This window comes from Lygodium microphyllum, chromosome 23, assembly GCF_053477565.2.
Source record: "Lygodium microphyllum isolate KBCC chromosome 23, Lygodium_microphyllum_v1.1.10, whole genome shotgun sequence".
NCBI lineage: Eukaryota > Viridiplantae > Streptophyta > Polypodiopsida > Schizaeales > Lygodiaceae > Lygodium > Lygodium microphyllum.
Window position 1 is genome coordinate 96,194,746 of NC_141157.1, and position 144,179 is coordinate 96,338,924.

At 40.5% G+C, this 144,179-nt stretch overlaps 3 protein-coding genes across 6 annotated transcripts; 2 read left to right on the forward strand and 1 right to left on the reverse strand.

Moving 5' to 3' along the window:
• Positions 1 to 24,127: 24,127 nt before the first annotated feature.
• On the forward strand, positions 24,128 to 29,185 carry LOC148016498 (phosphorylated adapter RNA export-like protein). Its single transcript, XM_087664423.1, has 5 exons — positions 24,128 to 24,451; positions 25,288 to 25,420; positions 25,561 to 25,666; positions 28,216 to 28,359; positions 28,483 to 29,185. The coding sequence occupies exons 1-5, from the start codon at positions 24,157 to 24,159 to the stop codon at positions 28,831 to 28,833; spliced, it is 1,029 nt and encodes a 342-aa protein (XP_087520549.1). The 5' UTR covers positions 24,128 to 24,156; the 3' UTR covers positions 28,834 to 29,185.
• Positions 29,186 to 40,350: 11,165 nt separating this feature from the next.
• Positions 40,351 to 117,268, reverse strand: LOC148016499 (putative serine/threonine-protein kinase At1g54610). 4 transcript variants are annotated; one of them, XM_087664390.1, is made up of 8 exons: positions 116,687 to 117,268; positions 86,762 to 87,046; positions 86,375 to 86,453; positions 86,136 to 86,233; positions 60,096 to 60,323; positions 47,958 to 48,058; positions 47,521 to 47,620; positions 40,351 to 40,869 (listed from the first exon to the last, which is right to left on the reverse strand). In XM_087664390.1, the coding sequence occupies exons 1-8, from the start codon at positions 117,266 to 117,268 to the stop codon at positions 40,474 to 40,476; spliced, it is 1,869 nt and encodes a 622-aa protein (XP_087520516.1). In that variant the 3' UTR covers positions 40,351 to 40,473. The 4 variants fall into 4 exon arrangements, with proteins under 4 accessions (XP_087520516.1, XP_087520515.1, XP_087520517.1 ...); XM_087664389.1 differs by having other exon boundaries at positions 86,136 to 86,453; XM_087664392.1 differs by lacking the exon at positions 47,521 to 47,620 and having other exon boundaries at positions 40,701 to 40,869; positions 86,136 to 86,453.
• On the forward strand, positions 104,655 to 105,308 carry LOC148016500 (uncharacterized). Its single transcript, XM_087664810.1, has one exon. The coding sequence runs from the start codon at positions 104,655 to 104,657 to the stop codon at positions 105,306 to 105,308; it is 654 nt and encodes a 217-aa protein (XP_087520936.1).
• Positions 117,269 to 144,179: the final 26,911 nt, after the last annotated feature.

The window sequence follows — 144,179 nt, forward strand, 5'->3', positions numbered from 1 at the left end:
GCTTGTTCGTGCATATGGCAGTACGGAATACATCCCATGATTTAGGCAAGGTACCAAGCAGAAACAATGGGTGCAAGTTGTCTTTGAGCTCAATACCCTGTGACAACAGACTCTTCATGATAGCTTTAAACTGAGTGAAAAGAGATGAAAGAGAGGTTCCCTCCTTCATGTGAAGGTCCATTAATTGCTTCAGCCAATACATCTGTGACGTAGGACTCTGCTGCGCATAAAGCTCCTGAATCTTCTCCCATAAATCCCATGCACTTTGATTTTCATCTTCAACAACATTATGATGGACCTCTTCTGAGAGTGACAAAATAATGGTAGACTTGCATAGCTCATCAACTTCCATCCAAACATCATCATCCATATCCTCAGGTTTGACACCCTTGAAACGCAAGGGTTTAATCTACTACTTCTGCACCAAAACTTGCCATATTTGGGACTTCCAATAGCCATAGTTGGTACCATCCCAGCTTGGTAATGTTAAAGAGAGATGTGTCTTTCAAATGACCAGCCATACTATTCCAAATCAAAGCAAAAAAGCAAACCAATAACCTATCAAGCAAGAGACATCTCATAGGTCCAGAAGTCATGTATGTAATGGGTCTCGGGGTAAGAGAAGAGACCAAGCATAAGCACAACTCATAGAGCAAGAAGCTCAATACATAACCATCCAAGATGCATACAAAACTAACAAACATGTGATAGAGATAGGTGTCTGCCCCAATAGGTGTATCAAATCAACCCACTACAGACAAACTGCAGACATAAAGCTCTCAAGAGAGCAAATGCATGTAATTGTTCCACAAGTTCAAGCTCATCTGAAAATAAGACTCTGTGTACATACCAAGAGGCTCCCATTGGAAGTGAAGTCAAATGCAAAGAGAGCAAGCAATGCTCTAATACATCAAATACATAGCATCAAATGTGCCAAATCCCAATAGGATACATCTAGAGCATAAATCCCAAGCTATCTCAAACCCGTGAAGCATAAGCCTGAAAGCATTCAAAGAGCATGTAACTAACAACCAAATGTAATGCCCAGTAGATCCAAAATACTCAAATACATTGGAAGATGAAGCTGCAAGTAACTGTCAAGCATGGGCAAACCAAATGGCATCCATATTTGACCAAAGCATAAATGCAAGAAGCCTAAATGCCAAGCAATGACAACAGGCATAAACTGGTCCAAAGCATGCCAACTGAAGCCAAATGCCAGTGAAGAACGACCAAGTCAGAGCTTAATCCAAGCTCAAAAGCATTCCAAAACCAAGAAGAAGCATTTGACAACCTCCAAATACATCGGTATGATCATTCAAACCTCCAGGAAGCACCACGTATCCATGAACCAATGTATACACCAAGTAAATGAGCTTCAGCCCACTATATTACAACAAGGAATTTACTGTTATATGAAGCTCAACAGTGCTCAAATATGCTCCAAATTAGTCCCAAAGCATAGACATAGCATCCCATAACATCCGGGCATCAATAGGCATCAAACGGGCAATGCCAAGAAGCATTAAATAGTAAATGTCAAGTGCTACCCAGTTTTGACAGTCCTAGGACTATGTATACAGCAAAGGGCTGAAGGGGGAAGCACTCAAATTAGGCACCGGAGCCAAGATCCAATGCTGGGGAGTCGGAAGATGATCGAGAAGGTTGCAAACAATGCCAGGAAATCGGGAAAGGAGCTGGAAATGCTAGGAGGGGATCAGCCCAGCCCCCTAAAAATGCACCGCATTTTGCATTAGCTACTCTCGGGAACTTGGGAATCTTTTACAACCCTCGGGGGCACTTGGCAATGTTGAGGGGGCTCCGATGCAACCTAGGAAGAAGCCGTTGAAGGTCTGAAAGCTCGGGGAGGAGGTGGGAGATCAAAACATACCTGCAAATGAAAGTGCCATGGTTGCCATTGAAGCTCGGGTTGAAGCTCTTCAAATCCGGGTTGAAGAGAATGCCAGGCAAGCTCCAAAGCCTTTTCTTAGATACGAGTTGAAAGGGAAGTGGAACCCAAGAGGAGGAAGCTTGGCGGTGAGAGCTATGGTGGATGGAGAGCAAGAGCCAAGAGAGAGAGAGAGACTCAAAAGTGGGAACTCCAACAACCACAATGTGTGATTGGGCCTTCCTTTATTCAAAATGTCACTAAAAGAATAAAGAATAAGTGACTGTGATAGGCGCCTGCCACCTGTAGTGTGCAGTGGCGGGTACTATCAGTGCAGTAATACACGGGCAGCTAGGCAGAGGCACCTTTACCCCCAACAAGATGCCTTGTTTGAGCACTCTATTATATACTTCTTGTGGATAGCCACGTTCACTTTTGTTTCCATCCCTTTGCCCACCCTTTTGGCTTACTTTCTAGGGATATTTTGATATAATTACAGCTACCCATACTCTTGTACTTTGTATTTCTTTGTAGTCATCATGGCATGTACTTCTCATGCATTAGCCTCAATAGTGCTATTTTCAACATTGAAGAGCTTGATGGTAAAAACTTCAAATATTAGACGACACAAATATGGCAAGTATTGGTGCAAAAGAAGCAAGTTAGGCCATTGAAAACAAAGGGTATAAAGCTAGGAGGTTGGGATAGAGATGATTGGAAGGAGCTTGATGAGTTATGTAAGTCCATTATCATATTGTTTTTGTGTAAGTATATGCATTTTTTAGGGTGATGCATATGATTTATCAAAGAAGATCCGTGATCTTTATGATAAGTAGATTCCTCCATCCCAATTGTATTGGTTGAAGAAGGTTGTGGACCTTCGCATATGAAGGAGGGCACCCCTATGTCTACTCATTTGAATGAGTTCCACTCCACTTTTAGTGAGCTTATCTCACAAGACTCAAGTTCGAGGATAATATAAAGGCTTTATTCTTACTTGTCACACTGTTAGAGTCATGAGATATATTTCGTACTGCTATAAGTGCTATTCCTCCTAAGGATGGTTTTAAATGTAGCGATGTAGAGAGTGCCTTACTTTTAAATGTAGTGGCATAGAGAATGCTTTACTAAAGAAGTAATTAAGAAGAATATTGATGCAACAACTTGCACTTACTATTAGAGGCAAAAATGGTGGAAATGGTACTAATAACAATGGTAGAGACTCACAAGGGGAAGTCTTAGTCTTAAGGATAATCTCATTGTAAGACTTGCAATTGTAAGTTCTCTTTGACATATCACTATTGTGGGCAATAGGGTCACATTAGGCCATAGTACCATAAAATGTGCAATGAGAAAGGCAAGGGAAAAGTATAAGAAAATGCAAAGTCCATTGAAATTGTGCTTAAGTCCACTATGAAGATAGAGGAGATCAATGCATTGGAGTATTCTTGCAACTTCATCTCTTGATGCTACTCATTTGATTGATACACTATTCTCTTACTCTTTGTGTTGGCTTCTTGACTCAGGGATTTCATTCGATGCTACCTCGCATTGCCATTGGTTTCATAACTACCATACTATTACGAGTTTTTTTAGATTGGGAGATTACACTACATTGGATATTATTGGCTTAGGTGATGTTAGATTGCAGTTTGGTATTGGTGCTCCTTTTGTGCTTCATGATGTATATCATGTCTTGGCTTTGATGAAAAGTCTTATTTTAGTTGGACAATCGGATGATAATAGGTACTATGTATTTTTTGGTGATTCCTCATGGAAGATTTCCCATGGCAGTCTTGTTTTTTATATAGGTGCTAAGGTTGGCAACCTCTACCTTTTGCTTGTTTTTGGGTATTTTGACCATGTTTTGCCTATGACCGATCTTCCATATGTACCTTTATGGCATGGTTGCCTTGGGCATACTACGTTTACATATTTGTGGCCCTATGCCCTAACAATCCTTCGCGGGGCAAAGTATTTTGTTACATGCATAGATGATTATTCAGATAAGGTTTAGGCGTATCTTATTAAGCAAAAATAGGATGTTTTACCTATGTTTCAATGCTTTCTAGCAATGGTTGAGAAGTAGTTTGGGTGTAGGAGATTGAAATATCTACGGTTTGATAATGGAGTGAAAATGTATCTAAGACTTTTGAGTAACTATGTAATGAGAGGAAAATTAAGTATAAGTTGACTGCTCCATACATCCCACTCCAAAATGGTACTACAGAGCACATGAACAAGACTATTCAGGAATGAGTCTTGTATACACACTTGCAAGTCTTTGGATGTGAGGTTTTCTACCATATGCCCAAAGATAAGTACAATATGTTGGATCTGAAGTCTATCAAATGCATATTTCTTGAATATGGGGATATGTATGAGATGGCCTATCGTCTTTGGGATCCATAGGCTCAAAAGGTTATCTACAGCCATGATATTATTTTTCTTGAGGATAAAATGCATATAAGACTAGAGCAGGTGATTGAGATATGTAGGATAATCTTTTGGGAGGAGATCTTATTACTGCTCAATGTACTAGAGCTTCATGTCCTCTTAATCTCTATTAGTCCTCTATGGATTATGTTATGGTGATAGACTTTGTGAAGCCATTTACCTATGAGGAGGCTATGTGCAGAGGTTATTCTCATTCTTGGGAGAGGGGTATGGATTTTGAGTTTGATTCACTACAGAAGAACCACACATAGGGCTTAGTTTCCTTGCTTGATGGAAAGCATGCACTACCATGCAAGTGGGTGTACATGTTGATGAGTACCCCTAGTTACCCTAAGCTAGCATATAAGGCCAGATTGGTTTCTAAGGGCTTTAATGAGGAAAATGGAGTTGATATTGATGAGATCTATTTTCATGGTGATTAAGATGCTTGGTCTTGGCCTTGGTTGCTCTGTTCGATTTAAATCTTTATCAAATGGATGTTAAGATGGCTTTTCTACATGGGGACTTGCATGAGGACATTTATATGCAATAGTCTAAGGGCTTTGTGGAAAGAGGCAGGGAACATCTAGTGTGCATATTGAAGAAAAGTCTTTATGGGATTAAGAAGACCTAGAAATGGCACCATAAGTTTGATACTTTCATACATTCATAGGGGTATTCCCACAGAGATATGGATCCATGTTTATACACGAAGAAGGCCCATGATAGTCGCTTTATTATCGTGGTGCTTTACTCATATATACTCAGTATGCACAATTGCTCTAAGGGACTTCTCTACTTGTCCCAGAAGGAGTACATAAATCGATTACTTGAGCAATTCCATATACAGAATGGTAAGCCTATTGGACATCCTTTACCTTCTTATATGAAGGTTAGTTAGGCTGATTGTCAATAGTTAGATGATGAGAGGGTCGAGATAACCAAGGTTCCATATGCATCCATAGTGGGCAGTTTGATGTATGCCATTAAAACTTCTAAATACATATGCCTCATTCCAATACAACCCAAACTTATATGACCAGCTTGTCCCAATGTCTGATAATGATGTACCATAACTCAATATCTTCATGTGTATATAAGTAAATAACCCCTTAAACATGTTTATAAATAACTAAATAGGAGAAAATCCATTACAGCATAAGAGTCTCACCCATGCAATGCTCAAAAGCATTATTGTTAGTTTTATTGTGTGAAATAGAAACAATCTATGATACAAGGTAAAGTGGTGAGAATCTCAACCTATAGTATAGCTCATTGATTCATTGAATTAGAATCAATTTCATGATGCTCTTAGTGAGCTCTTAGCCTTCATCGAGTGAATCCAAAATAAAACAAGTGGTAAATAGTGGAAACTTAGACTTAGAGAAACCATCAACATAGTAATTAAAGAAACCCTCAAATAGCCCAATGTGTGGAAACATCATAAGGATGCAACATATTTAGCATCAATGATCTTCAAAGAAATGGAAAAAATGTTGACATTAAGCTCTAATTTCTTCAAGCAAGAGGTGCCTTGACTTCTACTTTAAAGGCAATCAATTTCCTTCAAAGAAGCTATGATCTGCTTTATCAACAACTCAAGTCTTCATTGACAACCACAGTTCTTCATCAACATCAAGGCTTGTACTTCAATTCTCTTGGCTCGGTATTCATTGTGTGAACTTGAGTACACAAACTACATTTGAGAGCCAAGTTTACTATCTTAATCAACCTTTAATCTCTAACACTCCCTTTCCAATCTTTGTAAAGATGAAAAGCCTAATTGTGTGGTACTTGGCTTATTCATTTATTCCACCCCAAAAAAAGAAAATAAAATAAATATGCACTCATGGGCACTACATGCACCTAATTTCTCAAGTGAGGTACATCCGGTTGCCTTTTGTTGGCAAGGTCTATCTCTAAACCCCTAGCCCCTCTTTCAGACTCATAAAGCATAAGCCTGAAAGCATTCAAAGAGCATGTAACTGACAACCAAATGTAATGCCCAGTGGATCCAAACTGCTCAAATATATCTGAAGATGAAGCTCCAACTAACTGTCAAGCATGGGCAAACCAAGTGGCATCCATATCTGACCAAAGCATAAATGCAAGAAGCTTAAATGTCAAGTAGTGACAATAGGCATAGACCGGTCCAAAGCATGCCAACTGAAACCAAATGCCAATGAAGAATGACCAAGCCCAAGTCTAATCCAAGCTCAAAAGCATTCCGGAACCAAGAAGAAGCATTTGACAACCTCCAAGTACATCGGTATGATCGTTCAAACCTCCAAGAAGCACCCCATATCCATGAACCAATGTATACACCACGTAAATGAGCTTCAACCCAATGTATTATAGCAAGCAATTTACTATTAAACAAAGATCAAACGGTGCTCGAATCTGCTCCAAATCAATCCCAAAGCATAGACATAGCATCCCATAACATCTGGGCATCAATAGGCATCAAACGGGCAATGCCAAGAAGCATCAAATAGTAAGTGTCAAGTGTTGCCCTGTTTTGACAGTCCTGGGACTGTGTATACCACAAAGGGCTAAAGGGGAAAGCACTCGAATTGATCACTGGGAGTGAAGCACTAATGCTGGGGAGTGAAGCAATGCTCGGGAAGGTTGCCAAGAGTGCCGGGAAGTTAAGGAAGAGCAGGGGAGCAAGTCAGCCTAGCCCCCTAAAAATGCATCAAAAATTGCGCTGGCTGTTCTTGGGGGCTGGGAGGTCTTCAACAACCCTCGGGGGCACTTGGCAATGTCAAGGGGGACTCCAATGCAGCCCGGGAAGAAGCTGATGAAGGTCCTGAAGCTCAAGGAGGAGGCGAGAGATCAAAACATACTTGCAAATGAAGATGTCATGATTGCCATTGAAGCTCGGGTTGAAGCTCTTCAAATCCGGGTTGAAGAGAATGTCGGGCAAGCTCCAATGCCTTTGCTCTGATACCAGTTGAAAGGGAAGAGGAACCCAGGAGGAAGAAGCTTAGCGGTGAGAGCTATGGCAAATGGAGAGCAAGAGCCAATAGAGAGAGAGACTCAAAAGTGGGAACTCCAACAACCACAATGTGTGGTCGGGCCTTCCTTTTATTCAAACTGCTACTAAAAGAATAAAGAATAAGTGACTGTGATGGGCGCTAGCCACCTGCAGTGTACAATGGTAGGTACTATCAGTGTAGTAATACACGGGCGGCTAGGCGAAGGCACCTTTACTCCCAACGTTTATGGTCAACTCTTTTGTGACCAAACTACTCTCAACATTAGTACTTGTAAAACCACTTGTAGCTGTAGAGCTGCTAGTCTTGAAAGTATCCCAACTCTCAAGCAAGGTGACCAACAAGAATGTGGTCTTCACTAAATCACATGACAATATTTTGATATGTCAATTGGCTAAACTAAACTCCTTGAGGTGATTAAACATCGAAGTTCCCTCCTCCATGTAGAGATCAATGAGTTTTCTAGCTAATAAACTTGCAAGCCTATACTTCTTTTTTCATATAGGTCACTAAGCTTTTTCCATACACCATATGTACTTTTTGTGACTTTCACATTAAAATACATGGACTTTGAGAGTGTCAACATAATAGTGAAGTATGCCATCTTATCCAATTCCTCCCATACATCTATATCAATGTTTTCAAGTTTAATTCCATTGCATTTGATTGGCTTCATTTGCTTCCTCCGGACTGATACATTGTATATTTTATCTTTCCAATATGAAAAGCTTATACCATCAAGAGTTTTTATATTAAACAATACATTCTATAAACTCGATGAAGAAGACATAATGGCAAAACTATATAGGTTAGCACACCAATGTAGCAAGGTACACCCAACTGCAAGCTTAAAATAAACCAACGAATTGCAAATAGAGTGCCCACAAAGGCAAGCAACAACTATCCAAATATCAAACCAGCATAAAACTAATGTAAAATGATATTTTAGTACCCCCAAAGGCATGTGAATTTTTTGAAGGATATCCCAAGTATTTCAACTATCTTTTGAGCATAAAATAGCCAATTGGAGACTAAGTACATACAAAATGCCTTCAAAAATGGACATTAGCCTACACAGTTTCGGTAAAGTGTGCATAAAGCCTATGTGGAAAATCCTTCAAGATGACAAATCCATCAAAATGTGTGTGTAATATGAAGCTGAGAGTAATTCAAGAGCCTCCAAGTACAATTTAATCACTATTGAATAATGTTTGAACCTTATAGAAAGGTACCTGTGTTAAAACAAATGTCATGTAGCTTTTAGAACATAAAAAAATATGAAAAAATGGTACAAGAAACCAAACTAATAAGAATGCATCAACACAACTCATTTTCAGTACAAGCAACCTCTTTGTGCCTTTGGATCAACAACATAGTCCATAGACATCACGATGTCCACAAATCATCAAGTCTCTCTCTTTTCTTCCCTCTATAATAAACACAAAAAAAGCCTATGATTAAGGCCCCAACTTGAGCCATCCAGTTAAACCCCTTGCTTGCAACAAGTAGCCCCCCTACTTCCAATAGACAAGCTGCCCTCTTACATAGGCAAGCTTTTGTGTTGGCATACATCAAAACCATGTACCAAGATCTCTTCCCGAGCATCCAAAGCCAATATCTCTTATTCTTTTTTATCTTCACTCATATATGACTATACAATGTATACATAGACAAAGGGTGCACGCCCAACTATAGGCCAAGACTATAGGGCATTGGCCTTTACCCTAAGATACAATTAGGCATACACACCTCTCTCTTAGGTGACACATTCCTTAGCCTTAGTTAGGACCATATACCTCATCTTTGGGTACATATCTCACCTCACTTTTAGGCAATATTTTCTTATATACTCGTAGGCAAAGGTAGTTTAATGTCCCACTTTTGTGATGCACTTGTGGATCTAGTCATTACAAACCACATGTAGGAAGGCTCCCATAGCACACTTATGTGTTAGAACCCTTAGCCACTTGTAAGTCAATCACATAATCACTTATAGGTCCACTTTAATGTCAACATACACTCACACATGTATGTGCATACACACTCACATTTAGGTCATCACCTATGCCACTCAAAAGCTAGGCATGAGTCACTATCCTAAGATCATTATTACTCACCCAACTATCTTCATAACCTCACCCCATCTAGGTCACAAAATTTGAGTCCTTACGTTGCACTTTTAGACATCCATTAACAAATACTCCATCTTAGTGAGGCTTAGGCCAATCAACCTGCCAAGGGACTTAGAGACTAAAGCTTTGACCACTAGGGGCAAAAGTTTCACTAATTCACTTGACCCTTTAATAGTTAAGCTTTTTCATCCTACTTTTACATAGTTAGATACACAAATTAGGACATAAGGACATTTAGAACCCATACACACATGGACCTAGTCCTAGGACTTAACCCACTTTATTAAGCCATTTAGACACATTTAGCTTGGTATTAGACTAACCTAGACACTACCGCTTGGTCATAACTAATGTAGACTTGTAGTTGGACTTAGCAATTAACCTAGATTAATGACTTTGACCTATTAAAAATTTAGTCTCCATAACTTGAACCCCTGAACTTGTTCACTTAAAATTAATTACTTAGATCCATCGCACCTAGGCATAGAGTTAGCATTGCATCCACCACACTTAAACAAGTCTTGATCCACACATTCATAGCACCTAAATCCATTAGGTGGCTCACCTAGACATTCCTTAGATCTAATTCACTTGGGTTCAATCCATGTAGGCTTACAGCTTACATACCAAACTTAAACACATTTAGATGCATGAAATTCACCATACTAGGACTATCATGGTGACCCACTTAGATTTGATCAAGTCTTAAAGACCACATTTATAGACTCATTTAGGCCCAACCTAGTTGACACACAAGACTTATATGAAACACTTAGACTAAATCCACTTAGGATCACAACTTACACCCCACTTAGGCACCTAGGCTAGAATCCACTTCATTTTAGGGGGGTCAATCAACAAAGATTTCCGACTTCGTTATGTTGAATTGAATCAATCACTTGAACTTGCACTCTTTGGAGTTCATATCATACACTAGGGAAATCTTAGGGATGTTTGAGACCATTGGATGGTGCAACTAGAACTTCTGTGAAACTAGAGCTAGTGGGACATTATATTTTGTCTTGAAACAAAACTCAAGCTTATTCATGGACTAGAACTCATGTGACCAAAGCCAATAACTCAAATCACGAGCGTGTGACTTACTCAATTCAATTAAGACTTGCTGAGCGACTTCCTTTAAGCACACCTTAGCACTGCTAGTTTACACTAAGATAGCTTTTTTGCAAGTAGATTCCTTAAGCAATTGAGTTGCTTGTATACATTGACATAAATTGCTCATTGGAGTCACTAATTAGGGCCAATCACTACAACTTCAAGTGCACCTCACTAAAAGTGCATGGAGAAAAATTGAGTTAAAACTAAAAGTGTGAACAAATGTGTGAGAGAGAAAATAGCACAAGCAAAAGTAAGAGCAATGGCTATGGATATTTGAACTCAAGAGAGCAAGACCGATGTGTGGGAACTCTAACGATCACAATGTGTAGCCTACCTCCCTTTATTATTCTATTATAGTGAAGAATAAAAAATAAAGATGATAGTGATGGGTAGCCGCCACCTATAGTGTACAGATGTGTGGGCAATGAGTACAAGGTAAATATAGGTAGCTAGACATAGGCAGCGTTAACCCCAACAAACTTTCACTTAAAGGTGTATATGCCTTGAGTGAGAAGAAAAGTACAATATGTACATATGAGTACAACTGGATAAGGAAAGAAATTATCTCATCCTATGCTCATCACCTTCTCTTAAGGAAGGAAAAACATTCCATCGAGAGGCTTTTAGTGAGCAGATTAGCAAGATTCTCATTAATAGAGATCCTGATAAGCTCTTTGTGCTTGTTCTCGATCACCTCTTTGATGAAGTGATAACACACCTCAATGTAATTGGTATTTGCATGAAAGATTGGATTGCATGCCAATTGGATATCACTCATAGAATTTGATGTAAGGTAGGAGTCATAGAAGTAATACCAAGGTCTACAACCAGACGGCCTAACCATAGGGCCTTCTTGCAAGCCTCAATGACTACAATGTACTCAACCTCAACAAACAACGCCTCTAGCAATGATGATGACATAGCTAGAGGTGGAATTCTTACTCCTACATATCTTGTATAATCTAAGTCAGTGTAGCCCATGACTACAGTATCCTAGTTGCCATAGCAAAGTTATAAGTTTGCAAAATGACCTTAAGGTATCTTATGATACCCTTCACAACATCTTAATGTCATGGGTCCAGAGTCACCATGTAAGGAGCCACAACTACTGCAAATGCTATGCCAGGTCTAGTGGCTATCATGGCATACGTCAAACTTTCCACCCAGGGAATCTTGGCCATCTCACATGTACTAATCATTTGACTAGGGACAATCTACTTAACTAATCTTCACATGAGAAGGTAAATGGGTGCTAGTAGGATTACCACCTTGCACATGGAACCACTCAAATACCCTACGAGTGTACTTCTTGCAACGAGTAGAGGAGTCCCTTAGAGTGATTGCATGTAATACACATATCAAGTATATGAGACACATGTCCCATATCTTTCATCTCAAAGCTCTTCTTGAGTCAAGCCTTCAAAGTACCCAGCTCATCATAAGCACTCCTAGCAATTAACATATCATCAACATAGAGTACCAAGTTTCTCATGAAAGATCACCATGTGCACTTGAATCATTTTCTCAGGTTTCTTATGCATATTTTTCTCATGGAATACAACATCACGGTTACAGATAACTTCCTAGCATGTGGGTCCCAAAGAACGATTGCCCATCTCACATGCATCACCATGTTCAAGAAATATGTATTTGATAGACTTTGAATCCAACTTATTGAACTTGTATTTGGCAATATGGCAGAATGCCTCACATCCAAAGACTCTCATGTGTGCATATGAAGGATGTTTATCAAATGATACCTCCTCTGCAACTCTACCACCAAGAGTAGTGCATGGGGATCTATTAATCAAATGAACTATAGTAGTAATTGCCTTAGCTCAAAAAGTATGGGATAAGCTAACATGACTGAGCATAGAACAGAGTCTCTCCTAAATGGTCCTATTCATGTGCTTAGCAATACCATTTTGGGGTTGGGTATGAGAGGCAATCAAATGATGCTCGATGCCCTAACAATCAAAACTACCCAAAAGCACATTTTACATATGTGGGGGATTAGAGGCCTAGGCACCTACATTTACTTGTACTTACTGTATGCACACCTATATACTATAGGCTGTGGCTACTCATTAATGTCACATTATTATTTATTCTTTACATGTCAATAGAATTTGGGAAAGCAAGTTACACATTGTGACTGTTAGAGTTCTGACATATCATCTTTGCTATTTTTTGCTTGAACCTCCATACCTCTTGCTTCGGCTTGTACTTCCACTCTTGCTCCACCTTTCAACTAGTATTATAATGGACATTTGAGGAGCTTCTCTAGCATGATCTTTAGCTTTAGAAGAAGAGCTTGCTCGAAGCTTTCATCAATGCCCCACTTCTACACTCCCAAGGTGTGCATTGACATTCCACTTGCTACAACTTGTCCTTGCTTGAGGTCTTCTAAGGGATTATATGAGCCCTGCCAAGTGCCTCCTTGTGGCCATTTGCCTCAGCCTAGCCAATAACAATACTAGCAGTAGCCCATGTGTTTGTGCCTGTTGTCTATAGCCCCTATCTTAGCTCTCACATGTGATTTACAACTCATTTCTCCTTGCTCAGTGCTTGGGCAAATCATTGGCAACTACTTGGGCATTGTTTTGGCATTTAAAAGCTTGGTCTTGAGTGATATTTGGAGCTATTAAGCTCAACCATTGACTATGAACATAGGGTAGGTTTGTTGTATACTATTTGAGCAATATGTATTTGAATGCCTATGGCTGATGTGATGCTTATGGGGCAAGTTTGTAACACCCAAGTGTTAGTTTTATACTTAGGCAACATTTTTTGATTGATTAGAGCTTGAATAGCTCAATGTTTGAAGGGTTCTTTATTGTAGCAAAGTTTGAAGGGTTCTTTATTGTAGCAAAGTTTGGACATAATGAATTTCTATGTATTGAATGCTTACATGCTATTCGGGTATGCTACATGATTATGTTGATGGTTGGCATTGATCATGTGCCTAGATATGCTTATGGTAAGCCTTAAGCCTTGGATTTGATCTTGGTTGGTTGCATTTGGGTTGTGGCTATTTGCCTCAGTAATTAACCTTAGGCATTTCAGCCTCTTCCTAGACTGGTTCTCAACCAAAGCAACAAAGTGCTAAAAAGTAGCTGAATGTTTGATTTGTACTTTACGGGATAGGCCCAAACTTCATGTGAAGAAACATCAATAAATGTAACAAAATACTTACACTACCCAAAGGCTAACAAGGCATGGGACCACAAACATTAGAATGAATAAGAGCTAATAGCTCACCCATGTAGGTAGAGTGGACTTCTTATGAGCATTACAAGTCCGCTTGCCATACAAGCAATGATGACAAGAATCGAAACAAGAATAGTCAAGGGTGAGAGATATTGCAAATGAGTCCAAACTTTCATTCTTTAAGTGACATATGCCTAAGGTGACAATGCCATAGAGATATAGAAGGAAGATCACTTATGGCCAATACATGATTAGTAGATGTGGAAATAAGCAAGGGTTAAAGATTGCCAACTTTGGCACCTCTAGCAAAAATGATGTTGCCACAAGTAATCTTTCAAGTAGAATTACTAAAAGAGACATGATAACTAGCATCATCCAACTAACCAGCAAAGATAAGGCTTTTCATAAAAGCTAGGACATAACATACATTGTGCAAAACAAAAGAAGTACATGTAGAAATTTGCAAATGAATATCACCAATGCCAATAATATTACATACATGATCATCTCCCACTTGTACACAACTTGAAATGGTACGATAGATATAAAATCAATTGCAATGTGGAGTCACATGAAAGGAAGCCCTCGAAATAAGTAAATCTTAGATGATTAAAGGTATGATAGCCATGGAAGTTGGGGTTGAAGCTTTCTTCCTCAGTCAAAAGCAAAATGGATAAAGTTCCTTGAATGCCGCTCTGATACCAACTTAAAGGGTGAGCATGAGTGAGAGAGAGAAGAGCACAAGCAAAAGTAAAATCAATGGCTATGGAGCTTCTAACTCAAGAGAGCAAGATCATTGTGTGGGAACTCCAATAGTCACAATGTGTGACTTGTCTCCCTTTATTAATATTAAATAATCAAGAATAAAGATGATTGTGATAGGAAACTACCTCCTGTAGCATATAGGTATGTAGGTATTGAGTACAAGGTAAATATAGGCGGCTAGGCATAGGTGGCCTTTAACCCCCAACAAGAACTTGCTAATGAGAAACTAGAATCAATTGAGACCCACAAGTATACACAACTTAAACCAACATAGCTTTAGTAGTTTACACTGAGACTAGAAGAACAAAAGAGAAAGGTCACAAAGGAAAAGAGATTGACCAAATTCTTGTGGTGATATACTTTAGAAGCATAAACTTCAAAGGCCAAAACACTTAAGATCCAAGAGACATTGACAATTTACAACTTGTTTGTCAATAAATATTGTGTTTCCTTCTTGACAAACACCTCAAAACTTACAGAAAATTTGAAATATATAACCTATGTACCTAAGAGGGGCTGATATAGCTGAGATTACAATATTCGTTGAAATTGTTGTCAGTAACCTTATGGAGCTAAAATGGGGCTTGAATTAGCCTTAGATGGCAAAAAACACAGACCGGCATTGATATTTATATCCAAATATGTTTATGGTGACCTTTGAAGCTTGGATTTGAGCTCTTTTGGATGTATTTGGGTGTTAACCATTTGCTTTAGTGATTCTTCACTTGTGGATTGAAGACATATCAGATATATATGCTCCTGAATGTATCATTGATGGGCATAGGCTTAGTGGATGTTATATGCTTGATGCATTAAGCCTTGTTGTGCTCTTGAACATTTCAAATTTACTTCCAGTGGGGGACACTTGTATTTATTTGGTAGATCTTGGTTCTTTAGAGACAATGGGAGCCCTTTGCTTATGTATATGCTCAGTTGATATAAGCATACATTGCTATTGTAGATATTGACTCTTATGGGTTGATTTGCTTTTAAACATTTAGATACTTAGTACATATCATTGTCAGTGGATTGTAGTGGTGGATACTTGTCACACATTGGTTGTATACATCTATATATTTGACATTTGGTATGCTTTGATAGTTATTTGTACTTGGTTGATATACTATTAGTTGCATTCTATATATCCATGACTGCTACCCAAATATTCATGGTAGTGGGAGCTTAGTCTATTGGTCATCTACCCACTGATTTATGGTAATTTATTGTAGTTTTATAGATAACAAGATTGAATACTATTTATGAGTAGTTTCTTTGAGCATAGATGTGAAAGGGAAGTGAAACCCAGGAGGAGGAAGCTTGGCGGTGAGAGCTATGGCAGATGGAGAGCAAAAGCCAAGAGAGAGAGAGACTCAAAGTGGGAACTCCATTGACCACAATGTGTGGCCGGGCCTTCCTTTATTCAAACTGTCACTAAAAGAATAAAGAATAAGTGACTGTGAGTGACGAGCACCTGCCACCTACAGTATGCAGTGACGAGTACTGTCAGTGTAGTAATACACGGGCGGGTAGGCGAAGGCGCCTTTACCCCCAACTACCTCCCACTTAAAGGTGAATCTACCTCAGTGAGAGAGAAGAAAGAAAAGATAGTACAACACGTACAGGTGTACAACAGGATGATGAAAAAGACGTCATCTCATCAAATGCCCATCAATCTCCTGAGGAAGGCAAAGCGCTCGGTACTGAGGCTCTTCTGAGCAAGTCTGCAGGATTCTGCTTAGTCAGAATCTTGACAAGGTCAACAGACCCATCCTCAATGACCTCGCGAATGAAGTGATACCTCACGTCAATATGTTTCGTCTTCGCATGGAAGACCAGATTCTTGGCCAACTGAATGGCACTCATAGAATCCGAATGCAATGTAGGCATATCATCTGTTATACCAAGGTCTGCAAACAAATGGACTAACTAGACAGCCTCCTTGCAAGCCTCTGTGGCTACAATGTACTTGGCCTCTGTAGTAGAAATGGTCTTACACTTCCGCACCCTAGACATCCAAGAGATAGCCCCTCCATCCTAAGTGAACACATAGCTAGAAGTGGACTTCCTACTATTTGCATGTCCTGCATAATCTGAGTCAGTGTACCCTACGACTCCTGTATCTTGGCTGCCATAACAAAGGCACATATCTGCTATGCCCTTCAGGTACCTCATGATACCCTTCACGGCATCCCAATGTTTCTTGCTACATATAACGTGCCACAATCCCAACTACAAAAGCAATATCTGGACGAGTGGCTATCATGGCATACATAAGACTGCCCACGACTGATGCATGGGAAATCTTGATCATCTCTTCCCTTTGCTCATCTGTGTGCAGACAATTGGCCCGTGAAACCTTTACATGAGTAGGTAATGGACAGTCGATAGGCTTAGCATCCTTAATGCGAAAGCACTCAAGGACTTTATGAATGTAGTCCCTCTGTGACAGATAGAGTAGTCCTTGAGCTCTATTGCCCGTAATGCGCATACCAAGTATATGAGAGGCCTGTCCCAGATCTTTCATCTCAAAGATCTTCTGTGAGTAGTAGTAGCTATATACACACACACACATGAGTAGACTTTGAGTTGTTTTCTGAACTTGAATCGAAGTTGTCTTCCCCCTTCCTTTTCCTTGGCAAGTTGACTTGGTGTTGCTTCAACCAGGGCCTAAGCTGCGTCCCATCATACGCCTCGCGCCGTACCCAAGAAGGGTTGCTTTTCCCCCAATAACCTGGGGCAAACCGTCTACGCATCGAACGCGCAGACGGCTCTGAGCCTCTTCATCTCCTTCTCCAACTTCATATTCTTTTCTTCAAAAACTTAGGGCCACAGCCCGGTTTCCATCTTTTCCTTCATAAAAACTTGGGCCTTTTGCCCACATCTTCGTTTCCCGCACTTTCCTCTCCTTCTCGCCTCCGCTTTCTTCCACTCCATCATCTTCTTTTTCTTCAAACAAAGGGCCTTCTTGCCCGAATGTACATACATACATACATACATACATACATACATACATACATACATACATACATACATACATACATACATACATACATACATACATACATACATACATATATATATATATATATATATATATATATATATATATATATATATATATATATATATATATATATATCTACTACTACTCACAGAAGATCTTTGAGATGAAAGATCTGGGACAAGCCTCTCATATACTTGGTATGCGCATTACGAGCGATAGAGCTCAAGGACTACTCTATCTGTCACAGAGGGACTACATTCATAAAGTCCTTGAGTGCTTTTGCATGAAGGATGCTAAGCCTACTGTCCATTACCTACTCATGTAAAGGTTTCACAGGCCAATTATCTGCACACAAATGAGCAAAGGGCCGAGATGATCAAGATTTCCCATGCATTAGTCGTGGGCAGTCTTATGTATGCCATGATAGCCACTCGTCTAGATATTGCTATGTGGTGTAGCCATGTGTTGGGACATGCATCATGATCCTAGCCATGTGGTGTAGCTCACCTCATCACAGTCATTGAGCTCCCTCTACCCATTGACTCTAGCTATCCCAACACATCCACGGTCCTTCACACCATCCATCTTTAACTCTAATCCCTAGGTTGTCAATAATCACTTCCACCATACTCACTACAAGCCTAGAGACCCCACCTCTTAACTTGACATAAACTTCCATAGCCATTGACAAAAGGGGAAGAAAGTAAACAAATTTATGACTAGTTAGAAGGGAGGGGTAGTAAACAATGTTTCCCGTCCCGTGGTATTGCACCAGACCTCGCTACCTTTTTTCCTTTGTGTGCGACTTGATATGTAGAGCGTAGGAGGAGGTACACAAAGCATGTCAATAAAACCATCAATTCACCTCCAAGTCCAATCTCTCTTTCGCTTTACCGGGCCTGGATACACAAGCCTTCCGCGCCTTTCTGAAGCGTTGAACACACCTAAGGTAAACCCTTAACTATATATATATATACATACATGTGTGTGTGTATATATATATACATATATATACACATACATACATACATACATATACGTATATATGTATATATATATATACATATGTATATATATATCTATATATCTATATATATATATATATATATATATACATATGTATATACATATGTATATATATATGTATATATATACATATATATATACATATGTATATATATATATATAAAGCTCGATAAAGCGAAAGAGAGATTGGACTTGGAGGTGAATTGATAGTTTTATTTGTGTACCTCCTCCTACGCTCTACATATCAAGTCGCACACAAAGGAAAAAAGGTGGCGAGGTCCGGTGCAATACCACGGGACGGGAAACATTGTTTACTACCCCTTCCTTCTAACTAGTCATAGATTTGTTTACTTTCTTCCACTTTTGTCAATGGCTATGGAAGTTTATGTCAAGTTAAGAGGTGGGGTCTCTAGGCTTGTAGTGAGTATGGTGGAAGTGATTATTGACAACCTAGGGATTAGAGTTAAAGATGGATGGTGTGAAGGACCGTGGATGTGTTGGGATAGCTAGAGTCAATGGGTAGAGGGAGCTCAATGACTGTGATGAGGTGAGCTACACCACATGGCTAGGATCATGATGCATGTCTTGGACCTCAATGACTAGAGACATGTGGGGTTGGGAGTTGCAAGGATTGGGTCATGGTCACACGTGTTATATGCTTGTAGTAATTACATGATGGGTTGACTTTTGGGGTGAGCTAAGTAGTAAGGTGTGGGCATGATTGACTAATTAGTGGTGGTCAATTGTGTCATCAGTTGGGTATAAGGTAGTTGGCTTGCTTCAAGGTTGGTTTCACCAGTGGCAATGCTGTGCATTGAGATGGCTGGCTCAACACATGCAAATATTAATGATAAATCACTTTATTAAATGGGTCCACATGTCTACAATTAGAATATTAGTGCACATCATGACTTGCATATGGCCATTGACTCACCATTTATTGTATTAGTTGTTTGCATCTATCTACTTACAACTAGCATAGTTATAGTGCTAGTCAATTATTATAGTTAGTTATGCATTGTTCAACTTAGTAGGCTACTTTTCTTTTTATTGTATCTTATCTACACCTAGTGTACATTGTAGTGTGTGGGAAAGATGAAAGAAAAATACAAAAGAAAATGTTTTGGCCTCCATCTCTCTTCTTGTGTTCTTGAGTGAGCTTCTCCTTATATCTAATATTTTGTTCATTGCATTAATTCAAGCTAGTACCCTCACCGTGTGAGTTTTGTCACTACATAGGGTACGGGTTGACAAGCATGTGGTTGCATTGATTTGCTGTAGTACCCCCACCACGCGGGGTAGTCATTGTATAGGGTGTGGACTGACAAGCACATGGTTGCAATCAATAGTGGCCTACACATGTGGCCAAGTGGGTGGACATGGTACTCATGTGGGTGGTTGTTAATTGATTGCTAATAAGAGTAGTAGATAGTAAGTGCAATCATGACTTGTGGTGGCCATGTGCATTGGGCTAAGTGGCTAGAAGGTGGTTTTCAATAAGCTCATAGATGTGCCAATAGGGCAAACTAAAATGTCTCATATATGTTGATTATAATGACATGGTTAGAAGCTAACTAGCCAGCCATCTTGTATTATGGGAAGGCCGTACTCTTGAATTGGAGGTAGTGAATGACTTCCTTGTGGACATTGACTTGTAGTCAACTTCTCGACAAATGACTGTTGAGATAGATGATTGAGATGGCCTTAGTTAGCAGTCATGTAGTTGATGAAAGTGAATTGATGCTTACAATCTAAGGATCCATGACATGGAGTGGAGGTTAGCCTCATGATGTTGAGGGAAGAGGGATCACTCATGGTGACTAAGGTGCTTGTGGGCAGCCCCCTCATGAGTGCATTGTAATACCTGTGGTGTATGTGACTAGGTTGGAGGCACTCATGGACCAATCCACTCATAGCTAGCTTGTAGGCCCTGAGGATGTTCCTAAGGTGTTTCATTGGTGGGTCTCATTGGGAGTGGCTAGCTTTAGGCCCTAAGGATGTTGCTAAGGTTTTTCAGTGTGGTAGTTTGATTAGGAGCGGTGAACTTTGTGTTACAATGAGTTTGCTAGTTAAACTTACACAAACTCAAAAAGAAGTAGGCTTAACTCATACATATAAAGACTTATAAATTTTATTAACGCTCTTTTTCCACACACAAAAAAAATTGCCACAAATAATCATTAAGTGTAACTAGCCTAATACGAGCAACCAATAAATTATCACGTGCCTCGTTCAATAGAAGACACGAGTTAACATTTTTTAAAGTATTTAATTGGTTTTTTCTCCCTATTTGATGATCCTACTCTATCATACTCAATCACAATCAAACTTCAAAATTATTCCTCATCAATCCAACTTTCTACTTTGACCATGTGTGTTTCGAAGTAAATAATGCAGTAAAATGGAAGATTCGTTCATCACCACTCCATCCCACTAAAGAGTATAAGCCTCCTATTCCATTGCACATCCTCGTATTGGGACATTAGGATTCAACAATGGGACATTGAACATTGGAAAAATCCTATTTTTTCGCCACAACTTGTAAGTAAAAGACTATCAAGTCCAGGTGACTACCCTTAAATAGAATGCATAAAACTAAATGTTAGGTTGCTGTAATAAATTGCAACAACATGCCAACAACCAACTGTGACCAACCAAGAGGGAAGAAGCTAGGAACAACCAGTATTAAAGACTGTCACAATTGCAGTGTGTCAAAAACCATACGTGCAATAGGCATAGATGTCATGTGCAGGATAGGTCTCAAGGGTAAATGATGAGAATTGCTAGATGCATAACCCACTGAGCAAAGCTCAATACATAACCCAGAAGCATATAAACACCACTGACAACACCCTGACAGATTTAAGTACCAGGTCCAAGCCAAGAGATCAAATCCGCCTAGGATGGGGTAACTACATCCAATAAATATCAATAGAGCATGTACATGTCACAATGAGTCCCACTATCTCAATGTAATAAGCTCAAGCAAAACCGCATAAACCAAAAGCTCTATAGTATATCCAAGTATCAAAGTGGCTCAATACATGTAGTCGAATAGCTCTCGCTAAAGTAAAAGTTGAATGCCAAATGAGTAACCAAAGCTCAGAACATTATGGTGATGACATCCAAACATCCAAGATCCGTAGAGCATACATTCAAAAGCATAAAAACCAATATATTATTCCAGCTTATAACAACATAAGCAACCAAGGCTTTAACCACAGCTAAGATGAATATTGCCAAGCTCAAAATCGAAGCTCAAGAGAATCTCATAGCATATTCGAGTGTATATACCAATACTAAAAATCAATACATGTGTGTGAAACACCCAAATGACATTCACGAACAATATGCACATTTGGGCATCGATACCAAGCCCCGAAACAATGAAATCTTTGAGAAAACTAAGCCAAGTGTGTGTCCTTAGTCCAATAGCATCTCACATCAATGCCATATCATCTCCTAAGTATCTGGCATCCATACATATACATACGGGCATCCCAGGAAGCACGTAGAAGCTCCAATGTCTGAGAAAACTCAGGTCAAGCCTGTATAACAACAGGTTTGCTATATATTTTAGCAAGAAATGGGAGTTGGGAGCTCCAATATGCAAGTGACCAATGTCGAGAAGAGTCCAAGAGGTTGCCTAAGTGCTAGGGGTTGTTAACTAACGCCCACACGAGAGGTAGGAGAGGTACCAAATTGATCAGGGAGGTGATTGGATAGGTAGGTGCAAATCACGTTGGTTGGTCTGGTGTGGCTGCTACTATGGTTGAGCTAAATGCTCATTGAAGTGGGATCAAGGCATGCCCAATGATGCATTGAAGAAGCCTCAATAGGCCCTGGTAGGAGCTAAAGCAATGGGAGATCAAGACGTACCTTGAAGGTTGAGCTACCCATGACTATGAACTGATGTAGGTATTCGAATGGAAGCTAATGTCGAGTCGGGATCGAGATATTGGGGAAGATGGCTCTGATACTAATTGAAGGGAGTGAGCTTGGAGTGGAAGCACGCGAGGGGAAGTAATAGTTATGGTGGAAGGAGCAAGAGCAAGAGAGAGAGACACACACAAGATGTAGGAACTCCAACAGTCACAGTATGTGACTGGCCTTCCCTTTATTCAAATGTCACTAAAAGAATAAAGAATGGAGCGACGATGATGGTGCCCGGCTGCCACTTGTAGTGTAGAGGTGTGCGGGTATTGTCAATGTAGTAATACATGGGCGGCTAGGCATAGCAGGCATCTTTACTCCCAAGAAAGGGAAGTGAGGATACAATTAGTACCTTACCCAAGGCCCAAGTAATGCTATTAACTTTTGTTTCAAATAATGCATACAAATTAGGGAATGTGATCCATATATAGGACTACATTATTAGGAGAAAAGCTTACCATCCATGGCAAACAATAGACAAGGTTGCCCTTAAATCTGATAGAGTAGGACAAGATTCGATCTCTTTTTGGTTAAGACTTTAGAAGCACTTGTTATAATCCTTTCCCAATAAACTTATGGTAGATCAAGCTACAATGTGCTTGATAGGTGCTATTGAATCATTTTGCTTCATTGAAAAGAACATGACCCAAGAAGTAAAAGAAATGATTAGTCGTTGTGGGGAAGTTGTAATACCTTGCATAGAAAACTTCAATGGGGAGGGAAACATTGAACTTATGGTCCCATTTTGGAGACTCCAATAATGCTCATTGTCTAGTACTATTGGTCTTTTGCCTTTTTTGTGGCCATAGCCCATGCTACAACATGCTTCAATGGGGAAGGAAAGATTGAGCATATGAACATAGTTTGGAGACTCCAATTGTGATTGTTGTCTGCTATTGTTGATCTTTTGTAATTTTGTGGCCATAGCTTGCACTACAAACTCTAGATCAAAGGCTTTACATTTTTAGGTGCTCATAGCTGGCTAGATCCATCTCTCCTTCTCCACTATGCTTTAGAACCTTAATGACAGTACCAATCTCTTGTGCTTGATCATCTTTGGGCCTTTTCCCCCACATGCAAAGGACAAAGTATTGAGGAAAACATTTGATTGGTTTCACGAGAAATTATAGACAAATTCCCACTATAATTTCCACATTTTGAATTATGACAATATCACGAGTTTCCATGAGGGAGGGACTGCATACCTAGCTACGTGTGGTTGGTGGTGGGGGCCAGCAGCCTCCTTGCCTCCAACAATACCCTAGCCCCCACCCCCAACCGCACTTAGCGAAGAATAAGGTAGACGTGCTAGAGGTAGGGCACCCCAAGAAGATCACTCATATGTCCCAGTAGATGATCATTTCTACGCATGCTATCTTTCAACTTTTGTAGCTCTCAGCCAATTGCAAAGCATAATGCTCGCCTTTGATTTGGTGGATTCAAAGCGATTGTCATCTCCCCCGGCAATGACCTTCTTTTGACACACACAAGGATGGGAACCGATGGTAATTTTGTAAAATCAATTAATTAATTTGACAGAAGGGAAAATGTCCTTAGGGGTGATTCGCGAATAGTTTTGGTGGGAAATTAAAACTTCGCGGCAGAAGCTATATAGATGTCTCGACGGCCCTTCATACAGCTCCTCCTTTCATGGCGATGGAGCGACGGGAAGAAGAGTCCCTCTTGGATACCATCCTGCTCGAAGACGGACAGCTGCCGGAGGTCGACGACTACATGGAGGCCGACGAGGAAGGCTACTGTGGCGAGGAGGACGCCTTCTCTATCAAGGAGGATCTAAACGGTCACGGCCACCATACCTCATCGGCCATGGAGGCTCCTGGAGCTGCAAACATTCTTCGCGGCCTCGGCTTACCGCACAAAACAAGCGACCCATCTTGTTTGGAGGACGGTGAAATCCCTGAAGGATCAGGGTTCCTGCCTATAGGTCGGTTTCCTGTCATATGTTTCCTACATTGGACTACCTCATCTCTTTTAAAAGAACCTTTCTTTAAGCAATAAGGTTTTGACATATTCCCATGTGAGAAAAATTGGCTCTTTTTTTTCCTTGTTTTTCCCTACGGTGTCTAACATCACGAGCTTCTGCTCACGAGTGTAGCTAGATGCTATCGGGGGCAGGATGCGAGAACAAAGGCTTGTTTTTCCCTGTTTTTCCCTATAGTGTTCAACATCGTGAGCTTTTGCTTAGGAGGCACCACATACCTAGCTAGATGTGTTTGAGGCAGGGGGCCATGCGTCTGAAGCCCACTGCCTCCAACTGTGCCAAGCAACGAGGGGTGGTCCCCTGCCCTCACCCCACCTAGCTAGGTATGAAGGTCCCTCCCTTGTAGAAGTTAGTGATGTCATCATAATTAATAATGTAGGAGTTACAGTGGGAATTTGTCAAAAACTTATTGTGCTAGAAAGGTTTGACCTTGTAATCATACTTGGAGTAAGGTGCAACCCCTTGCTTCCAGGCCAGTCTCATTCCCTGTATGCAGATCTACAGCAGCTTAGCATCTCTATTAGGTGAACTTTTAAAACAACCTGCTTTATTTTGGGTTTGGCCTTGTTGCTTGGCTGAACCTTGATGGATAAAAGCCATTTGGCATGTCAGCTACGTTCTGGGTATTGCAATCTTAAAATGTCCTTTCGACAGGAGGGGTGACAAGGGGTGTAACGTTGGCATTTTGGTTTTCAGATTGCTGCTGTTCCCCATACTACTGAGTTTGTGTTTAAGTTGAAAATTGTGTTGAGCCTCTTTTCTTTGGGTGACTATTGCAGAAACAAACTTTCGCTTTGTTGTGAACGAGCTTGATGTTGCCATACAAAAGGCCAAAAAGTCAAGCATGAAGAAACGAAGAAAAGAAAAGAGGAAATTGGCTCGTCTTCGAGTTGCTCCTGAATCGAATGAAAAGTCTGTCATCTCTGATTGCACTATCTGCATATTTGTCTGTTAAATGTAGGATCTCTGAACGTTGTACCTCTATTTTCTAAAACCTTTAAAACTAAATAATATCAATTTCTCTTTCTTAAATTGTATAGCTTGTTTTGCAGTTTTGTTCGAAATACATGTAGGCTCTTGAAAGAGCCTAAACGTTTCCTCATTGAAGCCGCCCTTCAAAGGCTAGGCATTGATGCCATGCGGAACCTTGTAAAAGAGGTGAGGGCCATCTCTACATATTGGAATTGCATACTTTTATGTAAGTTCTAATGTGGTTGTAGTTTTTGGTTCCAAATGCACACCCTCTAATTATGACTTTTTGCATGTAAGTTTGCGTTTCCATGACCATTGATGATTGGTGCATCCATGAGAACTAAATAGCATCACCACAAACTCCTAGTGTGTGAAGGTTGAATATGAGTTGCAAAGACCTTGGATTGGTCATACTTGCTCTAAATATCTATCATTTGAAGTACCATTGGATTTTTTGTTACATATATTTAATCTTGTGTATGAGGAACTTGTTTTTGATAGTGAGCTTATTGAGGGCTTGGTAATCAACACATAGTTGTGTTGTCTTGTTCTAGACAAAGGTAGAATGTTTATGACTAGTGAAACTTGCTTAACTAACTTGGCAAATTTTAGATTGAGAACTAAGAGTGGGCTTAAATAGTCAAAAGTCGAAGGTAGGCAAACCCCATTAACAAAAGGAAAAGATTGGCTGAATGTAACATCAAAAGAATTGTGTAGAGCCATATTTGATTTCAAAACCTTTGGCCGATCATGTGCTTACGCACCATGGTTTGGGAACCACTTTGGTGTTTTAAAGGTTTTTACTGGAAATTGTTGCCACATCACAAGTATCTTTCGGTGAGATCTTGTGAGCATGGTACCCTTAAGGACCTGAATGAGAGTTGTAACTTGTTATGCAGTTGTAGAATTGCCTAGTGAAACTTGGGAATTGAGACTAGAAGGTGGAGTTCCAACTGGAACTTCATTCATATCCTATCACCAAGATGTGAATTTACTTCCAGCTTTGGGCATGATAGACATTGTATTAGTAGTGTAGGACATGGGCAGGACCTTGGAATTTTATATTGCTAGGTGCTATAAGCGAACCTTTTTAATGAATGGTCAAAAAAGTGATTAGAACATTAGAATGGAAGTTTGTGCACAGAATTAAGTTTTAAAGTTTAGACCATAGCTTGTGTATCTACTTAAGATTTTATGTTTGGGCAGCCCATTTGAAAGTCTGCATAGCCCAAGCATATGCTAACATTAGAAAATAGTGTGGATTATTGCATGCCAATTGGAAAAGTGAAAATTAAAATTTTGGATAATTTCCTTCTATTTGGTGTTGCATGCAAACTGGGACTGCCATTTTGGGTTATGCACATGTTGAGAGGAGGCATCTTGAGGCAGAAGAGGTGATTCTTGGTTTAGGAGAACTGAGGAGCAACATCGTGGCTTGTTGTGGAGAACATCATGATTATCAATATAGGCTTCGTGATGAGCATGATAGCATTGCGATGCTTGAGGCAATATGGTGTTGCCCTTTTAGACCAGCATTTGGTTGTGTCTTTCCTCTAGCATTATTTTTGCTATTAGGTTCACATATTGGGTGTACCATCTTTTTTCTCTTGTTTTATCTTTGATTTTGCTGATCAAAGATGATTAGGATTGCATGTTGCAGTAAATAATCTCCATATAGATTTATGTAAGCTTGGAAAGAGAATTGATCAATTTATTGCAATATAGTTTCTCTAGAGTTGGAAATCGGGAAGCATGCGGTGTTTTAACTTTTCTAGTCTTGCAATTATTGATAGGCATGTGTGTTGAATGATGATGTGGATGCTTATAAAGAGCAATTAGAGTGATCTTGGTGTAAAAGGTTATTGTTGTGGAGAGGAATTGGGCATTTAATGTGACTCAAAAATACTAGTCAACCACATCTGATGTGCTTGACTCACAATTGAAATGCACTTTGATAGTAGGTCTGGGCACCCAGGATCTGTACTCTGCTAACACATCCACAAGAACGAGGAAAGTTATCAAACACAAATGCAGCCTGCTCTCAGATAGTCAAGCACATGTGGGACCTCAAAGTAGAGCCCTTACAGCTTTGTGATGAAAGCATAAACATTAGCAAGTTAATGAGACAAGATAGAATGGAATTCACTGGGGTGCATGGTGATGAGATACAATAGGCATCATAGTGAAGAGGGAGCAAAAATGGCAGCTTCCCATCCTTGGATAACCCTCAGGCCCAAGGTGCTACAATGGGATGCCCAAGTACACGCGTGGAAGTATTGAGCCCAGCACTATACCCTTCCAATAGACTTAGTGATAGATGCTGCTTGTGGACTTGGGCCACCAGCACCTCCACCCTTGCTGCTCCATATAATGCAACCTAGTTTTTCTTCTTCTTACCCATTCAGGAGCTTAGATAGGCAAAACTCAAGTGAGCGCGTGTGAGCACTAGGTTGATAAGGAAACAGGAATATTAAAGAGGGTACAAATAGTTCTGCAGATGAGGGCTTAAAATGCATTCACCTTTTGTAAAGCTATACTTGTCTATATATTGTTTGCAGCTACTGTAATAGGATGTGGAATTGCCAAGGAGAAACTAAGCCATTCAGATGTGGATTGCTAAAAATCTTAGCATAATCTTTGATGTTCTTTGTCAAGCACATATAAGAAAGGCTGAGCATGGTTACGACTCATGTTTGTTAATGTTTAGGAAGAGCTTATTTTTTCTGTTGTTGCAGGTAGAGGTAATAGAAAGACATGGTGGTCAGATGACTGTAAATGGGAAGAGGCGTCGCACTCCTGGAGGAGTGCTTTGGAATGTGCTGAAGTCTCGCTCACAGGAAGATTACAAGGCTATTATGGCAGCTGGAAAAGCTTTTGAGGTTACTTTACTGATATTACGAGTGTTCTTCCTGAGTTATATTCCTAGTGATTGTAAGCAAAAGTAGATTTGGTATTATTCCAAATTTTGTTGATTTTGCTTCATGTTGTTGTGAAAATCACAGAAGCAGCAAAAGCGAAAGGCTGAAGAGAGCATGGAAATAGATGGACAGCCCCAGTGTAAGCGACAGAGAACAGATGCACCTACCTCCCCCACAGTTCCAGCAGCACAAGTCAAGAAAACTGGGAGGACAGTATGGCCTTCAAGAAATGGGCTTATAGATGTGATATGCTCTAGGATTGATCCTGATAGAGAGCAATCCCATTCTCGTGTGATATCTGCCTGGGTCGAAGGTGTTAAGCAGGGAGTACATCTGCCTGTTAATGAAGTGCACAATAATGTCACAAAAAGGAAGTCCACTCCTATTTCTGAGCTGTTACGTGCCCCTGTTGGTTATGATGACTTACTTGCATAGAATATTATGACTTTTGGATACAAAGAATGATAAACTAGCAAGGCTGAATTCAGTAAGAGTAAGTGACAAGGCCCTAATACAGAGTCAATTCACTTGACAGAATGGTGTTGGTAAACACATGCACCCCCTGCTCAGTTATTATTCTTCCTCATCCCTAGATGTCTAATGGGCCTTTTCGAATTGCGTAGCTTATCTGAACATTGTCTTTGACAATAGGATGTGATGTCTGCTTCAATACAGAGAAACCACTACCACAGCAGATTCAGAATTCCTATATTGGCAAAGGAAGATTGTGACAACAATAAAGAAAATTCGTCTGAAAGTTCAACATGGCAAGTATATCTATTTTTCATTTCCTATTTTACAACCATAAAAGGTTACACCAGATTGTCCAGGTCTATCAATTTTCTTCCCTAATCCCTAATGATTAATGTGGATGGATTTAATGGTTTGTGGTAGGCTATGAAAAGTACGTTGTACATTCTGTATTGTAGTGAAATGTGTTTGCTCTTCTCACAAGGTCTTACTAGTATCATGAGACAGACAACCTGCTAATCAGATAATATACTAATATGTTAGAATTTTGGCCATGGGCAATCTTGAGGTATGTGTTGCAAAATAGAATTGTTTTCAAGTCTGGAAATATGATGTGGATTGATAAGGCTATGGCCATATGTAGATCTTGCTAGTATCGTAAGTGATGAAGGTGTCCATCCATATTGACACTTTGAGAAGGCCATGAGGAAATTCCTCATCAATCGCAAGCACACAGGCTCAATCCCATTCCATGTAGAGTGGAACTTGGGGGTCTTTGTCTCAGCCAATGGTTTATTGTATCCTCTTTTACATGTGGCATTGATGCATTTCTTGGGATTTAGGATGCATATAATAGCCACCTAGAACTTCATTGATCAATGTCTCTTGGGTAGATGTAAGTTGAGTGAGTGTGAGGGATTGCTTGATACTTGTCTAGGATGATGGTCAGGTTAGGATTGGTCTAAGGTTGTGTAGGTACTCACAAAGAATGTGAGGTGGGTCCCATAGAGAGAGAGAGAGAGAGAGAGAGAGAGAGAGAGAGGTTAACGTCCTTTTAGATGCCAAGGCATCTAGTATAAGAGATGTCTAAATTTCAATTATATTTCACTTTGCATGTAATCAATTGCTAAATTTGTAAAAGTTAGTAAAAATCTTATGATCCTAAGGCATCTTAGTGCTTAGGCTACTTGAAGGCCTTTAAGATGGCTTTTATTGTGTGACCTTGCATCTACTTTTTGGTTGCCTTTATCTTGGCGTTCTTGTTTGAGTTGTGTTTGTGTAAGTTTATATTCTAGGTAGTTTTTCATGGTACCATTCCATCTTTCTTCTAGTATTGGCTTTATTTTGGTCTTTAGCTTACAATCTTGAACATCCTCGGTGGTCTTTATCATTTAGTTCCTTGCATTTTTTAATGTCATTCATTTTACAAAGGCTCCTAAATGAGAGAGAGAGAGAGAGAGAGAGAGAGAGAGAGAGAGAGAGAGAGAGAGAGAGAGAGATCTTGGCATCCTCAAAGGTGCATAATATAGATAAAATCAAGATCCTTATTCAATCACTTCGGGGTACCATTGGCATGAATGAACACGAACTACTAAGGTTGTAAGAGTTACAATATAAGTTAACGATCCTAAAGTAGCCTAATGTTTAGGCTTTTTGACCTCTTTATGATGACATTGCTATCTCGATAAATGGCCCATTTGTCCTCTTTTCTAGTTGCCTTTATCTTGGCAATTCCACCTTGTTGTGCTTTGAGCCGTGCTAGTGTGAGCTCATATGTAATCCATAGTTTGGTTCCCTTGAAACATATTGATTGCTTTATTGCTTTAATTTTATCTTATACATATCCAAACTCAAGGTGTTTGGGTACTCCCTTGTTTGGTGCCATGGTGTACATGAAACATTGATTACCTAATATTGGCTTTAATTTTGTTTTTAACATGGATGACTCCAAGTATTACTTGGGGATTTTCATCCTCTAGTTTTTCTTGTGATTTTTCATGCGACCCATGAGAAAGTTCTCCTAGTCTTGCATGAGATTCAATCTTCTTTTGTAATGTAGCTTCATTAACTATAGGAAAAGTAGTGTTTGTTATACCTTATTTATTTTCTTTCTTGTTTTAATTTCCTTATGTATCTTCTATTGCATTTTTGTTGTTATATCCTTGACTTCATCTTCAATCTTCTTATTGGTTATAATCACTTTCATAGCCAACTTCTCTAGTTGAGTCAAGCACATGCACCTTGTAAAGCGAGTCCTTCAAAGTCGTATTTTTTGTCTAAGTTGTAAACTCATTCATGTAGATATTCCTCACATGGGCTTGGCTTTGAAGTTGGGTGGAGTGGTGTTGCTATGACGATCGAGAAAGTCCTTGGGCACATTTTGCTATTAGGGCAAGATTTCAAATCTAACCCTCTTCCTTAGGTACCACACTTGCATTGTAGGGGGAGGTTTATCAAGAATGGATTGTTTTATGGAGAGAAAAGACTTTTGGGGGGAGGGGACAAAAAGAACAGGTTGTTAAAACGGAAAGAACAAATTTACAGAGAAAGAATGGATAGATTATTATTGTGGCTCAAAATTCGCTATTTGACTATGCTAGCTATGACTTGCTAATCTTTTATTATCCATAGCTAACACCAAGATGTAGATTTGCTACTTGCAAGGATGGCTATAAAATGATTTGCAAACCATAGAAGTTACCTAAGGCAATTAGGGAAGGAGAAGTGGCACACTACTTGCTTTAGTATTTGACTCAACTTAGGATTCTACAGTAGATATAAGGAGTTGCAAATCTTTTTAAGCCCCCACAAATGAGTGGCATTTTTTGTTCCCATAAATATATGCATTTGTGAATTAAAAATTTGATCTAAGCTTGAGGAATTGCACTAGAATTCATAGTAAAGTCTTTCTTTGCTTTGGGAGGATTTTTACTTCCATATCTTGCCTAGGACGCTAGTTCATCTCTCTCTAGCATATCCTCATTTTGGGAAAGGAAAAAATGAGCAATTTTCATACAGATTGGAAGCAGGATGTTGATTCATGAAGGATGCAATTAACTTTAGAAGTGTGATTTGGGAAGTCTAATTGAGAATTCTTGATCCCCTTTTTGTATTCATATCCATCGCCATATCATGGTATCCTTTGATCTTTTGGTTTTGGCCCCTAAGGCTCATGTGAGCATGCTATTACAATTTTACATTTTCCCATTTGCATCTCAACCCTTGCAATCCACTCTTGATCTCTCATATTGAGTGCAGGTGAATGTTAAAAAAAAAGGAACTTTTTTTAGGTGCATAATTTGAGAATTTCGACATTACAAATGAGCTCCACAATTCCACATAGTAGTTGCACACATGGAATGGAATGTTTAAATCACACTAGATTTTGCACTTTTCAGTTCATTCTAATTCGTAAGATTCTTACTAGATTTTGTAATTTTGAGCTCATTCTAATGTGTGTCTAAAATATTCTAAAGAAAAATCAACGTTGTATAATCAATAAACTTACAAGAGATGCTTGGTAATTCAAATGTCTAAGAAATGCTTGCTACCTTCAAATGCCATAATTGCATCTTGTATCTATTCTGTAGGATTGTGTTTTGTGATACATTTGGGCATCCCTTTGTATGCCCAAAATGCATAAGCTTTTAGAAGTTGTGTTTCTTGAAGAGTCTACCAAATCTTTTAGAAGTTTGTAATGTCCATGACATCGCTCAAAAAGTCGAGTGAATTTAGGATATCGTTTTTGCTAAAGGCTAAAGTCACTCATTGTTTGCATCCTTGTCGCGTGATTATGCCCTTATGTTAATCCCCTTTTATCTCTCTTCTTTTTTCGTTTTGGGTTGCTTCTTTTTTGGGACAAGCCTTCTTTTTGTCTCTACTCTTATGCCAATCTCACATTTCCTTGGTGTTGTGAAGCCTCTCTAGTTTAGCTTATTTTGTTCTAGTATTCACCCCCTAGAACCTTAAGAAAGGCTCTAAGCCACATAAGGAAGGTATAAGGCAATGAAAGGACCTTTAGGACTATAATAAACCAAGGATTGGCCTTTAGTTACTATGGCTAAGACAAAATTAACATTAAGGACTTTGACACAAATCTCATAAAAAATAGAACTCTTTGGGATCCTCGTCTTAAGACTATAATCAATTTGAAGAATGATTTTGAACCTAGAAACATTTACTTGGAAAACTCCAAATCGTTGCTCCCCTCATGATTTTTTAATTTATTAACGTTGGCTAACAATCATGTTCAAGTTTTTCTATAGGACTTGCTCTTATCTTATAACACTCGATATTAAACTAGAAAGAAACTTTGTTTGGTGAGACATATGGATCCCTTCTCTTGTCTAGAACTGAATAAGAAGCTTTAAGAAGCTTCTACCTTTGGAATATATGGTTAAGCAAGAAGCTCAAGCTAGAGGCAAAGAAGTTATAATGGCAACTCTTAGGCTTTTGAATGCTTGAAAAATTAGTGCTATAGCCATCCACATGGATATAAAGTCTTGAATACTCTAAGTCTAGCTCCATTTGTATAACTAGATTTTAGAAGATCCACAATTAGAACATGACAACTAGATTATCAAGTTAATAGGCAGCAATGTGTATTTTTATATAGGTTTTTTAAAGGACCTTATGGATATGACAAGCCTTGTGTCATGTTTCCTAGATAAAAAAGCCAAGTATAATTACCTTTTGGTTTTTTTAACCTTTAACACAATACTAATGATTCCACACAAAATAAATGATAAAGCTTTAGTGATGCATATTCATGCACAAATGTGCACATAGTCACATGCTACATACGTGAATGGACATAATACACAACCCAACTATGGCTACATTAGCACCCAACAATAATACAAAAAAAGGAGGACATTGCTAAGACCTAATATGTGATGGTGGTGAAAATGTGCACCAATATGTCAAAGCCACCCCACATAAGATACAAAGCCGAATATGCAAAAACCTTAGATGGCTTGTGTGAAATCCACGTCCCCATCTAAGATACAAAGCCATAGTACAAAACCTTTTGTGTTTTGGACAAGTAAGAGTATGAAGGTGTTCTACTAAGTTTCTACTCTACCTTGAATGCATATGGAACCTTTGGAAATGTGCCCATTAATAGGAGGCCAATTGATCAGAGTAGTGGTTGCAATTGAAGAAATTGCAATTGATCTTATTGACCTGGATGTAAGTGTTCTAGATTCAATTTGTATTAGAGGGTATGAAGGTGTACTAAGTTTCTACTCTACCTTGAATGGATATGGAACCTCTAGAAATGTGCCCATTAATAGGAGGCCCAGTGATTAGAGTAGTAGTTGCAATTGAAGAAATTACAATTGATCTTATGGATCCAGATGCAAGTGTTCTAGATTCAATTTGTGCTAGAATATCTAGCTTGACTTATGAAAAATAGAGAGAGAGAGAGAGAGAGAGAGAGAGAGAGAGAGAGAGAGAGAGAGAGAGAGAGAGAGAGAGAGAGAGAGAGAGAGAGAGAGAGAGAGAGAGAGAGAGAGAGAGAGAGAGAGAGAGAGAGAGAGAGGGAGGGAGGGAGGGAGGGAGGGAGGGAGGGAGGGAGGGAGGGAGGGAGGGAGGGATTTGTATTAATGTCCTTTTAGATGCCTCAAATGCATATAAAAGAAAGAGATACACATCAAGGCTTTCATTATAATCCATTTTGGGTTGCCATTGGCAAAAAAAGAACCCACATCGAGGTGGTTTCGGCAAAAAAAGAAAACCTATTGCAAAAGTTGTAAAAATTGCTAACATCATGACCCTAAAGCAATTGGCTACTTAGGCCTTTTGAACTCCTCTATGATGGATTTGTTGCCTTGAAAAATTGCCAATTTTCCCTCTTTTCTAGCTATTTTCATCTTAACAATTCCAGTTGGTCATGATTTGAGCTCTGATACTTGAAAATATATACTCTTATTGATAGGTTTTTTTTTTGGGGGGGTCTATGAAGAATGAGGAGAAATTTTTAAATTTGCAAAAAGTTGGCTATCGACTAAATATTGACCTTACACAACTAGAGCCTTTTGAAGCCTTAGGTTTCCCACCCTTTGATCCTGTCTTAGAAGATGGACAAATTGTAATGCCAACTCTAGGAATTTTGGAAGTTCAACTTGATAGAATCTTAGAGATTAGGGAAAAGCCTCTTAGGAACCTCTATGTGATTCTCTAGAGATGAGGACATCTCGATTTCTCTAAGGGGAAGAGGATGTAATATCTCCATAATCTACAAAGAAATATATTTCCTTCTTGCATGATTTATTTCGGGCACGATAATATACTTTTTCCCAGCCATGCATATTTGTCACATGACTATTGAATGATCCTGAAAAAATTTCTAGCTCATCAATATCATTCCACCTTAGTACGAGGATTATGCAGGAATGGGGAGCTGCAAGCATGATACAATGCATGTGAACGAGGACAAAAACCATAAGGTTTTTATACCTTAAAGAAAGAGAAGAGAAAAAAAGAATTAAGGAGGTCTTTTGCTTGTGGAAATAACATGTCTTGAAGATATTAGAGTGAGATTATGAGAATGAGCTTGCCTAGACTTAATTTATAGTCTCGATTTATAGCCTTCTCCTTTGTTTCATGTGAGCATGATGCACCACAATACCACAAGGTTGAGTTTATAAAGTATCATATATCAAATAATTTGAGATTTGGAAGGCTCCTAAAGGAATCCTTTGAGAATGTTGATGAGATTATCCTCAATTCAAGGAAGAGGGCATAGTCACCTTCTATGTGAGGCAATTGATTCCTATCTATGTTTAGAGGTGGTCCAAATATCCTTTGACTCACATTGCATATTATGTAACTTATGATTTGAAAGTGAATAGATGAGACTATAGTTTACTCCCTTTGTGAGTGACTTTTGAGGGAGCTTTGTGATAGAATATTACTAAGTGGGTCAATAAAAGACATAACATTTGCCAATTCATCAATGAGTTTTAACGAAATCTTCATAAGAGAATTTGATATATCACGTGATAATCTTTTACTAAGCCCAAAATGCTAATGAGTTGGCTAAAAAGAGAATATTTGTCCATTTTTTTGACTCAATCCAAATAATATTTGTTTCTTGTGATGTACCACACAATGCCATTTAGATCCTTATTGTGCTAATGGAGTATGCTTGAAGTTTAACATTGTTCAATTCTAGAAAATATCATGGGTAGTTGTCCATAGATAGGCTCTTTCTAGCACCTTATTGTGCATATTTATCTTTTAGGTTTTGAGTTTTTTACTTGCACTTGTGCATACGATGATTTTATAGTCGTGGACACATGTAGTCCCGGCTTTGGTTTCATTAATGATATCCATATTTCTGTTTATGGATGTTAATGTATATGATTGAGCAAGTATGCATTTATCTTCTCAAGGTACTTAAAGACATAAAGGAACTTCAATCTACATAGCTTGATTCATGTTTCTTACTAGTAAAACCACTAAGTTACAAAACAAATACTTCCTCATACAACTTACTATTTAGGGGAAGTTACAAATCAAATACTTCCTCATACAACTTAGCATTTAGGGGACTAGTCTTACTGTCATTGATTTGCAATTTGAGCCATAATGTGTAGCCAATTGATGTATTTTTGAACCATAATATCTAGCTAATTCAACATGACCCCAATGGTGGTCATGCATCAAGTAGGCACAAAATTGTCATCATAATCAATCTCCCTTTGCTAAGCATAATTGTATGTAATAAGCTAAGCCTTGAAGCGATCAATCCTATCATCTACTTTCCTTTTCAACATATGGAACCACTTGGTATTTATGGACTTGTTACCTTTAAGCAAGTCAACTGAATGTCATGTCATTCATAGGATAGAATAATACTCATTCTTCATGGCATGCATCCAATCAACACTCTTTGGCTTCTTTAGATGGGACTAGTAGATCACGGTCATATGCATGCAAAGCAGTTTCAACATGAACCTTATAAGGCAAAGGAGATTGTATGTGACAAAGAACCATCATCTAGACATTCAAATTCTCTCCATCATTTTATCTACTACCAAACAAAGAATAGTGCAAAGATATCTTTAAATTATATATTTTGCATCCTTTTATGAGAGAGGTTGAAGTATATTATTTGAAGAGGCCACATCCTACTAAGAACCTTTAGAATTAAATATATATCCACTACGTTAATTATTGAATCCTAGAAATATTCATTGCATGGCCACTTGCCCATGTTTTCCTCTCAGTGACTTCATTTTGCCATGGAGTATATAACACGGTACATTGATACTTGATGTCTTTTTTAGCCATAAATTCATGAAATAGTTGGACATGCACTTCCTTATACCAAGTGTTTAACATGTCTCATTATCGACATATGTATAAACTACTTACACTACATTAACACTTTCAAATTTAGTTTCTAGAGGATAAGTCCATGTAAATTCGTTGTTATCATTCACTTATTACTTCTACTAGTGCATTTGTTTGAGGCCCTACTAATAAATATACTAAAAAATTTGGTGATCAAAGTTCATTTATAATCTAAACTTGTCAAGTTAGCTAAGAAATACATACATCCACATAAGACACATACATTAATATACTCACACACCATGTACTTATTCGATGTTAAATAAAATATGAAATGCTTAATCTATAAACAAAATAAATATGGAGGTTAAGATGTCACAAATTTATTATCCCTATTTATGTTACAATCTAGCTCACTTTTGTTGATAAAACATGTTTAAAAATGTAGCTTATAGCATATTATGTAGCAAATGGTAAATTCTTTGCATGGGTTATAGCCAAAATCTATGTTTGGACCTCATTCACTGCCAAATTTGTGAGTTCTTTCCAAAAAAGAAAATATAACCACCAAACCAAAGCCAAGTTATCGAAGATGAGGGCATTTAGATTGCCTTTTCATAATGAGCCCAAGTATAGATGTGAAGAATTGGCAAGAGTTAAGTAAAACCTTTTGAACATTGGTAATTAAGATGAAAATTTGAATAAATTCATAGCCTACAGTAAAAAGGTACTCGTTGAGATCCTTGATTTTCATAAGTAATACATTTGTTGAGTCACCCTCTTTCATATACTCTTGAAATTCACATGCTTACAAAAGTGTGACAAGTGCATTCAAAAAGTAACGACATTTTTATAAGAATAAATCCAACTTGTAATTTCTTTTCTATAGATGATCCAATAATGCATGAGCATGTGCATGCTTTGGAGCTCATTTAGACTATACTTGGGCTGGCATACATCTATCACAATTATAGGTGTCGCTTTTCCATTACTAGGACATGCACCTTCCTCCCTTTCCCCAAAGATAGAAGCAAATATGTATGCTTTGAACATGACAAATGACATCTATGTTAGGCATACTTGACTTATAAAATGAAGAAAACTTCATACTAATAATAAGGGTGATTTTGTTGAGGCTAGAGATTGTAGAAGTAACTTGGTGCATGAGTTAATCTTACTACAATGCAACAAAATGGGCCAAAAACAACAAAAACTAATTGTAGTAGGTGTTGGCAAAAAGTGTACATTGAAATTTTCTTGTAGACCTTAAAACACATCTAAAAATACATTTTTTGCGAAGAAAGTCACAACTACTAGATTGTACACCTCCACAAGGCCTAAATCCATCTCTAATGAACCAACGATTAGATGTTGTTGGGTGCCTCGAAGCTCTAATCCCAATTTTTGGACACAATGGTAAGAAAGTTGCATATGTACTTATAAGATCTACATAAGGTGGTTATAACTAAACTAATGTGCAATACATAGGTAGACGCATTATATGCAAATATGGATAGTTATATTGGAGAGGGTCCAAAATACATATATATCATGATGCGAAAGCAACAAATTAAGTTATGAATGTATGAAATTGAGCCCATTGATTATTATGCAAAGATGACCACACTTTATAAGCTAGGCGATTTTAGCAATATTTGGTACACCATTAGCTAGCTTGTCTCTTTCGTGGGGGACCAAGCTACATCATTAAGGTAATTCACATAATAGATAGATGCAAGCTCAATTATGGTTTATTTGGGTTCCTTAGAATTTGATTTCTTAGAGCTTAAGGTAGGTGATTAAAGCAATTAAGAATCAAGATTTAGTATTAGAGTTTACTAGGTTACTATTAAACTTTAATAGTCTATGGCCCAAGAAAACCTTAACCTAACTTCATACCTACATGTATTCTAACTAGCTTTAATCTATTCAAACCATATAGGAAATATGTTTGAGATTTGTAGCCTAAAACTCTTAGACAATTTAACATTGTAGTCTCAAACTCCTAGAAAGATTAGAAAACTAAGGATAAAGTAGTAGGACTATTAAGAATGTCTATTTGCTTTTGGTGATTTATGATATCCTTATCTTACACATTCTTACAACCTTGTGTCATAGATATTGTGTACCAACATTCATAATATATTTTGCAATCATTTGGTAGAGATGATAGAACTTATGTATAAAAAGATCCAAACATTAGTTATGTCATGTATATGAAATCCATTACATGGACTTTGTGGTGTGTAGCAATATATAGTTTCCTGTCTCACAAAGCATTAAATGCAACAAAAGCTAGACAGAAGTACATGGGAAAATCCAAGCACGGAGAGATAAACTAGGTAAAATAATATGCAAGAACCAAATTCTTGATGGTGCTTCGCGTACTAAGGAGACATCCACCTAGTAATGTTTTTTAAAATAAATATCGGAGTGATCATGAAGAGAAATTTTTAGAAAAGAAGAGTGTGTGAAATATAAAGTTTAGGAGACACTTACAACACAAGATTATATTAAAGAAATAGAATAAACAAGCACATTGACAAATAAAATAATTTTATTATGCTTTAAAGAGGATAATCCTTCATTGCTTATGGTAGCTAATGTGACACACCATCTAATTTTTCAAGTTGCTATGATGTCTATTGCAAGTTGTTTAGTTAATCTAAGATTTGAAAAGCTACCCAACCCCATTGGTGTCAAAAGTCCCTTTGAACATATATGTACAAGGGAGTATTAAGAGTAACAACAACTAATAATCTTGAATTGTTAAGGAAAGCAAGAAAGGCCATGGAAAAATTGTGGGTGTATAAGAAGGGACAAACTAGGTCATAATTTGGAATAACATAAAGAATACCCACATCATAAGGTAATAACTCTAGAAGCACACATTTCATGGTCTTTATAATAACATAAAGGACAATCACATTATATGAAATGTATAACAAAATTATGAGTGATCACATAACAAGTTGCTTAAACTAATGTTAGAGACATTCACATTCATAAGTATTTACATCTACATCACATCGACATGCATTACAAATTCATTGGCTAAGACAAGTTAGCTTCTTATATCAAGCACATATTTTCGCTAGCACAACTACCCAAATCTTGAGTAGAAACTATCTCCATCCATTAGCACAACTACACAAATCTTGAACAAAAAACTATCTCCATCCATTTATTTCATGACAAACAACAAGTTTTGTAAGTTATGGGCCATTGTATTGGCCATGAGAAAGCGATACATATAGTTAAAAAAACTTGACCTTTGGAGAAGAACCACATTTGTTATTATGTTTAGAAATAACTTTGCTTGGTTCCAGAGGCTGGAAGATATGAAATGGAAAGCGATCTCAAGTCCTTGGAGAATGGACGTGGTGGAGCGTTTTGAATATTTTCTTCTTTTAAGAGTTCTTGCACTATGTCCTTTTGCTTCCACATGGCTAGAAGCTTGTTCGTATTGTCAATGGGTATAGGACCAGATTTTGGAGCAACCCCACCTTCCTCAATGATCCTTGGGAAAATTGTTGTTGGAGAACTAGCAAAAAACTTAGGTTGTTGAGTAAGGTTGTAAGAGGCAAGAGAATAATCAAGATCGGGGGGTTGATCAAGTTTAATTGCTGTGATTGTTGCCTCACATGAAGTGTTAATGCTACTCCTACTCTTCATCAACATGTGAGAAGATGGTCTAACCTGTAAACACAAATATACATTAAAACCAAGTTTAACTATAGGTAAAAATATTAAGACAATTGAAAATGTTAAATTAGAATACTTAACTTTAAACCTTTTTAAACATAAAACTAGAGAGAATGAAGGTAGAATTTTGCACTAGTAGATACACAAACATACTCATAAAACTCGATGAAAATATGAGAGAGAGAGAGAGAGAGAGAGAGAGAGAGAGAGAGAGAGAGAGAGAGAGAGAGAGAGAGAGAGAGAGAGAGAGAGAGAGAGAGAGAGAGAGAGAGAGAGAGAGAGAGAGAGAGAGAGAGAGAGAGAGAGAGAGAGAGAGAGAGAGAGAGAGCTTTTGTCACCACAAGAAGGGCAGGCATGGTAAACCTCACCATTGCATTTTAAGGCATTTTTGTCACCACAAGAAGGGCATGCATGGTAAACCTCACCATTGCATTTTAAGGCATTTCCAATAGTCTCTCAAATTGATGCAATCATACATACAATAACTTCCTAAAATATCAAAATCAAGTAGCAATAAATATTTACTCAAATCTATGTGTGCTGCTTTGAGCTTGCGCATGTCTTGATGGCAGTTGAAAATAATGTCCTATCTTTTGTTTCTCTTTAAAACTTTGGCACATATCTTAATGGTCTTCGTAAAACATCGATTTTAAAAGTGCAATATAACATATTTTACCATTATTTAAGAAGCAATGTGATGTGATTTTGATACTAGTGATTCCAATCAAAACATATGGAAAGACACATGAGAGTGAGAGTTTCTCATGCTAACTTTATTCTAAAGAGGAACTTGATCTTTCATGCCCTAAAAGAAATCTCAAAATATCTCATGACAATGGTTAGATTTTATTTAGTTTATTATATATGCTTTAGTACTCTTTTCAAGAAAAGTCATCACTTTCAAAGTGGAGCCATATTTTTTTTGCGAATTTCGATAACTTGTCTAAAAAAAGCAAGAATTTGCATCCCTAAAACTTGTAAGCCTCACTCATAATGAGCTTTGGAGTTTCACATACATAGTTGGGGGTCTATGTTAGTATAAGCAAAGACAAAACACTCAAAATCCACTCTAAAGCTTTCCAACATATAAAGATAGGAAATCGTGATGAAAGATGTTGATTCCAAACATTTAACTATTGGATTGGCACTTTTGCATTGCTTACATCCGACCTTTAGAAGCTTCACCATAATTCCATCCCGCCACTCAATATCAATCCATGTTCAACCACATATAGGCACAATACTTACCTAGTGTCTAAACAACTCTCGCGAGGGTTGAGAAGTTGCTATACATTTCAACCACTTTGGATCGAAGCTTCCAACTTTGTCATGCAAGCTTGTAATTCTTAGTCCTCCTAGACTTTTAGAACTAATTTGCTTTCAACCAACCAATTAATGATCACCATTCTTCCATGCAAAATCTCTAAACACTTTCTCATTCAGCTCCATACACTTTTGTAGAAGGGAACATTGAGGCTATGGAGAAAATAGGGGCTATAATGTAAGTTTAGCCACAACAAGTTTACCCATAAGTGTAAGTGGAGCATCCCTCCTCCTATTCGTCTTGTCCTTGATTTTCTCAATCATAAAATAAAACCTATGTTTCATAGTTATATTAACACATATTGGATATCTAAAGCATCTTATCACTTTGTTTGGACCAATGTACTTGTTCATTTTATCCAACATACTAAGCAATTTGAGAACCTCCATTTCGATAAAATTGGCGAGTAAGAATGAGACATCACATAACCAATCATAGTTTTGTAATGGTTCTAATTCTCGAATGCTATCTTTGTCTCCTTAATAAGTTATTTGAGATGGCAAGCTCAAACACATGTGGACATTGATGATGGACTGCTGGTTAGATGGGTCTGCATGTCTACACTTAGCACGTCAGTGGTCATTATGATCTTCACATAGTCATTGACTTATAACTTATTATATTTAGTTTGTTATACCTACCTATAGCTGGCATTAGTAGGCCACTTTTCTTTATGTTATATCTTATCTATACTTTGTGTACATTATTGTGTGAGAAAGAAGAAGAAGAAACCAAAGAAAATGTTTTGGCCTCCATCTCTCTTCTTGTGTTCTTGAGTGACTTTCCTCTTATGTTTATGGTGTGTGTTTAGTGTGACAGCTTAAGCAAGTCCCCCCACCAAGAGATTCATGACATGGTATCAAAGGAGTACCACTAAGAGAGGCTGGTTTTGAAGGCTAAAGTGAAGGAGAAGAAACAAGGATTTGAGCAAGCAAGCAAGCAAGCTCTCCCATTCTTCCACTCTTTCACTTGGATAGTACTTGTGGATGCAACAGAAGTAGAGCAGAACGAAAATCTCATATTGCTATGAGTTTTGATGTACAAGCAGAGCGCTATATATTTTTCAGATTGGCCCTCTAGGGCTTCCTACTACTTTTTTGGCCATATGAGGCCGTTTTGGGCCTTGTTTTAGACCCGCAAGGTTGTGGACATCAGTTTCATGGTATACTGTGATTTCAGTTGTGTTGATCGAAAGTTGGTGTACATGTTCCAGATTTCGAATTTGTAAGTTCTTAGGTATTTGCCAAGAAGCAAACACAAGTTTTATATGCAAACTGATTATAGATTACATGTACTATTGAGCAATTAGTGAAAAAGTTTGCTTGGTGTATTATGGTACACTTGTTATGAAAGGTTGTAAAAAACTTGCTTGTTTTCTTGTATCAATTTTGTAATAATGGCAGAGAATAGTGGAAACCCAATCATATAGAAGTTGAAAAAGAACAACTACCTATCATGGAAGTTCTATGTGATGAAATTATGTAGCATGGATCACATTTGAAAATATGGTTTTTGTGAATACAAAGGCACAGAAGATTCAGCTTAAGCAAGATCTAAATACTTTGATGAAAGAAAAAATGTCTATCTCAATGAGTACGTTTTGAAAGTGAGGAGCATTGCAGATGCTTTGGTAGCGATTGATGCAATGCTTCATGATGATGATTTGGTATAATCTACTTTGGGTGGTCTTAATAATAAAAAGGTATATAAATCTTTCGTTATTTCTATGTATGTATGGAATCCATTTCTAGATTTTGATGAGTTGGTCTCTCTCGTGTGATCACTAAAGAGATCAACATGCAGGGTGAATCATTTGAAAGAAGTGGTGAACATGTTCAAGCATTTTACTCAAGTTCAAGAAAGGGACGTGACAGATCCTCTTCAAGAACCCACAGTATGGGACATATTGGTGATAACTAGCAAAACATGTTAAATTAGCAATTCAGTGAAATGCATGTTTCAGGAGGCCATGTAAACTTTAGAGGCAAGGGGAGCTCTAGAGGAAGAGGTGGATGGTAGAATAGAGGTTCTCACAATTTTGGTATTGTTTTTCATTATTGTGGCAAAATAGGTCATATTGCAGTCCAATGTTATGTTAAGAAGGATGATATCTGCAGTCATAAAGTGCAACAAGAAAACTATACATCGTATTTACGATAGAATGCAGACAAAAATGAGTGTATGCTTGTTATGTAGCATATGATGAATGTTGTTACAGGAAAGGGGACACATGATGATGTATGGTATATTGATTTAGGTGCATCTAACTATATGACTAGTCATGCTGTTGAATGGTTTAGAGAGATGTAAGATTTACAAAATCCCGGTTTGATGACGACAACCATGAGGAGGTAGTGTGCTTACATGGGATTCGGATGATGCCTGTGCTTATTCAGCCTTACTTCAATGTATTTCCAAAGAAGTCCTACTGGCGGTCACCTCCTGTATGATGGCTTCAGACATATGGTCAAAGTTACAGTTGATGTACGAGGCTCCTTTCTCTATACAGGCCGTTACTCTCTATGGCCAGCTCCAACAACCGAAGTTTGAATCCAAAGATACGATTCAATCCTTCCTACTTTGTGTTACCCAACTCCAGGACTAGCTTTGCACCATGCAGTTTGCCCTATTAGAGGCACATCTTGTTCGTACGGTACTCTACAAGCTTCCTCGGGAATTTGATTGAGTGGCGAATGCTTTACGGGTCCAGACATCTACGACTCCTGTCAGTTTTCTTCACATGTCCTCCATGCTACTTGAGCATTAGGCTACTTTGTGACTATAGGGGAGGCTTTTGTTACATTATGGAGGTTTAGGTGAGGCTTTTGCAGCTTCAGAGAGGGGTTCAAAGATGAAGAAGTTGAAGGCCCAGTGTTATCACTGTGGCAAGAAAGGTCATTTAAGGAAGGACTGCAAAGAGTTAACGGCTTCCAGGAAGAATAAGGAGTAGAAGACGAAGTGGGATGCAGACTTCTCCAACGAGTCTTTTGCCTTAGATTCTGATCCCGATCCTCCAACCAAGGCAAAGTCCAAGGCGTGGAAGGGATCCTCTTCTTCGGATTGAGGGAAGGGCTTAGTGGCCCCTTCCTCAGCTACTTTCTAGTGGTGGTGATGTGGACATCCCTCACGACTCTCTAGTGCTAGAGAGGGAGTGTGGGAGTGTGGTGAGATGGGGCAACCGTGCCTCATCTATATGTCTATATAGATGTATAGGATCCAGAGATGGACTTCCTTGATGCATCGATTGAAGTCTGGCAGGTACAAATCCTAGAGCTAGGATTGACATCTAGGTTCATGATGGGCTGGTTACTTGACAGAGAGCGGGAGGCTTTCGTTTGGATCTCACATGAGGGGACAGTTTGGCGGTTTTGGCCGAAGGCGGGGATTCCATGGTCACATGTTTAGAGACATATTTGGCAGCTTGGTCTTGTATGTCCTGAGTGACATAGGTGACATAACACAGAGAGTTGTTATGATTCTTCTCTATTTTCAGGTGGTGTTGTTATGATCGACATCGACGTCAAATACTCTTCGAGGCATCTTGGTGGTGGGCTAGCCACTCACTGCTTGGATATCCATGGTTCTTCTGGTGGTTCTATGTTGTATAGTTTATGATACCCCATCATTGTACTATTGTATTGTATCAGATCACCCCTGATCTGAGAGAGGGTGTTAGCAGATTAGTCAGCTCAAGGTGAGCATGTGCTGTAGAGGCTATGGCCTTTTTATAGTAAAATTTTTGGCATTTTTTGGTGCCCTTTTTAGGGCTAGGGAGCATTTAATGCTGTACGATCAACATTAAATGCTAGTCGGCTACATTTAATGCTCCCCCCATTTTGTGCCTATACATTGCTGGGGCTCCTCCTCCTCTTATGTACTTCAGCTATCATTTGTGGATTCTTCTGAGGAGAGAGGAGCCAGTGCCAGGGTGCCCACACAGCCAGTGACTCACTATTGTATGCTGCGGTCTCGTGTTCAATATGGATTCCGTTTCCCGGGCATACATTTGAGTTCTCATCTATATTTGTGTTTATTCTTTCTCTTGTCTTGTGTTTCAGCAGTTTATTTCAGCATGTTGTTTATGCTTCCATTGCTGCACCACTTCTGACAATTCGACCCCTATTCTATCTCTTGAAGAGTTAAAAAAACCAATCATATCCTTTTCCCACTTTTCTATGGCACACATCCCTCTTATGTTGTAGCTTAAGAAATGGGCCCTAATCCTCTATATCATCATGAGTTGGAGATAAACAAACAACCCCTCTGATGGTGCATAGAGATTCATGAAGGCCTATGATTCTCTCACCAAGTATAAGAGTGAGAATTGAGAACTTAAATGATCACCTTTATCAACTTGCTTCTCACCTTCTTTACCTGTGTAGTACTTCAAAACTTAAACTTTGACAGTATTTGTAGACCTCTTGGTCATATTTATTTATTAGCATCCCTTGTTTGTAAATGTTGCTTAGAATTCTTGCTATTTTCTTAGAAAGAAAAAGCAACTTGGCTATGGATATTTGGTTGCACCACTTGCTTAACCCTATCTTTATCTTCCTTTTATGGATTTTAACTTTTTGGGGCATTCTCTTGCTAAATTCCTAGCCTTTGCACGTGAAATATGCATTTGGAAATAGAGAGGATTAGACTTTGCCAACTAACTTAAATGCCCTATTATCTTGTATTTCCAAGACCGTAAGCTTGGGAAGTATACATAAGCTCACTTTGGTAGTAGAAAATGGTTATAGCAAACTATAGTACATGAGGTTTCCTACATCACTTCTTACAACAATGAAGTAACAAATATTTGCTCTGCCTATGAGCCAACAAGAACTTAAAAGAATATATATTCCTAATGCACAAAGTCTACAATGGGGTTGATATGTGTTACCAAACCATTTTTTGAACTTATGTTTAGTAGGGGGTCACCCTTAAATTACATGATGAGCCCTCTTGTGGCAAGATCACAATACTTTGAGAATAGTGACTTTGAAAGCAAAGTAATGGAATGCTTAGGAGAAGAAAGAAGCATCTTTCTTTGGATGCACTCATGTTCTGCATGTTTAAGAGAAGACTTGCAAGGCAATTTATGAATCATTTGCTTGCCTTGGGTAACAAAATTATAAAGATCAATGCAACCATTATTGCTCAAAATTTTCACTTTTTCATGGTTTTTCCCTTTTGCCTTGTGTGTTTCAAGCATCGTAGTTTGACAAGTAGCATGCCTAAGTTTTTTACCTTCACTCAAAACTCGGAGAGTTTAAGCTTATCAAATATAAAGATCCACAATATTAGAGTTAATTTCCAAACTTAGCAAAACTTACAGGTAGGGGCCTTTGGATTTGACTTTTGCTTGAAATTTCTTGTCTAGATAATTGGTTGTTAAATTGTAGCTTGGCCATATTTGCTTCATTTTCTGCTATTCTGGAATGACATTAAAAAATAGGGTGATCATAATTGTTGGAGAACAAACTATTCCAAAAAAATTTCAAAATTAAGTTATGCTTAGAATATCTAGGGTATTTCAAACACTTAACAAAGAATGATATATAAAGAGAAAACGTGACAAACATACATTGTATTATTATGGCATAAGATGCACAAGAGAACAACTTCTTGTGACTTATTGGGGTTCCTTATAAAACAAACAATCCTTAAGAAAAAGGTGGGGGAGCCCATTTGTTATATGTTAAAAGTCATTTTTTGTTGCAAGTCTATTGTTGATTTTGCATTCAAATGGCAATATTATCCATTAACTCACCTACGTGCCTCTTCCAACCGTTGTCTTGCATCGAGTTCCTTATTGGGTGCGTACTTTGGCAAGCTCAAAGGGTCACATGCAAATGGCGCTGTTTTGAAAAACTGCAAAGTTAAAAAGCACAAGTTCAGGGTTATTGGTGCTTCTTTGCTTTATGTGGTAGTCAATGCTCTGTGTTGCTAGGAGTGCGTGTTTTGGAAGTTGGGAGGGGGGAGGGGGAGGGGTGTGAAGGGGAGAAGAGAGGGTGAAAAGAACCAAAGACCATGAAAAATAAGAAAGATTATTCTAAAAAAGTTGTGTTGGGAAGCACACATTAAAATTATCAAATGACAAACAAGTCAAGCTATTATTCCAATGCAACAAGATTCACTATAACCATTAAGTGCTAGATGAACAGCTTGTTTGACCTTGTAAAGAATGCCTTATTTTTGCAATGTGACATGTTGTATAAAGATAAATATGTTGGTATAGCTATTATTTGTCTCTTTGTGATTTGTCTTGCATTTATGCAAGCTATTCTTCTCGACCATGTTTTCTTTCAACAGAGCTCAAGCTTTTAAGAAGATTACCCAATGTGTTTATGCCAATTCAATTAGTACCATTAGTGCATATACTTTTATCTTTTTGGCCAAGCTGAAAAGCATTTAGAATAATAAATTTATGTTTATACATTTTTTGTCATAGAAATGAAAATGTATATGGGCGCAACGTCTCTTATGGAGATTGATGTAAAAAAGCATCACACAAGATAAAGGTAATTATTTAATGCTCTGCACGCTACTGCTTTCCTTTGGAGCTAAATGTTTTGATAAGATTGTGATTGTTTATCATAACAAGTCCCTAGATATACTTTATCCAAGGATAATCTTTTCTAACTTGTTTTTGAAATCACTTTGTTTGGAAGCAAATTTTTCTTCTACTATTGTGGTAAATTTTGATTACGGTAAATTTCTTCACCATATATTCCAAAATAACATTTAGCCATTTTTGAAATGAAATTTCACGCTTGGTAAATTTGATCAAATAAAGCCTTTGTCAAATTATTACTCAATAATATCGTATTCAATGAAAATGTTTACTTTTGTGAGCGCGCGCGCGGGTGTGTGTTTTAGCAAAGAACATTAAATAAAGTAACTCTAAAATTTAGCAACAATACTCATGTATCTAAAAGAGAATTGTGTAACCTCATTTCAATTCAATTACATAACAATGGATCATATTACACTTGAGACAATGAATGTATATATAGTAATGATATCAAACAAAAGTACTTTGCAAGAGTAAGAGGCCTTAGTTGAGGTTGGACACCTTGGCTTAGTTTTCAATCTCGAAAAAGTAGAAATATTGGTGCAACAAGACACCAATATTAGTCGAGTAGAAAGTATAAGTGTGGGGATGGTTCCTAGTCAATATAGATAGGGTTAGGCAAGGAGTTCGAGGCATATCTTATGCTTGTGTTTACATGGGGATGTTAGGAAACTTAAAGTTTCATACTCTCCCATCTTTATAATATCTCATTTAGTACCACAGATCACTGGCCCATAATTAATAATACCTTATTGTTAAAATGAGAATCTAAATGCTAGCATAAAATAAATGTCTAGGCATGCTATATTTCTTATAAGCAAATCCATTTTTAATTATATGGGCCAATTTAGGACAAAAAGGTAGTTGTAATGGCTCTATCTAGGCACACGGCTATTTCATAAGCAACCGTGTGGACTCGAGGATGCAGGAAGAATCTTGTGGTAAAGAAAAGGGGAGTCCTAGATTCACATGTGCCTCATACTACCGGAGAATCTAGTCTTGGATCATAATAATGACACTCTATTTTATTGTTGTGATTAGAATGGAGGTGAGGCTACATCACCGACTCTGCAGCTCCTTGGGCATATGGCCATATTAACATCACACAGACTTTGTAGTAGACATTAGGATACCAAGGAGTAGACCATGAAAGGTCTAAAATCTATATAGAGCAATTGCTTATGTCCAAGAAGTAGAGCAAACACCTGAAGAGTACATAATAGAGGTGCAATGGCAACCATGGTAGCAAAGAAGGATATGTTCAGTTCTTCATGAGTGAGATAGGAGTCAATAACCTTTCATTCATATAGACTGATCCATCCCTAGAGAAATGAATCCAATGAGAGGAAGTAGTAGTGGGATGTAGAATCAATGGATAGAGAGAGAAAGAGAGTGAGAGAAAGAGAGCAAAGTAGACAAGAAGTTTTAATGCCACCTCTAGTTCAATCATTTCATAGCAAAGAGGAATATGCTCAGTTCATGAAGAAGAGAGGAGTTCATACCTCTCATTCATGTAGAACGATCCAATGCTAGAGAAATGAATCCAATGAGAGAAGGCGGTGGTGGGATGATGCAAAGTTAATGGATGGCGAGAGCAAGAGGGTGAGAGAAAGAGAGCAATGCATGAGAAGTTTTAGTACATACTTGGCCTTATTCTTCATTATCTTCACTTATATATGATTAAACAATGCACAAGGGGTACATCCCCTGCCTTTGGCCATTGCCCATACCCCAACAACCTCCCACTTAAAGGTCAATATGCCTTTAAGGGAGAATAAACAATGAAGATACTATCCAATGCCCATCAACACTCTATAGTATGCAACGTGCTTAGAAGATAAACACTTTGTGAGAAGACCTACAAGGTTGCTAAACTATATGAACCTTAGTAAGCTTAATCCGATTGTCCTCAAGAACCTCCATGATGAAGTGATACTTTACCTTAACATGCTATTGCTTTATATGAGAGATATGAACCTTAGTAAGCTTAATCCGATTGTCCTCAAGAACCTTAGTAAGCTTAATCCGATTGTCCTCAAGAACCTCCATGATGAAGTGATACTTTACCTTAACATGCTATTGCTTTATATAAGAGATATGATTCTATGCTAATTAGATGATGCCAATTGGATGGCACTTTGACTATCAATATGCAATGTGGGTAGCTCTCTTATGTATGCTACCCAAATCTCCACTAGATGAGTAAAGCCATACAACTTCCTTTACCTTAGTTGGCTATAACATATTCAACCTCATGAAACTATATGTATGCTACCCAAATCTCCATTAGATGAGTAAAGCCATGTAGCTTCCTTACATACCTTAGTTGGTTGTAACATATTCAACCTTAGTGGCAGATAAGACTGTATATAGTTACAATTGAGAGCCTCATGAAACTATATTGCCCATGAACATGAAGACAAAACCTATTGTAGAATTTCTAGAGTCCACATTTCCTACAAAATTTGCATATGCATACCCAAGGATAGATGCATTCTTCCCTCCAAAGTTAATGCACATAGCTCTAGCACCATTCAAGTATCTAAATGATACTCTTCATTGCTTCTCAATATTTCTCACCAAAGTTTGCCATAAACTTGCTAACCATTATCACTACATAAGCAGTGTCTCAAAGTGTAGCTACCATAGCATATATAAAGCTACCAATTGTGGACTCATAGGGTATCTTAGCCATTCCAACATTTTACTCATCCATGGCCTTCCATGTATAAAGATAATACTCGGTCTCACTTTGTGTGTATCCTTGAGATGTATAAAAGGATTGAACCTATGATACCATTGCGCCGAAGGTTGCTTTAGTCTATATAGACTTTTATGGAAGTTACATATCAATTGTTCCTTTCGTTGCACAACCAAACGTTTTGGTTGTTGCATATACATATGATAATACAAATTCCCATGTAAGAAAGTTGTCTTTACATCCATCTAGACAAGCTTCATGTACTCCTTGGCAACCCATGCAATCGATGTACAAAGAGTGGTTAAGATAGACACTTTGGTTAAAGAATTTAAAGGAACCAACTCCCAAGTTGCATTCTTAACCAAAGACTCTATCCATCTAATCCCATGTGAGAGAGGTAGGTGTCCATGTATCTCGAGCGGACAATAAATCCAACATTTGTACTATGTAAAAGATATTATGTGTAGAAATCCATATTCGTGCCTAGCTCCTACATTGGTGGGGCAATCCATGTCCTCTCGATGTTTGGTTGAGTGAGATCCATCTTGGTAATCTTGCCAATCTCTAAGCGGCTCAAAGTAAGAAATTGTGCATCAAGGGAATACTAGAAGGGGGTTAGTCTATCCTAAAAATGGACAAGAGGGGAGAGAGGTAAAGCATCTAAGACAATACACACACAAAAGCAATGGAGACTTGAGAACACAAAGAGATAGGGTTGAAATCTTCTCCTTCTTCTTTCTTCTTCTTCCACACAAAAAAAACTAAGTCTACAACATGATGAAAAACTAATATGAAAGTACCACAATGTATGTACATGCGGTTAGTAAGTGTGAACCCACTAGGAAAGAAGAGGTGGCACAATGAATGCGCCATAACCAAGGATGGACTACGTGGGTAATAGAATCATTGGCGTATTCTCATGTTGCTCGCTTAACACGTTAGTGAATAATATCGTGCCATATCACCAAGGCACATAGTGGATGCCAACTCATGTAGAGCTCGATATTTCAACACTCCCCCTCGAGCTCAGCATGAGCTCGTGAACTCCAAGCATAGTCCTGAAGCGTTGAAGCTTCTTAGCTCCGAAGGCTTTTGTGAAAATGTCAGTAGCTTGATCCTTTGTGCTGACATAAACTAAGTCAATATCACATGCTAGGACCTGCTCTCAAATGAAATGGTAATAGACCTCTATGTGTTTGTCCATGCATGATACATTGAGTTCCTGGCCAATTGAATGTTGCTAAGGTTATCATAGTAGATAATAACCTTCTTATCCACTTGCATCCCCAAATCACTAAGTAGCTTGCATAACCAAGCTACCTCACATGCTGCAATTGCAGCACCTCTATACTCTGCCTCTGTACTAAACAAGGCAACTTTTGGCTGTTTCTTATAGTCTTAACATAGTGCAATGTGCGCTGCACTGCATCCAAATGTGGCTTTCATGGAAGCTGCATAAATTGACTCTTCAACCAATTGTGTAGTTTAGGTTCCACCGGCATTGTCAAATAGATAAGGTTGCCCATAATCTTTCGATACATAGTGACATCCTCAATCAAGTCACCCTAATGTGTACTAAGCTTAGGATTAACATCCAAAGGTATAGAAATAAGCTTGCAATAAGCCATACCATACTTCTTCAATATATCCAATGCATACTATCTCTGTGATAACCATATACCCTCTCGAGTCTTGATGATCTGTATGCCAGGAAAATAGTGTAGCTCTCCTAAATCTTTCATCTCAAATTCAGCCTTGAGAAGACCCTTCATAGTGTCAATCTCTGTCTTAGTATCACCCATAGTGATAAAATCATCCACATATATAATAATGACACAATACATGTATCACTCTCACATACATAGAGTGAGTGATTAGCCTGTGCTATGTGAAATCCAATGCTGACAAGGTATTCTGCAATCCTATCATGCCATGCCCTAGGTGCTTGCTTTAGCCTATACAAGGCCTTACGAAGCCTGCATATATAATATGGATGATTCTCAATCACATAACCAGGTGGTTGCTCCACATACACTTTCTCTTGCAACTCTTCCTGCAAGAAGGCATTCTTAATAGCCATTTGATGCATTCCGATACATAGTGACATCCTCAATCAAGTCACCCTCATGTGCACTAAGCTTAGCATCAACATCCAAAGGTATAGAATATAAGTTGCAATCAACCATACCATACTTTTTCAACAAATCCAATGCATACTATCTCTGTGAGACAGCCATATATCCTCTGGAGTCCCGATGATCTCTATGCTAGGAAAATAGCATAGCTCTCGTAAATCCTTCATCTCAAATTCAGCCTTGATAAGACCCTTCACATTGTTAATCTCTGTCTTAGTATCACCCACAACGATCAAATCATCCACATATATAGTAATGACCACAATGCATGTATCACTCTCATATACATAGAGTGAATGATTAGCTTGTGCTCTACGAAATTCAATGCTGACAAGGTATTTTGCAATCCTGTCATGCCATGCCATAGGTGCTTACTTCAACCCATACAAGGCCTTACGAAGCCTGCATATATAATCTGGATGAATCTCATTCACATAACCAAGTGGCTGCTCCACATAAACTTCCTCTTGCAACTCCCTTTGCAAGAAGGTATTCTTAACATCCATTTGATGCACGATCCAACCTTTTGATATAACCCTTGCTATGACAGCCCTTATAGTGGCCATTTTAGCCATTGAAGCAAAGGTCTCCTCATAATCAATACCATGAGTCTACACATATTCTTTGATAATCAACCATGCCTTATAGTGCTCAATAGATCCATCTGACTTATGCTTGACCTTGTAAATCCATTTGCAGTCAATAGTGTTCTTGCTTTCAGATAAGGGCACTAACTCCCATATATCATTATCCATTAGTGTAGCCATTTCTTCATCCATATCACGATCCCAATACTCATTACCCATTGCATCCTCAAAACAGGTGGGTTCCACATCCTGTACAACCTTAGCCATGTATGCATAGTGATGAGCTACATAGCTATCATATGTCAATTGCTGCATTGGCTTTCTCACTCTACTTGACCTTCATGGAATTGGATTACTACTAGGTGCTTTAGCATCCTCTTCTGCCTTCCGCACACCATGTGTTTTCACAGATGGAATTCCAAACTCCTTATGTAAGCTCTACTCAGAGCCATCTGAATTGGCATCAACATGAGAGAAACCTAATGATACATTTGTCACTATAGGCGAGTCCCCAACTTTCTCACACCAGGTGTTTTAACAGATGGAATCCCAAACTCCTCATCCAAGCTCTACTCAGAGCCATTTGAATTGGCTTCAACATGAGAGAAACCTGATGATACATTTGTCACAATAGGCGAGTCCCCAACTTTCTCACACTAGGTGTTTTAACATATGGAATTCCAAACTCCTTATCCAAGCTCTACTTAGAGCCATCTGAATTGGCATCAATATGAGAGAAACCTGATGATACATTTATCATAATAGGTGAGTCCCCAACTTTCTCATTACCTATTCGTGACATCAGTGATGTACTTGGTGGAGTAACATGTGATCTCAATCTGCTGCTCTAAGGTCTATCATCAACAGAACCATGACTAGGAGACTCTTATGGTTCACTCAATGTCTGTGATCGTTGACTTATTTTTTGCATAGCCACACTCTCATGCTCATCAAGCCCAATTGTATTTTGCACAATTACTATACCAGGTACTCATTTGATTAAAAAACATCCATACTAACTCTTAGCTCGCACATAACAGTGTTATAATATCTATATCCCTTCTGCTCAAGAGAATATACAACAAATGCACATTTTTCTACTTTGGGGTCCAATTTGTTGTGCAACTCATTAGGAATATGCATATAAGCAATACACCAAAATACTTTCAAATGGGACATCGGCTTTTTTTTAAAAGCAAATTTTAGAAAGGTGGCCCTTTTGACTATAATACCAGCACTCTCTACTATTACCAAAATTCTATTGTGTATTAGAATCTGCAACTTGCCCTCTTTGACTCCCCTTTCCTCGGGGCTATTCTCCTCTATTTTAATGTGCATTGTAACCTTGATCACAACTATCACCTTGGTCTCTACCATGACCTCTACCTCTACTAGTAGTCCAACATACACATATGCACACATGCATACTCACACTCACTCTCTTACCGCCCTCCCTCCACACACCCCCCCCCCCCCCCCCCCCCCCCCCCTCTCTCTTGATATTGATTAGGGATAATATTACCTCAATATTGATGAGGGGGAAATATAAGATTGAAGCAATATCGGATCATTGTACTTTGTATTATTGACCTTCTTGTACAATCAGGACAAATAATTGCAATAGAGAAATCTATTAAAGTTATGCAACCAAGTCTAGAATTGAGCTTAGAACATTTTGATGAGCACACACAAGATTTGAAAGAACTAAAGTCTTTATGTAACATTAAGTAAGAATAACATTTTATATAATAACATTTACCTTGTTGAACCTAGGTTTTGTTTCAACTCAAAAGAATGCTGAGTATTGTACTACATTGATTATGTGAAGAATCATGGGTTTTGTGGAGGAAGCATAGGAGTTATTCCTGTAAGGGTTTTCTCACAGTAACAATTTTTAGGCAGTTTTTTAGTTTTTAAATACAAAAGTAAGCCACATGGGGGGTTTGAAAATCCCCCATCAAATTTAAAAGAATAAAATAAACTTTGATAAAAAAACCCAAACCTACTTTTCAAGCATGAAAAAAAAGAAAAAAAATATCCTTAAGTTTTGAAATGGGTCCATATGTTTATTTCCCATTTTAACAAATGTTTTTTGGGAAGAACACCACTCCTTGGGTGTTTCTTGAAAAACTAGTAGTTTTTTGACAAAAATTAGAAACCTACCCATGTGGCCTTAGGCTGGTTACACACTAAATGATGGACACCCACTTTGTATGCTTTAACCAATCAAAACACTTATTTAAAGGTTAGGTATCTGTAGTTTTTTTTACATGCTAGAGAGGACATAACTTGTTGTTTACCTGTTAAACAGGTGAACTGGAGAGCCCACTTTTGGACGAGGAGTCTCCCCTACTCACTTTGTAAAGTGGCGAATAAGGGTGCATTTTTTGCATTTGTAACCAATAAAAAAATTTGTAAGTTAAAAAAAAAGCTGGGTTCATTTGGTGTGTAAAGGTATCACGCCCATATCCGTGCGCAATTTCAAAAAGTGCATGCCCACACTCTGGGCGGGGGTTGGTCTTCCATTACTTAGTGTGTAACCAGCCTTAGGACCAGGAGAACAGCTCCGGAGTTGACTGATCAAACAGGAACACTTGTGCAGGGATCGGCACTTAGAAATACAGTCCTTTGGGTAAAGGAGTGTTGATGACGAAGATGAGACTGCTCTAGTTGAAGGCGCCTGCAGACTGACGATAAGGACAGCCTTAGATGAAGGATGCCGAGTCCGGAAGATGATGAAAAGCTGATGGTATGCAGGTGAATATTTCTGAAGATGACACCTGTTGTAGATGGTCGATACGCAAGAAAATCCTCAGAATCTAATGATGTCAGCAATCGAATGGAGGGCGCCATACAGCACGACTGTTGGGCAGCCTGTTCAAAAGCAGAACGCTGCTATTCTTGATGTCGTCAGCCGGCCGGAATCTCCAGAAGCGCAAAACGCAGATGTAGCAGCAATGGTGGAGATCATCGACAGCAGGGCGGGCACCAGCACCCTGAAGCATGTCATGTTGAGTAATGGGAAAGCAGTTGCCAGCTGAACTCTGTCGCCTGTAGTAGTAAGACCTTCAGGATTGGTCATGGCTGGGCAGCCTCCAAATGAGTGGCAGCAGTGAGAAAACAAGTTGCTAGGTCCAGAGGATGTGACAAGTAGAATGCAGCAGATTGGAGTGGGTGAATAACTGATGTTGAGACTCGAGAGATGATAGAATGAACTAATGGGGTTGGATGCCCACAACATGCCCTCATAATGAGATTTTTGGGCATTTGACCTACTGTTTGAGATAAAATCCCATTAATCACAAATAAAGACTTTTTGGGGTTATTATTAAGGAGCAAAATTTGGCATTAATACACTTCAATCTAATATTAATCCATACCATGATTTTTGGTTGCTCAACATCGCCTAAGAGAAGGGAGAGACATGCTTCTCCCACTTATTGCTTTGAAATGTATGGCAAATGTAAACTCAATAGGATCCCCAATTAGAGACAATCATGTGGTAAGGGTCTTGATGGTGAGGGTAATTTATATGTGAGAAGCCAGCTCAAGACTGACCACTCCATCCAAGGGTAGATAAAAAATCCCAAGGCTCTTTGTCAAAGTGTGCGAATGACTGCATGGGGGTGGTAATGATGGGATGTGACCCCCTTTGAACCCCCCTCTAAATCTAGAGGAAGGATACTCCCCTTTGGAGGAGATAGGGAATCCACAACTCATGGATCATGGCCTCTGAAGTGTCTGATGAAGAAGGAAAGACTGTTGTTAGTACCAAAGAAGGTAGTATTGCAATGGAACAAAGGGTTGACAACTCCCAGAGTTGGTGTCCACAGAGTCATATGAGGGAGGAGTAGAAATATGCAGCTTTTGTGAAGCCCTGATTATTAGAATTAGCCTCTATCTCTCAATGGAGCAGATTGTGGACCTGAAGGTGGTGGTGAATAGTCATTGTCTCTCGATGGAGTGGCCAACGAAGCCGAAGGTGGTGGCAAACAACCACCGTCTCTCGATTTAGCAGACTGCAAAGATGAGAGTTTTGGAAGCCACTAAATCCGAAACTAAGTGGAGAAACCTTTGTAGGGCATGGCATTGTGGGGTGTTAGGAGGGCTTATGGCATTGTGAGGTCTTAGCCTCCTTTTGCTAGAAAGGGATGATTAGCAACATTGTGGGTGTCTTATTGCTTTGAGCATAGAAATTTGATAGCCGATGTAGAATGATCTTTGTCACCCAGAATGGAGAGGTGGCACAAAGAGTGCTTGGGGGTAGATGCGTGTGCTCTGGTGGGGTAGGGAGCAAAGGTCATTGATGACAAGATTTGGTGGAGTATTGTGGCTTGTTGTAATAGGTGCAGCTAGTGGCTTGTGTTTGATCTGGTTGGGAAGAAGCCATAGCACACGTGTGTCAAACCTATAATGGGAGGGTGGGAGGGAGAAGAAGATAATGGTATCTCTTGAATGATGTAGTAGAATGAAAAAGAATCTGGAGTTTGAGAGAATGTTGCCACTCCTTGCAACTTGTATTTGTCTCCATAGAGCATGAGGAATTTTAGGTTTTGGGGCATCTCTGCTTTGATAGCATGTGAAGAAACAGCAGGGTTTGTGGAGGAAACATGGAGTATGTGTGGCAAAACATAGAGATAGCGAATGAACTCAAAGCTTAGAGAATGAATGAAATGTAGAATGTAACGATTATAAGAGGCCATCAAGTTTTGTGTCTCGTAGATTGGTATTGAGGTGAGCTGAAAAGTTTGGAGATGATTGCACTTCTTTGACTGAGTTGGCAGCATCTGGGAAGGGATCTGCACTTTGAAAGGGAGCAAAATGCAGTCCTTTGGGTCAAGGAGTGTCGATGACAAAGATGATACTGCTCTAGATGAAGGCGTCTATAGATTGATGATGGGGGCAGCTGCAAATGAAGGATGCCAACTACAGAAAGCACGACGATGATGAAGACTTTTAGATTGTTGAAGGGGACACCTGCTGTAGATGGTCAAAAACACAAGGACATCAACACTTGAATAGAGGGCAGCATACAACATGACTAGTGGGCCACCCGTTCAAAGGCAGAACACAGCTATTGTCGATGTGGTCAGCTGGCTGGAACCTCTAGGAGTGCAGAATACAGATATGGCAGCAATGATGAAGATCATGGACAGCAGGGCGGCCACTAGCACATTGAAATGCAGTATGTTGAGTGATGGAAAAGCAGTCGTTAGCTGAGGTCTGATGTTGCCTGCAGTAGGAAGATCTCCAGGATTGGCCATGGCTAGCTGGGCAGCCTCTTGGATGAGTGGCAGCAGTGAGGAAACAGGTCGCCAGATCCAAAGGATGAGTGACCAGCGAAAGGCAGCAGATTGGAGAGGGTGAATTGACTGATGTTGAGGAGTGAGAGATGATAGAATGAGTCGATGGGGTTGGATGCTCACAACACGACCTTCTAAAGGAGATTTTTGGGCATTTTACCTATTGTATGAAGTAAAAGCCTTATAATACAAATAAAGCCTTTTTGGTGTGGTGATTAAGGAGGAAAATTAGGCATTAATGCATTATAATTTAATGTTAGTGCATGCATGATTTTGATTGCTCAACAAGTTCTAGCTGTTGAAGATGAAACTCAAGGCAAGTTCTCCTCAGGTCAGAAATAAATTAAAAGGGAATGACCATGCTAAGCATTGTGCCATACTGGTCAGTTATCCATGGTAAGTTCTAGCTTCTGAAAACATTTCCACGAGTTATTATGTATGTTTGTAAATTGATATGGGTGTTGCTCTACTTGTTTTACAGAACATTCTTTTAAGTCACAGTGCGTGCTAGTATATCGCCCTTGTTATGCTATCCTATTGTACAGCTGATTTCTGAATGGAGGAAAATAAACAAGTTTTGCATCTAACTTAAAGTTGTGAATCCTTACTTCACTTTGAAGTGCTTCAGAGGCAGTTCCACGCTCCGATGGATCAATGGCAAGAAGAGTTTCCAGAAGCTTCAGTGCTGAGGCAGGAAAGCTTTTGAATGTTTCCGACAGGCAGCGCTTGTAGGGCTGCTGTGATTTGAACATTGTTGCATGAGGCAAGTTTGATTTCTTCCAATATTCTTCTGTTGGTGATCCACACAATTTGAAAATCTTGTGCAATTGTTCAACCTGAGAAAAGTTTTTTGCATTGTTTCTTACTTTAACCTTGCAAAGCTGATTACAACTTCATGGCAATGGCAATTAAGCATAAGAAACATAGCAGTTCAATTTTGAAAGATATATATGGATAGGTGGTTTTTTTGTAAGCTGTAGTCAAGTTTCATCAGCCAAGCAACAACCGACATCTTAATCTTATTTGCACAGCTGATTACAACTTTATGACAATTAATCAAAAGGACCAACAGTGCAATTTTTAAAAGGTATAGCTGGTTTTTTGTAAGCTGTAGTCTAGTTTTGTCAGCCAAGCAACAATCTAGTCACAATTGGCCTGATTCTCAGTGAGGCAGGTTTTGTCCAGCCACTCAAGAGTGCAGATAGTCATCATTCTTGAGCTCTCATATCTTTTTTTGTCATTATTCTTGCGGTGGTCACAGTGACTAATATCATACATAATTATTGGAGTAGAGATTGAATCCGCAAGGTTAGGGAACTTGTTGATTCATTTTAAGGATCAAATCAGTAACCAATTTTAGGCCCTTGATTGAATATTTTTGCCCATTCGAGCCTGACCCAGTACAGGAAACTTTGGTATTTTAGCATTATGAACAGTCCACCATGTTTCTCTCCTATTTTCCATGTGCTCATATTTCATTACATGAGTTGCAGAGCAGCAGCTAGTGTTTGTGATTCAGCACTAAGTGTTCCTCTCCTCTCTTCCCTCTTCCCTTTGCTCCTGTTTTAGTGCATAGTTGGAACCATACTCGTATGTTGATTGAACTGGACATGGAAAATCAGTGATTTCGTACCCAAATGGAAAAGGACAAATATACTTGACCATTATGGGATTAGAAAAGGGGGTCCCAAACATTAAAAATTACGCCACCTTTGCAAAAGCACCTCTCTCATGCAAGGACAATGAAGCTTGAAAGTTGAAATTTAAAGTTTAAGCTTGCACAACTCTCTGGATAATGTATATTTCATTGCTTTTATAAAAAAGAAAATAAAGGTCGCATTATGATTCAGCCCCAAGGGCTGAATCGTTTGCCATATGGAAATGTAGAAAAAGCTATGTTTTAGTGCATCAGTTGGAGAATTAGGGTGTGGAGAAAGTGATCCCAAGGAAAACATAGCAGGCTACCTAAGTATACTATCATGACTGGTGAAATCTGGTGCTGAAGTGGTGATCCAAGTAGTTGAGATATCTAAGATCCTGGGTTCAATCTTTTCCTAGGTCCATAGTTAGATAGTTACTTCTCTATCTAGAAAGCATGTTGGGCATCATGATGGAAGTATAGTTTCTTAGAAGAGTTTGAAAAATCAACACAATGTTATCAACAGACAATCGAATTGCAACCATCTCTATACAACAAGCAAATGATTTGTGACATTCTCTCTTCCAAACCTATTTTGTTCATGATTTGGGATATGAAATTGTGAGACACTGTGTCAAAAGCTTTTGCTATGTCCACATGCATCAATATCTTGACTGGTGTTTTGCGGCATTTCAATATTAGCCTATCAACACATTTGCTATGGTATTGTTATCTTTGGGATTAGGCAGAAGCATAATTGATTTAATACTAGCTTACAACGGGCATTAGAGTGAAGGGGTGCCATTCATTGAACTGTTCATGCATTGGCTTTTTCGAGAGTTGCTCATTATTCATGATAAAGTATCTTTTAATCATTCCAAAAATGCATAAAAGAACTCCATAATGGGACTATTCCATCCAAGAGGTTTTCATGTACCCAAAATGCATTTGGTATTGTTTACCTTATCCATTGTAAGCTCAGCTTCCCAACATGACTGAAAAAGGGGGCAAATCATGCTTAACAATATACCGTCGATCAAGACTAGCTTCATGAGTTGTATGGACATTATGTGACAAATATTACATCCCCTCAAGACAAGAAGTTGATGTCAATCCATATGCAACAGCTTGTAGATGGTGCACTGCATTTGCCAAGCAAGTCCTATAAGAATCATGTGAGGTAATCTTTCAGTGTTATCTTGCAGAGATGGAGAGCTGCTTAAATTATTTTCATAAAGAGGTGCTGAGCTACGAGGTACGAGGTCAAATTAATCCAATTATTGGCCAATTTACTAGTCTCTCGTACAGCCCCAAAGAGGAAACTAAATTAAATTAAAATTAAACTGAAACTCCAGAAGTTTTGGTAGGATGGATGGTTCGAAAAGTAAAACAGGACCAATGGATAGGCCACTCTTCATCCCACATTTGCCAAACTTTCACCACCACTCTTTAGCCTTCATCGCCATACTTGTTGCAAACGACTGTCTTCAACATCCCATGAGCACTTTTAGGAGATAGGCACTGCTTTCTACAGTCCAAACAAACTCCTCTTCTGCCTGGATGTCTTCAACTTGTCCATGTAGATGCCCTACTACCAAACATGGGAGTTGGCTGCCTATGATTGCTCCGGTTGATGCCACATTCCTGCCATGTCATTGATGCTACTGTCTGGAATTGGCTAGCCTTCCATGACAGCCCCTATTGGTCCATGACAGCTGATATTGATGCTCTCAAACACAGGGATCACTGCTTGCCAACATGATATATACAATATTGTTTTTAAAAGTCCAGTGCATCTAGGAGTGAGAGCTGATAGCCAAGAAATAATATCTAGTTGCTAATTATGTGTATAATCCATCATCAGCCTCCACACATTCAAATTACTTGAATCATGTAGACTATATTGATGAAATAGATGTGTCAGACTATATGACAAATAAATCGCACACTTGCAAAAACAGACCACTTCAACTCCAAGCAAATCTCCCTCGTGGGAACATATTCAACTTTAAACAGTGATAGAATCATAGTGGTTGATTCGTATCTAATAAACAACCCACTGCAGTTACCCTTGGTGTCAGAGGGGCATATGCCAGGTCCTAGTTATTTTGCAAGTCTTGTCAAGGCATCTTTGGAAGTAACCAAAAAATGCACCACTTCCACCCAAAGTGGATAAGCCTGCCTAATAATTGTCACTGTGTATCAACAGCAGCATATGTGGTTTTCCCAAGAATTCTTGCTCATGCTAGGCATCCCATAAAACCACCATAAAAAATGAATCCTATCACAAAGCAGTCTTCCAATATGTTTTTGAGCCATGGCTACATGTTGCAGGAAGGCATCTGACCTGGGAAAAAGAGAATGACTATCACCCTCAAGAGTTTATTTGTTTCCAGTAAATAGTTGATGCAGTGTACTTAAGGTTTGATATTCCTTTTTTCCATGCAGTCTGGCTGTCATGGAAGTTGCTTGGAATACTTCATAGAGGAAGGGACCATTAGGATTGTACAAGAGAAGACTTTGGTTACTCAATTGCCTGCAAGGCAGTGGGCACATTCGGCTTGAAGTTTCATCGAGCAGTCCATAGAAGCAATTATCCGGACTAAAGTTGATAGGCAGCTCGGAGTCATAGAAGCTTCACATAGCAGACATCAATTAAATGGATTGATCATTCTCATTCACAGCTGATTTCTATGGCTGGCAAGCATACATGGGTTGCACAAAAGTAATAGGTAGGTCACGCATGTAACTGTGAGAGGAAGGAAGATACTAGTCATGTGAAGATCAACAAGTAGATGCAAAAAATGGTTCAGCCATCACATGCAAATTCAGAAGACTAGCTAGATCTTTAGGCTGATCCATTGGCTAAATGTCCCCTAGGCTAGGTACTTTTTAGGACTCTTCCTTACTTCTTCCTTCGCATGCTTTTAGATTTCCTTTGCATCTCTAGCTTTGCACCAAAGCATCTCAATGTGAAGCATTGGTGGAAGTTCTTACGTATCTTCTATGTTACTTACATAATGGCCTTATATATCAGTTTAGGATTGACATTGAGAGAATCTCCTAGTTCTGATGAGGTTGGAGACTCTCATGAGGTCATGCATTTTTGAAACCTCACTTAACATGTGGATTAATTTTTAATCACATGGTTAAGTAAATGTTGCACATGTGACGTGTAATTGGGGTTAGAGTAAATTTATGAGGCCGGGACTTGAGGAAATCATGGGATGTCAAAGGCAAAAGCTGCTATAAGTTATGTTGCATAGGTATTTGGTGGTATCTGGTGCCAATTGTTGGCCTAGGTCATTTATTTGGCCGTAAGTGTCAATTGCTTGGTGACACTAGAGAAGTGGCGTTTATGGTACCTAACACTAATTTGATGGTCAAAGATGGCGTAGAGACACTCTTGAATGAAAATTGCCTAGCCAATTTAATTATTGGCTAGTCAGATTATTTTTCTCGGCAACGAAATAATTATTAGATTAATTTTCAGTATTTAAAGATAAAAATTTAATATTGAATTATGGATAATGTTGAAAAAACCATTTGGAAAGGCTGCCACTTGTCAGAAATGCCCATGCAAGACTGAAAAACGTTTTTAGAGGCTGAAGAGAGGCATTTTAGTGCATTCAACTTGCAAGAGAGAAAGGAGATGCTGCTAGTCTGATTTGTAGCCATTGGAGGGCCTTTTGAGGTAGCCAAGGATAGGAGAAGACCAATTTGTAGCAGGCGACAGCATCTACAAGCTGTTGAGACAGAGCAACAACAGCAAATGACTGATTTTCCTTAGTTCTTCGCAAAGAAAGTCAGAATTTTCTCTCTCCTTTGCATTTTCTCTCATCTCCTAGCCTTTCTACAGCCTTGCTCTGAAGATTATAGCATTGAGATCACCAGAGGTTGAGAAAATCCTAATCTGTAGGCAGAAATTAGGGTTAAGCAGCAGCCTCGGGAAGCGTGTCAGAAATTGGAAGCTCCAAGATTTGGATTCGATAGAGCTGAAGCTGTTTTCAGTCAAATTCAAGTGGAGGGACCAGCAAATCAATGAATTCGGGGCATTTTCCATCTCCGTCAAAGTGAATGAAGGCCAATTGACTGTCCAAATCAAGGGGCAAATCAAATTGAAAACTTACTGGTTATTTTGGACAGCAAGGGGAGTTGGAATACTGAAAGGGATTGGGAAAATCCCATTGTACATCAACTTTTTCTTCAATTAAGTTAAATAAATACCAAAAGGGGCGCCAGTTTTGGAGCCAACAGGATGTCCATTGTCCAAGATTGTGAGTTAATTTTGTTAGCAGAGTATGTCAGTTGATATGTGAATCTGAGCATGTATTGTGGGCTTGGCACATTATGTAGATATTTTAGGCATTTTTATTGTGTAGTATTTTATGCTTTATAGCATTTATTGTTGCCAGTCGTTCAGTATTAATGTTGACCGACCTGACATATTTTATGGCATTATTCATGCCTATATATTCTGGGCTCCTCCTCCTCAGTCAGTTAGCTTATCACTTGGAGGTTCCGTGGAGACGAAACGGTACCGGTGCCCATGCAGCCAGTGACTCATTGTTGTATGCGATAGTCTCGTGTCTAATATATGGATTCCATTTCTTGAGCATACATGTGAGTTCTAATTTGTGTTGTGTTCTCTTTTTCTTTTCCTTTCTCTTTTGTCTTGTGCTTAGCAGTTTATTTCAGTACATGTTTATGCTTCCATTGCTGCACCACTTCTGGTATGGTATCAGAGCTTAGGACTAGTGCTATTGCTGTGTTTTCTTGTTGATTTCAGGACTATTTTCACCCTAGTTGATCAGGCGACTACTGCTCCAACCAGATGACCTGTTTTACCTGCGTTTTTTTTAATTACTAACATTGGCATCCGTATAGCCTGTGTGTCTATTATAGCCTGCGTTTTGGTGTCTTTGCATCTTCTCTTGGCTAGGCGCTTGCATTATCAGGCCGTTTTTGTTGTTTTTAGCAGCTTTTGACCGATTTTTTGACTTTTTGCAGCAGCTTTTGTCTTATTTTGGTCAAATTTTGGGCTATACTGTATGCGAACTCTTGCTTTTTGCAGTTTGTGCTTGTGTTTTGTTTGTGTTTCCTCTCCAAATACCTTCTATTCTCTACTTCTCTTCTAAATCCTCTACAGATGGCTCCTCCATGCACATCCACTGATGACAAGCTCCATGGACCTGATTATCACACGTGGAGTGCGGTGATGAAGGCTTGATTCATCCAGAAGCGGTTATGGAACGTGGTTTGTGGAGCTATTGCACGTCCTCAACGGCCTTCTCTTGTTCCAACTGATTTTGATGAAGACAACCATGAGGAAGCAATGCTTATATGGGATTCGGATGATGCCCGTGCTTACTCGGCCTTACTTCGGTGTATTTCCAAAGAAATCCTACTGGGTCACCTCCTGCAGGACAGCTTTAGATGTATGGTCGAAGTTGCAGCTGATGTACGAGGCTCCTTTCTCCATGAGAGCCGTTACTCTCTATGGCCAGCTTCAACAAAACTGAAGTTTGAAACCAAAGATACGATCCAATCATTCCTACTTCGAGTTATCTAGATCCAGGACCAGCTTCGGACTATGCAGTCTGTTCTATCAAAGGCACATCTTGCTGGTACGGTACTCTACAAGCTTCCTCCGGAGTTTGATAAAGTGGCGAATGCTTTGAGGATGCGGACATCCACAACTCCTATTAGTTTTCTTCATATGTCCTCAATGTTGTTTGAGCATGAGGCAACTTTGCGACTACAGGGGCGGCTTTTGTCACATTATGGAGGTTAAGGTGAGGCTCTTGCAGCTTCGAAGACCAAGAAGTTGAAGGCCCAGTGTTACCACTATGGCAAGAAGGGCGATTTGTTGAAGGATTGCAAAGAGTTAGTGGCTTCTAGGAAGAAAAAGAAGTAGAGGATGAAGCGGAATGCAGAGTCCTCTGACGAGACAGGAGGGTAATCCATGGTCATTTATGCGCTGCGGCATTGGTGACAAGATGGCCACGTGTGCTACATTAGAGGCATTGTTGACAAACATTGAGAGCTATTATGATCTTCTCTATTTTCAAGAGCTGGTATGATCGATATCGACCTTAAGTTCTCTCCGAGGCACCATCAAACCCATTGCCTGGGTATCCATGGTTCTACTTGGTGGTTCTTTGTTGTATGGACTATGATGAGTCATTTATCATTGTATCAAATTACCCATGATCTAAGAGAGAGTGCTAGTAGAGTATGCCAGCTCATGTGTGAGTCTGAGCATGTATTGTGGGTTGGGCACATTATGTAGATATTTTAGGCATTTTTATTGTGTAGCATTTTATGCTTTTTAGCATTTATTGCTGCCAATCGACCAGCAGACCTGACATATTTTATGGCATTATTCATGCCTATATATTCTGGGCTCCTCTTGCTCAGTTAGTCAGTTCACCACTTGGAGGTCCTCTGGAGAGAGGAGCCGGTGCCGATGCTCACATAGCCAGCGACTCATTGTTGTATGTGACAGTCTTGTGTCTGATATATGGATTCCATTTCCCGAGCATACATCTGAGTTCTCATTTGTATTGTGTTCTATTATTCTTTTCTTTTCTCTTTTGTCTTGTGTTCAATAGTTTATTTCAGCACATGTTTATACTTCCATTGCTGCACCACTTCTGACAAATTTGCATTTCTTAGTTTTGTAATAATTGTTGCTGCTGTAACTAAGTTATAATTAGGGAATTACAACCCATCCAAGAAGGAAGGCTGGTTTCAGAGACAGATTTTTGGCCCTCCCACGGTGGCTCCATGTTCTCTCTTCGTTAAGCCCTACTTCACTAGGGGAGGCTTCCCCTCCTAAGACAAGTTTCAGGCACCCTTTGATGCTACTATGATAATTGTTTCTCCTCACAACTCTTCTAGAGGTGTTGCTTCTACTCTTGCATTAGGTTTTTGGGACCTATGCTAGATTTAGCTCCTCCTCCTGCATCAACAGTCAATGCCATGGTTTGAGAGGGGGTTGCTTTCAATACTTGGTATGTTTGAGTTCATGCTTGTCTTCATTGTCTTCCACATCGACATCTTTTTCAATTAGCTTGGGCAAGTGAGCAATTCCCTTGGGAGGGCAGTGTTCAAGGAAAATTGTGCTACATGAGTATGCCCTTACTAGATTCCCTTTGCATAACATTGTGTTTTTAATTTGGGCTCTTGGACGATTGAAAACCCATGCTGGCCTTCCAAGTGAAAACTAGTGTGCTGTATAGCATGTTTCCCTTCTACCTCATCGAGTGAAGATTAGTGGGTACACTACTCACATTGGATCTTTGACAAGCTAGTACTCACTATGCAACATTCACTCTTTATTTCACCAATCTTCCTTGAAACGCTTGGGGAAGTGATTTTCCACTAGGTTCCCCTTTAGCATATTAAAATATGCATATGTGAGACAGCTCTTACTTCAAGGAAAAAAAAAGGTCCCATAGGAGTGTTTCAATGCCTTTGCAATCATGCAAGCCCTTGGGTAGTTCTTTGTGGCACCCTTGGTCTGATTCCTTGGTTTTTTTGGATGAGCGACTCAAAAGAAGATATCCACAATTCTTGCAATCTTGATAGGCCCTTGGGCAGTTTGTTTTGATACTTGTGGTCTGATGCCTAGGTTTCTTTGTGGTGGGACCTTTTGAATCGAGCAAAGAGCATGCTTCTCATCTCCCTTAGGATCCTGTTTTGGGCCTAAGAGGCAGTGTCAAACTACTTAAAATTAGTGTAAATGATAATCTGAAATTAAGGGCTAATTTTTTAAATCTCTTATACAAGCCCAAAACTTATTCTAGATCAAACTCAATACAAAACTCCAAAGCTTTTGGTAGGACAAATTGTTTAAAGAGTTATATAAAAGGGTACCAATGTCTGACCACTCTTTCATCCCAAACATCTTGAATCAATCCAAGCCTTGGTACCATAGTCATTGTCATTGGCCTTACTCAACACCCTCTCTATTGGTCCATTGCCATCATCTATTGGCTCTAGAGTGTGTGATGATTGGTGCCACTGCTGGTTGACTTTATTAGGTGCTGTTGTCATCATCAGCTCCTACATTTCCACATCCAGAGGCTATGTTTCATCCTACTTTCCTACTGCACTATTAGTAGATGTGTGTCTCTTGTATCATCATCTTTTGCCTATGAGCCTCAGTCTGAGTTAGACAAGAACATTATGAGATTTGGCATTGTCTTTATCTGCCATTTTATGTGCTTTAGGCACTTTAGATGGAGGGTACATTAGTGCATTTCTTTTTGGGCATTGTAGGCTGTCTTGGGTGCCGACATTTTGGGCTTGGCCACTAGATTACCAGTTGTGGCCCCAATTTGCCTATTTATAGGTGGCGTACCCTCTCATTCATTCATCACATCATTGTGATCATTCAACTAGCCCTTCTCATTCTCTTTCACCCCCTACTACTGTCTAGTGCCCACATTGACGCTTAGTGCTACGTGTTGGGGCTGACCATTGCAGCCTTGTATTTGTCGGCCATTGTGGCTAGTTTGTTCCTTCTCTCCTATGTTCATTCAGTCTCCTCCTTCGTCATCAGCCAGCTAGACGCCATCTTGGGAGTGTTGCAGACTTGCATTTATTGCAGGCAGGCCCCTATCAATGCTGGGCGGTGTCAATCTCAACCTGGTGACTGCTGTTCTGAAGGAGTAGGCCCCTGATCATGTGCATTTTGCTGTAGACAATCCACTGTATACTTCCTTTTGGGCCTGGACAAATTCCTTCTACCTAAGCAGCACTTTTCACAGGCTGGGTGTCTTATTTCAAGCAGATAGACCCTTTGTTCTTGTTGCCTTTACTGGACAGACCTCTATTTTGCTGTGTTCCAAGATGGGCAGGCTTCTAAAGACCTGGGTGACATCAAATCTAGCCTGGGCAGCCTGTTTTTCAGGACAATAGCAGGGCAGATCTGTGTTTGCAGCAGGCATTGCATTTCCAGGCACTCCCGGTCCTCTACTAGTCCCTGGTTGGCAGCATTTACAGGCTGAAGTCCTGTTTTCATCTGCGATTATTGCTCATCCTCCCTACTCAGCATCGTGTTGCTACTCGTCTCGAATACTCCTCGTCTATAGTGCTGCCTCTCAGTCCTTTGTTGATCAGCAGCCGATAGATCTTGGATAGTGGACCACATCCCAGTTGCAGCATCTTTTCTTGTTTTCTTGCAGGTTTTTTATTTTGAAGGACATCTATGGCCGATGTGTATGCTTGGGGGGATTGTGTGGTCAGGATTGTGAAGACCAACCACCAACCTATCATTCTCTCCCTTTACATTCTTTCGGGGCTTCTAGTCCCCGATTCGCATGTTTGGCACCCATAGAGTAGGTTCATGTTCTACCTTTTCTACCCGTATCCTAGAAGTTGAATGGGATGAACTACCCTCTGTGGTCCTGTGAGATGTATCTGCACTACTGTAGAGGTTTGGAGGAAATTGGCATCTTTCTACCAGGTCCAAATGTTTGGGCATTGTCTATCAATCGAGTTGAAGCTATGACAGCTCTGTGTCTCGTAGATTCCCCTATGATGAAGGATCACATCCTCAGGATGGAGGAGATTTGGGATGAGCTTATATCCCTTGGTAAGGACATTCCTTTGGAGGACCTACTTGTGACACTTCTCTCAAATCTTCCATCACCGATATATGATGTGTTCTACACCAATCCTCACCCCTCGTATACAAGAGACTATCACTTGGGAGAAGCTAATCGCATTGGTGCTTGAGTAGGATGTGTGTCACAAGGAGCTAGATTCTGGGAAAGCCCATACATAGCCGTGCTTGTGGCATTATCTACAGGTATAAGACAACCCAAATAGAAGAAAGGGAGGGGGAAAAATTCAGTCATCTTCAGACTCTAATATAGATTTTCAGGGGATACATAGAGGATATCCTAGGAGTCCTCACCATGGGAAGACCTTGCACCCCGAGAAGTGCTAGACAAAATACCCTCACCTTCATTCGGGAGTGAAGGGTGGTCTACACCCTTTGTATACTCTACTTCGATACCAACTATTACCACCGAGTCCATGTTTCTTCACATTCATTAGGTAGAGAAGCCTTCTTCATTTGTCTCGTCTCTTGAGTGGCCTTGGCTCGTCGACAGCAATGCATCAAGTCATATGACTCCTCCAGGAGATTTGTAATAGGATCTTCATGCATCACAAGATATGGTCATTGTTGGTGACATTCGTTCACTGCCTATTAGTGGTGTTGGCACCATAGTTTTTTTCATACTTGTATGTTTGAGCAAACAAATGTTTGTAAACATTTGAAAAAAATGAAGTAATGCATAACATACTTGTCACGTCGGTCAAGTATGTTTCAGATAACATACTTTGCAAACGTATGAAAGTATGTTATTCATAACATACTTGTCCTGTCAAATTTTTTTAGAAAAACAGTCCCAAGTGCCCAAAATTTAAAGATTATATCTTGGTTCCCCCAAAACTGCTGCGATTCAACTCTGTAGGGCCTAGGCAACTTGTTATTTGGCAAAATTGACTCGTTATCTAGCAACCTTTTTTGTGTACTTAAGACTTTGTTGCGTACTTCAGCCCACTTCTCTGGATCAGCATATTGTTTTGGACTGTTTTAGGTTAATTTTTTATTTGTTCTTTGGATCTAATGTCTACGGTGAGTCTATAGGCTTACACAATGTCTACACAATGTGGCTTAGGTATGTCAAGTTTTCACATTGTAATGTGTGTTTTAAAATGTGTATGTGTCATGGGAAAATGTGGTCAATTAAATGTATACTAGTAGAAAAGTATGTTAAATTTTCAGGTCATGTATGATTCAAAATTTGTCAAGTTTTCCCATTATAATGTGTGTTTTAAAATGTGTGTGTGTCATCGGAAAATGTGGTTAATTAAATGTATACTAGTAGAAAAGTATGTTAAATTTTCAGGTCACGTATGGTTCAAATAGTATCGTTTCTTTTCAGGTTACGTATGGTTCAAATAGTACCGGTGAAACATACTTTTTTCATACTTTCATACCCGTATGCATATGCGATGAAAAACGCATGAAAAATCTATGGTTGGCACCTTAGCACTATTGTCTGACCATCTACCGAGCTTTGTTTCAAAGGCCCTATGTGTTCCAGATTTGGGCTTCCATATTCTCTCAGTTTATGGCCTTAGTAGACTTAGGACCCACGTTGTCTTCATCGAGCAAGTAGTCTTTGTTGAGGATTCTTCTACAAGAGCCACTCTTGTGACATGTTGGTAAGAGAGGGGGCTATACATGCTTCATTCCCCTTTCCTTGAGAAGGGTAATCTAAGGTATATTTTTGTTGCTACACCCATTCTTGGTTGTGCACCATCCATTCCATAGGTTTCATCCCATCCTCCACCATCTTCTTTGTTGTTCCCTCATACCCCCCATCCCTTTGAAAGGGGGATGAAATCATGGATGCAACTATGGATTCCCTGGTCCCTTATGTTTTAGAGGGGGATTTCGAGCTAGCAAGAGACCCTCCAGGAGTTGGTGACATGCCCATAAGAGACTACAACAATAGATTACAACAATTTGAGAGCTATGTCAGTCAAGCAACATTATGCTCGAGGTATTCCATCTGTGGAGACAACTTTCGTGGCTGTCTAAACAGGGCAGCAATTGATTACTTCCATTTCTCGCAATGGAAATCTGAATTTTCTCTCTCATTATTCTCTCTCATCCTCCAACCTATTCTTATCATTCCTTGGAAATTTCTAGCAAAATCAACCATTGGCAGTGGAGATTTTGACTAGTCTCTACTGTAAACCCTAATTTATAGTAGAAATCAGGGTTTGATAGCCACCTTGGGAAGCGTGCTTAGAAATTGAAGGCCTAGAGACTTGAATTTCAGTCATTGAAATTGGGGCAATTTCAAGAGATTCAAGTGGCCATTCATCCAACAAACATTTGGGGCTCAATATGTTAACCAAGGAGCACAATTGAAGCCCAATCCACAAGCAAACCAAGGCAAAAATTGGTTGGAAGGCTTGCTGGTCATTTATGACAGCAAGAGGCAATTGGAGAGTGAAGGAGTTTTAGGGAATCTCATCATATTCTATCCATCTTATTCAAGATAAAGAAATACTGCAAGGGGCGCCAATTTTGGTGCTGATAGGCTATCCATTGTACAAGATTAAGTGGTAACATTTGCATTTTTAGTTTATGTGAATTTAATTTTCTGAAAATAAATCTAATTATGCTGAAAATTACTAAAAAATGCAAGTACCCTTATTGCTTCTATGAGTAATCCATTTGAGGCCTCTCTATTTCCATTGGCCTTTGGTGGCCTTCTATTTGATCATGGGCTTTCATTTGGAGAGAGGAGCTTGCTTCTTAGCCGACATTCTTCATCGATGAACTTCATTGACATTGGTACTCTTCCTGCCACCCTCAGATGCGCATCTTCTTTGGCCTTTTGCCATGTCCAAGATCCGAGAGGGGGTGTTAGTAGACATGTCCGTCTTGTATTCTTGTTGCTTGCTTGTGAGCCTCAATCTGAGTCGGAAAAGGACATTAGGAGTTGATCATTCAACCGGCCCTCCTTATTCTCTTTCACTCCTCTACTACTTGTTAGAATATCAAGCTCCCGTTACTCTTCAGTCAGTCTATCTTTATGTGTGTGACTGGCATTAGCCGGATACAGCTGTACACGTGTGTGACATTCAATAAGTCAGTGTAGTCAATGAACCACAGTTAGTCTTGGTTAGTCATATCTATGTGTGTAAGTCTCTTTTAGTTAGTATGATGGAAGAATAATGGAAGAAAAACAACAATTAGTTGAGGCTCATCTTCCACTCTACTCTATCTCTCTCCCTCTCTTCCAACATGGTATCAGAGCTTAACTGCCTGAAGCCTGAAGGTTTGGCAGTGGCCATTTGACATCAAGACATCAGATCTGAAGAAAACATCATCAAAGGAGACTGCCTGCAGTCCTTTTTTTTGCAAAAGCTATATCTTGCTACAAAAATGGTTTTTGGAGAAATAGCCAAACATTCTTGACTGTTTCAACGTGGTCTACAACTTTGCAGAAGAAAGTTTTTTCAAATTCCTCACAGATTTTGAGATATTCAGCACAGACCTGTGCAGACTGGCTGTTTACTGCAGGTGATTCCAGGGCACTGGTGGCTTTCATCCTAACAATGTATATGCCCTTATTATCATGCATTTGAGCATGATATCGGAGTGTTAAATGCTCAGTTTTGGAGCTTATTTGTAGGCTGGAAACAGTGAACTGGTTGCTGTCCTGAATTTGGAAACAATATACCTACAGGGTTAAAGTATCTGTGATACTTATTTGCTAGTGACAAATGCTTGGATCATACTACTTGAGTGTTAGATGTTTTTTGGGATATTGTGAGTGCTGAAAGTCCAAAGTTTGGACTGATTTGTTGCCGGTTATACCAGGGTATTGACTGGTTATTGTCTGCAGGAAGGATACCTATCATCTTCACTTGACATACATGCAATATATTCTAACCGGTTGGACACGTATTAACTCTTGCATAGAGTGGCAACTGAATGAGATGTTTTGGGGCTGTTTTGAGGTCTGAATACTCTTGTTTTAATAGAGAAAATACTGCTGGTTATAGCAGTGGATTGGCTGTATTTGGTACTACTACTTGCATACAATACAAACATTGATACTTATATGGACATAGTTTGTTGCTGGGATGTTTTGCCACTACCATAGAATGTTTTGAATTGATTTGAGATTGGTTTATGCTCAGTTGATTGTGTTTTTTCATTGTTGGAATATAGTTTATAGCAAGCAAGTTGTCAAGAAAATTGTCATGAATTGCAGGAAACTGGTCCTAAACTGTAGGAAAAGAAGTTAGATACTTACAGGTTGTATACATCACTGAATATTTAAGCTGCAACTATAGCAAATGCTCAAGGCACTGACAATATCACTCAAATTGTGGAAGAAAAGTTGGACAACAAAAATTCTGCTTTATGGAAGTTCCGTATGAAGAATTTTTTGGTTGGCAGAGGTTATTGGGACTTATGTACAGGTGATGAGGCTGAACCTGAAATACATGAAAGGAATCCGACAAATGATCAGAAAAGGGCTCATAAGCTATGGACTGAGAGAGAGCGTGCAAGGTGTTACATTGGTTTTTCTTATGTATATCAGATGCTATGGTTATACAGATTACTGAATGCAGTTCTCCAAAGGATGCATGGGACATACTCATGAAGAATTATGGAAATGTAACACATGTAAGAAATATTCAGCTAAAGCAATAGTTCAATAATATGCCTAGGAATGACAGAAGCATTCAGACCTACACTACAGAGATCAAGAACATAGCGGATCAGCTTGCCACTATTGGATCTTCAGTGTCGGAGGATGATACGATTGCAGTGACATTGCATGGACTTGACAAATAGTATAAAGCATTCAATACGTTTATTTCTGTGAGAGTTGAATCCCCTGATTAGGATGAGCTGATTGCTTTCTTGCTGCATGAGGAAGCTAAGCTTGGGCTGAATACATGTTCTAGTATGTCTCAAAGCAAAGATACTGTTCTTTACTCTAGCCAGCGTGGCAAAGGCGGCAAAGGCCGTGGCTCTTTTCGAGGTCAAGGAGACACTCGAAACACTTATGGACAGCATTAGTAGAATGCCTGGCATGGCACAAATACACAGGGCCAACGTGAATCTGACGGCTTTAGAGGTAGGGGGAGATCACCCTATGAAGGCAAAGGGTAAACAGTATGGATACAATCATCTTCTAGTGGTGCTCATGATGAGCAGGTTGACAGATTGTTTGCCATGCAGCATGTGTCTAAAGAAGCATCTAGCCAGAACAGAGATGAGAGATGGTACATTGATTCAGGGGCTTCAAATTATGACACCCCATGGAGAAAGGTTTGATGAGATGGTTACGGGTTCACATGGTTATGTGTGTACTGGGAATGACACCCAATATGACATTCAGCACACAGGAATTGTTCCGTTGTTGATGCCTAATGGCAAGAGAAAGAGCCTGCATGATGTACTACATGTACCTACAATAACCAAGAATCTTTTGTCAGTTGGATAGATGGCAGAACAGAATCTGTACGTGAGATTTAATAGAGATGGATGCTTTGTTGAAGAATATGGCAATGGCTGCAAATTGATTGCTAGAGGCGGAAGAGATGGTAGAATGTTTACTCTTGATGCGTCACTTCCAGAATTGCAAGCAGCCATGTTTATACATGATGGTGCTATACGGGATGTTGAGGTATGGCATAAGCGGATTGGCCATGTGAATGTACAAAAGCTGAAATCTATGCAGCAGAAGAAGATTGTGCTTGGACTGCCTAAGTTCAAGTATCATGACTTTGGATATGTATGTGATACATGTCAGTTTGGAAAGCAGACAAGGTTTCCATTTATGAGAAATGTACGGAATAGCTCATGACCCTTGCAGTTGATACATTCAGATGTATGGGGTCCATCTCATAATGCTTCGTTTGGCGGTGCTCGTTACTATGTATCCTTCATTGATGATTTCAGCAGGTATACTTGGCTTTACATACTGAAACATAAGGATAATGTGTTTGATGCATTCAAGGACTTCAAGAAGCATGCTGAAAATGAGTTGAGCTGTAAAATTTCATGTCTTAGATCAGATGGAGGTGGAGAATATGTCTCTAATTACTTTAACAGGTACCTTACTAAACATGGAATTAGAAGACAGTTAACTTGCAGCTATATACCACAGCAAAATGGTGTAGCAGAAAGGAAAAATAGGGTACTGATGGAATCAACAAGAGCTATGCTGAATGAGAAGAGTTTGCCAAATGGTTATTGGGTTGAAGCAGTAGTGACTGCTGTCTATGTGCTGAATAGAACCTCTACAGCAGGGATTCATGATGTAACTCCATATGATAGGTTGTATGGTCATAAATCTGACATTTCACACTTGAAAGTATTTGGCAGCATTGTATATGTACATATTCCTAATGAAAAGAGGAAGAAATTGGATCCGAAAGCTGTCAAGAGTGTGTTCCTTGGTTATGCACAAGACCGGAAAGCTTACAAGTGTTATGTACCATCTACACATGAGACATTGATTAGTAGAGATGTTTTTTATGAGCTGGTATTGTGGTATGGTAATCTGGTTGCAATGGTTACTGATGGATCAGTCAGCACTAGTAATGCTAAAAATACACCTACGGTGAGTAGATCTACGAGTGGTTCTATAGGTGATGGGTCACCTACAGTAAGTCCTTAGTCAGGACGCTTGCGGAGTCGTACTCCTACATCCATTGACACAGATATGTCAGTGAGGGGAAGATTGGATAAGGGAAAAGAAAATATACTTGAGGATGTGACAAGTCCACTTCTTACAGCAGATTATGAGTCATCCAACAGTGATAGTTTGAATAGTGAGTTGGGCATTCCGTCTGTTATGGCGCCTGGAGCAAGGCAAAGTCGTTATGTACCGCCTCATGAGAGGCAAGCTCAGAGTGAGCCACAATTATGAAGATTTGAGAGAGTTAAAAAACCAGTTCACAGGTTTACATACATTGGTTATTCAGCCCGCCATTATGCATATATGGCTAGTATGACAGGTTACAAAGAACCTACAAAGTTTGATGATGTAGTTACAAATGATAACTGGTGTGCTGCCATGGATGAGGAGTATGCAGCCCGACTAAAAATGAGACATGGAAATTGGTTGAGTTGCTTGAAGACAAAGTCCCCATTGGCTGCAAATGGGTGTACAAGGTTAAGTGCAAGTCAGATGGTTCGTTAGAACGCTATAAGGCCAGGCTGGTTGCAAAAGGGTATGCACAGCAATATAGCCTTGACTGTGAGGAAACTTTCAGTCCGGTGGCTAAAATGGCAACAGTCGGAACTGTCATTGCTTTGGCAGCATGCAAAGGCTGGAAATTATGGCAAATGGACATCAAGAATGCTTTCTTGAACGGTGATTTGGTTGAGGAAGTATATATGGAGCAGCCTAAAGGCTATGTTCACCCGAACTTTCCTACACATGTATGTAAGCTGAAAAAGGCTTTATATGGACTGAAACATGCACCTAGAGCTTGGAATGCTCGGATCAGCAATTATTTACAGCAACATGGATTTAGATTGGGTAATGTAGATCATAGTCTGTTCACGAAGAAGACAGATCGTGGATATGTGTTTCTAGTAGTTTATGTAGATGATCTTATCATCACTGGAGATGATGAAGAGAGCATTGCTGAAATTAAATTATGTTTACAGATTGAATTCAGAGTCAAAGACCTTGGTGAACTAAAGTATTTTCTTGGGATTGAGGTAGTCTCTACGCCTCAAGGTATATGGCTGCTACAAAAGCAGTATGCTCATGACATGTTACAGAAGTATGGGATGGTTGAATGCAAGCCTATGGAGACACCTCTTGATTAGAATATCAAGCTACAGATTCATATTGGGAATGACATAGAGAATGTGACGATGTATCGACAGATGGTGGGCAGCTTGATATACTTGACTATTGCCCGTCCTGACTTATATTATGCAGTGGGGCTAATTAGTCAGTTCATGCAGAAGCCTCGCAAACCACATTTAGATGCAGTCAGGAGGATCATGAGATATGTAAAGGGTACTACAGATTATGGGCTATTTTATGCATATGGAAAATCTCTTGACTTGACAGGGTTTACTAATGCTGATTGGGCTGATTGTGCTTATGACAAGAGGTCAACCAGTGGTTATGCATTTGGATTGGGTAGCAGTATGATCAGTTGGCAGAGTAAGAAACAGCCTATTGTTGAATTGTCTAGTACAGAAGCTGAGTACAGAGGAGCTACCTTAGCGGCTTGCGAAGTAGTTTGGTTAATGAAATTGTTGAAAGACTTGGGAATATAGTTGGAAAGCAGAGTGAGATTGCATTGTGATAACCTCGGCAGTGTTATGTTGGCTAACAATCCTGTCTACCTGTCAGAGTGCAGCGGTGTGGAAGCGTAGGACTGAGAGAGAGAGAGAACGCAGAGAGAGAAGAGAGAGAAAGAGACAGTGGAAGATGAAGATCTGCTGTATAAAGTGTGCTGAATACAAAGATATACAGATATATACACGGGCACAGTGCGCTGGACTGCGTGTCTCCACCTCGACGATGCAACCTACTGTTCACCTCGAAGTCTGCTGCAGTCTGCACTGTCTCCTGTTTGAAATCTGCGAACAGAGACAGAATCTGCGCGTGCCACCGGTCTGTAATCTGCGAGCAAAGAAGTGTAGGAGACTGTGGAAATCCTCGGCTATTTATAGCCAGAAAACAGGGCGCAAACAGGGCAGGTCGGCTGCATTAAATGCAGCCGACTGGGCTGCAGACATCGGACTGCCACATGGCAGTCCGACTGCACAGTACCCGTACAGGCGCTGATCTCTAACACCCCCTCTCAGAGCCTGGGCGGGGCAGAAGCTTGAGGGATCTGGAATGTCTCCGAAGTAGAGCCCCTCAGGAACCCCCTCGATCCCTGAATCCCGGAGTGTGTCACGGGCCCATCGAGGAGGAGGCCGAACCTCCCCTCGTCTCTCTCCATCAGCTGAAGACTCTGGAATATCCACCGGTGGTAACTCCTCCGGGGTGACCGGTGGAACAGTAGACTCTGTGTCAGAAACAGAATCATAATCAAAAGGCACGGGCTCCAATGGTACTGTAGCAGGAGCCCAACTCTCCCCTGGATCTCCAAGAACGGGATGCTCCCCACCCGTTGATATAGCCGGAATCTCCACAAACCGCACATCTCGACTAGGGTACACATCCCGCTTGACGGGATCATACAATCGATAGACTTGGGACTGGGAGCTGTAGCTAACAAATACCTGTCTTCGGGAAGTTGCTTCAAATTTATCACGGTGAGCCTTGGGAATGTGAACATAGGCATCACACCCAAAGACCCTAAAGTAAGAAACATCGGGCTTAGTCCCAAAGTAAGCCTCAAAAGGGGTCATCCCATCAACGGCCGAAGTGGGGGATCATTTAAGGATGTGGACGGCAGTAGCCACAGTCTCGGCCCACAGAACCTGAGGGGTCTGTCGGTGCTCCATCATGGTGCGCGCCATCTCGATCACACTGCGGTTTTTCCATTCAAGAATGCCATTTTCTTGAGGAGTGTTGGTATTGGCAAACTCCCGGTGAATACCTTTATCTGCACAAAACCGAGCAAACTCATTAGAAACAAATTCACCACCCTTGTCGGATCGCAAGGTCTTCAACTTCCGGCCCGATCGGTTCTCCTCAAAGAGAAGCCAATCCTTGAAGTAGACCACATAGGGCCACATAGATCCGACAAGGGCCACATAGATCCGTAGATACAAGCTCCATCGGTGAAGTAGACCGCCGCGAAGCTGTGTGGGGAATGGCATCCCTATGCTGCTTCCCCCGAATGCAGGAGACACATGGCTGCTGGCTCACCACTATATCCGGCAACCCTCGAACAAGCTGTCCACGTGACGCCCTCCGAAGATAATCATAGTTGAGGTGACCAAATGTCACAACTCTATAGAAACAGAATTTGTATCCTTTTTCATTAATTTGTCTATATAATGATTTATTAAATTTATTTCCTTTGCACTAATTAGATATAAAGAAAAGTGCATTGGAGCTGGCCACTGATGAGTGGTCACAGGTTATGGTGGACCCACGCGGTGGGTTAGAGAAAAGATAGTTCACACTTCCACCTATATGACCCGATTGGGCGCCTGTGACTAGAACTCACGCATATCAGGGTTAGACTCGCACACAGAAAGGATTGATGCCTTGAAGTGTGGGCTAGATCCACCAGAACAGACAGTTACAATCAACAAGATGGCATGATCATGAAATGTTTGTATAATGTGCATGTGTGGGCTGAAAGCTTGAAATGCACATTTCTTTGCATAGGAAAGTCACATGAAGATTCCGATACCATTTTTGCGATGTACACGGAAAAAGCTTTCATATGATACCCATATTGGGGGGGTTCCTAAATTTTAGGAGATCCCTAAATTTTAGGAGCCTCGAATTAGCCTAAAAATGCTAGTCCTAAAAATAGGGATGTCATTCTAAAAATAGTAAGTTCTGTACTCTGACTGTGCTTACTAAATTTGGTTGTTTCTATTCTTGACAGTATTCAACCCAAAAAGGAAGGCCATAGAGAAGAGACAAGTGTCAAGACACTTGTCACACAAGTTTCCAAGTGTCCCACCACTTGCCACATCTCATGACATGTGGCTGGACACTTGTCTTGTGCTACTCCACTTTCCCCTTTTGTACTAGCTCTCCCCTCTCCTATAAATAAGAGCTCGTTTTTCTTCATTCAACATTATTTTTCTTTGTTGTAAACTCATGTACAGCATCCACAGATAGCCAGAAACTGGCCCCATCCATCCCCATCATCATCCCCCACTTCTCCATTATCAAATTCCTTCATATTCCCTCTTCTATCACTGTTGTTTTACAGGACAGCAAGCCTGTAAATTCATTACAACACTTCCTTCTCGAGCTCTTTCTTCCATTTTAGCTACAAGAAGCAAGCCCTATCCATGTACTGCTGATCAAAGATGGAGAAAGGCTGAATTTCCCTTTTTCTTCTCTCATACTGTAAAGAAATTAGTTCTTATCATTGCATAATAGATAATGCATGTGTGTTTGTACATCTTTGCATGATCTTGTGAGAGTGAGAATTACTTCTTCTCACTCTCAGGTTGATTGTAACTGAGCTCTTCCCTAAGGGACTTGGGTTGAGCAGAAATACATTCCTTCGGGGGGGGTTGCCCATCTTCAACCCTCAATTTTGTCTCCATTACTTTTACATTTTCATGGCTGTAATTTTGTGAGCAATTTTCATTTTCAGCTTTAAGTGTTTATTCTCTTTTATATTAAATCTCGAAAACAAGCGAATATCATAATTGTTAAGCATACTGCGTTGTTCGGGGCGTTTACACCAAACCGAGCATGCCATAACTCTGACTGTGACTGAGAGGTAAGAAGAAGAGTAGAAAGGGCGGTGGAAGACTTCAATTTATAGATGCCGTTCTCCTCATATCCAGATGATAGAACCTTCCTCGACCCACGATCAAGGACTCGCACCGTAGTACTGTCAAACTCCACCAAAAGGCCAAGGGAGCAAATCTTATGAACTGACAGGAGGTGATACCCTAAACCTGGTACATGCAAAACCTCTGAGGTATGGGTACCACTGTGTCCATCTGGAATAAGCTGCATCTTACCGCGTCCTACAATAGATATTGAAGAGCTATCTCCAATGAGAATCTGCCCACGCGAGGATCGCAACTGGGCAACACCATCTGATGAAGGAGTCATGTGCCGGGAGGCACCACTATCAACGATCCACTCTCGAGCCTGGGGAGCCGTCATCGCAGCATCAGAAGCATTCGGTGAAGAGTCCTCAATGACAGCTAGATGAAGAAATGCAGCTGATGAGGGTGCAGCCACCGCTCCAGAATCCTTTGTGTCCTTCTTGTTGGTGTCCTTCTTGTCTTTGTCAGGGCAATCTTTCTTCCAATGGCCAGTCTTTCCACAAATATGACATGTGGATTCTTTGTCCTTGTCCTTGTCCTTGTCCTTCTTTGACTTGTTATCCCCCTTCTTCTTCTTTTGGTCCTTCCCCTTCTTCTGAGAGGCTTGACCTGTCAGCGCCTCCGACTTGGAAGCATTCTGTCCCTTTAGTTGTTCCTCTTGGTCCAAGACCATAGGAACCAACTCTTCCCACCGAAGAGTAGACTCTCGCCCCGAAGCAATAAGGGCAGAGTAGAATGTACCGAATCGTGGCGGCAACTGGGACAATAGTGTGATCGCCATGTCTTCGGAGGAAATCGGCTTCCCCGCATTCTGAACTTGCATCTGAAGCTGCCTTAGCTTGTTGATGTGCTCCCGCAGCGAAGAAGACTTATTTACGGACAAGGTCCGCATCTGTACCTCCAAAGAAACCCGCTTCATAAGGGTCATCCGATTGTACATCTGATCAAGCTCCAGCCATATCTCCCGAGCCACCGTCAAGTGCTCGATGTGAGCGATCACAACTGTAGTACAAGATAGAAAAAGAAAGGAACGAATCCTGGCATTCAGTTTGTCCCAATGAGACTGAGCCTTGGCCAACTCCGTACGAGCATCGGAAGAGAGTTTTGACTCATCTCTTACCGAGGGCCGGTCGATCTCCTCCTGTACAAGCTCCGCCAAATCATAGGACTCAAGGATGGCCAACATCATGACGCGCCAGATGCGGTAGTTGTCGCCATCGAGCTTCTGATCTGCGGGAAGAGCCGGTAAGACAGGCACCTTCCGGTCTATAATCGACTAGAACTCCAAGTCAATCTCTGTAGTCATCTTCACCTGTAATGCCTTCACAAACGCAAAAGCAGCCCCCTCTGACTGTGAAAACTCAGCCTGCTAAGGCTCTTCCGCGTCCTGAAACTTCTTCACCCGTCGGAGGCGATGAAAAAGCAAAATCTGCACTTGAAAGCTGAAAACTCAAACTTCCTCCGCGTCAAACAGCAGTAAACAGCAGCAAATCCACCACCTGGACTCCTTTCCTGTGCGCCCACGCTTGCTTCAGCCTTGTTCCAAGGCGTAGCCCTCCTGTCTGCCCTCAAACGCTGAAAACGCAAATTTGTGTCGCGATAGAAACTCCTCTTCAGGTTGGTTCTGCGCTCAGTCAGCCCTTTAACACTGCTCTGATACCATGTCAGAGTGCAGCAGTGCGGAAGCGTAGGACTGAGAGAGAGAGAACGCACAGAGAGAAGAGAGAGAAAGAGACAGTGGAAGATGAAGATCTGCTGTATAAAGTGTGCTGAATACAAAGATATACAGATATATACACGGGCGCAGTGCGCTGGACTGCGTGTCTCCACCTCGATGATGCAACCTGCTGTTCACCTCGAAGTCCGCTGCAGTCTGCACTGTCTCCTGTCTGAAATCTGCGAACAGAGATGGAATCTGCGCGTGCCACTGGTCTGTAATCTGCGAGTAGAGAAGTGTAGGAGACTGTGGAAATCCTCAGCTATTTATAGCCAGAAAACAGGGCGCAAACAGGGCAGGTCGGCTGGAGACTGGGCTGCAGACAGTCGGACTGCCACGTGGCAGTCCGACTGTGCAGCCGACTGCACAGTCCGACTAGACTGTGCAGTCCCGTACCCGTACAGGCGCTGATCTCTAACACTACCATGCTACGTCCAAACATATTGAGGTTCACTACCATTTCATCAGAGAAATGGTTCTTACAGGGAAGATTGACTTGATTCATGTGAAGACTGAAGACCACGTAGCAGACATATTTAGTAAGTCTCTTGGTAAAGAAAAGTTCATATACTTCAGACAACTACTTGGAGTTTATCAAATGGTTTGAGCTTGAGAGGGAGTGTTAGAATATCAAGCTCCCGTTACTCTTCAGTCAGTCTATCTTGATGTGTGTGATCGACATTAGCTAGATACAGTTGTACATGTGTGTGACATTCAATAAGTCGGTGTAATCAGTGACTTAACCACAGTTAGTCTTGGTTGGTCATACCTATGTGTGTAAGTCTCTTTCAGTTAGTATGATGGAAGAATAATGGAAGAAGAACAACAATGAGCTGAGGCTCATCTTCTGCTCCACTCTATCTCTCTCCCTCTCTTCCAACACTACCATCTACACTCACACTGACGCTCAATGTTGTGTGTCGGGCCTTTCAGCCATTGCAATCAGTTTGTTCCTTCTCGCTTGTGTTCATTCAGTCTTCTTCTCTCCATGTTTGCTTTCCCCTTTCCTTTCCGTTGTGCACTCTGAAACATATAACTGCTGTTCATCCAGATCAGCCTCCAGTTGGCTGCTGGTCATGATCATCCTAGTGCTGCATGGCCGCATTGGACACATTCCACATCATTAGGAACTGTTGTATTTGGCTGTCCTCTTTGCCATCGTAACTAGCTAGGCTGCCCTCATCAGATCCGGCATCGAGTTTTGATAGTTTGCTGCATTTGGGATTCGTGATCCAAAGGACAACACTCTCCTTCAGCATACCTCACCCACTCCCATTAGAGAAGGTGGTTGTTGGACAGCCCTCTGCTCTTTGAGCAGCCATTATATCACACCTAGTATACTCAGTTTGTTCATTGAGTTTCATTTCATCTTTTGTTCTCTCTCCTCTCTTCTTTTGTGTTTTTCTGAGTTCAATCGTTACTTGCTTTCATGCACTCTTTTTTCTCTACAAACCCTAGCAAATCACTTGTCTTATTGGTAGCTTTTAAATGCAGCTTATTGTATATGGGTGCACAAAAAATGTTGGGTTATAGAGAAATCAAATGGGATTTTGGAAACTCAAAACATGGAGTTATACTAGCAATGAGCTCTCATACAGTGGAGGACCACATTGATGAATGCTTGGACTTCCAAGTTACCTTTCTAGGGGAAGGTGTTTGTATGGAGACTTATGTGGAGGGGCTACCGCTTGGGGATCAACTGAACAAAGGGAAGATCAGCCATGAAAAATATGCCTTTGCATGGAGATCAAATTGCATATATTCATTTTTTCCCTGTGGCTCGTAATGTTTGGTTCTTTGTTTCTACAGTTTGGCATGCTTAGAAGCCTAATGATTGGATATCTGGATGGAGGTGCATTGGAAGAGGAGCCTTAGAGATTTTCATTTGTTCAGATGGTGGGGTTTCATGGTGCATTTCATTGACAAGGAATCACTTCATTTTTGACCTGTCAAGGATTCAAGACTACTCCTTTGGAAACTTTTTTCTTTAGGAGCAGCTGGCATGATGGACAAGGAAAAAGGTGGTGCCTTGGGTTCAACTGGTCAAGGTCACTAAAATAACATAAATTACATCACTGTGAGGCACACTGATGTTACTTACATGGAGCTGACATGCTACCTAGAAGGCCTACTATAGAGTCGTTTCTAGCACAGCAAACCTTACAAGAAAAACAGAAGAGATGTATGCAGATCACATGTTCAAGATGATGCATGTTGAAAAAGTTCATTTAAATCATACTACTAAGAGAGCATCTAATATTTACCTCTGTCCTTGCAGGCATTATGGGCTTTCTTGCAAACAATTCTGCCAAAATGCAACCGGCACTCCAAAGATCAATTGCAGCTCCATAGGTTGTGGCTCCTAGCAAAAGCTCAGGTGCACGATACCAAAGTGTCACTACACGGCTCGTCATAGCCTGATTATGATCAGGATCAAAAAAAGTTGCAAGTCCAAAATCTGCTATTTTCAACATTCCTTCTCCATCTATGAGTAAGTTTGAACCTTTGATATCACGATGCAGTACATGACTTTTGTGGCAATGGTCCAGTCCTAGCAATAGCTGCTTTAGATAGCATTTGATCTGCAGTGAGTATAAGTCCACCGATTAAGTTAAGCTGAAATATGTTAGAAACTATTTATCATACTTAGATGTCTTGTGACAATTTGATCTTTCCAGGTATATTGCTCTGATTTGTTTGGAAAAGTAGTGACGGTTACTTTGAAAAACCATATTCATATAAATTAGTTGTAAGATAATGATGGTCTTAAGGACACATTGGAAGGGTTGAATACACTAAGTTATGCAGAGCGACTGCTGTGACACAAACAGTATTTCACACTTCAAATCAATAAGAATTGCCACATAATGGTACTGGTAGAGAAATGCACCTGTTCTTCTGTAAATGATATTTCAGGGCAACTTGCAAGCCCTGCTAGATCATGATCCATGTACTCAAACACCAGATAAAGGCTACAAGACATTCTTGACGTTACCAGTCCTTTGAGCTTCACAATGTTGGGATGGTCAAGCCACCTGAGAACTTTAATTTCCCTCAACATAAACCTGATACTTTCTGGCTCCAGATTATCAAACTTTACTTTTTTCAATGCAACTATCTCTTTGCTGTCAAGATCCCGAGCTTTATAGACATTACTGTAAGTCCCTTGACCAATCTGTGAATGTTAGAATGAGAAATATAATAAGTTGGATAGCTTGAAATTAATAATTTCCCATTGACCTCAGTTTTATATGGATGTTAGGCAAGTCCTTAATAAGCAAAGTGTGGAAAACATTCAGGAAGTAATTCAACCCAAAAGGTGGCAAATTTGGGTAGTAATTTTTTGTTCATTTTCTTAAAGAAAGCACCTTCCTAGACTTTGCAAAGAACCTTCATCCTATTTTAAGTCCAAACAGTGATTGTGGTCTAGATATTATGGAGTTAAACAAATACATAGAGGCTAGAGATTGTGACCGTTGCCACCTAGAGCAGACCAAAGTGGACAAAACATTAAAGAGTTGATTGTAGCCACTTTAGCTTAAGACTGAAACTCAAACAAGTGGAGTTGCTAAGAAGGCTTACTCTTTAATTATTGGTGCGAATAGATCACATGCGGTGATTTTTTGGACAATTTGGTCCTCGACTGTCGACCTATTTCAAACTTCAGACTTCCAAATCATGTACAACTGAACAAGAATCTCAAATATGCTAGAATATGAAAAAGACTCAAGAAATAAATCAACATGTTTGGGGAAGGGGAGGGAGGAAGGAGGGAAGAGATGGGCACACACAAAGAGAGAGGGAGAGAGAGAGAAAGCATATGGGTGTAGCTCAGTTGGTTAAGTTGAACGTGGTCATTTAGCATAGGTTTAGAAAAAGGGAGATTTGAACCCAAATCAATGGGTTAATAAAATAAGTGGCTTACCACTAGGGTAGCCACTTCATTAGGAGAGAGAGAGAGAGAGAGAGAGAGAGAGAGAGAGAGAGAGAGTGTGTGTGTGTGTGTGTGTGTGTGTGAGTGAGAGCAAGCATCCATAAAGTTAGGTCCATGGTTTTTGTTGGTGCTTGTTGTCCTTGAGTTTGCTTGGTTGGCCAAAAGGCCCTTTGTAAATATTTCTATTCATTAATGAGGGGACACACACAAATTAACATCTACATAAGGCCAATGTGGCCCATGAGACAAAATCTAGAGTACATCCATGTCTAATGTCATCTCATAAGTAAGGTGAAGATAACATTAAAATAAGTGGTCTATGAAACAATGGTGAGAATAACTATACAATGGGACTATGCTAGAGTAGAAAGTGTTGTCTCATTGGTAGAAAGAAAAGAAAAAACAAAACAAAACCTAATTTGATGAAACTATTCATAGAAATTGTGGTGGAGACTATAGGCTGTAGCTAAGCTCAAGATTTGCACATGATCTCAGCCATGATGTGGTCCCTAATTGCTCCATTGATATGCCTGGCGATAGTCTTCGGTGTCTCGTAATAATGGCTCTGATCCCTGGCTGTAGTGTGGCCTCCTAGGATGTGGTCCTAGTAGACAAGGTCATTGTGCTCGACAAAGTGAAATGGCTCTATCCAATGTGACTCCATAGCGTGGAATGGGAGGTCCAATGTGACTCCATGACACAACGAAGAGGTCCAAAACCATCACGGAAGAGGCAGTGTTACCGTCCTCGTATGTCATAGTACACTATACATCTACATATGTAGTGCTGCTCTATCTTAGGCTCTCGGCTACAAAGCTAGCAAGTCCTATCCTCTGTCGGAGTATTTGTCCATCTGCCTGTTTGCATCTATAGCCTATGAGAGGAGGTGCAAATCTGTCCAATAGCAGCCTGTATACTATAGGAGAGATGGGTGTTGATGTATGGTGGCCAAATAGTGAATCCATTATCAGTGAGACACAAGAAGTGACTTCGACAGAACTCCATCCTTGGTCCGAGAGGGAGTGGTGGATGGGTCCATGTCCTTATTATCTCAATTCTCAAGATATCAACTCTGATCACCTAGTTCAGCTCTGATCGACTGAGAGAAAGTGTAGGGTAGTCAAGGTTGTCGTCAAAAGGTGGAAGGCGGTTAATATCCTGTTGAGAAATAACAAATTATGTATGCTCCAAGAAGAGATGTCTTGAATCCTATATGCACAGCGAGGAGAGTGGAGAAGCTGAAAAGCTATGAAGAAATGTACTTGGTTCACTTTTCCAGGCAATGCTATTTTGTACTTTGTACTTCATTTTGTGTCTTTGTCATGGTCAGCTCAAGATTGTGTTTATGAGTCCAAGCCTACATCTTGGAACCTAATTCACTTGAGCAATAGTTTGTCCTCTTGTCTATGTCACTATGAGTCTTGTTATCGACTTCCGTCCTCCATAGTCAGTGCTATGCTCTAGATCCGTGTTTTTTAACATGGTATCAGAGCACAGTTGGGCATGGCATAGCTCATACTTTGACTCTCTAGTCTCCCTATACCTCTGGTGATCTCTAACCAACTCACATTTAGGTCTCCAGTTTCAACTTCAAATCTGAGCCTGACCTTGTGGCAGCCATAGCCAGACTACACCTACCCACCTTGGAGCTTCTAGATCTCTCTCTACAGGCCATATCTTCCAGTGATTCCTTTTGGAGATATCTTCCTCTGCTCTAGGCACTTCCTCCTGGCACCTCAATCGATGACATTGTTGCTCTGCAGCTCCAACATTGCAGAAATTGGAACTCCCTGCCCTGTTTGCTGTCGTACAACTCCTGCCACTCATGTGGGCCATGATCTAGCTTGTAGCTATAGGGAAATTGAAGCCCATTGTATGAGCTATCTCACCACCTGAGGGTCCTTCAAAAGATGCACTACAACTCCTACTACAAGCGAAAAACCAATCGGCCTGTTTAACCCTAACAGAAGCCATATCCTTTTGAGCTTCAAGCTCACAAACTCACTTCATTTTCTCTCTTTTGACACTCAAACCAACCTATTGCCACTCTGATTCACTGACTTACTCAGTGATAAACATCAAGGAGAAGACATTTGTGGAGTGTTTGGAAGACTTGGAATATTTAATTAAATATCATCATCAAGCTCCTCTTCCATCTCACTCCATTGGAAGGTTTTGCCACTCTGATCTAAGCTCCCAGCTTAGTTTCCAGCAAGGACTCAAGTTGAAGGAAAAGACAAGCATCAAATAATCACCATTAAGAAGGAAGAAGAGTCAAGCTTAAAGACCAAACATAGTATCTCTTGATACTATAGAGTGCATTCACATTACCTTGCACTTGTGTCTCTTGACACATCGAAATATAACACTTTTGCTGAATAATTGAAGCTTATCAACATGGTAGAACTTGAGCAAATAGCAAAGTTTAATGGAGAAGGTTTCCATGCCTGGAAGGAAAAGACCATGTACCACCTCCTGAGGAAAGACCTCTGGGATCTCTTTGAAAATGATGAAGGTGATACAAATGATGGAGATGACAAGGAAGAAGATTCAGAAAGTGGAATCCTTGCAGTAACTTCATCAAAAACCAAAGAATGAAAGAAGATGAATAACAAGGCACTAGGCATCATTGCCTGGGGACTAAGTGATGATGTACTACATTATATCTCTGGCATTAGAGATGCTAGAACCGCTTGGGAGGAACTTGACAAGATGTTTGGTACCCAAGCAAAGAACTCGAAGGTAAAATTACTTATGCAGTTTTATAAGTTGGATATAAAAGATACTTGCCAGTGTTAATCATGAACCGTATGAGAACCTTGTTTCAATACTAAGTAATGTTCCTAATCTCTCACTCAAAGACATTGAGCACTCACTGCTTGATGGAGAAAGCAAATTTAAAAGCAAAGATGTAAAAGAGACCAGCTCAAGGGAAAATCTTCTATACACCAAAGGAGCTACTGGAGCCAAAGGAAGAGGTCGAGGATTTAACACTGACAACAAAAGTTGGATGACATGTCATTATTGTGGTCAAACTGGCCATATTGCCAGTTAATGTTTTCATAAGAAAAGAGCACAGCAGATGTAGAATGACCACCACCAAAGTCAATTCATGAATGAAGAAGAAGATGATGATGCTTCCGCTACCATCAACAACTCTGACAAATTGTTCTAAGAAATTTGTTCCCATAGTGGATTTGCTTTGTAAAAACCCTTGCCAAAGATGTAAAGTCTCAAACTTTAACTTGACTAGGCTGCCTGTGAGTTAGTCTTCCTGGCCATGTTATCATGTAGGAGGGGAAAAAGCCAGCAAGTGTAGGGACTCATCATTTGAGGGGGGATGTTGAGAAATAACAAATGATGTATGCTTCAGGAAGAGATGTCCCAAATCCCATATGCACAATGAGGAGAGTGGAGAAGCTGAAAAGCTATAAAGATATGTACTTGGTTCACTTTTCCAAGCAATGCTATTTTGTACTTTGTACTTCATTTTGTGTCTCTGTCATGGTCAGCTCAAGATTGTGTTTATGAGTCCAAGCCTACATCTTGGAACCTAATTCACTTGAGCAATAGTTTGTCCTCTTGTCTATGTCACTATGAGTCTTGTTATCGACTTCCATCCTCCATAGTCAGTGCTATGCTCTAGATCTGTGTTTTTAAACATATCCAAACTGTGTAGGCTCATCCAAATAGTCATCTATGAAAACCAATAGCTCTTTTTGCCCTCCGTTGCTAGTTATCTAGATGAAGTTAGTGCCAATTTGGAGTATTTATGGCGTGGAAGCTCCCAAAATTTATACCAAAAGGTCACTATCTTGAAGATCTAGGATGGAGGGCTTCCCATTCTCTTTTACTTCCCAGATTCTAATCCGCTTCTTGCAACTCTCATCATACCTTGGTCCTCTCATTACACCTTTATCTACATAAAATTTGCATTTCAAAAATGAACTAAACCTATTTGACTTATGTGCCACTGCTATTGTGTTTGGTAGAATATGACTTGAAGAGAACCAAAAAGAGAGATGAGTCGACAATTGATGGTTTCCACAACCTCACAACAAGAACACACATGTATATGCCCTTGAGAAGATGCACACATACATTTGTGTAAATCATTCGTGTTGTCATCACAATCAATGGCATTTCCATGCTATCCCAACCATCATAATAATCTCTCTCTATTCCAGTTTGATCAATGAGTAGGCTAAGACGCTTGTGATACAAGTTGTAGCCCCATACCTTTGCTCCATATAGTAGTGTAGGTGTGACTAGGGTATTAAACAACCATTCTTTGGTGCAAGGCTCTTGGAATTGTATGTGAGTACATTGACTCTCAAGTGCCCCTAGTGCTGCATGACTCCCAAATAGACATTTTCCCTCACATGCTTCACAATGTCTCCCCCAAATGTGAATTGATACATAGATCTAGTCACCCATGCTGGTGAAGTATTGAAGGTTAAAGAAGGCACTCTATGGGGGTTGAAGCAAGCACCTAGGGCATGGTCTGACAAGATTGGAGAGTATCTTGTCAACATGGTTTGGTCTTCCCAAGGTTTAGTGTGAGGTCTTTGTCTCTACAAAAGGCATGCAAAGCTCTAGGTGGTGCTACAATCCCTCTAGTGAATCCGAAATGAGAACAATATTATCTGCATACAATAATATCGGTATCAGCACCCTTGCTAGGTTGGCTCTAGCTCCTCCTCCTTAGTCAATGTAATTAAATTCTTTATCTATATATAAAACAAACAATGTGGGGGAAACGTGCATCCTTGTTTCACTCCTATGGTATTGTCAATTCTCTCTGATAACCCCCCAGGTGCCAGTACATGACATGTCACTGTCTCATATAATGCATAGATACCCCATTGCATACCCTTTGGTACTCCAATGTTCTGCAGTCTCTACATAATGCGTGTGCGAGACACCGTATCAAAAGCTTTGCAAAAATCTACAAAGCACCAATATATCTTCTCGTCTTGACGCGGCCCTCCTTAATAATGGCTTTGAGTGTGAGGATATGGTCTAGTGTGGTATATCCACGTCTAAATCCTGCTTGTTCTTGAGCTCTCTTGCCTTACATCTCAGCCCACTCACTAAGTTCATACTCCAATATAGGTCCATATATTTTGGCCGATCGTGATAGTCCTGTAGTTGCTAGGGATCAAAGGATCACCACTCTTAAAGAGTGGAATTGTAGCGTTGTCTGACCAGCTCATAGGGAAGCCCTCACATATTGCTCTGTTGAACATATGGCTAGTATGGCTGCTAGTTTGTTGCAAGAATGTGAGAAATGTTTTGCCACTAGCCCATCCTCATCCTATGCCCTCCCATTTTGTAATCTATAAATCGCATCTCTAACCACTTTCTAGGTGAAGAAAGATCCCTGTGATTGGCCTACAAGCCTATGGGAGACTGCATAGGTGGATGTCTTGGCAGATCATATAGCTATCTTCCATAGTCAAGCCAACATATGATGATGTAATCTGTATGGGGGGTTGTCGTTCATGAAACATCTTCCATGCACTCCTTGGTATCCCTTCACAAAAATAGGTGATATATCTCTGCCTCTGCTTTCACCAAGTAGTCTTGCTGCTTCTTGCACACAAGGCGTTTGAAGAATGTCCTTGCTTGACGATCTGTGTGAGTGCTTAGTTCCACTTCTCATTGTAGATTGACAACATTTATTTCATTTGGTGATTTGTCTCTAATGGATGGTTCCAATATCAGATTCTGATTTTAATTACGAAGATGTGGAGCACATTTTGGTGCATCTAAGAGCCTTGTTGGGATGGTTTCACAATGGTTTCTCCACCAAATATGCAGATGAATTGAAGACTCCTATTGCAAAGTTTTTTAGGTGTGGGGGGTCAGCGGTTGTATGTCAAGTGACTGCAAATTGGGATTCTTCACCTTTTTGCTATGATCCCTTTCTCCATTGATCTCTGTCAGTATCACCCTATTTTCTTGATGGATCGATATAAAAGATGTTTCACAAAGTTTTGGGGAATAGGCTGCATTGACTTTTCATCGCTTATTCATGCACACTAGTATGGATTTATCAATGGACAGAATACATTGTGTGATATCCTTATGTGCAGATTAATATTGACTATGCTAAGACTTGAAATCAAAAGGTGGTAACCGTTCAACTAAATATAGAAAAAGCATATCATCATGTTAGCTAGTCATCTCTGACTGAGCTTATGCAAGCTACAGGTTTCAAAGTTAAAAGTTATTTATACTTTGAGTAGCAATGTGGTTGCTTAGTCTAATGCCTGTTTGTAATGCTATGCTTTCTCTATTGGATAGATTGGCACTTGATGGCCAAATTGTGGGCTTGAAATTCTTGCTACAGGGGGCAGGCTTTTACTGATGATTCATTTAGGTATTTACATGCAGACATGGAAATGTAGAGAGAGCTACGGATGCATGGAAACTACTTGGTTTGGCTTCAGGGCTGCTGTTAATATGCAGAAATCAGCCCTTTTGAGTGGTCCAAAGTAACACTTTTACAGCTTGGATGGTAGGACAAAGTTACTCATCATGGCACTATTACTATAACCTTGGAGACATCCTAAACAGTCAATGAGGTTACCGATGCTTTATTGGATGCATCCTAAAAGAAATGCTTTGTTGGTGATCACTGATGACTTTGGTGAGTTGGCCTGAGACAGCATAGTTAGTCTATGTGTGCTCTTGCAAAAATTAGTACTCACAGCGATTCAGTTGTTTTAGGTACCTAGCTCTAATACCATGTGAGGAAACACTAGCATTTGTAGAAAATATACAGAGCTTGTGACAACATATCTAACAAATGAAGGGTAGAGAGTGAATGAAGAATTAAGAAGAGTCCTCAATGGACAAATTGATGCTATAGATTATGGACTACAATTAGAGTGCTTGAGGGGTAGAACAACTACTGTCTTTGGGAGCAGGCTGAGGAATGCTGAAGGAGAGTGTTGTCCTATGGGATGGATCTTGAATGCAGCAAACCACCCTTGATGCTGAATGTGGCGATGGTGTCTCCAAGGCTGAGGGGTACAGGAAATCAGCAAATGCAGCAGTCTTGTGGATGTCAAAATTCTGAAACAGCAAGGTAAGCCACTAGATGCAGTCAACCAGCAGCAGGGGGTGCAGGAGAGTAGAAACAAAGCTGTTTGGAGGCTGTCAAAGAGTGTGGGGCTGCAGCAGCAGATTACCAAGCTGAAAACACAGCAAAACAGGCCAGGACAGTAGTTTGGATGATGTCACATAAAGATGATGTTGCTAGTAGCTGCAACAGGTCGCCAAGTAGGAGAGGATGCCGCTGATGGATGAGGGCTAGTGCTGTAAAGGCTAGGCAATAGGGTGATGAGGGCTGATGCAAAAATGCAGGGTGCTAGGGCTTGATGATGATGGTGTTGGAGATTTGGTCACCTCCAGGACAGGCACAGTCAGGATCAGGTCAGTTTAGAGCAATTTGTGCAGTCCTACCATGTACAGGGGCACGTTGGGCAGCAATTTTGTAGCTGCCAGAAATTTGGGCAGGTACATCAGGTTGGGCAGGACGGGCAGGTGTGCCATGTAGTAGGCAGCATTATTTCACAGCATTATTTTATTGCTTTTGTGCTGTCAGCCAGTTTATGTAGCAACTGGCCAGTTTTTACTGGCTGACCTGGTCATGTTTATTTTATTATTGTGCCTAATTTAGGGCAGGCCTTCCATTGGTCATGATCATCTTTGTTTTGTGCAAATTGAGAGAGTGCTCCGGCTGATCATACTCTTATAGCCCTTTGTACATACCGCCTTCTATATTCAGCATACATTCATTGCAGTATTCAACATTCTTCTTTTTTTTTTTTGTAAAAGGTAATTGTATTAATTACGAAAAAAGGTACAAGATTACATGATTACATGATTACAAGAGACACGAGGGCCCTAGGCCAACGTGTGGGAAATCCCCGTACTAATGCACTAAAAAGGTTACACCAATCATGGCAACGACCCAGAGGTAATTGCCATATGCCAGGGATGCAAATCCTCCCGAGGGAGCAAGTCGGAGTGTCGAATGAGATCTAGCTGCCAATGCAAGAGCCCTTTAAGCTTGGCAATATGTCTCGGTACATTAGAGGCCGAATCAAAGAGAAAAGCATTGCGCGTTGTCCAAATGTGCCAGCATCCCCAGTATCTGAAAAAGTGAAATAAGATCTGCATATGTAACTGTGGCGGTGTGGGGTACTTTGGGCGCACAAAAACCCAATCGAAAGGAGTTAGTGAGGACCCCACCACCGCGCGCCAGATTTGCGACAAGAGTAACCAGATATTCTTGGCGAGCGGGCAAGAAAGAAAACGATGTCGGGCCGATTCCGCAGTAGTGGTACAGAAGAAACAATTGCCATTCGAGATTCGACGCTTGGAAAGGGCCGAGGCAAGAGGAAGACCACCAATCATTACCCGCCAAAGAAAGACTTTGCATTTGAAAGGTGCCTTATTCCGCCAGCCCTCCATCAGCGTCGCCTGCCACCATGACATCGATTTCCGCAGTCCCCAAACAGTATTAGCTTTCAGACCCAGCCAATGATGATCTTGAATGAGAAGATGATACACCTGATTAGTAGAGGCCTTTTCCAGACTCAACCGGCCTGCAAGGTCCCAGTCCTGCCAAGGACGATCCACAGCCAGGGCAGGAAAGGGTTGCCTACCCTGAAGCTCCAACAAAAGCTTTTCCCATAAACCACGGTATCCGGGCGGGATCCTGAAGAGTCTCCTAGCAGTCCGAAACGATGCGAGGACATTGCGAGTGGCAAGGGTAGCATCCGCAATCGACGTCACACCTAAACGGGCCATGCGGTTAAATCTCGGTCTGAGCTGATGTTTGTCTTCCCATGAAAGTAATCTGGATACTGCCAACAATTCCAGCTGAAAGGAGTTAGTCTGCAAGCGGTCCCCTACTGGATGCCAACGGGCCTTTTGGAGCACCACTTTCCAAGAGCCGACCAAGTGCAGTAACAAAGAAGAAGAGGGACTGGAAAATCGAGAGTCAGCATTAAGGACATGCCACCAGGAGGCCCGAAGCCGTGTGTTACCATGGCGTAGCCCGCCGTCCTCAAGAAAATAACGGGCTATGATGGTCCACGGGTGATGATCCACACACATAGCACGAAAAAGAGACCAACGAAGAGCCAACATATGAGTTTCTGCATCCAAAATAGCACCACCACCCATGCGTTTAGGGGTGCATGTATGTGACCATGAAATCCATGAAATGCCTGCCTGCAGGGAATCCTTCTTCCATAGCATGAAACGAATGGGATGAGTGAGAGCCTTCAAAGTAGTAGGCGTCCACGGCAGCAATGGCAGGAAATAAGTTAACATTGGTAGCATAATTGTCTGAGCCACTTTAAGGCGCACATGAAAAGGCCACGCTTGCGACTTCCAATACATAAACTTCGCCGCCAGTTTTTGTGAAATCCACTCCAGTAGGTCCTTTGGCCGTACATCCACTCCCAACGGGTATCCAAGATGCCTGACAATGGATCCACGGGAAACCACCTGGCCCTGCCAGCCTAATGACTGTATATTAGGCTCCGTGCAACTGAGAATGGCCGACTTAAAGGCATTGATGCGAAGACCAGAGGCCTGACCAAAGAGCGTCCAAACATCTAATGCCTTTCGAATGTTGTCCCTGTCTGCCCGCAAAATCATAAAGGTGTCATCAGCCAAAGATTGGCTAATGAAGTGCTGCCCCAAATGAAGAGACAATCCTACCAGCTGAGCAGAAGCCGCCATTGAGGATAACATTGAAAGGACCGGGTGAGTCGCCAGGGCAAAGAAGAGAGGACTCAAAGGGCAACCCTGTCTGACCAAGCGTGCAAGGACAAATGGCTCTGTAACCCCACCATTGAGCATAACTCTTGAAGAAGCCGTAGCACTAATGGTGTAGATCAATCGGGACATCCAGGTACCAAAGCCCATAGCAGACATGAGATCTGCAATGAAAGACCAGTCCACATAGTCAAACGTCTTTTCCAAGTCCAATTGAATCAATACCACTTCCTGACTGGAGTGCCGCGCATAGTCAATAGCCATTTGCACATTCAAGATATTATGCAGAATGTTGCGGCCCTTGATGAAACCGTATTGGAGAGAATGCACAATAGCTGGAAGGTGCTTGTGAAGCCGATTCGCCAGCACTTTGGAGAAGATTTTATACATCGAGCCCATCAAAGAAATTGGTCTCCAATGTTGCAGCTTTGACGGCGAAGGGACCTTGGGAATCAGTTTGATAAGGCCTTGTTTCCATGAGAAAGGCATGACCCCTGTTTCCCAAACCTGCTGACACATGACCGCCAATGGCTTCACCAACTGCGTGGCCGAGTTCTCAAAGAATTCATTAGTGAGACCATCCCAACCAGGACTTTTATCCTTCGGCAGGTGCAACAAAACATCCATGACCTCCTCCTCGCAAATATCCGCCTCCAAAGTGGCTTGCATATCAAGTGGAATCTGCTGGCGGACCAGATGATAGAAGACCGAGCGGGCATGCGTAATCTGGCTAGAAGGCGAGGGAGAAGAACCAAGAAGTTCCATAAAATAATTTCTGCACATAGTGACAATGGTCTGCGGATCAGTGACCATGCGACTTTCCGAATCCTGGAGTCGAGTCATATTTTCGCGAGCCGGAGAAGCATGCAAGGCGCGAAAGAACTTATGAGACTAGCAGGCACTATCTTGCAATGTGTCAGTCAAGTTATGCAGCATGGCCTGCTGATAAGATTTCAACTGAAAGACTTGAATAAGATGGGCCAAACGCCTTTCCAGTGACAGCAGAAAATCATCATCTGGGGAATCCACAAGCAAGGAATGGACCAAAGCCAGTAAGTCCTCTGCTGCATGTCGACGTCGCCGGCAAAGAGAGGCATGATGAATCCCATACTGGTGAGCAATCCGCTGCACATTAGAGAGCAGCCGGGCAAATGCAGCCAGGCCGTCTTAGGCGAAGTCCAATAAGAACCTCTCAATCAATTGCTGCATATAGCCCTGAAAAATGGGATGCTTTAAATAAGAGGAGTTGAAACGTAAAGGAAGCCTATCCAGCAACTGCATAAAAGGTGCAATAGATTGTGCCCGCATCTCAAGCTGGAGGGGGAAATGGTCCGACAACGCATATTGCTGCAAGACCTTCATTTCCAGCATCTCGGGCAGAAAATCATCCCCTTGCATGATATACATTCGGTCCAACCGCGACCAAGTAGTTGCATATTGTGCGGAATGAAAAGTAAAGCCTGAAAAAGAAGGGTGAAGCCACGACCAAAGATCTTGCTTAAGCACGCGCAAAGCAAAAGAATTCCACACCCGGCTTTTCGGCGTATCCATTACCGAATGTCCTGAAGTGGACTGAGAAGAGTCAACACACATATTGAAATCTCCCATCAAAAACCCCCTTCGGCCAAGTGACATGGAGCCCTGCAAAGTCAACCAGAGATCCCGTCGGGATGCGGGATCATTCGGAGCATAGAGGCCCAGCAACCATAAAATCTCTCCTTCAAATAAGACTTCGATGACCAGAAAGCGGCCCTGCACATCATTTTTGACAAGAACAGGCTGGTATTTCTCATGGACAATCATCAGCACGCCCGAATAGTACGTAGCATGTGTCCCTGCATAAAACAGACGGAAGCCATGACAATCCACAATTTTCCCTGCTTCAACGTGACTTTTGTGCTCAACTGCACACAATACATCCCACTGGTTCTCATGCAAGACAGTCCACATGGCATGTTGCTTATGGCGAGAGCAAATGCCTCGCACATTCCACGTGGCTATCTTCATATATCTTCAAACAAGGGAGTCAGGAACGAGGCGCCTGTTGCCTCGCTTTCACCTTTTCCGCGAGAGCATCTAGGACGCCCTCATCCAGAAAATCAGCCAATACTGCAAACGAATTCTGGCGACCTGCTTTAGAGGTAGAAGGAACATCCACTGCCTTGGGAGTGGGGCGGGGATAACGCCAATCCCAGGGTGTAATGACATTACCTTTTGTATCAAACGCCAGCTTAGCAGGTGGGCCCTTGGGGCCGTCTATATAGGCTTTCCTTGTAGACTGATTACGGGGGCCAGATGGGGCCATAGTACGCGCAGCCGGCTGTGAAGTGAGCATTTCTTTCCGGCGCATATACGTGCGCACGGAATCCTGTGAAGTATTAGGCCCAGGATCCGCCAGGCCTGCATCCAACTTTTTACCTTTTTTTTGGCGTGCCTCAATCCAATCAGTGCTACGAGAATCCAAACCCAGGACCTGCTGTTTGCCTTTATCCACGACATTTGGTGGCTGAAGGGCCTCTTGTGTCGGGGCATCAAGCACCATGTCATCCTTAGGCAGCACAACCGGCGCATCCTCGAAAGACGGTTGCCTTTCAGGGCATTCGGCCATGAAATGCCCCAATTTACCACATGAAAAGCAGTGGCCTGCAAAGTTGCCCCATTTTAAGCGAAAATGCAAAGGATGCATGCCAGAACAATTGAGGCGAAGCCACGCAGGCCTTTTCCTGGCTGTGTCCCATAACATGCATAAACGATTTCGATTCATAGCCCTGAGGCTTGGGGGCACCAACACTGTTCCCACAACGGCCATTGCATCCTTCAACAATGGCCAATAAACCGCCGAACAATTTTCCACTTCCACCCATACCAGGCATTCTCGTTGAAGCAGATGCTGGAAATCGCCCATAGGGCGCCAGGGTACAACATGGACCAAGCAGCGATCAAAGAATAATGGCAGCTTGGACAGGAGCTCAGCTCGATCGATGTGTTTCCGATTTCAATAGCACCTCATAAAAGCCGCGAGGTCCAAGGAAGATCTCCTCGACACACTCCCCTTGCAATAAATGGTGCATCCACTGGCGAATATGTGAAAGCACTGGGATCCTGCCAGTGAAGAAAAGTATAACTGCACGGTTATAAAACACCGAGAAGGACCACAAGACTGATTTCAGGTCCACCGTGGCTTCTAGCACATCATCAGTTCCCGCGTCAGAAAAAGTTTCAGTGTTGTGCTGGACATAATCGCCAAGCAGAGTATTGGCAAAGTCCAGCAAATGCTCCCAGTCAATCTCCTGCGAATCCACCGGATCAGAGGCAACCTGCGCATAGGAACGTTCCTGAGGACCCATTGGCTCGTCAGAAGTATGCTTGGAGCGTTTGCCCGCAGGCGGCAGTTCAGAACCCGGAGGCATCTCCTCCGTGCAGGGCACCATATCCTCCGGCTCCTCTGTATCGGAATCAGGGCCAAGGGCTGCCACCGTCCGGTCTAGAAAATCCATATCCAGGCCAGCCATACTGCTTCCTTAGCGCTGCCCGCGAACGAAAAGCAGGGGACCATAGGCGAACAGGCGTGCACTCGTTCAGGCGTCGCTCTCTCTCTCTCTCTCTCTCCCTCTGTGTACAGATCAGGAGGTGCACCACCCGGCTGCAGCAACAGGACTACAACGAAGAACCGGGCAGACACGAGCAGATGACCCGGGGTGTCGGGTAACAGGAGAAACACGGGAGAGGCGTAAATGTGGCTGCGGCAGCCCCGCACGCTGACACAGAGAAGTCTGCAAAATCAGGGAACCACCTGGCTGCAGCAACAGGACTGCAACGGGGCTCCTGTGGAGAACAGAACAGACGCGCAGATGAACCCCTGACGAACAGGGCGTGTGAAGGCAGGCGAGTAGCGGAGGGCGCAGATCCCGGTGACTGGTGGCCACCGCAGACGACTTGACGGCAGCAAAAGACAGGGACGAGGCAGACCTGTTTGTGCAGACAAACGGCGTGCCGTCTTCAGGCGTCGACGTGGCGGATCAGGCGACGGCAGGGCGGAACGAAGCGGCTTGCTCTGCAACCACAGGCGGAAGACGGCAGTCGTCAGGCGAGCAGGTAGGCACACGCGGAAGACGGCACTCGTCAGGCGAGCAAGCAGGCACAGGCGGAAGGTGGCAATCGTCAGGCGGCAGTCGTCAGGCACGCAGGTCTAGGCGACGGCAGGGCGGGACGAACCGGCGGCACCATCGCGACCTCTCTCTCTCTTCAACATTCTTCTCTCTCTCTCTCTCTCTCTCTCTCTCTCCGTGTTCACTTCTTTCTTTCAATCAGGTCATACACTTCCACATTCACTGCACTTTGACATGGTATTAGAGTAGTGTTAAAGGGTTGATTGATCATGGGCAGATTTGAAGAGCAAGTTTCAATGCGACACCAAGTCTGCATTTTCAGCGTATAAGGGCGAGCGGGAGGGCTGCACATCAACACAAGGCTGAAGCAAGCAAAGACACATGGGAAACAAAGTTGATTTGCTGTTTTTGTGCAGGAATTGCTGTCTAGGAAGGAGGAAAGGCTGCATTTTCAACCTTTTGCAGCAATTTACAGATTTTGATTGCCTCTTGTTAAGACAAGTTGGGACGAGTGAAGAAAGCCCTAGCAAGCTACCTTTCCAGAGTTAAGAGGGGGCTATCCATTTTCTTGGCATGCGATTTGAGTCACCATGTCTTTCCAATCTGATATGGAGTTTCAGCTATCATGGACCACAAGGTCCCGGTACTATTGATTATTCAACAGGATCAAAAGCTAGATAGAGAGAAGTACCGCATTTGGTGGGTGATGATGCTTGCAATCTTGGAGTCGTATGTATCGGTGAAGCTTGTGATTGAGTCTATTGATCATCCCTGGCGATGAAAGATTCTTCCATACTTTCTAAGGATGAGAAATCAGAGTGAGCTAAGGTACGTGCTCATTGGGATAAGCTAAATGCCCACACTCACTCCTTCCTCTTGCTCTCTTGCACATCAGCCATGATTGCTCATATCGAACATCTAACCAATGCCCGTGAGATATGGCTAGAGTTAGACCAACTCTACAATAGGATGATTGTAATAACAAGGGTATATTTGGAGGTGCAAATATGCACTTTGAACCCAAACAGGTCCGCTTCCATATGCAAGCATGTAAATAAGTATCAATAGTTACATATACATCTTAGTATGCATGCAAGGGAATTACCTCTAAGGACATGGTGATTACTTTGTTGTCGCAGTTGCCCCCTAGATTTAGTGCATTCTATTCGGCCTTGGTTGCTTTAGGGCGGACAGAGACCCTTAAGTGGGAGGAGCTAGTTCATATGGACTTGGATCAAGAGGAGCAATTGAAGGGTACTAATTCCAAGAAATTTGAGGCTTTTATAGCTCAAGCTTTCCAAAAGAAGGGGAAGGAGTAGAAGAAAAAGGATGATAAGAAAATGGACGAGGAGTCTACTTGCCACATCTATGGTAAGACAGGTTATTGGAAGAAGGATTCTTCTACACAGGATCCATTTGATGTAGCATTGGTGGCCCCTTAGTCTCAAGTGTCACCAGGTGGTGATACTTTTTATAGTTGCTTTTCTTATTTGCTTATATAAATATTTTATTTTTCTTTTCTTTTGCTGCTATTGCTTTTTACCCCCAGAGTTCTCTTGGAATAAGCGGGATCTTTGCATGGCCAGAAGAGGCAGCCATTGGGACAAATTGGACTAATGGTTTGTCTGAGCCTTAGGACCAGTTCCATATTGAATGGGCACTGAAGAATAGAATGCCAGTGGTTTGGGACTGTGTGCTTAGCCACTAGAGATGGTGCAGGACAACGAGCCTGGCCAAGATAGAAGATGCACATGTGAGAATGCTCACGGAATAAAAGTCACTGTAGCCACATTACACTTTTTGATTAGGCCGCAATGATAAAAGTTGCTCAGAACAACTTGAGGAATGCAGGGGTCACCATCCCTAAAATTTAGGGAGTTACTATTTTTGGACCCCAGAATCTGTTCGCGCCATTGTCTTCGTTTTTACACGAGGATTAATTCTTTGGTTTGCGCCGAGGTCAAATTTTGCACCGATCATGGAGAATTTTAGACCGGAAGGTTTAAACGGGAAAATTGTTACATGTATGCCATGTGGCACAAATTCCCAAAAGAGAGAGAGAGAGAGAGCATTAAAAAAAACGTAATAGACATAAGGGGCAGATGCGAGAATGAAGTTTGGAGGAGCTGAGGGCTGATTGCTGCAAGAAAACCAGCCATGGAGAGTACTTCTACGTCTCTGACTCAAGCACGGAGGTAGAGCTTGCTCCCTCTGATCACCTCTCTCTCTATTCTCAGAAGAAATGCTTTGCATGATGGATTGATTCCATCGAAGGTACAATTTTGTGTTTTCTCTGCTCATGCTGAATAAGAACAGTGAACTCTGCACATGCTGAATCGTAAGAACAGTGAACTCTGCTCATGCTGAATAAGAACAGTGAACTGTGCACACGCTGAATCGTAAGAACAGTTGAAATAAGAATAGTGAACTCTGTTCATGCTGAATAAGAACAGTGAACTCTGCACATGCTGAATCGTAAGAACAGTGAACTCTGCTCATGCTGAACAGTAAGAACAGTGAATTCTGCACATGCTGGACAGTAAGGGATGTTGATTTGGACATGCTGTACTATTCCTATGCAGCTGGGATTTACTTAGAAGAGATGAAAACCAACTATTTACACGTTATGTATTTTGGAACATTATCATTTTTGTAATTTTCTATCTTTTAATTGATAAAGAAATACCGAGAGGGGCGCCGGTCTTCGGGGCCAATCTGGTGTTGAGCGAGGGAGAGAGGTGTCTGTTTATGTGTATGTATGTAAAGTCCAGGTGTTAATTGAAGGAACTACTGCTTTTTGTGAGTCCTAGACCGGTTGCATGGTTCCATCCCCAGGATATGAATTCTTTTCTGTAAGAATTTAAGCTCGGACAGTTTTGGGTGAAAAGGCCATACACAGGTTTTACAAAGATTACAAGACGAGAGAGATTGCAGACATGGATAAAGGCAAAGGAAAACTCCCCCATGAAGAAGAGAGTTCTTCTTCTGCTCATAGACACCAAAGAGAGAGTATTGGTGCACAGGTGTCAGCACCTTCTAGAACCGAGATTGAACCACATGATGAGGAGCAAGAACAGGACTTGTTTATGGCACAACTCCTCAGTATGGTTGGCTCTTTCCAACAGCTGGTAAAGAATCCTTGGATGCAAAAAAATTTTAAGTTACATAATGAGGATTCTCAAGCTGAGTCATCACATCATACCATGGAGCGCTCAAAAAGGCAAACCTCTAATGTGCGTGAGCATGTGGAAAAGACACCAAACATGGAGACAAGTCCAGTGCAACAAAAAGCACAAGCACAGGATCAGGGAGTGAATGGTCAAGGCAGTTATGCACAAGTGGCACAGCAGACCATTCCTCCTCAATTTGCTACTTATCCTGGTTACTTTGGTGGTGGGTCAGTTTTTCAAGCAATGGCTAGATTACCCACGGGTTATCAGGGATACTTGCCTAGAGGGCCACTAGGAATGATGCCTATTGAGGCAATGAACCCACTTTATGCTAATATTGGTCTACAGCCCGGTTATGAGACTCTGCAGAGTCCTTATTTGATGCCTGGAGTACAAAATGCAACCGCTGGTTTTTCTTAGCCTAGTGGGCATATGGCAGCTAAGACAGGTGAAATGAATGCTGATAATGCACCTAAGGGAGTCCCCTTTTTACAACCACCTATCTATGACAACCTGACACCAAAAAGTGCAAAGCCTAAAGACTATAAAGAGGGTGGTCATGCAATAAAGTTTAAAACCTTCAGTGGTATGCAAGATAAGCTGAAAGCTTTGACATTTATACAGCAGTTTGATGCAGCTTACACAGGAGGGAATTTTACTAAGACTTCTAAGGTGCGGAAGGCTGCAACTTTTTTGAAAGGTAATGCTTTGCAGTAGTGGAACATAGTGTTGATGCAAGGATATGCACCTGCCACTTGGGTTCATTTCAAACAGTTGTTTGCAGCCTCATGGTTAACTAACACGTTTGAAGTAGATGTCATGATTGCATGGCATAAATTGGACGCGGCAAATTGTACAGATTCAGAAGAGTACAATTAGAAATTTTGGGAAGCACTTTTGCCCGTGAGTTCTTACAGGACAATGCCCCTGTCAGAACAAATTGAAAAGTACTGTTGCAGTTTGCCCGAAGCCATCAGGGATTATTGTACCAAGACTAGGGTTACAAATATGCAACAGTTAATTGAAAATGCTGGTGTGGCAAATGCATTGTTGAAAGGAAAAGCTGACAGCTTTAAAGGCACTGAAAAGAAGGATTCTCGGTTTAAGTAGAATCCTGGCAAGAAGAATAAGCAATTTCCAGAAAGGACCAGTTTTACAAAGAAGTCTTTTTGGAAGAAAAGATTTCAGCAGCAACCTCAGGCTTCTTTTAAACGGGGTAAAGGACAAAAGAGGCCACTTTTTAGCAAAACATTTGAAGAAAAGAAAGCCTTTAAAGATGGCTGGAAAATGCTTTATTTGTGAACAGAAAGGCCATATTGCTTCTAAGTGCCCACAGCAATTTTCTAAAGATGCGGAGAAAAAAGATACACCAAGTAAAAAGAAGCCCAGCATTGGCTTAGTGCCTGATATGGTGGAAGATCAATCAGTTGATGATGCTACAAAATTGTGCAGAGCTTGGGGAAAGATCAGAGATTCCACAGTGCTTATTTTCTTTGATCCTAGAGCTCGTGCAAACTTTATCTCACCAACATTGGCAGCTAAATTGGGTATACGTCCCAAGGAAATGGGACTAGTTGGACAGGCTGATTTGGCATGCCCAGGACATACTGAACCTGCACCCCCATTCTTAAGAAACTTCGTATGCATATTCAAAGCTATGTGGACACAGAGGAGTTCCATATTATGCCTCTAGAGGGTTGTGATGTTCTATTGGGTATCCCATGGTGCCACAGGAAGCATGCTATCTTGGATACTTATAATAGAACGATTACTCTTATACATAGGAGTAAGACTCATGTGTTAGATGTGAAGCTTAAAGGAGAGTCTATCCCAGTTGTTTCTACTTCTGCAATTACTTCTGTAATGAAAAATCATTTTTCAACGTACTTGGTTTTTACAAAGCAAGTTAATGAAGTTGATAGTAATGTGTCTGTACTAGATGAAAGTAGAAGGGCTTTCTTGGATAAATTCAGTGACTGTTTCTCAGATATGTTACCAAGAGAGTTGCCCCCTGAGAGGCCCGAAGATCATACCATAGATCTTATTCCAGGGACTAGTCCGCCTAATAGGCCACCGTACAGGGTTAGTGCAACATAGCAAAAAGAGATTATGGCACAGGTTAATGAGCTTTTAGAGAAAGGACTAATTCAGCCCAGTAGTTCTTCGCCGTTTTGTTCACCTGTGTTGCTAGTTCAGAAAAAGGATGGCTCTTGGCGAATGTGTATTGACCACAGAGCCTTGAATAAGAACATGATCAAGAATAGGTTTCCGATTCCGAGAATAGATGACATTCTTGATCGATTACAGGGAGCATGAATGTTTAGCAGGATAGATTTAAAAGTGGATACCATCAGATCAGAATCAAGCCAGAGGATATCCATAATACTGCTTTTAAAACGACATTTGGTCTCTATGAATTTTTAGTCATGCCGTTTGGATTGACCAATGCTCCTGCTACGTTTAACAGGATGATGGATAGGATTTTCCGCCCTTATCAAAGTTTTGTTGGCACATTCTTTGATGATATAATTATCTTTTCAAAGAATGAAGAGGAGCATAGAAAACACCTAGTTGCAATCTTTAATGAGCTTAAGCGTAACAGATTGCTCATTAATGGTAAGAAGAGTGAATTCTTTTTGGAAGAGATTCACTTCATTGGGCACATAGTTTCTAAAGATGGTGTGAAGATGGATCCTGCAAAGATAGAAGCAATTGTCTCTTGGCCAGACTTGAAAACTGTTCATGATGTCCGCAGTGTTCTTGGCCTATTCTCCAGAAGATTTGTAAGACACTTTGCAGAGATTGCTTCTCCTTTACATACGCTTGAAAAGAAGGATGTCAAATGGCAATGGACTGACAAAGAGAAATCAATATTTAGATGTTTGAAGGAAAAAATGACTACAGATCCAGTACTTATTTTGCCAGATCTGTCTAAGCCATTTGTAGTGCAGTGTGATGCATGTGGAAACAGCATTGGTGCTATATTGATGCAGAATGGTCAAGTTGTGGCATACGAGAGTAGAGTACTTTCTGTCGTTGAAATGACTTACCAAATTTATGAGAAAGAATTATTAGCTGTGATCCATGCACTCTCTAGTTGGAAGCACTATTTGCTTGGTGTTGTTTTTGTAGTGCAAACGGATCATCAAACACTTAGATACTTTCTCACACAGGCTAAATTGTCAGAGAAACACATGCGTTGGGCAAATTTCCTATCTATGTTTCATTTTCAGATAGTGCATGTGGAAGGCAAGAAAAATGTAGTTGCAGATGCTTTATCTCGCAAACCACAGGTGTCAGCTGTTTCAATTCCTTATCACCATGAATTGGATGATATGAAAGAGCAGTATACTGATGATGAAGATTTCTCTGAAATCTATGAACAGTTGATCAATGGCCAACATCATGACCATTATGCGTTCAAAGAAGGCTTTATCATGATGCATGGAAGGCTATGCGTTACAAAACAGCTAAGGCCAAAAGTTTTATTAGAAAGTCATACTCCACCGAATGCAGGACATCGTGGTATTGATGCTACAATCAAAGCGGTAGAGACTTTCTTCTATTGGCCAGCCTTGAGATCTAATATTGATGCATATGTCAGATCTTGCCTTGCATATCAAAAGGTCAAATTTGATAGACAGAAGGCACCAGGCTTATTGCAACCACTACCTATTCCAAAAAGGCCATGGGAAAGTATTGCCATGGATTTCATTTTTTATCTTCCAAGAACTTCTTCAGGAATGATGGAATCTAGACTATCATTTGCAGATTCAGCAAACAGGCACATTTCATTCCTGTAAGGAAAAAGGTTAAGTCAGAACACATGGTAAAGATATTTGTGCAAAATATCTTCAAGTACCATGGAATGCCACAGTCAATTGTCAGTGATAGAGACCCAAGAATGACTAGCTTGTTTTGGAAAGCATTGTTTGAAAACATGGGTACTACGCTGAAATTTTCATCTTCTTTCCATCCACAAACTGATGGACAGTCTGAAGAAGCAAATTCGACTATTTTAGATTTACTGAAGTGTTATGTTTCAGATCATAAGACTTCTTGGAAACACTACTTGCCATTGGTTGAGTATGCATACAATAATACAATGCACTCATCTACTGGCAAAGCACCTTTTGAGATTGTGGAAGGTGGAAAGAAATTGCCTCCCATTTTGCAGACAAAAGATACATCTTTGAAGCAGATCGTTATGTAAAAGATTGGGAAGAAGCATATAAAAAGGTCAAGTATGCCCTAGAAAAGTCACAAGCTAAACAGAAAAGAGCTGCTGATAGTCATCGTCAGGAGCTCTTGTTCAAAAAGGATGATTGGGTCTTATTGCGTTTTGAAAAGGCATGTTTGAGAGAACAGAAGGGCAAGGAACGCTTGTTTCCAAAGTTGAGTATGTGTTATTATGGCCCTTTTCAAGTCTCAGAGAAGATCAATGATGTAGCATATAGGCTGAAATTGCCAGAGAATTGGAAAATTCATAGTACATTCCATGTGAGCCTATTGAGGCTTTTTATTGGTGAACTGCCAAAAGATTTGGTTTAAGAGGAACAACTTGAAGTAGAGGAATTAGATGAGATTCTAGTTCCTGAGCAGATCCTGGCACATAAGGATAGGAAAGTGAAAGGTAGAGTTATAAGAAGATTTTTGGTGAAGTGCAAGAACTATTCACCAATGGATGCCAAATGGATGGAAGAGGCTGAATTGGCAGATTCGCCTCAGTTATTGCAACTTTACTGAGAAGCTTTCTTACTGGAATCCACAGTGACTTAGAATGCTTTTTGAAGCGATGTACATTCTCTATTGCACAATTGAATATTGTATCTCATTGAATAATGCATAATGTATGGCTTACATTTAGCATTAACATGTGTATCATTGAATAAAATCTCAGTGCTTTGAAGTTGTATTTGTTACACTTCAGTTGAATGAATATGCATGTTGTGACACTAATAGTTCGCGCATATGTGCTATCTGTTAGAGATCACAGCCAGGCAGGAGGCAGAGTGCAATCGGACAGGTGTGCAGTCGGACTGCACAGTCGGACTGCCACGTGGCAGTCCGACCTGTACAGTCAGTCGGCTGCATTTAATGCAGCCGACAGGGTATTTCTGGCGCCCTATTTTCTAGCAGATCTCGGCTATTTATACCCGACGTTCCCAGCAGTCTTACACACTTCTCTGACGCAGATTACAGACTGGTGACGCACAGATTCTGTCTCTGTTCACAGATTTCAGACAGCAGACAGTGCAGACTGCAGCGGACTTCGAGGTGGACAGCAGGTTGCATCGTCGAGGTGGAGACACGCAGTCCAGCGCACTGCGCCCGTGTATATCTTTGTATTCAGCATTTTTTATACAGCAGATCTTCATTGTCCACTATCTCTTTCTCTCTCTTCTCTCTCTGCGTTCTCTCTCTCTCAGTCCTACGCTTCCGCACCGCTGCACTCTGACATGGTATCAGAGCAGTGTTTGAGGGCTGACTGAGCGCAGAATCAACCTGAAGAGGAGTTTCCATCGCGACACAAATTTGCATTTTTTGCGTTTAAGGGCAGACAGGAGGGCTGCGCCTTGGAACAAGGCTAAAACGAGTGTGGGCGCACAGGAAAGGAGTACAGGTGGTGGATTTGCTGCTGTTTACTGCTGTTTGACGCGGAGGAAGTTTGAGTTTTCAGCCTACAAGTGCAGGTTTTGCTTTTTCATCGCCTCCGGCAGGTGAAGAAGCTTCAGGACGCGGAAGAGCCTTAGCAGGCTGAGTTTTCTCAGTCAGAGGGAGCTGCTTTTGCATTTGTGAAGGCATTGCAGGTGAAGATGTCTACAGAGATTGACTTGGAGTTCCAAGCGATTATGGACCGGAAGGTGCCTGTCTTACCGGCTCTTCCTACAGATCAGAAGCTCGATGGCGACAACTACCGCATTTGGCGCGTCATGATGTTAGCCATCCTTGAGTCCTATGATTTGGCGGAGTTGGTACAAGAGGAGATTGACCGGCCCTCGGTAAGAGATGAGTCCAAACTCTCTTCCGATGCTCGTGCGGAGTTGGCCAAGGCCCAGTCTCATTGGGACAAACTGAATGCCAGGATTCGATCCTTTCTCTTTCTATCATGCACTACAGCCGTGATCGCTCACATCGAGCACTTGACGGTGGCTCGGGAGATATGGATGGAGCTTGATCAAATGTACAATCGGATGACCCTGATGAAGAGGGTTTCTTTGGAGGTACAGATGCGGACCTTGTCCGTAAATAAGTCTTCTTCGCTACGAGAGCACATTAACAAGCTAAGGCAGCTACAGATGCAGGTTCAGAATGCGGGGAAGCTGATTTCCTCCGAAGACATGGCGATCACACTATTGTCCCAGTTGCCGCCACGATTCGGTACATTTTACTCTGCCCTTATTGCTTCGGGGCGAGAGTCTACTCTTCGGTGGGAAGAGTTGGTTCCTATGGTTTTGGACCAAGAGGAATAGTTAAAGGGACAGAATGCGGAGGCGTTGACAGGTCAAGCCTCTTAGAAGAAGGGGAAGGACCAAAAGAAGAAGAAGGGGGATAACAAGTCCAAGAAGGACAAGGAGAAGGACAAGGACAAAGACTCCACATGCCATATTTGTGGAAAGACTGGCCATTGGAAGAAGGATTGCCCTGACAAAGACACGAAGGACACCAAGAAGGACACCAAGGATTCTGGAGCGGTGGCTACACCCTCATCAGCTGCATTTCTTCATCTAGCTGTCATTGAGGACGCTTCACCGAATGCTTCTGATGCTGCGATGACGGCTCCCCAAGCTCGAGAGTGGATTGTTGATAGTGGTGCCTCACGGCACATGACTCCTTCATCAGATGGTGTTGCCCAGCTGCGACCCTCGCGTGGGCAGATTCTCATTGGAGACAGCTCTTCAGTTTCTGTTGCAGGTCGGGGTAAGATGCAGCTTATTCCGGATGGACGAGGTGGTACCCATACCTCAGAGGTTTTGCATGTACCAGGGTTAGGGTACCATCTCCTTTCAGTTCATAAGATTTGCTCCCTTGGTCTTTTGGTGGAGTTTGACAGTTCTACGGTGCGAGTCCTTGATCGTGGATCGAGGAAGGTTCTCTCATCTGGATATGAGGAGAACGGCATTTACAAACTGAAGTCTTCCACTGCCCTCTCTACTCTTCTTCTTACCTCACAGTCACAGTCTGAATTATGGCATGCTCGGTTTGGTCACCTGAACTATGACTATCTTCGGAGGGCGTCACGTGGACAGCTTGTTCGAGGGTTGCCGGATATAGTGGTGAGCCAGCAGCCATGTGTCTCCTGCATTCGGGGGAAGCAACATAGAGATGCCATTCCCCACACAGCTTCGCGGCGGTCTACTTCACCGATGGAGCTAGTATCATCTGTTAGCAAGTGATACACGCGATGACACTAATAACATGGAGAATCTTGTTATTAGTGTCATCTGTTATTAGTGTCATCTGTTAGCAAGTGATACATGCGATGACACTAATAACATGGAGAATCTTGTTATCGCCCTGTGTCATCCGTTAGCATGTGTGGCATGCAATCGAGGTCACTTGCTTCTTTCAAGAGGGGGGTATGTCACTAGGTGGTGGTACTTTTTATAGTTGCTTTTCTTATTTACTTATATAGATATTTTATTTTGCTTTTCTTTTGTTGCTGTTGCTTTTTACCCCCAGAGTTCTCTTGGAATAAGCGGGATCTTTACATGGCCAAAAGAGGCAGCCATTGGGACAAATTAAACTAATGGTTTGTCTGAGCCTTAGGACCAGTTCCATATTGAATGGGCACTGAAGAATAGAATGCCAGTGGTTTGGGACTGTGTGCTTAATTAGCCACTGGAGATGGTGCAAGACAACGAGTCTGGCCAAGATAGAAGACGCACATGTGAGAATGCTCACGGAATAAAAGTCACTTCAGCAGCATTTTGTTCATGGAAAGGGGACATGATATACAAAGAGTTCTTTCAAGTGTATCAACCGTGTACCTCAAGAGAGACTAGATCCAGAGTCTCTATATCCAACATGGGAGAGTCCATTTTTGCCCAGAGGAAGTGATGGAGCTCGGTATTGTCTTCTACAGACCAACAAGAGGCAATTTCTGACAAGGTGCTTTGATGTAGACAGTAGGCATGAGAGTGGATCTTGCAACTTGTGACCGAGGTGATGGGACAAGCACTCCTTCAGCCATTCATGGAGAAGGAATTATTTGAGGCATTCCACACACAAGATGGGTAGAAATGCCCCAAAGAGGATGGACTGTCTAGAGCCTTCTTCACCACTTTTTGGGAGGTGATAAAGAATCCCTTGCTCTAGGATTTTCAAGAGATTTTCAGCTCAAGTCAAATGCCGAGCAACTTGTTAGCAAGACTAGTCAGTCTTCTCCCCAAAGGGGGAGACCACTTGGAGCTATCACAGTGGCGACCGATCACCTTGTTGCCAATGGCCTACAAGGGCTTGGCCAAGATGATTGGAAGCAAGCTTCACCCCATTCTCCTAGATAGCATCCATAACACACAAATAGGTTTCATCTAGGATAGGAGCATCTTGGACAACATTTTTACCTCTTTAAGGCCACTAACTGGGCTCAACATAGCAGTTAGAGGATGGCAATGCTTCTATTGGATTCGAGAAGGCCTATGACAAAGTCGATTGGGACTTCCTAAAGGTACTATGGCACGATTGGGCTCCCTTGGGAGTGGATCAGAGGGGTATCGGCCTTGTACACGTTAGCCATCAGCAGGGTACTCATAGGAGGCAAGAGGGGGGAGGAGTTTCGGTTGGAGATGTCAATTCAGCAAGGCTGCCCTCTAGCCCCCTACCTCTTCCTACTCTTTGTAGAGGTGATGTCCTTTCTCCACTCAAGGTGAGCAACTAGCAGTGGAGGTATTCTACACAACTGTGGAGGTGAGAATCAACTAGCAAAAGTCAATTGGGTTTCTCACAGATCCAAAGTCTAGCACTGAGTGGGGCATCCACTTGGGTTTCAAATGGGTGAGACCGTCCACTATCTTGGTTTCTAGGTGGGCTTCGACATTTATCCTCAGTTCCCCCCAACACTTGATTCCATCAGAAGGAAATTGACCTATTGGATTAGGACTCACCTCTCCCTAACCAGTAGGGCCCTAGTGGTAAACCATGTCCTCTTTGCAATAGCCTAGTATATAGTTTCTTGTTGGTGTTTCCCCTCATCTTGTGTGGCTCAACTTCACCACCTTGTGCGGAATTTTCTCTAGGCTGGTTTGGATGGGTCTAGGGACTCCTAGGCCAAAGTGGTATAGGCAACTATTATCTGCATTGCTTGGGGAGATTGGGGATCATCAACCTAGAGTACCAAAGTTGGGCCCTCCTAGGCAAGCTGGTGGTTTATGGGTTCACGCTAGGTGGCCAAACCTCGAAGGTCCTTTTGCAGGAGGGCCTTTAAGAGTGTGTGACATAGCTTGGCAAGGAGTGGAGGCCATCCTTCAGATGGATCTTCATGTTAGCACACATCACCCCACCTAGATCTTCCTTCTTGCGCAATTTTCTATGAGTTTGGCAAGGCTTGCATAAGGCCCTCATTCAAAGGCCTCTAGTCTCTCAAGAGGAGATACACGCCCAGCCAATGGTTTGGAACCCCCAATTTCGAGATTATGATTGACAAGATCTAGATCAGCAAGCGCCCTCATGTCCAGTGGACCGGCAGCCCTGCCTGTACTGTTAGAGTGTGAGAGGCAACGAGCTTAGAGCAAGCATTTGGCTGCTAGCGTGGAGTTGGGATCAAGAGGGAGATTGAGGCAATGATCCATCTGAACTGGTTAGACCCCCCCCCATTTGGGAGCCAGTGCTGCCTAGTGAGGTGTGGGCAGCTAGGTTCTCACTAGTCGGCATCCCCTTATAGGTTGCAAGTAGAGTGGCGGTGCCCCTTACAAGGTTTTTTTTCACAATCCATACCGGTGGAAGGCTAGCCCTCAACAGAGATCAGCAGGAGGAGCTACTAGCTATACCCTAGAGAAGAATCCGTGTTGTGGGACTCCAAGAGAAGACTTGGCTGTTGGCCATGGAGTGAGTTTTGAGAATGGCGCCTATGAATTTGGGAGAGCCAGCCCCTTTGATGAGGTGGGGTGGGACCTTGAAGAGTGGCCTTGGCCAGCCATTGCGGTTGCCAAGAAGCCCCAAGGTTTCTTAGCCTACACTGCACGAATTGGCAGGCACGTGTTCATGCAGGAGGACATGGATCGGGCATCCTTGCACAATAGGCACTAGGTGGAACACAACATTACCAACCCTTTGGCAACACTTCTGGGGATAGCTGGAGGTCGCAAAGGGTGTGTGATTTCCTGTGGCTACTGGCACATGGAGGCTTGGCAGTTGGGAGTCAATTGGTTCAGCTACAATAGGATGGAGTTTGCAAGCATTGTCCACTATAGCACTTGGAAAAACCAAAGCATTGCCTCTAGTCTCGTGAGGCAGCGTAGTTGGTGTGGAGAGGAGCATGCCACATTCTTTGTCGTGTGGCATCTAGCTCAAGTTTTGTTTCCTTGAAACGGTCTGTTGGCAGGCTGTTAGCCAGGGCCGCCACCTACTGTATGAGGCAGAGATGCACGATACCATTCTTCTTATCGAGGCAAGTGCCTGTCTTGTGGTCGATTTGGAGGTGCTTCCCATCCTGTAGATACTAGAGCCAACAGCTGAGCGGTCAAAGGTATGGGAGATTATCAGGAGTCTCACAGTTTGGCACATCTAGAAGGCATGCTGTCAGTTGGTTTTGGGCAGCAAGAGTTTGTTTACATAGGAGACTTTAGCAGAGCTCTAGACCTCGATCATCCACTCCCTCCATGGCCGATGGGATCAAATGCAGGGTGACTCTTGAGCTTTTGAGGAGCTGTGACACCACTTCTTATGTAGGGTGGTCATGACATGTTCTTCACGATGCAGGCAGGCAACCCCGGTGATGTTATTTTCCTCCTCCGTGGCTTCTATCCCTCATTCCCCCCAAACTGCCTTGAGAGGCTTGTATATATGGTCCCGGCATGATCTTGTATCAGTTTCAGCCAGGCTGTTGAGCACATGTAATTTGTTTGTTAGTCTATCCTTGATCTACCAATGGTCTTACCGATAAATCACGGTTTTGTAACTTGTGTGTGTGAGTGGTGAGTCACAACCTAATTATTGCTTTCCATGTTTACTCATAATTGAGGGATGCGATGTGTATGAATGGTGAGTCACAAATGCTTACACAAGATAAGGATCATATATTGACTGACCTTCTTATATTTCCAGAGGATAAGAACTAAAAGCATGCTATTAATATATTTGTAAAAATTAATAAGACTGTTGCAAGTCATTGATATCTAGTCGAGTAAGTATCAACTCAAGGAACATCCCTTGTTTCGAATTTCTAGAAATTCTGCAGCTACACTCCATTTCCCATCCATGTGTTTCGTGCAGGTATTATAACAGTACATGGTGAAACATGCAGCATGTGTAAAGCTCATGGGCAATAACTGACAATTGGCACTGTGCATCAAAGACTAAAATATTATCCCCAGATTGTTGCAAACGTCCAAGGTCTACCTTATGGACAGTTGTGATATAACTAAAATGTATTTCTAACAAGCCTTAGTGTAACATGCTGTAACTATCTGACAGGATTCATTCCATCAAACTGGCAGTCATCATATGAAGACTGAAAAAACTGCAAGCACACATTCATGCATCAGTATGGCCTTTTATCTCTAATGACGAATGAATGCAGTAGAGGTGAATCATTTTTCAGCTCTACGTTCTAAGGTGTAAAATATGGTGATTCTCACCTTACTGAGTTTTTCAAAGGAGTCTGCTCGACGAGGGATCCAGCCAACAAGGGCTTCTCCTGCAATGTTTGTGAGCCATGGAGGCCACCCTGCAGCAATTTGTTCTCCCTCCGAATGCTTTGGCAAGTTGCTTATCCTAGCAGTGTGTGATCTCAGCATGTACTTGTCTGGTCCCTTATCCAGCGCAATCTTGCGAGACGATGTGCTTTTTGAGACTTTTTTGGGAGCTTTGAGAGTCTCTGTACCACCCTCTTTTTCTTTACTTTTCTTACCGTGATCGTGACTGGACTTTTCATTTTCTACATCAGCTGACATCTTCACAGCATCAGTAATTGTGTTCTTCTTTCTGCCATCCTTACTTTTCTTACTGTCATGACTAGCCTTGTCATTTTCTACATAAGTTGACATCTTCGCGGCATGAGTAATTGTGTTTTTGTTTCTCCCATCTGCTTCAGTCTGTTCTGTAGTTGTTATCTTATGCTCTCTGGATTTTCTAAAGGGATAAAGGTGGGCATTCTTTGCTGCAAAGCTGCCATCTTGTTGGGGGAAGAGAGAGGCAGATCTCACCTGTACACAGCCCATTTCTGATCCCTGATGAAATACTTGTAATAATCAACAGGTGGGCTGCATGATGATAAAGCTAATGGTTCTGCCTAATGTTGCAGTACGACTTTGATCCTCCTATTACTCGGCTAGCCAAGTCTTCTCTTGCTTCAGCTAGGTGCTTTTTTACAATCAGAGGCCTGATTATTGTCCATTGCAGTGGTCGATGGGTACTTAAGCTATCATCAGTGACAATCATCACCCTGATAAGCTGCCTAAGACTGTTTACATGGCCAATCTGTTACTTAAAATATTAGGAATCAACATCCTGCTTGAATTACCTTATTTAGGCCAATCTGTCACTCAGGATATCATCGTCCTCCTGATTGAGTTACCTCACCAAGGATATCAGGAATCAATATCATCAACCCGATTGAATCAACACTCTTAAAATAACCAGTCCCGTGCCGAGCTGAAGTTGAATAACCACACCAGCTGCCTGATATCCCGGATATGGTGATAGTCCAGCCGGATAATGGTTCATAAGCAGCTGCAACATTAGACTGATGAGAAGCTATGGGAACAGCTTGTGTCCGTGCTTAGATGGCCAGAAGCAGCCGTGTGTAGGGTCAGAGATGATGATTTGAGTCATGTAGGGTGATATTGGGAGGGTAGCAGAGATAGCAGCAGCAGGAGAGGGACTAGCTGGGGCAGGAGTAGGATTGACTCTCCGAGTACTGAGAGAGTAGTGATGATGAGATCGAAGAGTGAGGGGATGGGGGTCTCCGTCCTTCCGTCTCGACCCTATCGCCCATGCAAATTCCGAACACTAGCAATGCAAAAAATTAAGGAATTTACTACAAAAGACAAACACAGTTTATATGTAACGTAGTGCACACTCTCTTTTGGAAGAGCCCAAAAGGCAGGACGTAGTCTTTTGGCAGGAAGGTAGGCACACTTGTTGACCACCGCTTGGAAAAATCCTAGATTTAGTGTAACCACAAGTTACAACCTTAAAGTTTGAAATGATGCCCTTGTAACTCCTTTAAATTTTGAAATTGCATGCCTATGGGCAGCATGGGGTTGTTTTTCGGGGGTTGCAGGTGTTGGGGGGGGCGAACATTCGCCGAATTGCAAAGCTTTATTTGCAATCTCTGCTATGCAGCAATTAAAAAACGTGCACTAAAAACATTTTGAAGATTACCTCTAAAATTAAAATTTAAAGGTGAGAAAGCCTTCAAAATTTAAAGGGTTTTAGTGTAAGGACTTCCAAATATAGGCATTTTGCCTCTTTTGGATTTTTCGTTGAAAGGTTTTTCACCCTTCCAAAAAAACGTACTTTTCGAGCACTGCAGTGTACATCATGCCCTTTATGAAGCAAAGTCAGTAACATGAATAGCAATGAGCGAGCGGTTACATGTTACATGGCAATTTGTTGCAAATTTCAAATAACCATGAACATTTATTGAATCTTATAAGGTATTCTTTGTGATTTTTGGTGTAAATTGTTTTGTTATTTGCTAAAACAGTAAACATTACAACCATTACACGTAAGTTCTATCATTATATGCTTAACATGGAAAGATCTTGCTTCACTATTTTGTGCACTTCCTTTTTCATTCAATGTTTTTAACCAGTTTTCCTCTCTTACTTGTATTTACTTATTACTTCCACCCTTTGAAAGGAACATAAAGCTTGTTTCACATTAGATATTGTATTCTCTACTCTTTAATTTTCTCTCCTATGTATGGCAAGAGTATAGCCACTCCTTGGCTCTTGTTTAAATGACACCATTGTGATTGTTTAAATTAAAGTACAATGGGACTATGCTTAGTGTGAATACAACTTGTGAAAATATGTTAAAATGAGAGCATTGATATTGTTGAATATTGTGGAGTCTCAAACCAATCACACAACTATAACTATGGAGATCACCTAATGGAAATATACGAATTGGGCATAAGATTTCCACAAAGAGAGAGAGAGAGAGAGAGAGAGAGAGAGAGAGAGAGAGTGTGTGTGTGTGTGTGTGTGTGTGTGTGTGTGTGTGTGTGTGTGTGTGCGCATGCGTGCATGCTCTAGACCTTTATCCTTATGTATGGGCAACAATGATTTATCAACACACTAATGAGCATGTGGAATAGGAAGTTCTCTCTTAAAATTGAGGCTATTTTGTGAAAATGTTTGATGCGTACATTACCCTCTAGGGCATTTCTTAATAGGAGAGGCATTTGAAGGCTTGCTTGTAGGTCTTGTGATGTGCTCTTTGAAATAGTCACACAAAATCATGAATTGCTCTTTGGTGCATAGACTTTTGGAAAACACACACACATACTCTTTTTGTGTGTGTGTGTGTGTGTGTGTGTGTGTGTGTGTGTGTGTGTGTGTGTGTGTGTGTGTGTGTGTGTGTGTGTGATGAACCATAACAACTCTCACAAACACATGCATACATATACGATATGCATAGAAATAGCTTCATATAATGAATTGTAATGCATACATACATACATATTTATGATGCACTTGTGTGCTTATATAGAGGGAGTGTCTATGTTGCGTGATATGAATCAGGAACGTAAAAGGATTGGGGGACATTGCTTATTAAATGTATGATTTGATATGAGTAGCATGTAGCCATCATTATGGCTAACAACGATAATTATTTTTCTTCCCTAACAACAAGCAAAGAGTGTGTATGTGAAGAGCGTTATCATTAGGCTAATTATTTTTCCACCTATATAAGGATGTGACAAAACCCATCTAACAAGAATATGTCATTTTAGTGAGAGATTTCAAAGGGAAAACCAAGCAAATCTTGTGTGTATTTGTAGATGGTTTATCGTTAGAAAATTTGAGATAGAGAAATATAGATAGAAAGGAGTCTCACTAAACATTAGGGCAAACAAATTGAATAGTATGATTTAATGAAGTTTGCACATACTTTTGTGTTTGCAACTTAAAAGAAGGTAGTGAGGGATATGATGCAAAAGAATAACTTGTGAACATATACAAGAGCACTTGTTGATGCATGTGAGATTACTAAATTGATATTAATAGCATTATTTGTATCAAGATGGTGGGAAAGACATTATTTTTGAAAGAATGACTCCATGAGGTTAGTAATGCCATGGCTAAATTTTTTTGTGTAATTTTGGAAAAACTTATATAAAAAGCTACATTGTGAAGTTACTAATATTGTCGTGGATGATAAGAAGTCTAGTATCTTCTAGATATTTTTAGAATACTTAAAAAAGTCTTAAAAGATTCTTAAAAGGTTCTAGATTATTCCTTGGAGGATTTTAGAACAGCGTTTGGATTAGCATTTTACATTAGCATTGCTTATGCCAGCAATATTTCTATCATTGATGATGTCATCATGCTTAATATGCACTTATGCCATCTCATATTTAAAAGATTCTCCTTAACCTTCTCAACTCTACTCATCTCATATCTAAAAGCTTCCTTGTAACCTTCTCAACTTTAATAAATAGGACTTGAGCTACAAGCCCTTCAATCTTGCTAGTGCTAATTTTGTGAGGCTCCTTTGAGGTAAGTCCTCTCTAGTTCCAGTTCAAACCATGTATCTCCAATTTGTGTCTTTTATTATCTTGTATTGTATTTGATCTACTCTTGTATCGAGAATCTAGCCTTGTTGTAAATACATTGTATTAATCTTGTATTAAGAAGTATATTATTGTAATTCCTCTTCTTGCTATAAAGAATCAAGTTCTTGTTCTTTAAGTTAATTCCTTGTAAGTTGTGAGGCAACAATCCTTGTCTTTGTCAAGTTATTGTCGCTCTTATACTAATTTGGCAAGACTCTATACTTTGATCTTGCCTAGCTGTGATGGATACAGTGATGGAAAGCCTCATCACAACCTTACAAAATATCTAAGAAACAAATTTAAGAACTTTATGGGAGTGATGCATATTATAAGTCAAGAAACCCCATGTTTTGTGATTAGCCATAGAAGATCTTAAAATCAACTCTAAGTACTTTGAGAGGTAAGCCTACATCAAGAAGGCTCTTCAACATCTTGTAGCCGTCCTAACTACAGGAAGGAGTTGAAAGTTAGCATACTTGAAAAGTTTGATGGAACCAAATCAAAGTTCAAAGGCTTTTTGCATAGTATGTGTAATCATTCATCTACATGAAGCCCAAGTGCTATCATGATGATACTTCACAAGTAGGACTTATTGATACATCCCTCTTAAGTATAGTTCTCTCTTGGTTTGTACTCTTACTTGAGAATAAATCTCCTCTATTTCATGATTTCAAACCTTTTCTTTGAGAATTTTTAACCACCTTTGGAGATACAAATAGAGCTAGAGTTGTTGAGATCAAAATAAGAAATCTACAACAAGGATCTAGGCTAACATCAATTTATGCATTTGAATGTGGACAACTTGCTTGCAATTTAAAGTATCATGAAGATAATTTTATTAGCCAATTTCATTGGGCATTGAATAATGGTGTAAAGAATCTCACATTAACAATGTCAAAGGTTCACACATTAAATGTCTTCATTTCTCAAGCAATAGAATATGATAATGGACTACTTGAGAGATGCTAAGAAAAGTGCCATGGGGCTTCATTAAGTCTAGATACCATGATAACAATAACCTTCCAAGGGAAATAAGAAAGACTATGAAGCTTAATAGTGCCCTCATATTTGAGAAACATGGATGCCCAAGCTACAATAGGGACCATGCATTGGTTGTAAATTAAGAGTTCTCATAAGGCCCCTCCTTATTTATAGAGGCTACTTCAAGCTTTATGTTGTTTGTAATAATTTATGCACCACATTGACAACTAGATATTAAAACATTTTTGGACTTTGGAGTCTTTGCATATTTTATGGATGAGAAGTTTGCAAGGCACGTATAAAATTCTCAAGAGACTTTATAAGAAACATAACCTTGAATATCACATGTTGCCCAAGCAACCCAATCGATCTATCTTGGCTCAAGCTACACAATCTCAATATCAATTAGAGAACTCAAAAGGTTAAACCAAGGTGGCACACTTTATTGAAAAAGAGAATATAATAACAATTTACATTAGAGTAAAGATATTCATAAGAGCAACTAAGAAAAATCTTTGTTTTTTCATATGCTTTACTAGTAGAGCTCTTGAGATTGACAAAGGTATGCAAGCTCTCCCACCCCAGTATTGTGATTATCAAGATGTGCTTGAGAAGAAGAATACAAGATATGATTTTTCAACATAAATCTTATAATTATGCATTGATTTGCAAGAGAGAGTTCAATCGCCCTTTGGCCCACAATCTATAAGCTATCTCAAGATGAATTGGCGGAGTTATAAAAATATACTGATGAAAATTTTATTAGGAGTTTCATACGACACTTGAAGTCATTTGCAAGAGCTCTAATATTATTTGTCAAGAAGAAGGATGACTCTCTGTATGTGTGTTGATTGCAAAGAACTTAACAAGATAACTGCCAACAATTATTATCTACTTCCCTTGATCCTAGAACTCTTGGAATAACCTAGAAGAGCAAAGTTATTTATAAGTAGTGATCTTTATGGGACTTATAATCTTATCAAAATAAGAGAGGTAATAAGTGAAATACGATTTTTTGCACAATTTGTGACCACTTTAAGTATGTTGTCATGTCGTTTGGTCTCACAAATGTTTGTTTTTGAACATCTAATGAATGACATATTCCATGAGTATGTAGATGACTTTTGGTAATATATTTAGACGGCATTCTCATCTTCCAAGAATCAAGAAAAGCACAAGCATCATGTGTGGATAATTCTTGATAAGCTATGAGAAAAGGGCTTGTGTGCTAAACCAGAGGTGGAATTCTTTAGATATATTGTTTCTCAAAATGCAATCTCAATGGACAAAAAGAAGGTAAATATTATTCTTGAATAAAAAACACCAAGATCACCTTGAGATGTGCAATGGTTATTAGTGTTCATCACAATCTTTTACCAAATCTTTATTAAAGATTATTCCAATATCATTGTGTTACTCATGGGATTAACTAGAAATGATAAATTTATATGGAGATCTAATGTAAAGAAGGCTTTTCAAATACTTAAGCAAGACTTCACAAAAACCTCTATTTTCATACATATAGATCCATCCAAGTTATTTTTTTAGGAGAGTGATACATTAGATTTCGCTCTTGGTACTGTTCTTTCTCATGCTAGTGATGATGGTCGAGTGTATTCAATGGCTTTCTATTCTAGAGAATTCTCACTTAAAATAAATTATGAAATCCATGACAAGGAGATTTTGGCTTTTATTGAATCTTTTGAAATATGGAGGCATCTTTCGGAAGAAGTGCCCCACAAAATCATAGCTTTTACAAACCATAAAATTCTAGAGTATTTCATGAGCTCTTTGGTCTTGAATCGACGACAAGTAAGATGGAGCATCTTCCTTTCTAGATTTGAGTTCGTCATATCAAATTGACCTAACAACCAACAAGAAAAATTGGATGCATTATCTCAATACTCCTATCTCGCATCTAAGAAAGAAAATGCAGTTCATGACCAACAAGACTATGTAATTCTAAAACCAAAACAATAATTTTGCATAATGACAAGCAAAGCTTCAAAAGATCCATCCTTACCTATACAAGTCAAAAAAGAACTTTCCAATAATTGCTTTGCGTAAAATATCAAGCCAAAAATTCAAGAGAATACAAATGTTGAAGTCTTCCAGAGTTGAAAGTCGGCTCTATTATTAAGGGCTACTATATATACCATCCAGATCACTTTGATTACATATACTTTAAACAAGGTACAACCTTCCATTTGCAAGACATTTTGGATCAATAAAATAATAAACCTCATCTTGTGAGACTTTTAGTGGCCTCAAATGTGGAATTAGTCAAAGAATTTGCATGCACATATTTTATATGTAATAGAGCCAAAGTCCCTCACCGTCAACCTCATAGGTTGCTCCACCCCTTGCCTATTCCTAATTACCCTTGGCCATCTATGTCAATGGGCTTCATCATTAATCCACCTTCTTCAAAGGTATCTAATTCCATTCTAGTGGTGGTTGATAGATTTACTATGATGACACTTTATCCCCACCCATAAGACGATTACTAGTGAAGACGCTTCACACTTTGTCATGGACATCAAGAAATTTAGTATCTTTTAAAAACTTCTAAAAGATTCAAGAAATTTCTAAAAGATTCTAGAAGATCCTTGGAGGATTCTAGAAGAGTGCTTGGATTAGCATTTACATTAGCATTACTTATGTCAATATTTATGTTATCGATGATGTGAGTGCTTATGTTAACAATACTTATGTGATCGATGATGTCAGCAAGCTTATGTTAGTGTTTATGTCATCTCATATATAAAAGCTTCCCCTTAACCTCTGAGCTCTAGTATAAACAAGGGTCTTGGGCTAGAAGCCCTTTCGGTCTTGCTAATGCCTATTGTGAGGCTTTTATGAGGTAAGTCCTCTCTAATTCCAATTCAAGCCATGTATCTCTTTTCTTGTCTTGTATTTGATCTAGTCTTATATTGATAGTTTAGCCTTGTTGTAAAGACATTCTATCAATCTCGTATTAAGAAGTATATTGTTATAATTCCTCTTATTGCAATAAAGAATTTGCAAGAGGTCACGAGATTCTATTTGTTGAGCCACTTTTGTTCTATATTCTCCCATGTATTGATGAACAATTGAATTGTGCACAAGGGAAGTGGCCTCCTAAATCTTTGCTACCCATTGACTTTGAAGTCAAACAATGTAGGAATGTTGGGTCAATGTCTCTCTTGGTATCCTCACATTATTTCCTAGGTTGATCTTGCAGATTTGTTCCATGCTTTCCAAGATACCAAAGGTCAATCCCATTTGTTCTTTAAGCTTCTTTCAATCCTCTATTTGTGATGTCTGAGTTGATAGTACTACTTCTTTGAAGAGTTCTTGTTGCTTGGACATTATGTATATGTTAACTTCCACTTGGACTCAAAGCTAGCTCTTGTTGTATAAATGCTACAAAGGATTGGTTAAACAATTGGAGAGGAAAGTATATGTGCAAAAATTTATCAATATACAAAGAGTATCTACATTGGAGGGCTTCCATTTATAATATATAAGATTGAAAGTGTTAATATCTTGGAGCATTCTAGCATCTCTAGCCCTTCCCCTACGTGCAGAGAATCAACAAATTGTCACCTAGTTCTTTGGAGATGATAACTCAAGCATCATAAAAATAAACAAAGCCTCATGAATGCACTTCTACAAGCACATGAGGTCTTTAATGAAAGGCAGCAATGGCACTCTATTTCAAACTTTATATGAAAGCCACCAACTATGGGCTCATGCAGGAATGGATAACAAAAGCTAAGGTATTCAATTATGTCTAGCAAGGTGTGAACTAGTAGGATGTCTTGCTTCTAGTTGACAAAGCTTGAGATCAAAGATTTTGATATCACACAAGGTTCAATGGAAATATGATCATGCACCCTTGAGGTGCTAGTGTGTTACTATACTAGCAACCATCACAAAGACACTTCATTACAACAATATCTCTAGGTGTGTTTTAGCAACACCTTTGAAGAATCTAAAGCTTGAAATTGTCAATCCTAGGCTGTCCAATAGCATTTGGGACAAAGTTATAGAGCATGGGTTGATGTGTTTGATTTAGAGCATTAAGCCTAATAAAAAAGAAGATATAATCTTGACAAAAAAGAAGAGCAGCATCTTTAAGAAGTTCTTTCAGGAATGAATGAAGAATGGCCAACTTCTTTTTGGATTCATGAAGTTCACCCTTGCAAGTACCTCTCAAAACAAATATGTTAGAAGATATGGATCTACAAGGACAAAAAATATTTCATAAAGAGAAGCAAGGCTCATATACAATGTTGAGAATATGCAAGGGTAGTTAGGGTTTATTACAATCAATTAATAATTCACATGAGCCTTATTCCAAGAGCATGGTTGTATGCTAGACCAATGCTATAAGTAGAGATGTAATACATGAAAGTATTCAACTTGAACAAGATGGGGAAGGGCAAGAAGTGAGATTTTGGAGCTAGCTTTTTTGGGCAACCTCCATTTCTTGTTCCACATGCTCTCGCCACCACCACCACTACCTTCACTCTCTCCCTCTCTCGCATCTCTCATTCTCAGTTTCTTAGTTTCTCTCTCTTCGCGTGTATATTCCCTCTTCCTCTTTCTACATTCTCTCTCTCTCTCTCTCTCTCTCTCTCTCTCTCTCTCTCTCTCTCTCTCTCTCTCTCTCTCTCTCTCTCTCTCTCTCTCTCTCTCTCTCTCTCTCTCTCTCTCTCTCTCTCTCATTGCTCCATCACTTTACTCTCTCAATGACTCTCTGTATATGTAATTTTTTCGTCTCGCTACATTCTCTCTCTCTCTCTCTCTCTCTCTCTCTCTCTCTCTCTCTCTCTCTCTCTCTCTAACTGCTCCATCACTTTACTCTCTCAATTTCTCTTTGTACATGTAATTTTTTCATCTCTCTACATTCTCTCTTTGTGTTGTGTAAACCCCTCTCTCTCTCTCTCTCTCTCTCTCTCTCTCTCTCTCTCTCTCTCTCTCTCTCTCTCTCTCTCTCTCTCTCTCTCTCTCTCTCTCTCTCTCATTGCTCCATCACTTTACTCTCTCAATGACTCTCTGTATATGTAATTTTTTCGTCTCGCTACATTCTCTCTCTCTCTCTCTCTCTCTCTCTCTCTCTCTCTCTCTCTCTCTCTAACTGCTCCATCACTTTACTCTCTCAATTTCTCTTTGTACATGTAATTTTTTCATCTCTCTACATTCTCTCTTTGTGTTGTGTAAACCTCTCTCTCTCTCTCTCTCTCTCTCTCTCTCTCTCTCTCTCTCTCTCTCTCTCTCTCTCTCTCTCTCTCTCTCTCTCTCTCTCTCTCTCTCTCTCTCTCTCTCTCTCTCTCTCTCTCTCTCTCTCTCTCTCTCTCTCTCTCTCTCTCTCTCTCTCATTGCTCTATCACTTTACTCTCTCAATTTCTCTCTATACATGTAATTTTTTCATCTCTCTACATTCTCTCTTTGTGTTGTGTAAACCTCTCTCTCTCTCTCTCTCTCTCTCTCTCTCTCTCTCTCTCTCTCTCTCTCTCTCTCTCTCTCTCTCTCTCTCTCTCTCTCTCTCTCTCTCTCTCTCTCTCTCTCTCTCTCTCTCATTATCATAATGTGAAATCTCGTGAGACTAATATGTATTATTAATACTTTGATTGCAATGGATTGATAACTCTTTCCCCTCCCCTCCCCCTCCCCTCCCCTCTCTCTCTCTCTCTCTCTCTCTCTCTCTCTCTCTCTCTCTCTCTCTCTCTCTCTCTCTCTCTCTCTCTCTCTCTCTCTCTCTCTCTCTCTCTCTCTATTTTACCGATCAGCGATGCCTTGGCCTCTTTCTTCTTGAGATACAACGGCTTCGTGACATGCATCTCAGGAGTACAGCTGCTCCAGGACACCGAGGCCCTTCGCAGAGGTAGCTCACAGACTCCTTTGCAAAGAAGACTCAAAAGACTTCAATATAGTTACAGCCACAGTCCACACGAGAGCATCTCCCACCGCCACAGTCCACATAGAGACAAGGAGTATTGATTGATTGAGCCATTCAACTTAGCCGATCTAGACGTCCTAGGCCTCGACATAGACACCGACGACACCTTCATAGGCGGATACAGGGGATTATTACGCGAGCTAGAGCTAGGCCCTCCATACCCACATGAGGTTGTACCATTTGGAGCTCATTGTTACTAGATAGAGCTCTATGTTTACAGATAGCCATAGTTAGTTTCCTTTCTTATATTGCTTTGTGCTACATATTTTGCCCAGACAGTTGTACCATCATACACATGATTGTAACTCATGGTCTCATAGGCCATTTTGGCCTTTTGTAGACATTAATATATCATTTCATTTCTCTCTCTCTCTCTCTCTCTCTCTCTCTCTCTCTCTCTCTCTCTCTCTCTCTCTCTCTCTCTCTCTCTCTCTCTCTCTCTCTCTCTCTCTCTCTCTCTCTCTCTCTCTCTCTCTCTCTCCAATGAATTTGACACCATAAAATACATACAAGCAATCCAAATGTACATTTATATTACTTTAACTTCTCCCGATAGTGCTATTGCTTGACAAACTAAGAGAGAGAAGTTCACCAAAAGCTTGTCAAATTTTTTACATAAGCTAACCAAATGAATTGTATAACAATATTTTCTTGATAAAATAAAATATGGTTATGCTAAGAGGTAGCGTTGGTATTGCTTTGCTTGTCATAGTATAGACGGTGTTGAAAAAGTTATGCTTCCAAATACGAGGTGCAAGTTTTCTTCTATAAGCATGGATTGTTGGATAAACATGTTTACATTTGCATCCATTCTAAACACTCAGAGGTACACAGAGTACAGGTGCTTGCAAGCCAAATATGCTTTTCCTTCTGCTACATGGTCTATTAAATCTCGGCAATTACATGTTTGGTTCTTTGCAATATACACATCGTAACACTCTTGCAAGACACTTGAGTTAGGTGTCTCTAGTTTGAAATTTTCATGCTTCAAGGGCTTCACCATTGTGTCACCCTTCATAGTTGCATCTAGAGCTAATGTTGAGTCTATCCTTTTCCCTGCAACTTGTGAAACACCTATCTAATATCTATATGAGCCTTCATTAGCATCTAGTTCTTATGTTGCCTTTTGTAAAACAAACCCGCCACTCTCCAACATGTGGATTTCTTCTACTATCAAATTTGTGCCTCATGCCACTAGCCATACCTGTGGAACTCTGAGTGGTGCATGATAAATAGAAGAATAAATGTTCCATGTATGGTCCACACTACCATTTCAGAACCGCATGAATTGTCATTGCATTCCATGTTGATTGCTAGCTTCTCCCCTTGAGTTGGACCACTCCATGATGCCCCAAAATAAGGTTGCAGACACCTCGTGCATCGCACGCTATAGTCACATTGTCCCCTCTAAAAGCAGGATGTTGATGCATTTCAGTTCTTGTTGCCACCTCATCAACCATCCTTGCTGTTGCTTGAGGTGTGGGGCTAATTCCTTGTTATAGTCGACTCAAAAGCTTCTCTACACTAGATCGTGCGCCACGGAACTTTCTGCCAATGAATGCATGCCGTTTCATGCTCTGTAGTAGAACATTGGCCAAATCACTAACACATGAATAGTACAAGCTAGTAGATCCTTTAAATCACTCCCCAGCCAACCAATTTGCATGCATTGACTCTGCTAGGTTCGTGGTTGACATATGAGCAATGTCCTCTACCACCTGGACAAATACTAGCATGAGAGGGTATGGAGTGTGAGAAAACAATTGCACCGCATATCACATCCTACTCTTGCAGATTAGTCTTACCTGGGTAAAGTGTCGCCTCCAACATGGATATCTGATATGCCACCAACTAAGCTAACAATCCATTGCTAGAATATTGCAATCCACAACTTTCCCTGAGGCCCATCAAGGCCAAATGAATCGGTATTGCACTGTTGCATCATCTTCATCTTCCAGTCTCTCTATAACACTTATATTCTAAAGGAAACAACATAACACTCAGTGTCAGCCCCCTGAAGACATTATGTACTCAACCACTCTTACATCATAAGAGGATGGCCGTATCCCCTCCTCTTGCACATCAAGTGTGATTAGGATGGTCTTGTTTTTTGCCATGTCTAGGGGGATGGTGAGGCTTTCACAATGATTGTTGTTTTCTCAAAGTTGCAAGGGCACTAGTTGAGGTCTACTATGGGGGAGGGCTGCAATGTAGGCCCATTTCCTTGTTCGACAAGATAATCTTACGAGACCAAGGGGTCTAGAACATGTTGCAATGGATCGGTGTGCTTTGTATTTGGCCATTCGCATGGGTGATAGCAAAAACACAGTAGCCATTTACCATTGCACATGTCTTCCTCCTTCAACATCAAGAACTAACTGCTTGTGTAGTGCGTAATAGGTTTGGCAGAGAGAGAGACCACATATATACAGGGACCTTAGTATTTGGCATAGCACTTGATTATGGATCCATTTCCAAAGCTATCTACACATGTATGGATACGTATGTCAAATATGGGTGATAGTGAAAGACAATGTGTGGGGGTGGATGTCATATATGAGAGAGAGAGAGAGAGAGAGAGAGAGAGAGAGAGAGAGAGAGAGAGAGAGAGAGAGAGAGAGAGAGAGAGAGAGAGGATATATAAATCATGTGTGCATGAGAGAGAGAGAGGGAGGGAGATAGAGAGCGGTGTGTGTGTGTGTGTGTGTGTGTCTATGTATGTGCAGATGCCAAATATGTGTGTGTGTGAGAGAGGATATATAGAATTGTGTGGGAGGAAGAGAGCGAAAGAGGGATATAGAAAGAGAAAGAGAGAGAGAGAGAGAGAGAGAGAGAGAGAGAGAGAGAGAGAGAGAGAGAGAGAGAGAGAGAGTGTGTGTGTGTGTGTGTGTGTGTGTGTGTGTGTGTGTGTGCCAGATATGAGGGGGTAGAAAGGGAGAGAGAAAGAGAGAGGGGAGGGAAGACACACACACACACAGGGCACGGGAGAGAGGTGTATGTACTTGTGGGATTAAGTACATATTCCACAACTTGAGGGGGGGGGGAGGGGGAGGGGTGTTTGAAATATTTTTCTTCACCAAATATGGGGGCACTAGCGACTCCTTCTTCGACGACAAAATAATCCCATCCCACATGCACTCTCTCTCACATTCCCTTTATAAAAAACCAAAATACTAACACATATGCAAGCATCATCGACCCGTTCTACAATGACAAAATGATCCTAGCCCACATGCACTCGCACTCTATCCCATCCCCTTTTTTAAAAACCCATATAATTAATATATTAATAATTTTAATATACTAATATATCACTTTATACTAATTGATTAATATACTAACATATTAATTAATATACTAATTGATTAATATTATTAATATATACTAATTAATAATAAAATACTCATTAATTGATACTAATTAATATAAAGTAAGTGATATTAATAAACTAATTGATATGACTTGACTTACTCAATCAATTAAAACCTAATTGCTAATCTAATTAATATCAATTAAATAATTAATTAAGAAAAAATAGATATCAATCAATAAATTAATTTATATTCATTAACTAAATATTAATTAGTGTATACTAGTTAATACTAATTTTAATATTAATTAATCAATTAGATAATATCAATAAAATAACTAATTAATAAAATAATTCATATTAATTAACAAACTAATTGATATTGATTAAATAAATACTAATTAATTAATAAACTCTATGATATTAATTAATTACCTGATTATGGATAGTGATTAACTAAATATTAATTGATTTATAATAGTTAATATTAATTTTAATATTAATATACTCATTAATTAATATTAACTAATTAATATTAAAGTACTATTTAATTAATACTAAACAATATCCATTAATCGATTTATACTAATCAATATTGGTGATTTATACTAATTGATATTAATAAACTCTATAATTAATACAAACTAATATCAATTAATTTATTTATTTTTACTTACTAATATTTACTAAATAAAATATTGATTAATTCAAGTTAAGTAATATCAATAAACAAATTAAATATATTAAACTAATGAATATCAATTAACTAATAAAGTAATAAAATAATTTATATTAATTAATAAATTTATTGATATTCATTAACTAAATAATTAATAGAATAATTCACAAATTAACTAATACACATTCATTAGTAAAGTAATTAATTAATTAATTAAGAACTTATTGATATTAATTAATTGATCAATAAATTAATTTATACTGATTAATAGAATAATTAATAAATTAAGTGATATGGATTAACTAAATAATCAAAAACTAATTAATGAAGTAATTGATATTATTTAACTAATTGAACAATTAAAATACTTTAATTAGTAAAATAATTAATTAATCAATCAAGCTTATTAATAAAGTAATTAATTAGTAAACTAATTCATATTAATAATATAATTAAGTTAAAATACAATTAATAATTAAATTTATTAATTAACTATAAAAAGTAAAAAATCAAGAAAAACACTTTTTTCTTAATACTCAAATGGGGAGAGAGAGAGAGAGAGAGAGAGAGGGGGGGGGGCAATTTCCTCACCCCTAAAATTAGTACTAACTAACTATTGTAATAGTAATGATTAATACTAATAAATATAAGTAATTAATTAATTAATAGTATTTTATTCAAGTCTAACTAACTAAATCAATTAAAAGGAATCTAATTAATACTAACTAATCAATTAAATTAATTGTAACTAACCATTTAATATCAACTAATTAATATTAATAGATTATGAATAATAATTCAAAAAAAAATCAAATTAATACTTACTAATTTTAATATATAATATTTACTACTTTATTAATATTTTTTAATTTATTTATTAATAATTTAATATTAATGAATTTACAAACATATATATTAACTAATTATTTGATGACGAAGAGAGAGAGAGAGAGAGAGAGAGAGAGAGAGAGAGAGAGAGAGACATGTGATATGTGGAATTTTTTTCTCGTCAAGAAGCGGTCAACAACAGCCCCTTCTCGGGTGAAAAACAAGGTCACAAGTCTCTTCTCAAACTTGTGAATAGTTTTTCTACCGGAGAAGGGGCTACTGATGACCCCTTCTCAAGTGAAAAAATAAACTTTTTTCGCTTGAGAAGGGGCTATCGGGCTTGTGACTTTATTTTTTACCGGAGAAGAGGTTGCCTAAACTTATACCTTTATTTTTTACCCGAGAAGACTTTAGCTTTTACCCGAGAACTGGACTTGTAATGTTATTTTTCGCTCGAGAAACTGGCAACCCTTTCTCGAGCGAAAAATAAAGTCGCAAGTCCCTTCTCAGCCTTGTGCCGACATTCCCTTCTCGAGCAAAAAAAAATTCACAAGTTCGAGAAGGAACTTGTGAGTTTATTTTTCGCCAGAGAAGGGGATGTTGACGACGCTTCTTAGCGAGAAAAAATTTCACATATCACATGCTCTCTCTCTCTCTCTCTCTCTCTCTCTCTCTCTCTCTCTCTCTCTCTCTCTCTCTCTCTCTCTCTCTCTCATATTATCTCTCCTTTGCCTGTAAAAGGACCCTCTCCCTCCTTATCCACATTGCGATTCATTCTTACGACTCTCGATATGTGGCTCTCTCTCTCTCTCTCCCCCCTTTCTCTCCTTTGTTTATAAAAGGATCCCCTCCCTTGCAATTCAAATTCATGATTTCTATCCCCGATCCTCTCTCTCTCTCTCTCTCTCTCTCTCTCTCTCTCTCTCTCTCTCTCTCTCTCTCTCTCTCTCTCTCTCTCTCTCTCTCTCTCTCTCTCTCTCTCTCTCTCTCTCTCTCTCTCTCTCTCTCTCTCTCTCTCTCTCTAGGAGAGTCTCTACTTAGATTTGTTTCTAACTAGCCACTATGTTTACATAAATCACAATTGGTATTTGATGATAGGAGATCTAGGAAGCAATATATCTACAAGAAGTAAGTATAAGCCCCTCCATCATGGTGAGATCGGATTTCAAAAGACAAGATCATGTCACCCTTTTTGAGGGTGATGAAAGCATAGGAGAAGGTTTGGTCTGTCAGACGTTCCCCTCATCGAGCTTGCTCCGTGGACAAGTGGGAGTTCTCATCACCATCGTGTATCGGAGAGGTGTGAAAGCCCATGGTATATGTAATACCGAGATGACTTCGAGAAAAACGCAATTGTGCAATGACCAATCAAATTAACGGTAACATCCCCTCTCTTGATTTTTGTTATGGATGCTTTATCCCCCAATCTTACCTTATTTTGGATTGTTATTCGCAGGAAAGCAACGACCCGATAAGTCTCCTGAGGACTCTGACTTGCCTCCCTGGCCTAGAGTAGAATAGGTTGTTGTCACTGGCAATATGCAATCGCAAAGGGGGAGCCGCCCTCCAAGAGAGCAAGGGGGAGAGTAATACAAATGCGATCACTGAAATCCATTGTGGTGCAGCAAGCCCTTGCACTTGCATGTGGGAAAGGAGTGACATCAGGAGAAGGTGGATATGCTTTAACGACGCATACGAGGAAGGGTAAGAGAAAGCTTATATTATCAAATAGTGATATTGATGAGAAGAGCGACAACCAACAAAGCATCTAGTCGTTTAGTGGACAACAAAGGCATGGCTGCATACAAAGTGAGACGAAGCAAATGCAAAGAACAAAAAAGGAGTGCATGATAGAGGTTGCTGGCGAGACTACTCTTACAAGTGACTACTCTCACTGTCACTTGCGATAAATGTATTGTGCAAGCTTGCATCGAAGACCAATTGAAAACGTTGATGGTGAGTAGTTTTAAGAGATGGTGACATGTTATTGAATATGGTTTTTATTTCTTTATGTTGATGTGGATATTACTTTATCATTTTATACAAATGCAGACATATATCCCTTTGCCACCTATCCCATTATGTCATTTGGTTTCCATGCCTATGATAAGACAAGTTATATCAAGGTACAAGCAACTCTCAGAGACCTTTTTTAGCAACAATCAGTGCGTTAGAGGGATGGGTGTATTCATAGTATCGTTGGAGACTCCAAGGCACCAATGCAAGGTGGTTGATGGTACAATTACAAAGGAGTGGAACATCCATTGGCTAAAGAAGCACAGGGAGTTTGAAGCAAACATCAGTAGCACTGATTGGGCCTTTTTGTCAAATTGTATATTTTATGTATGGGATGGTAACTATTGGTTCATAGCATGGATGAATGAGATACATAAATGTGAGTGGCCTTTAACGTTTTCCAATGTGTCTGTTGCCTCCGTCGTTGCTAATAGCTTTAATTATTTGCAACACCCTTTGCTGATAACGAAAGGCAACATGTACATGTTGATTGTCGCCTCGTGAAAGTGACAAGCATGGTAGAAGGGGAGATTTTGTCAATTATATATTGTATATGCAATTGACCATTTTTTCATATGCTTGGAATGCCTTTATGCACTAAATGTCACGTGGATGAATAAATGTGCATGAGACCCTAATTTAGAAATGCATACACGCTGGCACAAAAGAGGGTTGTTCAAACCTCATATCCAGATCTTGTTTGTGAAGCAAGGATATTAGGGCAAGTTGACCACGTATCTATTTTTGACAAGTTAATTAATGATGCAAGGATATGGGTACAAGCTCACAAAAAGCCAATACCCATTCCTACATGGTACAAGGCACCATTGATCGCACTTGCCAACATCATGTGGAAGGTAAGTAGTTCATGTATAAGAGGCAGGTGGAGAGGGAGGCTATGTAAACTTTTTTGAGAGAATGCCAACAGACTAGGTGGACCTACAGAATGATCAGTGCATGTATGAGGATTACCAAACAAAGCAGGAGTGGGATGAGGAGGAATATTGGAGATGCCCTATCTTCCTCGACTACCCAAAAGGTGAATACCCCTCCAACGAGAAACGTTTGTATCAAAAATACTCAAGGAAAAAACAAATGCAAGAGACACAAGGTTCCAAAGTCATAGTAAGCAAAATGACTTATATTCTTAGGAGTATATTGCACTTTGTTGTCTCCTAGTAAAGAAACTATGATTAGTTTATAGGAAAGTGATACCAATAGTTCAATAGTAGAAAAAAGAAAACAAAATAGCAAGCAAACACCTAGTATTGTCAAAGAAAGGCCAAGGTCAGCCCTCATCACTAATTAATTTGGTGTTTCATGTTTTAAAGTACTATAGCGAAGGCATCTCTTGTATTCGTGCAGTGAACATATATCAATGATCATGAATCGTAACCACTTGACCATGTAGACCCCGTGCTTGATACCACTACAAAGTTGATCACAATCCCAACAATGCAACGAACAATGCACTCAATCAATCGAGATAAGGCAATTGGAAGTTGTAAGTTTGCCATTTATTACATATTCATCCGAATTGTTCCAAAGGATGTGTATTGTTCCATCCCTTGACATGTTCCAATGGACTTGATTTGTAGTGGAAGACACCATCAAGGCGGTCTGTATTGTTGGCATAGATAGAAGGGTAGAGCAAGTTGACATCCAGATCTTGCAATGGAGAGGCTTACCTTACACACCACTGTAGAGAGATATACGACAACGACAAAGAGCATTGAGGGAATAGCCGAGTGGACACGACATCATATCCCACTAAAACATGTATTACATAGCACTGAGATAAAGAGCTTACTTGTGCACAAAACTCATGATGTGAAAGCATGTAAACCTTATTCATCATTGAAGCAACAATAATAATGTTTTATATTGTGCTACTACAGAGGGTAAAAAAATTGAAGGTCTTGGATCTACAGTGATGACAGCAAATGTGGCACGTATGCATAAAGGTAAAGGAACGATACTCATGAGATTCACATGCCATGATTAAATGACATGAGAGCTTAAAAACATTCTATCGTTATACAATATCAATAGTGATGTTTCATCTCATGCAGGGAAGGAAAGAATACAAGAACATGGACTAGTAGCACCAAGGGACATGGTAGCTAATCGATAAACAAGCATGACTCGTGGATTTTTTTCCCCCACAATACAATGTTAATAAGGATGATCTATCTTTTTACAAAGGGGATACAATTCGAGATTATGAACTACAATGGTGAAGAATGTGCCAGCCAAACACACGTGAACAAACATGCCTCAAGAATATGATCTATAATAACATTCTGAAAAGAGGAATATGTTGCTAATTGTAAGGTCAATGTGCAAAGGTCCATACTAAATGTCACATGGAAGCCCCCTTGCAAGACATTGTCTCACACTCGCTACAATGGTGAAGGATGTGCCAGCCACACATAGAGCCGAACAAATATACCTCAAGAATATTATCTATAGTAACATTTAGAAAAAAGAATATGTTGTTAATATGAGGCATTCTCCCGATTGGCAAAGGCTTTGGAGGAGGTCAACCAATACAAAATGATTGAGATTGACAAAGAAACCACAAACATAGCATGCGATATCATGGTGGTTCGTCTCCCCAAAGATATTATCGTACATGTGTTAGGGGATGGAATTCCATTATGGAACCCCCATAGTGAGACAAAGTTAGTCAATGCTATGCATCTGGCTAATCGTGTGCTTAAGGACACAGGGATGTTAATTTTCCATGCCACAACACACTCCATGGTAGAGCTCATTGAGCATGTTGTGGAGGATGGATGTCGACGGATGGAGTCAAGTAGAAGTGTTGGGCCTTACACATGGTACAAATTGTTCATTGTGAGACACATGATTGTGTCATTGGAGATAGAGAGATAAGGGTTTTAAAGTCATAATACGGTCATGCTAGTTATTGTTTATGTATCACACTTGTTGGCTCCATTTAGTAAGTGCAATTGCTAAAATCAGTATTTCATACTTTAAATGTAGATACATGTGATATATATTCTAGTGTACATGCAATTGGATGTCATTTGTAATGAAATTATCCCCCCAGAATTCACAAAAGACAACATTACTACGAATGAGTGGATGCGAGATACATCATGATCCCCAGTTAGAGGTCACTATGAGATCCAATGTTGTTAATCTAATGTAGAGTTGTTTTCTAGTAGATTCCTAATTTCTTATATGAATACCACATACTATAGGTGGCATACAACATGGCAAGGCTTTTTAGATCTCATTTTTGCAAACGTACACAAAAGAAGGAGATGCATTTTAGATTGCAATGCAAGATGTGGTGGCCTTGCATCAATATCTAGATTCCAATAGATAATTTGCATGTCTATCTCACTTTGCCGAAGATGGAAGGTTTGTAAGAGCAAAGGTAACATGCTTACATAAACTTGTACAGTATTTGACCATAATGTAGTTCTCTTCTTCGTCATACCAATACATGCATGCTTACATTTTCGCATGCACATATACAAGTTCCTCCCACAACCTGAAAATTAATTGTGTTCAATGTGAATGGGATGCTTCTATATAGGCGGCCAAAGCGAAAGGGATCATTACCAGTGAAGGCCTTAGAAGTGGGCAGATATTGAATGATTTTGCAACTAGGGCTCGCTAAGTTTTTGAAGGAAATATCTATATTGTTTGACATTGCCATTTGGAGCTCAATGAGGGAGGACAACTTGAGCAAGCTACTCCAACTAGTTAGAAGTGAATGTGTGAAGTCATCAAAGCTAGCACCAATCTTTGTATTTCAATATAGACAAGGCAAGTGCAAAGCAACTCCCACAACCACTTGTTCCAGAAGGAGTTACATGAAGCCCCTTTTCTTGAAATGTTTTGATGACATTAATTGGCCACACTTCAGCCCAACAATGACACTATTTTTGGATGATAGCATGGAGAATATGTAGAGGAACCCAACTAACACCTTTATATGTCCACCCCCATTTGAGGGAAACTCCATGGACTTTTTCCTCTTGTTGGAGCATGTACTTTCCTACTTGACTGAGCTAGTATGCTTCCATGGTTCAATCCTAGACTTTGTTAGAAATCACCCATTCCACCCTTCAACAATGGAACTCAATTGATATTTGATATTCACAATCAATATGTACTTTCATAATTATTTAATTGTCTTGATTTTGAAGCCCAATGAAACAAGGACGAGAGAGAATAGGAGAAAGAGAGAGGAATGTGCAAGTAAAGAAAATTGTGTGTAGGCCTTTGCTCCATTATAGCACTACAAGATGTGTGAATAAAGCCCATGTAAAATATTAAGAGAGGGGTGGAATGTAGATGCATACATGCTGTATATGTGCACAATTGATTGAGTAACAATGAGGTAATATTGTTGTCTTGATATTAACTATTTAAACAATTTGAAAAACAACAAATCACATGTTTTTGCAATAAGTGTAACAAACTATTTGATATATTTTCCTCTTGTAGTAAGTTCACATAATAATGCTCGATTGAACATAGTGAAAACATGTGCAATGTAGTTTTCTTATGTGTGCACAACTGCAGTGATGATATACCGGGATGTAATTGCAAAACACACACACATAAAAGAGAGAGGAATGTGAATGTATACATGCATATGGGAGTAACAATGTGATATTCTTATCACCCTGATATTAAGTACTAAAAGCGTAAGAGACAATTGATCTCATGCAAACCCTTGACCCGTGCAAAATTAAGAGAATTGTGAAAAACAGATGTATAATGTGGATCTATGTCAGAGACTAAGCAAACAAGGGGGAGAGAGAGAGAGAGAGAGAGAGAGAGAGAGAGAGATTGTGGCAAAAAAAAGAGAGAGAGGGAGAGAGAGATAGAGTGTGTTAGTGCCAAAACCACAAATACAATATCATGACATGGTTATGTAGGTAAGGATTAGGGTTTGCAAAAAAAAGCTAGAGTTTCACTTTTCAATTAATTAGAGATTGGTCATATGAAGTGTTAAAGGATAATTATTCTGTTAATATCCATGTGCGCCTAAAATCTCACCGAGCCCAATCTCAAATACAAATCTCATTCACTATTGATGACAACAAAATGTTAAATCATTTTAATAAATGATTACATAAAGCATAAAGTGAAGTGACAACAAGATGTGCCATATTACCTTTTTGTGCAAAGGTAACTCTGATAATGAATACCCTAGAGTAATTCTAATCATAATCACTTTTCATAAAAACAAAAAAGAGATGCTAATTGCTATTACTTAAGTAATGCTTACCACTATCACTTCTTGGGAGTTGCTTTGATGATGATCAATGTTTCTAGAAAGAGCCCAAGAAATAAATCCTCATTGACTATACATTTGTACTTTGCAATATTTATAGAGCTTGCTAGTTAGAACCAGCCTCTTCATGTATACACTTTTGAGCTAGTAGTGCACACAAATCGAAGAATGGTACTTAGACCATCTGGCAATACCTTGGTAAAGCTTATGCTTTGATACCATAAAAGAAATAAAACAGGAAGATTGAAATCATGAGAATGGTGCCTTTACTCTTCATTTGTTATGTCCAAGCATTAGAAAAGCACGTACATAACTAAATTGCAACTAGTTAGAGTTTAGGTCACAAGCTTTTACTCTCCATGTATTATGCCCACATACTAGAAAAGCATATACATAATTAATGTGCAACTAGTTAGAGTGTGGAAGCTTTCGCTCAACCGCCAAGACCCAAGACCGCTTATTGTTTTAAGCATTCCAAGCCGAGCACTAATGGCTACCTCTCACATAGCCGACGCACCATCCATATCTACGGGTATAGTGAGCTTACCTCCACGCCGATCGAGTTACCTCCTCTCTCGCGCACTTCGGTAGCTCCATGATCCAAGTGCAAGCTTCAAGCAAGCTCCATCCTCAAGCTTCACGCTCCAAGTTCCATCACCGTGAGCAAGACAAGAGAAGAGAAGAGAATATAAGAGAAGAAGAGAGGAGAAGATGGAGAGCTTCTCCTCCTCGGTCCCTCGCCCTCACACACTCACTCCCTCACACTCTCACACTCCCTCTCTCAAGCACAAGCTCAAGCAAGCAAGAACAAGAAGAAGAAGAAGAAGAGGAGAGCCGCTTTTGGCCATACACAAGAATGAGCTTCTCATTCACTTTTCAACTTTATATACAAAACCCTAAATCCCCTTTTGGGCGGTCATCCCCTTATCCTCTTTTTTACATGGCCGGCCGTAGGCCCTTTTTCCCATTGTCTTCTATCTTCCTAGCTTCCTCTCCACCGGCCATCTACATTTACAAATTGCATGGGTGAGAGCCCGGTGCTCCTTGAATTAAATCATGATACGCTTGCACTCTTTTACAAAAGTATTGACTTGCGCTATTCCTTGTGCGCCTTTTTCCCTTATTTAGGACTTTTCTACGCTTCTTGTGTTTCTAGATTTTTCTTGGCGCGCCTTCGTCTTCCATTTCACTTTGCCTTGGCCTTTGTCTTCTGTTTTAGCTTTTTCGGATTTTCCACCTTTGTTCGTTTGAGGGTTAACATTACCCCCTCCTAGACGAGTGCCAGTCCCATGGCACTCACCGTCGTATGTAGCAGACTTTGGCATGCACTGAAGACATGGGTGAAAGGGACATCGATGGTTGCCATGGAGGAGTGTTGGTGGTGGTGTAGAGGAAGGTTGTTGGGGGCATATTGGTAGCCTAGGTGGCTAGTGGTAGGGTTGTTGGAGTTGGTAGTAGGGTTATTTCTTGTTGGGGATTGCACTGATGGCTAGCATAAGTGTTGGTTTGTTGGGGATTCTGCACATGACGATTCTTGGCGGGCTTGCAGGATGATAAAGGATAAGAGTTCAGAGTTGGGTATTGATGAAGAGGGAATGACACTTTCGTTGGAGTCTTCAATACCTGCAATTAAAAACCTCTCATAGGTGGTCTCTCCCTAGGGGTAGTGCTAGTCTTCTCTATCGTGCACAAGACATAGTTCAATTAGTTTGGGAGACAGGTTGAGAACTCTAAGCAAACTGAGAGTATTGTCCTGCACTTAAGAACCCAAACTGTGCATATATTTCGGTGCAGATATTATGTGAGTGCTCGTGCATACTTAGATATTACGTAGTTAGAAGACCGCGGCTAGTTTCTCGTAACAATGTGTGGATGAAGCAAAGTTGTCCATGTTGAGAAGAAGTACACGTGAAGGTGTATGCAACATCCTTTGCGTTGTGACTACAGGGCGTAATATAATTGAACACAGGGACACTGTACTGTCGGTAGCTGGTAGCTATTGGACCTGCATGATGAGGACAGTATACTTTTCATAGCCATTCGTGCGATGCTTATCACAATTGATTGCAATGGTATTAAGACAGAGTGTAAGATTAAGACAGAGTGTAAGAGGGAATCGTGCGAATGGGTCAGGGTGACAGGTCTAACCATAGGCCAGACAAGCTCCCTAGGTATGTCTTGCCCTTGATGTGCCCTGAACAATTGTGGATGATGCTAAAGGGCTAGGGGATTAGGGATGGAGCCAGCCGACCAAGGTCACTGGATGTACCAATTCGTATCTTTTCATTCTTTTCTTTTGTTTTTTTCCTTTTTCGTTTTTTTTTTTGGGCTTGCCTGAGTACAACCCTTGCAATATGTTGAGGCTACCAGCCTTTCAATGGGTTGGGAAATGTCAAGCTTTAAAGGCTCAGGAAATGGATATTATAGTGATGATTGTGTCCTAGCCTCGTTGTTAGAGAAGCAGTCATTGAGATGGGGAGATACACTTGAGATATTGCAACCCTCTTTGGAACGTGCGATGTTGGTACAATTGGGGTAACAGCTACCGTGAGTGCCCGATGCAGAGTGTAACCCAGAAAGAGGAAGTGGTTAAGACCATGCTTTGGGCCATGTGATATGGGCACTGGCACGGGTGATTTTTACTTTCGGCAGTGTGGCTTTGTCGCGGCTCTTTATGGGGTTGGCGGTCTTGTGGTGTCTTGGGTATTGAACACTTTCGCACAAAGACCTGCGTCATCCTGCATCCACTTGTCACTTCATGAGAGTACATGCACGGCTCATGCCACAACTATGATAAACCAATGCAACACAAGGAGACATCACTTATCTGAATTCCATGGTGTTGACTTAGATACTTATCACATGCACTTGATTACCTTTTTCTTTTGCTAAAGACGTGAAACATAGTAAACACATATATGAAAAGTTTGTACAATTGGGGAACATGCCAGTACGTAACCCTTTAGAGACAAAAAGTCATGGTCAGGTAGTATTTGACAAGCCTTTTACATGACATGGGGCTACTCTATTTGTACGAGGCGGGGCGAGTCTGGGTGGTCGGGCGACTGAGGCTGTGTTGGTAAGGGGCTCGTATGAGGCTGGTCGGGGAAAATGTCGGCTGGGACCCAAATGGTATAGTCCCTGGCCGCAACTGTTTCCAAGATGCTTTTAAACAATACGTCAAATTCCTGGTTGTCCCAAGCTGCCCTCTCCTCTTTCGAGCACTTGGTGCCTGAGCGTCTGGTGGGAGCCTGCACGGCTAGTGTTGCCACACCCCGTGTGCTCCCTTGAGCCCTCGTCCTCTTAGCTTGGGGGGGTTTTGGCCTGCATCCTAGGCAGTGTCGTTTAGGGCCTCTTTTCAGCGCATACCTCTTTAGAGTAGGCACGTATCGTTTTGGTAGGGGTGCTTGTGCTGCATGCTCTCTTCGACGGCAAATAACATCCTTGCAAGCCAGCTACATTGGGTGCTCCATGTTGGCTACCATAGGGGGACCTGCAATATGTGAACCGAGGATTAGGCCTTGAGGCAGGATAAAAATGTTTGCACGGAAGGGATTATACAGTGGGTTATCAAGTGCACATGACGAGTTAATTGTCTTTCATGCCGTGCTTACCACTGTTGATTGTAATGGCATTGAGATGGAGTGCAAAAGAATTGTGCAAGTGGTTCAAGGTGACAGGTCTAACCATAGGCGAGGCGAGCTCCCTAGGTATGTCCTGCCCTTAATGTGCCCTGAACAATTGTGGGGGATGTACAAAGGGCTAGGGGATTAGGGACAGAGCCAGTCAACCAAGGTTACTGGATGTACCTAATTTGAGGACCCCTAGGTGCGGCGCTGTGATCGTGTGTGCTTTGTTTTTTTTTCCGTCAAAGTACAACCATTGCAATATGCAGAGGCTATGAGCCTTTTTGGCTAGGAAATGTCAAGCCTGGAAGGCTCAAGACATGGATATGACAATGATGATTATGCCCTAGCCTTGTTGTTAGGGGGGCCGTTGTTGCGATATTGGTCCGATTGTGGGGAGAAGATCTTGGCTCATGCTAAGTTGCGTGGACTGGTTGTCATGGAGTGGGGCAGGGCTCATCCTCGGAAGGATAGACCAGAAAGGGGGAAAGGTGTATAGAAAGGGACGGTACCCTGCCTATATCCTCAGAGATGTTGGTCAGAGCTTCCTATGGTGGTGATGAGGGTTGCATGCCCTCCACCTGGAGGTGGGAATGGTCACACAACTTCTAAATGTGTGGTGAGACGAGGACCTGAGGAGCTTAGCCTGTTGAACCCAACTCTTCTCCCTGCAC

Bases quoted from the DNA above. Each gene is read 5' to 3' on its own strand.
- LOC148016498 (XM_087664423.1), top strand. From the start codon at position 24,157: ATGGCGATGGAGCGACGGGAAGAAGAGTCCCTCTTGGATACCATCCTG. The intron at 24,452-25,287 runs GTCGGTTTCCTG...TGACTATTGCAG, and splicing joins ATCAGGGTTCCTGCCTATAG to AAACAAACTTTCGCTTTGTT. The intron at 25,667-28,215 runs GTGAGGGCCATC...CTGTTGTTGCAG, and splicing joins TGCGGAACCTTGTAAAAGAG to GTAGAGGTAATAGAAAGACA.
- LOC148016500 (XM_087664810.1), top strand. From the start codon at position 104,655: ATGGATAAAGGCAAAGGAAAACTCCCCCATGAAGAAGAGAGTTCTTCT.
- LOC148016499 (XM_087664389.1), bottom strand. From the start codon at position 117,268: ATGGGCTGTGTACAGGTGAGATCTGCCTCTCTCTTCCCCCAACAAGAT. The intron at 48,059-60,095 runs GTAAGGATTCAC...TTAACTTTGCAG, and splicing joins CTGAAGCACTTCAAAGTGAA to TTTTTCAAAACAGCGCCATT. The intron at 47,621-47,957 runs GTGAGTTAATGG...ATGTCATTCCAG, and splicing joins CGGTTGGAAGAGGCACGTAG to AATAGCAGAAAATGAAGCAA.